At 43.4% G+C, this 144,179-nt stretch overlaps 14 non-coding genes and 8 pseudogenes across 14 annotated transcripts; all 22 read right to left on the bottom strand.

The window, feature by feature from the left end:
• Positions 1–67,219: 67,219 nt before the first annotated feature.
• LOC134312576 (U2 spliceosomal RNA) lies at positions 67,220–67,397 on the bottom strand (annotated as a pseudogene).
• A 7,658-nt stretch (positions 67,398–75,055) lies between these two features.
• On the bottom strand, positions 75,056–75,128 carry LOC134312676 (U2 spliceosomal RNA; annotated as a pseudogene).
• A 117-nt stretch (positions 75,129–75,245) lies between these two features.
• LOC134312988 (U5 spliceosomal RNA) lies at positions 75,246–75,360 on the bottom strand. Its single transcript, XR_010011897.1, has one exon. It is a non-coding gene; the product is annotated as a U5 spliceosomal RNA (small nuclear RNA).
• A 373-nt stretch (positions 75,361–75,733) lies between these two features.
• LOC134313378 (U2 spliceosomal RNA) lies at positions 75,734–75,924 on the bottom strand. Its single transcript, XR_010012260.1, has one exon. It is a non-coding gene; the product is annotated as a U2 spliceosomal RNA (small nuclear RNA).
• A 403-nt stretch (positions 75,925–76,327) lies between these two features.
• On the bottom strand, positions 76,328–76,551 carry LOC134313464 (U2 spliceosomal RNA; annotated as a pseudogene).
• Positions 76,552–76,961: 410 nt separating this feature from the next.
• On the bottom strand, positions 76,962–77,150 carry LOC134312619 (U2 spliceosomal RNA). The gene has a single exon (XR_010011596.1). It is a non-coding gene; the product is annotated as a U2 spliceosomal RNA (small nuclear RNA).
• Positions 77,151–81,740: 4,590 nt separating this feature from the next.
• Positions 81,741–81,978, bottom strand: LOC134312696 (U2 spliceosomal RNA; annotated as a pseudogene).
• Positions 81,979–82,095: 117 nt separating this feature from the next.
• LOC134312938 (U5 spliceosomal RNA) lies at positions 82,096–82,210 on the bottom strand. The gene has a single exon (XR_010011851.1). It is a non-coding gene; the product is annotated as a U5 spliceosomal RNA (small nuclear RNA).
• A 361-nt stretch (positions 82,211–82,571) lies between these two features.
• LOC134313453 (U2 spliceosomal RNA) lies at positions 82,572–82,762 on the bottom strand. Its single transcript, XR_010012333.1, has one exon. It is a non-coding gene; the product is annotated as a U2 spliceosomal RNA (small nuclear RNA).
• Positions 82,763–82,879: 117 nt separating this feature from the next.
• On the bottom strand, positions 82,880–82,994 carry LOC134312959 (U5 spliceosomal RNA). The gene has a single exon (XR_010011869.1). It is a non-coding gene; the product is annotated as a U5 spliceosomal RNA (small nuclear RNA).
• A 1,753-nt stretch (positions 82,995–84,747) lies between these two features.
• LOC134311849 (uncharacterized) lies at positions 84,748–92,255 on the bottom strand (annotated as a pseudogene).
• A 2,797-nt stretch (positions 92,256–95,052) lies between these two features.
• LOC134312937 (U5 spliceosomal RNA) lies at positions 95,053–95,167 on the bottom strand. The gene has a single exon (XR_010011850.1). It is a non-coding gene; the product is annotated as a U5 spliceosomal RNA (small nuclear RNA).
• A 371-nt stretch (positions 95,168–95,538) lies between these two features.
• On the bottom strand, positions 95,539–95,734 carry LOC134312621 (U2 spliceosomal RNA). The gene has a single exon (XR_010011598.1). It is a non-coding gene; the product is annotated as a U2 spliceosomal RNA (small nuclear RNA).
• Positions 95,735–99,988: 4,254 nt separating this feature from the next.
• On the bottom strand, positions 99,989–100,092 carry LOC134312691 (U2 spliceosomal RNA; annotated as a pseudogene).
• Positions 100,093–100,209: 117 nt separating this feature from the next.
• Positions 100,210–100,325, bottom strand: LOC134312947 (U5 spliceosomal RNA). Its single transcript, XR_010011858.1, has one exon. It is a non-coding gene; the product is annotated as a U5 spliceosomal RNA (small nuclear RNA).
• A 370-nt stretch (positions 100,326–100,695) lies between these two features.
• On the bottom strand, positions 100,696–100,886 carry LOC134313239 (U2 spliceosomal RNA). The gene has a single exon (XR_010012129.1). It is a non-coding gene; the product is annotated as a U2 spliceosomal RNA (small nuclear RNA).
• Positions 100,887–101,003: 117 nt separating this feature from the next.
• On the bottom strand, positions 101,004–101,118 carry LOC134312936 (U5 spliceosomal RNA). Its single transcript, XR_010011849.1, has one exon. It is a non-coding gene; the product is annotated as a U5 spliceosomal RNA (small nuclear RNA).
• A 371-nt stretch (positions 101,119–101,489) lies between these two features.
• On the bottom strand, positions 101,490–101,664 carry LOC134312594 (U2 spliceosomal RNA; annotated as a pseudogene).
• Positions 101,665–107,375: 5,711 nt separating this feature from the next.
• LOC134312702 (U5 spliceosomal RNA) lies at positions 107,376–107,491 on the bottom strand. The gene has a single exon (XR_010011620.1). It is a non-coding gene; the product is annotated as a U5 spliceosomal RNA (small nuclear RNA).
• A 12,636-nt stretch (positions 107,492–120,127) lies between these two features.
• Positions 120,128–120,231, bottom strand: LOC134312689 (U2 spliceosomal RNA; annotated as a pseudogene).
• Positions 120,232–120,348: 117 nt separating this feature from the next.
• LOC134312934 (U5 spliceosomal RNA) lies at positions 120,349–120,463 on the bottom strand. The gene has a single exon (XR_010011847.1). It is a non-coding gene; the product is annotated as a U5 spliceosomal RNA (small nuclear RNA).
• A 372-nt stretch (positions 120,464–120,835) lies between these two features.
• LOC134313372 (U2 spliceosomal RNA) lies at positions 120,836–121,026 on the bottom strand. The gene has a single exon (XR_010012254.1). It is a non-coding gene; the product is annotated as a U2 spliceosomal RNA (small nuclear RNA).
• Between the last annotated feature and the right edge of the window lie 23,153 nt (positions 121,027–144,179).

The raw sequence follows: 144,179 nt of genomic DNA, 5'->3' as shown, positions 1-144,179 counted from the left end.
CCAATGTATTTCCTTCTTGGGTTACATTATTAGCACAGAAGGGGTTGTCATGGATGACCATAAGGTTGATGCTGTGATAGACTGGCCTGTTCCATCCACGATTAAGGAACTACAGCGTTTTTTAGGATTTGCTCATTTTTATCGGAGATTTATTCGAAATTTCAGTACATATTCTGCACCTTTAACTTCTCTTCTGAAGGGGTCACCCAGACGTCTCGTGTGGAATGGTAGGGCAGAAACTGCTTTCAAGAAGTTGAAAGAAGCTTTCACGTCTGCCCCTATCCTCATTCATCCCGATCCCACGAAACCTTTCTTAGTTGAGGTTGACGCTTCCGAGGTGGGTGTGGGAGCTGTTCTTTCCCAACACGTAGGAGATCCGGGTAAGATGCATCCTGTGGCATTCTTTTCTCATAAACTAAGTCCAGCCGAAAGAAATTACAGCATTGGAGACCGGGAGCTGCTTGCGGTTAAGTTAGCCCTCGAAGAGTGGAGACATTGGTTGGAGGGTGCGCTTCACCCCTTTATCGTTCTCACGGATCACAAGAATCTTGAATATTTACGTCAGGCTAAGAGAATGAATCCCAGACAGGCACGTTGGTCTCTGTTTTTTTCTCGGTTTAAGTTCAAAATCACATTTCGTCCAGGTAGTAAAAATACCAAGGCTGATGCCCTTTCACGGCAGATTATAGGGGAGGAGGAGGCTAGTGTACAAGAGCTTCCAGAAGCAATCCTTCCTAAGAACTGCGTTGTGGCGGCCATTCGTTGGCAGGTTGATGAGGACATTGACAAGGAGCTAGAAAGTATTACTGTACCGGCTCATTGCCCTATGGGGAGAAAGTATGTTCCTTTGGCTTTTCGAGATCGCCTCATTACTTGGGCTCATTCCTCATTATCATCTGGGCATCCAGGGGAAACTCGAACTCAACAGTTGTTAGCTAATCGGTACTGGTGGGAGAGTATGTACTCTGATATTCATAAATTTGTGTCCTCATGTTCAACTTGCTCTCAATGTAAAACTCCCAAGGCATTACCAGCTGGGAAGCTAGTGCCACTTCCAGTTCCTGCGCGTCCTTGGTCGCATGTTGCGATTGACTTTGTGACGGACCTGCCACCTTCTCAAGGGTATACTACGATTTTAACAGTGATTGATCGCTTTTCGAGAGCCGTACGGTTCATACCGTTTGCTAAGCTGCCCACAGCTTTTGAGACTGCAGAGGCGTTGTTTCACCAGGTTTTCCGCTTTTTTGGCATACCTGAGAACATTTTGTCAGACCGAGGAGCACAGTTTACCTCCAGGGTATGGTCCGCTTTCTTTGAACACATGGGGGTAACAATCAGTTTAACTTCTGGATACCATCCTCAAACTAATGGGCAATGTGAACGTGCTAATCAAGAACTAACCAAGTTTCTCAGACTGTATTGTTATGAAAATCAATTGGATTGGTCTCATTTTCTTCCCTGGGCAGAGATTGCCCAAAACTCACTCACCAGCTCTGCCACAGGATTAACACCTTTTCAGTGTGTTCTGGGGTATCAGCCTCCGCTCATGCCATGGACAGCAGTGAGTACGGATGTTCCAGCAGTGGATGAGTGGATGAAGAGGAGCGAGGAGGTTTGGGAGTTCACTCATCGGCGCATTGAACAAGTCTTGCGGAGAAACAAGGTCCCGGCGGACAGACGGAGAGGGGAAACTCCAGAGTTTAGCCCCGGGGATAGAGTATGGCTGTCAACACGTGACTTCAGGTTTGAAGAGGGAAGTAAAAAACTTGTTCCTAAATTTGTTGGTCCTTTTATGATAAAAGAAAAGATTAATGAGGTCACTTACAAGCTGGACCTACCTCAAAACTATCGAGTCTCACCCTCTTTTCATGTGTCTCTCCTTAAGCCAGTCATTCCGGGTCCTCTGGATGAGGTTTTGCCGGACGAGTCACCACCCCCTCCAGCTATGATTGAAGGGACCTTGGTGTATGCTGTTCGTAGACTGCTTGACTCCAGGAGAAGGGGTAACCAATTACAGTACCTCGTGGACTGGGAGGGCTACGGCCCAGAGGAGAGGAGCTGGGTTCCAGCACAGGACATTATGGACCCTACCCTGGTGGCCGAGTTTCACCACAACCACCCGGGGAAACCAGCCCCTCGTCCCAGAGGTCGTCCCAGGAAGCAGTCACGAGAAGCTTCGCAGAACCAGCACCTACGCAACTCAGGTGGTCGGCCTGGTGGTGGTCGTCGTGGTCGTCCTCGAGCCTCGGCTGTATCGGACTCCTTGAGGGGGGGTATTGTCACGCATGACTACGATTCCCAGAGTGCAGTAGATGAACGTACGGAACTGTTGACATGCGCTGAATACCAGACGGACGCATTTCAGCGACCCCCTCTCCTGAGTTCTAGTCACACACCTGTGTGCACTTGGCCAATTAAGAATGTTATTTAAGGCAGCGCAATCTGTTACCAGATTGCGAAGTATTGCCAATTCTTGTGGTATACCGAGCGTTTCTGATAGTTCTGATAGTCTTTATCGTGTATGACCCTTTTCTTACCGTTTTTGGATATCGCTTTTTGGATTCTCCTTGGCTTGTTTATTTCGGCATCGGACTTTTGTATTCGTTTTTTGACCTCTCTTAGCCTCGTGTTTTTGGATTTGTTTGCTGTGTTTGTGCACTTTATTAAACTGCTTGGATCTTTCTCCGCGAGCGTCTGTCCACTTTCTACTCAGCGTGACACTGAGCACCTTAGGGTATGAAGTAGTTCTTTAAATTAGACGTTTTAAGAATTTTACATTCAGCAATGGCTGTTTTCCTTTCTGCAATGATAGTCAGCAAAATAGAACTGGGTGTTTAGAAAAGGTATTATACTGTCTTAACACTGGCTTGAGGGGAAATATTATGGAATCCACATTTTAAACCTTTGGCATCTTTAAATTTAAACTTGCATAGCAGCATGATTTCTATTTAACAGTAATCAGTCTTTTTATTATTACTTTACAGGTTTAGGTTTTTGGTGATAAGAGCACACACATTAATGTGAATACAGTTCATAGGTGCATTTTTATTTTATTTATTGCAAACAATATTGTGATGCTAAGGCATTGCCTACTGTATAAATAGCACAATACATTGCTTGTATTGTCAAAAAGTGATTAATGTTTGTTTTTGTGTGCATGAATAGGAGGTTTACACTAAAGACAGAACATATGATTAGTTCCTAAGAGAGTACTGCAAAGGTAAGTCTAATAAGTATTTAATATGATTTTTGTAAATACACTCTCCCAATGAGACAATACATTGGAAAGAATTACAGTTCTTGTGAAAACAGTCCTTTTACTTGTCTCTAATAACAACTGTACACAGTGCTGTGAATGCTATGTTCAGTAACTAAAGGTGTTTTAGAAATACAGCACTACTTCCATTTCTAAGTTGTTTTTTCCCCCTCCCCAATCATTTTTACAAGTTGCTTTATACTTGTCTGTATTGATGGAGTGGAAATGCAGGTTATGTGATGCCTCCTCTGATACTTGTGGACAGTTACTTGGGCATTATCGTTTGCAGCATAGCTATTTCTCAAAAGTCAGTCCTTTGCCATGTCTCTATCAAACATGTATTTGCACATTTCAATCGTTTAATGCACTTAAAATTCATGTGTCACGGTTTCACAAAGAGACAGAAAAAGTTGGGACAATTCAAGGGAGACGACAAGTACAGGTGGTGTATACGTGTTGTTTGTGTGGGTTCAAGCAACCTTTTTCAGAGAGAACCCTTTTTGCACATTTAAGAGGACATTTAAGAACCCATGAAATGGTAGCATGTCCATACAAGAATTGTGCATATAGTACTAATGTGTACTCATCCTTTAATGCTCACAAAAGCAGAATACATGGAGTCTGTGCTGGTGCAGAATTCTTTAATGATGTCTCTGCTGATGAAGACACTCTAGGTCTAAATGCTGCTGAATCTTCTGATGAAAATTTACACTTTTGTGAGGGTTTAAGACTACCTGACAATGAAAACTCATTAGATGTTGACAAAGAGCAATGTGACACCAACCAGTTAACTGTGCAGTTATGTCACAATTTAGCTTCTCTCTTTTTAAAGATGCAGGCTATTCTTCATGTTTCTGAGCTAGCAGCACAAGAGATAGTGGAGCATTTGAGTCAGATCTTTCTCTTGTCTAGGCCTCTTCTAAAACAGAATATATGTGAGGTGTTAAAGAAACATTGCACCACTGTAAGTGATGCAGTTCTTGATGAAGTTGTTAGCGTTGTTATAGATAGTAATATTTTTGTCAGCACAACAACTGTAGGTGGAGAATTGTCCTCCAATAAGCGAAGAAAATCATTCATAGAAAGAAACTATCCTGTGGTCATGCCTTTTCAGTATGTCATAGAGCCTGGACACATCGGAGTGTATGTGCCTATACTTCATATGATTCAGGAGCTGTTGAAACATACTGATATACATGATAAACTTCAAAAAGCTTGCTGTTCTCAGCCCAACCACTATGCAAGTCATCGAGATGGTTTGTACTTTCAAGAAAATGAGTTGCTGTCAACATCACATGAGCTAAAAGTGCCATTAATTTTATACATTGATGAGCTAGAAGTTGCAAATCCTTTAGGTACTTCAAGAAAAATACACAAACTCCTGTCAGTATATTGGGTTCTTGCAGACCTGCCAAGCAAATATCGATCAACTTTGCATGTAATACAGCTGGCATTGTTATGTAAAGTACCTGATCTCCAGAGTTTTGGTTATGAAAGAGTCCTTGGTCCTTTGGTGCAAGACATTAAAACACTGGAACAAGATGGTGTGTTCATTGAGTCTCTTGGCAAGTCTATCAAAGGCACTGTCCTTTTTGTTGCCGCTGATAATCTAGCAGCTCATGGATTAGCAGGCTTTGTCCAATCTTTCAGATCAGCATATGTGTGCAGGTTCTGCCTGGCCACTCGAGACCTCTTTCAATCTCAGGAAGTTTCTGAAGGCAATTTTGTTTTGAGGACCAAAGCAAATCATGACCTAAATGTCCAAAATGTCACACAGGGCAACAGTGACAAAGAATTTGGGGTGATGAGAGACTGTGTGTTAAGGCAAAAATTGAAGCATTTTCATCCCATCAATGGTTTTCCTCCAGATATTCTTCCTGACCTCTTGGAGGGGATTGTGCCAGTAGAGTTAGCTTTATGCATTCAGGAAATGATTCGTCTTAAGCATTTCACTTTTGACGATTTGAATCAAAGAATTGTGTCATTCCCATATCAACATACAGACAAAGTTGATAAACCAAAGCCAGTTGTAAAAACATATGCTTCAAAAATGACCATAGGGGGCAACGGGCATGAAAATGCTGCATTACTACGGCTACTTCCCTTAATAATTGGTAATGTAATTCCAGAAGGTGATGGTGCCTGGGCAGTGTTAATGGAATTAAAAGACATTGTGGAGCTAATGTTGTCCCCAGCATTTACTGAAGAAACAATTCAGTATTTACAGACTAAAATTAGGGACCACAGACAGATGCTTCTTGAAGTTTTCCCCCAGTTTAGGCTTCGGCCAAAACACCATTACATTGAACATTACCCAGAACTGATCAGATGTTTTGGTCCTCTTGTTCACTTATGGACCATGCGTTTTGAGGGTAAACACCGCTTTTTTAAGCAGGTTGTACATGACACTCAAAACTTTAAAAATGTACTCAAGACCCTGGCTGTCAGACACCAGTATATGATGGCTTACCATCTTGGTGCTCCATCATTTTTCAGACCACATCAGCAAGCATCAGTTGTGACTTCCATATTGGTTTCAACATTACCTGACGTGGCAAAGCATTACATTAAACAAAAGACTGACAGCAATTTCATATACAGAACATCGCATGTTACAATTGATGGTACTGATATTGGTGCTGGGTCTTTTATTTCTGCAGGTGTAGAGGGGGGATTGCCTCAGTTTAGTAAGATTGAAGATATCCTGCTTGAAAATAATAATGTGGCCTTTCTCTGCAGGAAGCACAAGTCCAATTATATAGAACATCTAAGGGCATATAACCTGGTTCCAGGTGAACTGACTGTTTGCACTGTGTCAGACTTGAATGACATCATTCCTCTTTCTGCTTATAGCATAGAAGGCCAGTTGCTGTTGACCACAAAGCGATTTTTACTTGTACATTGACAAGGTATGTCTTTCTCTACCCACTAACTTGAAACTAATGTTCTTTTTTTTTTTTTTTAAGAAGAGCAATCAGTTACACAAGAACTAGCTAATATCCAATTCAGTAAATATTGTAGAATGTGTGGAATGTGTTCTTTTTCTGAAAATATATAGTGATAGCAAAACATTTCATGTTGTTTGCTTTCATTAGATGGCAGAATCAGACAGATTGTTATTAAGAGTCTTCATAGCCACCGATATTGCTCACAAGATGTTGCTTCCAACACGCCCCACATCAGTGCAAGAGTTGATAATCATAATGCGAGAGAAATTCAAACCTCATCTTGATTTTGACTTCACCTTACAATATGAAGACCCTGACTTTGGAGGACAGCTCTGTGTTCTTGCAGACATTACAGAACTGCCACAAAAGGCAGTACTGAAGGTTTTGAGATCTGAAAGTGATGCTAGCTCAACTGGAACGTCAGACACAGAATTACTCCCCCACGCCCTGGCACGTATTCAGACCTGGCCTGATGTGTTTCCAGTACCTCTTTTTTCTTATGATGTTGAGTATGTCCTTGAAGCTGGAAATACAGCATATCAGAATACTGGGAAAACTTTGAAATTAACAAGAGCACAAAAGCATGACATCTTGGAAAACATGGCTAAAATTATACACACTTTTAAGGCCTACCCTAGTGACAAAGAAATGGCTACAGCTGCAGAGGCTCTTGTTACCAAGCACCCCTGCCTTACAGAGCCAGGAAGTCACTGTGGCTGGTATGGTTGGAAGACGAGCTTAAAATTCAAGATGGGTAACTATCGGACCAAACTGAGCAGATCTGGATGTGATGAGGTGGCTGTTAACTCGGGAAAGAGAAGCCGAAGTTACCCAGACCGAGAATCGCCCCACAGCAACATCAAAAGAGCTCGTCGAGCCGAGGTGAACTATCTACCAAATTTCCCAAGAGGAGAGAATGCCCTGAGCCTAGAACGACTAAGAGTGCAAATAGCAGATGAAGTTTCAAAGATTGACAGAAATCTTCAGTTCATAGAGAGATTTATGCAAACTACGTATGCACTGCGACGTAAGCAGGTCATTGTTGACAACCCATCACAACCAGTCAAGGATTTTCTACAGAATTGGCCTGCTCTTCGGCTGGAGTCACAGGTAATGTTTTTGTGGTAATTCATCATTGTAAAACTTCAAGTTAAAGTACATTAAAAATAAGTTGTAAATGACTGTATGCTTGTATGTTTAGGTTTGTGCAGAATTTCACAGGATCACAAGTGTCAATTTGCAGAGCAAGTTTTATTCAGAGCTGGACAAGCACACACCACGACTATTGGCCATCTTTAGGCAGAAGGCTGCACGTACTGGCAAGACGTCTGATGCTCTAAGGAACATCTTCAGTGCTTATGATGTTTTGGTATGTGACATCACCTTATTTTAACAAAGATATTGCATTGATAATTACTGCTTTGAGGGTGGCACAGTGGCGCAGTGGGTTGTGTTGTTGCCTCACAGCAAGATGGTCCTGGGTTTGATTCTCAGGTGGGGCGATCCAGGTCCTTTCTGTGTGCAGTTAGTATGTTCTCCCTGTGCCAGTTTGGGTTTCCTCTGGATGCTCTGGTTTTCTCCCACATTCCAAAGACATGCAGACAAAGTTGTCCAAGGTGTGTGCGTGTGTTACCCCTGTGATGGACTGGTGACCTGTCCAGGGTGTTTCCTATTCCTTTTGCCCAGTGAATCGCCCACCGCAACCCTAAATAGGAAAAAGCTTCTTCTTCTGATTTTTCTGCTTATCTGCTCCATCCTGTATTTGGTTTTTTCCTGTCCCATGCTCTATTTCTTTCTGTCACTCATCTTATTTTTCATGTTTCTCTTTACAGAAGCAAATTGATATTAACCACCGACGTACTGCTGCGCTTCGAGCCCTTCCTGTGTATCTACGTGAAGATGACTCTCAGTTTTTCAGGACTTGGAATGTAAGTTGTCAAATACAGTAAGCTACTAAAACAGTTTTAACCTATACCTTGCCGCTATAACATTAAAATGAAAATATAAAATGGTCCTGTAACAAGACAGAAAACTATAAACATACAATTAATAACACCTGTTCTGCCATAAATAAAACAGATACTTGTTAAACATTGTGTTACATTTAAAATAAATAAATAAATATTGCATATGTTTTCAGACAGAACAAGAGGATGAACCGGACATTGCAGACCTGGCAGTATCTTTACTAAGTGTTGTAAACGAAGACCCAAGTTCTCTTGTCCAGTTCAGTCCTGCCAGGATTGCAATTGTGCTGGAAGGTGACATTGTTCTGAATGAACTTCCTTATTTGGCTGATGCTTTCCTCATGATGTTTGGTTTAATGTATGCACTACATCTCGACTATCCAAAACAACTGACCCACACATTCAACTTCATCCAGAAAGTCCTCATGGGCTTAGATGACTTAAAACCACTAGCTCCTAGGTTACTGAATCTAAAAAATGAGCTGCTGGTGGTGTAAAGGGCAAGAAATATGCTGCCTTTGGATGGGACTGGTTGCATTTTTTTGTTACTTTTTTTCTTCCTCTCCCATTCCTCACCCTCCATTTTTTTTCCTTGTGAAATGTTCTTAGCTATTGTTTGGTTTTTGCATTTATTGCAAATTGGTTCCAAAAAGTATTAATGTTTTATGATGGTGGGTGAGTACTGTGCCATGATCCAGATTTTGCTAATAGGAAATTTTTAATTCTTTTTACCTGTCAAATTTCAATCTCTGTTTCAGTGATTCACTTAATTTGCAGTGTTTACCTCTGGTGTTGTGGCCTGACAGTAGACAGTTTAACTATCTTAACTATGTAAATCTTAACACAAATGATGATTTTAAAAATTGGCTCAATGTAACAATACTAAACTGAACTCCCAGTCAGGTTAATTGGAGATACCGAAATTGCCGTGTGTGTGTGTGTATATAGACACACACACACACACACACATATATATATATATATATATATATATATATATATATATATATATATATATATATATATATATATATATATATATATATATATATATATATGTGTGTGTGTATGTATATATATATATATATATATATATATATACAGTATATATATATGTGTGTGTGTGTATATATATATATATATATATATATATATATATATATACACAGTATATACTGTATATGTGTGTATGTATATATATATATATATATATATACACAGTATATATATACACACACACACACGTGCGTGTGTTTGCCGTTTCCATCTAAATAATAGAATTTCCCTTCACACTTAGCTCCTGCCTTGTACAATATTACATGTAGTTCTTTTTTCTTATCTGTATGTTCTGCAGTTACTTAAACCTGTTTGTGATTTGCAGTTTTTCTTTACTGTATTGTTTAAATACATTGTAGATTCCATATACTGATCAGCCATAACATTAAATTCACTTCCTTCTTTCTACACTCACTGCCCATTTTATCAGCTCGACTTACCATACAGAAGCACTTATTTATTATGTATTTCTACAATTACTGACAGTCCAGTCTGTTTCTCTGCATGCTTTGTTAGTCCCCTTTTATGCTGTTCTTCAATGGTCAGGACCCCCACAGAGCAGGTATTATTTAGGTGTTGGATCATTCTCAGCACTGCAGTGACACTTACATGGTGGTGGTGTGTTAGTGTGTGTTGTGCTGGTATGAGTAGATCAGACACAGCACTGGACTGAGAATCGTCCATCAACCAAAAACATCCAGCCAACAGCGCCCCGTGGGCAGCGTCTTGTGACCACTGATGAAGGTCTAAAAGATGACCGACTCAAACAGCAGCAATAGATGAGCGATTGTCTCTGACTTTACATCTACAAGGTGGATCAACTAGGTAGGAGTGTCTAATAGAGTGGACAGTGAGTGGACACGGTGTTTAAAAACTCCAGCAGTGCTGCTGTGTCTGATCCACTCATACCAGCACAACACACACTTAACACACCACCACCATGTCAGTGTCACTGCGGGGCTGATAATGATCCACCACCTAAATAATACCTGCTCTGTGGGGGTCCTGACCATGGAAGAACAGAGTGAAAGTAGGCTAAAAGTATGTAGAGAAATAGATGGACTACAGTCAGTAATTGTAGAACTACAAAGTGCTTCTATATGGTAAGTGGAGCTGATAAAATGGACAGTGAGAGTAGAAACAAGGAGGTGGTTTTAATGTTATGCATGGCTGATCAGTGTATAGTCTACAGTAAATTCTATGCTGTTTATGAAGTTTTTTTATTATTGTTAAAGTGGTACAAAAATGCACTTTTTTGTGTACTTGTTTACACAATTTTTTCAAACTTTTGCACATTTCTTTTTGTTTAAAAAAACAGTAAAATGTATGTTTTCTATTGATGTTTTACTGTACTTCAGTGAAAGCTTATTAAAACATGTATACATACTGTTGTAATTGGCACATTAATTGTGCAGTTGTACTACCTTCTATCCTGTCAGGGTGTTATGGACAGGTTATAGTTAAAATAAAATGTTAATTTTAGCAGATTTTGTTTTGTTGTTTATTTTAATTGTTGTGATTGTATGTATTTGAGTTATGTTTACGTAATTACTTTGAGGTAATTAGTTTCCTAAAATATTTTAAGTAGGGTAATAGACTTATTTGAGTACTTGCTGGTTAAAATATTTGAGTTAACTAAGACTCCATCTGACACATTTTTATTACTTGTATACCTAATAATAATATTTAAGTATATTAAACTTAAAAGTTCTAAAAGTTTTGAGTAGTATTACATTTAATAAATATAGTTTGGAAAACATTAAAATTTTAAGTACACTGTATACAGTTTTTTTTAAATCAAATTAAATTAAATTTATATAGTAAGGAAAACATTAAATATTAAGTATAGTGTAATCAATTTTATGAAGTACAGTACATGTGATAAATTTAAGTTTTGTTTACTTTAAACAATAGAGTTTGTCGACTTAAATTTTTTGAGGTAATCAGTTTCCTCAAAAATTTTGAGTCAGTTGAACTTGTTCAGGTTTACAGTGAATTATACTGCACAAAAACCAAACACCTACAATACATGTACAATATGCAGTACTAATTAGCCCCAGCTGCTAGTATTTAGGAGAGGCTCAGGGAAAGGCTGGTTGGAGACTATTCTTGGTAACGCTGTTTGCTGTGGTAACTCTGTTTGTGACTTGGTTCTTTTGCCTGGGTAATCTTTATCTGTTTCTCAACCTTGCTCCTTGCCATTTCATCCAGTTTGTTTGATTAGTTCTGTTTGTTTAGCCCCTTTAACCATGTTAGCCCCATTAGCCTGTTTATTATCTTTAATTCTGTTTGTCTGTGTTTAGTTCTTGTAGTTCTGTTTCACCATAGTATCTGTTCTTTAGCTTTAGCCTGTTTAGTCTCTGTTTAACCTGTTTGTTTGCCCTGTTAGTCTGTTTAGTATTTGTTAGCATAATTAGCCCATTAGCCTGTCTAGTATGTTCTGTTTAGTCTCTGTTTAGCCTGTGTTTAGTCTTTGTTTAGCCGTGTTAGCCCTGTCAGCCTTGTTTGTCCTGTATGTTAGTTTGTATTGCTCTGTTCTGTCTTAGTTTTCAATAAATATACTTAGTTTATATGTGGCATGGGCACGAGGGGCAACAAGGGAACAGTCTCAAAGAGTGTGGGGTAGGCACACTGCCAACCACACTGAGAGATGGTTCACCCAAACTACAAAGTTTTATTTCATTTTAGTATTTTATTGTTTTATCCGACAACGCCACCTAGGGAATTTCACCCCAGGAATATACTACCAGTGAAACTACCAGCACACAGGTACGTTTGAAATTTTAAAAGAGACGGAAAATCTGGTTCAATTGAGCTTTACTAAATGTTTTCTTTCACAACAACAATACACATCAATAATAAAATACAATACAGTTTAAAATCTTCAAATATTATTATAACAAAGGGCCTAAACATACAGATCTACAAATGAAAACAAAAAAAACAATTAAACCAATCAGGTATATTGGTTGAGCAAATTCCTGCACTATGTTCTATTTCTTTAACCCGCTAATAAAAATCACACTCACTACAAACCCCCAAAAATAGTGACAATTTCACCAGCCAAGTATTACAAGGATACAAGAAGAGCACTACCAATATACCGGATAAATATCAAAACTCCGTCCTTGGTACCCAGAGCGCCACCTAGGCCCACCAGAAGTGGCTCCAGTATAGGACCTAATCACAATACATTATGATAAACAACAATAAGTTACAATAAAATATTTTAAGCCCACAGCAAACAAATGTACGTACCTTTAGACTGTAAATACCAATAAATGCAAATACCATCTAGCAGCAGGAACGTTCTGCCCCATCAACACCATGCAGTCACGATCTAATGAAATAAACAAACGCTCTACCCCGAATCCCAACCACACACTTTACAAGTTACATTACAGCTTGCATTGTAACCACAACAATTAAATGTAATACCTACCAGCGCCAACTTCTATACACACCTGTTATCGAGCACGCCAATCAACATGCCTAAACAGGGGTACCCGCCATGAATCTCAACTCAATAAAAGAGACTATATACAACATGATAAAAACCTACCTTATGACAAGCACTGTTCACGACGACCCCAATTAGCCGCCCAGAGACCAATGTACTGAGCATAGACTGTTGCTAAAAAATAGCGGTGTGGCAACCAGGCACCGGAACAAAACGACACCCGTATTCAGCGAACACGACTTCTACGAAATGTCCAAGAGCACAAAACCCACGCCGTACGACCCAACACAGGGAAGAAAACCAGCACAAACACCAAACACCTACAGTACCTTACCTTTATACTCACCTGTGCTAATCAGGTGAGTATACGCTACGGTGGCTGCCGCAACCCACATACTATAAACGGTAATGCTCTACCGGTTACATTCTACCCCCAGTTTTTTGTGTCTGCGTCCCGTTGTCAAAAGCACCAACACATTGGAGCCTGATAATCCCCTTAAAACCAAGGCCTGAAGTATGCTTCAGCCATGTTACTTAAACCTGATGCTGAAGGAGGTGCCAACTCGGGAACTACACCTACCACTGCCATTGGTAAGTGCTGAGGATTTCTATGCTGTCCTGCCATTACTCGGGTCGTCCGTCGCCTGCCCTCTAAACTAGAACCAGCAACCTCAACGTCAGAGCCAGCTAGTGGCTCTGAACCACTAACCTCAATGCTTACAGACGAACTCACTTCCCCCAATTCGGCAACTGGCAGGACCGAAACTGGAGGTGTAGTTGGTCTAGTATGAGCCTGCGGGGCACCAACCACAATCCCCTGATAAAGCATCTAAGGTCTTGTTGTTAAGATGACAGTAGTTGTTACGTTCCTCTAAAAGATGTTATTACTAGGGGTAAGGAGGAGGTAACCATGTGACTGTGTGTTTAAGAAAAAGTAAATAAATAAGTAAATAAATAAATGAGAGATCACGACCGTGATGATTGCCAGTAGTAATTGTTCGTGTTTTACTTAGAAAGAGAATAACATAAGTGAGTTTTTACAGGTTTTCACAAACAAACAAAATCAAATAATTAAACAATCCAACTTCTTTGCGGCATACAAATATAGAACTAAAATTCAAAACATTTTAGACTCAAAAGTAAAGGTGGACCATAGACTGTGCCAAAAGAAAGAAAAGAACAAAACAGCTAAACTGCCTAACCAAAACTAAACTTACTCAAAAGTACATAAGTGGCACCAGCCTCTAACCTAGTGTGTCTAAACAATTAATTTAGTACTATCATGTGTGTGTGTGTGTAACTTGCCTGTCCACGCTTCACGTTTTCAAAATGAGCCAAAATATACAAATAGCAATCAGCAGGAGCATGCTGAGAATATAACTTATCTATATTACTACAAGCGGTTTGAATAAATAACAATCAGTAGGAGCACGCTGAGAATATGACTTATCTATAATACTACACGCGGTTTTGCGGTCCAAACAATTCAGCAGTTTCCCAAACACAGTCTCAGCCTAACTGTAGTGCTCCTCCTCCACAGCTCCGTCTCCATAGGTGCCTTTATGCTCCAAGACCCGCCTCCAAAGACAAAACAGGAAACGCGGATTGGCTACGGAGTAATAGCGGCGTTCTTTTTACAGGCTCCATTCTGCACCTGTAGTGAAGTTAGGTAGAGGCAAAAAGAAAAGGAAAGAAAAACATACGTGCAGCACTTGCATGTAACATGCCCCTCCAAAAGAGAGAGCAAAGTTAGTTTGCGATGCTTAAAAAAAAAAACTTACATCACAACATTGCTATACACGTGAAAGGGCATCAGCAATAACATTATGTACACCTTTCTTATGTTTAATTTCCAGCACATAGTCAAGTATCAAAAGAGCCCATCTCATTAACCTTTGATTTTGATTATACATGCGTGATAAGAATACCAAAGGATTATGATCCGTGTAAACAACAACAGGTACAGAACTTAAACCAACATATACATCAAAATGCTGAAGGGCAAGTAATAAAGCTAACGCCTCTTTTTCAATAGTTGAATAATTCAACTGGTGTTTATTAAACTTTCGGGAGAAATAACACACCGGATGTGCTACACCATTTCTGTCCACCTGTAAAAGCACCGCACCGGCACCGACAGCACTGGCATCGACCTCCAGCTGAAAAGGCTTACTAAAGTCTGGGGCCGCAAGAACAGGGGTCTCACTTAAGAGTACTTTGACACTTCGGAAAGCATGTTCACACTCAGGAGACCACTTAAAAGTTACAGAGGGGCTAAGTAGCTTTGTGAGAGCCTCCACCACAGATGAAAAATTTCTATAAAACGCTCTATAATAGCCTGCCATACCCAAAAATCTACGCAGCTCACGCCTAGTGCGTGGAATAGAAAACTCCCTAATTGCCTCTACCTTGGCCTCTAAAGGACGTACCTGACCTCCACCGACTTGTTTCCCCAAATACGTAACCGTAGCTTTAGCAAATTCACACTTAGCTAAATTAAGAGTAAGATAAGCCTCGGCTAAACGTTCAAAAAGGGTTTGTAGTGTTTGTATGTGACTACTCCAATCAGATGAATAAACAACAAGGTCATCTAGATATGCAGAGCAATTTGGTACATTACCAACTACAACATTAATAAGTTGCTGAAATGTAGCAGGAGCGTTTTTTAGACCAAATGGTAAGACCGTGTACTGCAGGAAGTTGTCTGGAGTTACAAAAGCTGAAATATTAGAAGCTTCAGGGGTCAATGGAACTTGCCAGTACCCTTTGTTAGGATTTTCGGAACATAAAAAACGTACATTTAATATGGGAAGTTTCCCGGCATTCACCCACGTGGTCTTTTGTTCAAAATGGCGCCGGCCATGCTCCCTTTGTTCAAAATGGCGCTGGCCATGCTCCCTTCCTGACTCCTACCAAGGGGGGGGGAGGCGGAGCCCTGGCCTCTTTAGCACATTTCATTGGCTCCAACAGCAGCGGCGGAGGAGGAGCCTAGACTAGTTTAAAAGAACGGCGCGCTCAGACGCAGGCTCTCTCTTCTTGGCTGGCGATCGTTTTGGATTGCAGGAGAAAGGAGCGCCGATCGGCTTAGCTCTGACATATATTCACAGATCATTTCTTACACTTAATAAAGTGTTTTTGAAGAGTACTTTCTGGATTCTCTGACTGCTTTCTTCAGGACCTCTCGACAAAAGATTCGTCCTAACAGATGGTAGCCGAGGATGGTTCAAGAGGCCTGAAATAGCAGCAAAATCGATTCAGCTGTTTGAGCTAAGACCGAGATTCTGAGGATCTTTTGTACTCAATACAAGACGCGTCTACACAAGGTAAACAGATGTTCTCTGTATATATTAGCTGCATTTACTATTTAGCGTATTGAGTGTAAAATTGAATCTCGGAATCCGTAAGTGTCTGATTAAATTACTAAAGTATCATTAGATAGTTTAAGACTGTGAATATATGCTCTAACTAAAATTGTATGTTTCCTGATTGCTGAGTGTGAACCAGACCGGTCTAAAAAAGAAACTGTACAGGGCGCCATGTGTTCGGCAGCGGCTGGGCCCGGAACACAATTGGAGTGAGGGAAGCCTGTCTGTTTTGGCAACGGGGCAAGAACCTAATTCGAGTGTAATAAATTCTAACGAATTCGTCTGTTTCGGTAACGGAATTCGGGTAATTTGATTGTTAATCTCAAAGGAGTCTGGCTGTTTTGGGAACGGGACTCGGCTAGTTCGTCTGTTTCGGTAACGGAATTAGCCTAATTCGATCGTTCTAAATTCTAACTAGCCTGTCTGTTTTGGGAACGGGGCTGGAATAATTTGATTATCCTAAATTCTAAATTCGGTTCGTAAATAGTACATCAGGAGCTTTGTTTGTCAGTGTTTCTGTGTATATTCGTCTGCGAACCGCGGGTGAAACCGTGGGTGAGCAGTTCACTTTATCTGTTACCTTTTGTTTGTCAGTAAGTCTCTGTGTATGTTTGTCTGTGAACCGCGGGTGAAACCGTGTGTGTGCGTGTATTCTTTTGTTCGTCGGCGCCATTTTGGTCTTGGGAACGCAGCGTGGGTTCCCGTCTATCCGCCATTTTGGTCTTGGGAACGCAGCGTGGGTTCCCGTCTATCCGCCATTTTGGTCTTGGGAACGCAGCGTGGGTTCCCGTCTATCCGCCATTTTGGTCTTGGGAACGCAGCGTGGGTTCCCGTCTATCCGCCATTTTGGTCTTGGGAACGCAGCGTGGGTTCCCGTCTATCCGCCATTTTGGTCTTGGGAACGCAGCGTGGTTTTCTGTCTATCCGCCATTTTGGCTCTGAATGGGCAGCGTGTTATTTCTGTCCGTCGGCCATTTTGACTCTGGGAGGGCAGCGTGTTATTTCTGTCCGTCGGCCATTTTGGCTCTATGCGCACAGCGTGTTATGTTTGTCCAACGGCCATTTTGACTTCGTATGCCAGGAGTGGGTAAGTTGGTGCAGATAATTTTATAATTTAACTTAATTTTATGATCTTAAGGATAACTATGAATTGAGACGAAGTATAGGACATGGTACCTTACTAAGTGTGTTTTAAGGTAGGTAGCGTTCTTCAACTTTAAGGTTCTTAAACTAGGAAAGGGGGCACTTAGAGTAGAATTCATCCATGCATGAAAAGTATTACCCCTCTCCACTGAGAGGAGTAAGACATTTTCACAAATAGTTAAGGAAAATCTCCTTAATCAGGGTTGTTATAGTGAATAATATTAAAATTATGTGAGTAACACAGCGCTTGTTAATCGTGATAGGAGATTTGCTGGGTGTATTGGTGCATGTATCGTTGAGAGATTGTTCTTTGTTTAATGTGTGGGGTAGTGCTGGACAGTGATTTGATGTCGAGGTATATCGCGATGGAAAATGTTTCAATAACGGTGATATGATTTTTGGGCAAATTCGATCGGTGCGCATACGTCGGTGCATGATGACGTACGCCGCATACACGAAACCAGTGCTCAGTGTTAAGGCTTTGTTTACACTGGTTACTATAACAGAGTAGTTTTTAAAGCACATTTTGCAGACTGTGATTTTGCTTTTTGCTTGAGTATGTTTTGCATTAGTAATTGCTACATTTTGAATAGCATCTGTTACTGAGCAAAGTAATAAAAATGCTAAAGAGATCGCGGCTGGAAAACTGTTGCAGTGAATTTTGCGACGGGGAGTCGAGTCTTTTGTCTCGGTTCCTTTTAGGGAGCCGTATATTTACATAACGACTCCCGGAAGAGTCGGTTCCTTTGTTTCGGTTAGAAGAGCCGGTTCATAGATTCGAATCATTTTACGACACATCGCTAGTGATTATACAGTTTGAAAAAGTTTTATGTCATTTGAAATGACACATTACACATCCCTAACTGTTTTAATTGTTGCATCAACATGTTTCTTCTATTGCATTTGAGTTAAGGACAACGTTTGTTCTATTGCATTTGAATTAAAGACTACTGTTGTGAGGTTTGTATCCACTCCTGTTTGCATTACACAGAGGAGACCCCCTGCTGTTTACTGTGAGTACATTCCAAATGAGTTACTTTCTACTTTTTACTTGAGTAGATTTTTAGAGTAGTAACTTTACTCGTAATTAAGTAAGGATTCATTGGAGTAATAGTACTTTTACTTGGATACAGTTTTTTTTGGTACTCTTTCCACCTCTGATTAAGACATATGTTAATATATTAGATTATATATTGTCAAAGCTTGTGTCTGTTTAAGAGTGATGTCGTGTTTTTCTCTGTATACAAATGCTGAATACAAGTAAAAGGTAAAAGCTAATATATCGTTATTGTTTCTAAAATATTGTGTGGTTGTAAAGGGTGAGATTTCATGGACTGTCAGGGTTCAGAGGTTTGCATGTGAGGCCTTTCAATGTTGGTGTTTTTGGCTGTTTTTCTGGGATTTGTATTGTTCATGTCGGTATCGGAATTGTGTCGTGTCGACCGAGGTTGGGAGTTGTGTCGTGATATGGGTTTTGGCCATATCGTCCAGCCCTAGTGTGGGGGTTGTGAAGTTAGGAACACATGTCTACGTGATCCAAAAGTTTAAGGCCTCCATTGTAGTGTTGATGTTAAACTTTAGAAATACTGTATGTGCTCCCCTCTGTAGTTGATAGTGAATTGGAGAAAGCTAAAAGGTTGAAAAAATTTACTTTTAAAAGGGTTTTAATATCTGTTGAAAATGATTTAGCTCTGACACAGATTATAGTCCAACATAAGAAGCCATTTGTTTAAGCGTGAATTCTGCCCCCGCTGAAAATCACACACACACACCCACTGAGGAGAAACAGGAAGTAACCAATTCAGCACAGATGGCGCCGCCCGACACAGCTGTGCTGAGCTGCGCCCCTCCCCATAGGTAGTGTCAGCCATTTCTGAGCAGACGGCCACCTCCCTCCCGTCTCTCACTCTCACACATACCTCAAATACCACACCCAGCGCTCCTGTTTTACAGCACACACAAACACACTGATAATGAGCATCAGAGTGAACAAGGTAAAGACATACACACATCAAATGTGACATTAAAGGTGCTAAGTGGGGTTTTACATGCTAAATCAGAAGAATATGAGCAGCTTAGAAGGCAACAGTTTGATTTTCAAATGAAAGTACAAGAACAGGTACAGCAATTGTCCAATGCGTTAACAGATCAAGTAAAGATGTTGACTGATAAAGTAGAGAGGGCTGAGTGTATTCCTCCAAGAGAACAGGAACTAGAATCTGGGAGGCAGGAATCAGAAGAAGATCGGGGCCAGTGATAGCTTGATGGTTAAGGTACTGGACTAGTAAACAGAAGGTTGCCAGTTCAAGCCCCGCCACCACCAAGTTGCCACTGTTGGGTCCCTGAGCAAGGCCCTTAACTCTCAATTGCTCATCGTGTTCCGCTCATTGTGTAAGTCGCTATGGATAAAAGCGTCTGCTAAATGCCGAAAATGTAAATGTAAATCAGAAGAAGAAGAGGAGGAAGATATTGGAAGTGAAGATAGCAGCTGGAGGAGAGCAAGTAGGGGAAGAAAACAAGGTAAAATGCAAGGTAGGGTTGTCAGGCCTAAAATTAGGGCCAGTAACAGTAGAGAAGGTGTATTACTGGTGAGGATCTGGATGTGGAATGAAAGGAAAGGAAAGTTGAGTCAGATATGAGAGGGACTTGAGACGGTTATCAAATCAGCTAGAAACTTCAAGGGCTGAGTTTGACATAAGGATGGGAACAGGTGAGACTGGCCATGAAGAGCCAAAATGCACTAAAACTGGTAGCCCTGTGTCTAGCTGTCTTACTGACACAGAACCTTTTGAGCAGTAACACCGTGTTGATTCAATATGTTGATGACTTGCTAATTGCTTGTACTTCTGAAGAGCTCTGGTTACAGGATACTGTTACCATTCTTACTCATCTGGTGAACTTAGGATACAAAGTCAACAAAGCCAAACTGCAGATATGCCGACCTGTCGTGACATTTCTAGGATGGAGGGTTTCCAGCAAGGGTCACTCCCTGACTGCTGACACCAGAGGTTGCATCCTGAATCACCCGAAGCCAACTACCGTGAGTCACCTTCTGTCTTTTCTTGGCTTGACAGGTTATTCCAGGAACTACATCCCTAATTACTCAGGCTTGGTTGCACCTTTGAGGGCTGAAATTACCAGGTTAGGTCAAAGAAACCGAACAACCTAAGTAGAGTGGGCCAAGCCCCTTGAGGCTGCTTTTATTGAATTAAAACAGCAACTGACCTTAGCCAGTGACCTACAACAACCGAAATACTCTGACCCTTTCTATTTGGATGTTTCTGAAAAGAATGGCATTATAAATGCAGTTCTTTTTCAGAAAAGGGGGGAGTGGAGAGCTGTACTCTTGTACCATAGCTCAAGATTGGACCCTGTGGTAAAAGGTCAACCAGGTTGTGTCCACAGCAATGACCAAAACAGCACATTTGGTCATGTCATCCTCTTATTGTCAATACAAGTCATGGTGTGACTGCATTTTTGATTTCCACAGCCTTTACCCTGTCAAGAGCGAGAAAAGACAGAATCAATAGTATTCTCACTCAACCTCATATCTCATACACTACAGGGAAGATGGTGAACATCATGACTGTATTACTCTATCTATTTTTTTCTGGGCCTGATAGGAATCCTGAATTGGAAATGTTTGTGAAAGGATTTGCATCCAGAGATGCTGCAACAGACAGGAAACAAGTGGGCTTAGTTAAAATTTTAGCAAATGATACTTGGTGTCATTGTCCCTCCTATTCAATTTATTGGCTTAAACTGTTGAACTACATGCTTTAATAACAGCCTCTAGACTGGCTGAAAGCAAAACTGCTTACATGTTTATGAACTAAACTTTCACATATGGAATCGAACAATTGGTTGTATTTGGTGGGAGAGTGTCTTGTATTGACTAATTTAAATTTGGAAATCACCCACCATACCTTGTTGCACTTGTGGGTGCAATTCTGCTGCCCAAACAGAGAGCCATTTTGTAAATTGTGCATATTCTAAAGTTTTGTTCCAATTTTACAGGACAATGCCAGAGGTGACACTGCCGACAAAGCTGTTGCACACCTTCCACTGCTCACTAACGACATTATTTGTTTACAGGTCCAGCTAACACCAGACTTTGATTGAACTAACTTTAAAATTCTGTGCTTTCCAACAGGATAAACACATTTAGAAGGTTCGGATTGTGTGTCTCCTGATGTTTGGAGATGTCCAGTGGGCAAACCATGTCTTACTAAAATACTATACCATACCAAATTGACCCATGAGTAGAACCATGTGTCAAACAGGGAGGACACAATAAAACAATCTATGCAAATCTAGATAATAAAAAACCTGCCAAATGCAACAAGGGCTCCTAGTGAAGGACATCCTGTCTCTAATAATCTTTTGAACTGAGGACAACATTGTGTCTATTACCCAGCTACTGGAGGAGCTGTGAAGAGGGAAATCGGCACCAAACACTGAAAATAATAATTCTCATACAGATGAGCATGAGATAAACAAAAAAAAAATTGCCTTTAGGCCGTTTGAAATTCTGTTTGGACAACTCTACAAAGACATGGATTGAAAATATTTAATGGACAAAATTCTAATTGGACACAGGCAAAAATGCAGATTTAATGCTTGGTTATCGTCAATTTTTTAATTATTTTTGTTTCAGTTGCCCACATCTGGTGGAAAGAGGTTAAGAGGGGTCGGTTTCTGCATATGCAGAGTCTCCACACTGATCTCATTTAGGTTTATTTAATGTTTTATTTTCAAGATTTGATTGTAAAATTTGAAAAAAGGGGGGAGTATAATGGCAGGAATGAGAGTTTATGTTTAAATATGGCAGGAGTACTATGGCAGGAATAAGAATTTATGTTTAATATGCTGCTTTGTGTATTAAATCCTGTGATACATTGTGCTGGAGCAGCTGGACTGGCAGACCTACGGATATGCATGCAGATTCAGGGACGCCTGGTGAAGGTAATCTTCAGCCTTACCTCCCGTTTAGAGAAAAGGGAGTTGTAGCAATCTGTAGTATCTCTCAGCGCTGCTGCTTGCACGGACTCAGATGAGATGGACTCAGGTGAGATTAACCGTTTGCGACCCTGCGGTCACATATGAGGACATTAAATTTTGACTTTGTTATGCCTTATTCCTTGACCTGCTAAACCTAGACCGATTGTCCCCATTAGTGGACATTTTTTGTCTGCCATCTAGTGGTAGCAAAAGTACTGGAACACTAATAAAGTTTGTTTGCTTCTTTATTAAGATTTTGACAGTATGTTTTGCACTTTAGTTACATTTATGACAGAAACGGTGGTTGCTCATTGCACAAGATTCAGGTTATATCAGGCACAGACATGAACAGTTCAGTGTCTCTGGTTCGCCTCACTGGCATGTCTTTGGACTGTGGGAGGAAACCGGAGCACCGGGGGGAAACCCACACGACAACATGCGGGCTCCGCGGAGGGGGAACCTTCTTGCTGTGACAGTGTGCGACAGTGCTGCCCACTGAGCCAGCCCAACTAATAAGGTTAAAAACATAAGGAATAGGAAAAATACATTGAAAAAATCAAAGCTCGGGTCTCAGGAGATTAAATATAATTGCTTGCACAGACTTCGGTAAGATTCAATTTAATTGGTAATATTTTTTGGAAATTGTTAATTGGCAATTGTTAATATTTGATGCTTGTGTTGTATCCGATGAATCTTTTCTAGCTAATTGATCAGGTCAACTCACTCATTTTATAATTAAGAGGTTTATTGAAAAGTTACAAAGAAATCGGCTCTCCCCAGGCTCTCAGGCTGCAGCGTTCTGAGTCTTCACCCCTCAGGGAAAGTTGAAGCACAGACACCGACCTGTGCATGCAAAAGGTTTTTATACCCCTTGTCAAGACCTTATGCTCGTAAAGTGACACGTATCCCTAGTCACCAACCTGTCCTAACCATTTTTCCCTCCTGGCTTTTATCTGGTTTATGGTTTTACCACATTTATTGGGGTGAGTGTGTGAGCCCAGCTGGGCGCAGCTGCACAGCTGGGGGCAGCAGTTATGGAGAGCAGGATGTGATTTATTAGCCACAATTGTGCTAAGGTTTTAGTATTCTTTATTGTTGGCTGGAGACTTAAGAACTTACACAGTGAGGTGTAAGTTGGATTTACATAGAGAGTTGTAAATCGGGAGAATAAACAAGAGGTTTATTCGGAATAAACAGGTGGTTTATTCAGGGAAGAAAATTGGGCCCTTCGAAGTTTTTTGACCAAGGTTTTAGCGTGGGAAACCTGGTGCGGACAGATGGGTTTGTAATGTTGTGAATAATGCACTAGCCTCTCAGAAGGAGAGGACAAGTTGCATCCAACTAATAAACAATACAAAAACCAACTATACGTAGATATATGAAAATTGAGGATTGGTGACTGGATTGAAGAATTTATTGGATTTATGTTTTATATGTGTCTATGTGTTGTATGAGACAACGTACATGTATGTGTTTGTTGAAATAAGAAGGGGGTGGAAGGTATTGTTTGTGTTGTACTTGTATGTCTTTGTTCTAAGTGTTACACATAAACAATTTTTTAATAATCTGTCCAGGTGAACTTAAGCAGTGGAATGGAAAGTAAAAAGTAAGTTGGAATGGAAAGTAAAAAGTAAGTTGGAATGGAAAGTAAAAAGTAAGTTGGAATGGAAAGTAAAAAGTAAGTTGGAATGGAAAGTAAAAAGTAAGTTAGAATGGAAGGAATTGTGTAAAGTGGAATTGAGTTGTCTTAAGGGACAAAGTAGTTTGGCAGTTCGACAATACGACTGCAGCAGGTTGGAACAAGTCCAGACAGTATTGTTGTACTGTGGGGATTGATGGCGGTGTTATGTTTAGAAAATAAAGGAATGACCAAGACAGGGACAAGAAGATCGTCTGTAGATAAAGAAGAGATGATGGTAATAGTCAAATCAGAGATGGCATGGAGGGACCAATTGACTATAGAAACAGGTTATGATGACACAAATACCTGACTGGAATGGGTCAAGTACTCAGTATCTTCAGTGAAGATAGATAACTGCTTTGTTTGCGCAGCTGCAAAACCTAATTTGGCCACACATCCAGTAATTTCAGGTAATTGGACATGCCTAATCTCATTGTTCAATGAGATTGCGCCAGTAGGGTGTGGGGACTTATCCATGTCCCACCCAGTAACTCAGGAACCAACCCCAACTAACATCAAAGCCTATAAAGGCAATTACACCTGTTTCAGGAGCAACAAACCAGGACCGATAAACAGGGGACATTTTTCAGAGGGATGGTGTAAGGAAACCCTTATCCTGGATAGTGATGGGAATTATACAGGCAGCCAGCTGAATGCACAAAAGTTCAGTAGGGCGGATTTAGTATGGTTGTGTGGAGATATGAGAATCCGGCGAAGGTTGCATGGGAATTGGTCTGGGTAGTGTGCGTTGGTCTTTCTGATTATGCCTTTCAGAATTTACAAGCAGCACGGAGTGGAGGATGCCGGGGACGTCCTGACCAATCACCACAACCATCGAAGAGACACCCGAGAGGTCAAACCTGGCGGATCCTTCGACAAGACCATGTGGATTGATGGTATAGGGGTCCCAAGGGGGGTCCCAGATGAATTTAAGGCTAGGAACCAGATTGCTGCAGGGTTTGAAAGTGCACTCTTTTGGTGGGTAACTATCAATAAGAATGTAGACTGGATAAACTATCTCTATTACAATCAGCAGAGATTTGTTAATTTCAGTGTTCAGGCCATTGAGGGACTGAGAGACCAGCTAGACCAGACTTCTCTTATGACCATACAGAATAGAATGGCGTTGGACATGTTGTTGGCAGAGAAAGGTGGAGTTTGCCAGATTGTGGGTTCATCGTGTTGCACCTTCATCCCCAATAATACTGCACCCGATGGTAGTGTGACACGAGCTTTGGAAGGATTGAGGGCTTTGTCACGAGAATGGAAGGAAAATTCAGGGATAAACAATGAATGGGTTAAGTGGCTAGAAGGGATGTTTGGGCCATGGAAGGAAGTTATTACGGGTTTGGTGATGTCAGTATGTGTAGGATTGGTAATTTTAGTGATATGTTGTTGTTGTGGTATCCCGTGCATCAGGGTATTAATAGAAAAATTTGTGATAGAAGTAGTGTGTAGAGGAAGCAGAGGGGGGCAGGATCCACCAGTTATCCAGATGATGTTGGCTGATTTGTCTAGATATCATGTAGATGATGATGAGGAGGATACCCTTGAAGGTGGGCCGGAAGACCCACTTCGAGCAGTATAAGTGCTACTAACTCTGCTTAATTAAAGGTAAAACCGACCAGACAAGATGAGGAGAGAGGACCAGCACTACTGATCACACACCATGATGAAGGAAGGAGACTTGGAAGGACTGGCAGAGGCAGACACTGAGGGGACTGGAAGACCCACTCCAAGGGACAGAAGTGCCACTAACTGGACCTGCCTACAGGGAACTAAACACAGCAGAAAGCCCGACAAAACCGACTATGTGGAAGAATAATCCAGTGGAATCAACGGAACGGAACAAGAAGATGGGGGAGAATTTAGTTAGACTAGGAGAGAAAAACATAAACATATAGTTCGCAGACACATAGACCATCTTTGAAAACACTAGTTAAGTGCAAAACACATAGTTTAGCTACAAAACGCAAGGGGTTAGTTCAGGATTGTTTACAATGTATATATGTTTGGTACTCTGCTATTTTTAGGAAGGATATTCTCTGTGTTTCATTGGTTAATTGTTTGTGCTGCACAGGTAAGACCGACAGGGGAGAATCCATGAGACAGTAGAAGCTATGCAGAGAAACAGGAGCTATGGGCCCCTTCTGAATATCTGCAGCTCCGTCTGGTGGAGGACAACCTGAACGGACTTCCTGTAGAAGCCCATTGTTTTTATTTTATTTTTCTCGTTTTTGATTTCCTATTTTAAATTGCTTTATTTTGTTTTCCTATTCTTATTTTATTTTCTATTTTTTGTTTGTTTGTTTGGTTTAAGGGTAGGAGCTGTTGCGATAGGTACGGTTCCTTTAGTTTAACTGGTAGCCTTTTATTTTTTAGATACCTTTTATTGTAAAAATTCAGCCCAGTGGCCATGTGAGTCAGAAGGGGTTAAATTGGGGGTTGCTGACGGCTATCCTTTTCTCCTGGAATCTAGAAACACCTAACCTAAAGTTAAAAGTTAATGTGAAAGCATTAAGATGCTTTCAAGGGGGGTTGGTTAGGATTTTCGGAACATAAAAAACGTACATTTAATATGGGAAGTTTCCCGGCATTCACCCACGTGGTCTTTTGTTCAAAATGGCGCCGGCCATGCTCCCTTTGTTCAAAATGGCGCTGGCCATGCTCCCTTCCTGACTCCTACCGAGGGGGGGGGAGGCGGAACCCTGGCCTCTTTAGCACATTTCATTGGCTCCAACAGCAGCGGCGGAGGAGGAGCCTAGACTAGTTTAAAAGAACGGCGCGCTCAGACGCAGGCTCTCTCTTCTTGGCTGGCGATCGTTTTGGATTGCAGGAGAAAGGAGCGCCGATCGGCTTAGCTCTGACATATATTCACAGATCATTTCTTACACTTAATAAAGTGTTTTTGAAGAGTACTTTCTGGATTCTCTGACTGCTTTCTTCAGGACCTCTCGACAAAAGATTCGTCCTAACACCTTTTAATAAATCTAACTTACTCACATAACGTGCTGCACCTACATTGTCAACACAATCATCCATGCGGGGAAGAGGATAAGAGTCAGATAGAGTAACACTGTTCAATTTTCTATAGTCAGTACATAATCTAAAAGTTCCATCAGGTTTGGGGACTAGTAGACAAGGTGAACTCCAAGGACTAATACTGGTCTCAGCAAACCCATGTTCTAAAAGATATTCTACTTCCTTTTTCATTATGTTTCTTTTAGCAGCATTTACACGATAAGGATGTTGTTTGATTGGGGAACTAGAGGTTACCTTAATATCATGTTGCAATACAGGAGTTTGAGAAGGGACATCACCAAATAGGGAAGGAAAGTTGTGAACCAGCTTGACCAAGTCATTTTGTTTTTCCACCGACAAATGACCTAGACTAGTGGTAAACACAGATAACGCTTGAGAGTTAGTCAGTCTAGCATAAGAAAGAACAGGTTCACGGAAACTCAAACCATCATTAGGAGTAGTAGCCACATCAGGTTGAGTACTTACAATAGCTACTGGAAATGTACTGGAATCTGCCTTTTCAACTGGGGTGCTCCTAGAACAATAAGCTTTCAACATGTTAATATGGCATACTCTAGTGCTTTTCTTACGCTCTGGAGTGTTGATAACATAATCTGTATCACTGATTTTCCTTTTCACCACATACGGACCAGAGAATTTAATAGAGAGGGAAGAACCAGGAGTTGGCAGCAAGGCTAAAACTTGATCACCAGGAGTGAACGAACGTACAACAGCTTTCTTGTCAAAAGTTTTCTTCATATTTTCTTGGGCTAATTTTAAGGTATCTTTAGCAAGTTCCCACACTTTGTGTAGTCTCTCTCTGAATTTGCTGACATAATCTAGCACAGTTACAGAGCCTTTCTTACTTGTTGTGGCTAAAAAGGACTCTTTGAGGAGTCTCAAAGGACCACGGACAGTATGACCGAATACTAATTCAGCTGGGCTAAAAGAAAGTGATTCCTGCCCAGCTTCACGGGCAGCAAACAAAACAAGAGGAACCCCCTCATCCCATGTCCTACCAGTGTCCAAACAGAAACGACGCAGCATAGATTTCAAAGTTTGGTGGAACCTTTCGAGAGCACCCTGGGACTCTGGATGATAAGGACTAGAAACGACATGTTCAATTTTCAAAATCCGCATAACCTGAGCAAAGACTTTTGACAGGAAATTGGTACCCTGATCAGTTTGGATTATTTTAGGTAACCCAAAAATAGAAAAGAATTTCACTAATGCGTTAACTACAACGGGGGCAGTAATTTTGCGCAAAGGTACAGCCTCGGGAAAACGTGTGGCGGTACACATGATAGTAAGCAAAAACTGATTACCTTTTTTACTTCTCGGTAAGGGTCCCACACAGTCAACAAGAATTTTCTCAAATGGTTCACCCATCACCGGAATCGGACACAGGGGGGCTGGTGGAACAGTTTGGTTAGGTTTACCCGTGAGCTGACATACATTACATGAACGACAATATTTTGCAACATCTGTTTTCAGTCCTGGCCAGAAAAAATGTTTAAGAATACGATTATATGTCTTTGTGACACCTAAATGACCAGCCCAGGGACTGTCGTGAGCTAAAGATAAAACTTGTGTTTTATAAACGGTGGGAATTACAATTTGATGAACCTCCTCTAGATCTTTATGAGACTTCCACTTACGGACCAACACATCATTTTCAATGAGATATGTAACTGCTTTATCAGGAACTTCTGTCTGCTTAACCAGGTTAAAACATTTGTTTAAAGCGGGGTCTGCTTTTTGAGCCTCTACCAGTTTATCATGGTCAACAGACAACTCCATGTGCATTTCAGTGGAATTACACTCACCATTCTCACTTTCTTGATTTAACCTGAGAGCACCTTCAAGACACAAAACAGACAATTTATCATCAGATAAAAATGTTTCTCCCAAATCCACAACCTTTCCTAATTTGAGAGACTGAGCACGGGTGAGCACACAGGCAGGATATATGTCAACCTCACCAGCTCCAGATGCATTACTGGTAATCTGTGGAGTGTTCAAAACTTCTAAAACGGGTAAAACCTTTCCACCTGCCAAGTCATTTCCTAAAATGAAGTCAATACCCTTTACAGGCAAAGCAGAACATACGGCAACTTTAAACAATCCAGCACACAGATCAGTACTCAACTTTACTAAATGCAATGGTTCCCTAATATAACTCATGTGAAGCCCTTGACACACAGCAAATGAACCGCAAAAAGTCTTGGCAGAAAATGGCAGGACATCAGCCAAGATAAAAGATTGTGCAGCGCCAGTGTCTCTTAAAATTCTAATGGTCTTAACATCAGTGTCCCCATCCAAACTAACATTGCCCTTTAAAATAAAAGGCTGGTAACACAAGTCTATATCAGAATTATCAAGTACGCCTTCAAAAGATAAGGAACCAGCAAGTGCAACAGTTTTTGTCTGACTGGAATTTACACTCTGTTTATTCTGTCTCTCCTGTTTATTTTTCAAAGCCAAACAATTTACCGCAACGTGTCCTGGCTTGTGACAATAATAACACACTCGAACATCACTACGCAAAGGTAATGGACCAACCTGTTTTGACTGAGGTTTGTGTTGGTTTAACTGTTTTAAAAGACTGCTTATGTGTCAACACAAATTCATCTGCTAAAATGGCGGCTTGTGGGGCCGTGGTAACAGCACGTTCATTTAGATACATTACAACCCGTTCAGGCATACAATTTTTTAATTCCTCCAAAAGAATCAGCTGCCTTAATGATTCAAAATCATTGACTTTGCTTGCAACACACCATTTATCAAACATTGTTCCCTTTTCCCTTGCGAACTCCACAAATGTCTGGGTGGCGTTTTTCTTATCATTTCTAAAGTTTTGCCGATATGCCTCTGGAACACGCTCATATGCACGTAATACTGCTGCTTTTACAATATCATACTGCGAACTATCATTAAGAGACAGAGAAGAACATACTTCCTGTGCTTTCCCCTGTAATTTACATTGTAACAATAAGGCCCACACATCTTTTGGCCAGTGTAAGGTGGTAGCAAGTCTTTCAAAAACAGTAAAATAAGTGTCCACTTCAGTTTCTCTGAACAAAGGTACTAAAGAAATATACTTGGCTAGGTCAAATGGGGTGGTATGCGACTCAGACTCAGTAGACACAGCAGGCGCCAAAGACTGGGGTTGTGTATCAACAAAAGGAGTAGCTTGTGCGAGAGGAACCGGTTGCGATGTCGGAACTGAGGCAAGCTCCCTTGACTTCAGCTCCAGCTCACGCAATTTAATTTCCCTCTCATTATCTAGCTCCATTTTGCACACAGCCAGTTTAAAATCATACTCACATTTGCGAGCTTCAGCCTTTTCCTGAGCTTCTAACTGGAGACGTGCCAAACGCACTTTAACTCGACTCTCCACTGAACTCATGGACGAGTGAGAAGTAGTGGGAGATAACGATTCATACTGAGGTAGAGTAGCTCTTACCTTAGACCCAGAAACCGTTCCCATTCTCTCTAGTGTGCGTGGCTCCTCAGAGACCCCCGGTGCCTCCCACTCCTGCACCGTCTCCAGCCCAGTGGAAGCTTCCCCATCAGGAGATAAGGTTTGCTCAGACAACATACTTCCAGTTGTAGTGTCTACCACAGGATCTGCAGTCAGCACCTCTACCTCCACCAGACGATCTGTAACTAACCTACGGATATCAGACTTTAACAAAGCCCTTGATATAGGGAGACTGAAGTGACCAGCAATTTTAATTAATTCATCCTTTTTACAGCAAATCAGTGCATCAAGACTGGGGCTAGCTAGAAAATCAAAATCTTCTAAATTAAACTTAGCAGTAGCCATTACTTACACACACTAGTACACTAACCTAAGCAAAACTCACAATGAAACCAGCAATATATCAAAACACACAAATAATCCTGACCCTAGATGAATAAAATAGATCCCGGACGAGCCCCCACTTGTTAAGTTCCTCTAAAAGATGTTATTACTAGGGGTAAGGAGGAGGTAACCATGTGACTGTGTGTTTAAGAAAAAGTAAATAAATAAGTAAATAAATAAATGAGAGATCACGACCGTGATGATTGCCAGTAGTAATTGTTCGTGTTTTACTTAGAAAGAGAATAACATAAGTGAGTTTTTACAGGTTTTCACAAACAAACAAAATCAAATAATTAAACAATGCAACTTCTTTGCGGCATACAAATATAGAACTAAAATTCAAAACATTTTAGACTCAAAAGTAAAGGTGGACCATAGACTGTGCCAAAAGAAAGAAAAGAACAAAACAGCTAAACTGCCTAACCAAAACTAAACTTACTCAAAAGTACATAAGTGGCACCAGCCTCTAACCTAGTGTGTCTAAACAATTAATTTAGTACTATCATGTGTGTGTGTGTGTGTAACTTGCCTGTCCACGCTTCACGTTTTCAAAATGAGCCAAAATATACAAATAGCAATCAGCAGGAGCACGCTGAGAATATAACTTATCTATATTACTACAAGCGGTTTGAATAAATAACAATCGGTAGGAGCACGCTGAGAATATGACTTATCTATAATACTACACGCGGTTTTGCGGTCCAAACAATTCAGCAGTTTCCCAAACACAGTCTCAGCCTAACTGTAGTGCTCCTCCTCCACAGCACCGTCTCCATAGGTGCCTTTATGCTCCAAGACCCGCCTCCAAAGACAAAACAGGAAACGCGGATTGGCTACGGAGTAATAGCGGCGTTCTTTTCACAGGCTCCATTCTGCACCTGTAGTGAAGTTAGGTAGAGGCAAAAAGAAAAGGAAAGAAAAACATACGTGCAGCACTTGCACGTAACAGTAGTCAACACACAAACGGAGGCTACCATCTTTTTTCTTAACCAATACAATCAGAGAGGCATAAGGGCTACAGCTTTCCCGAATCACCTTACTATCAAGCAGCTGTCGAATGTGAACCTTGACAGTGTCATAGTCAGATGGGGGAATACGTCTGTACCTCTGTCTCACTGGCACATCATCTAACACGGGGATATCATGGGAAATCAACCCAGTACATCCAATATCACCTTCAAATGAGGAAAACACTGAAGAATATTTACCCAAGAGGCCCTTCACCTTCCTCTGGTCAACTTGGGACAGGACAGACAGATCTAAAGCCTCAATCTGCTCCAAAATGGGACTTGCTTGCACCGTGTGGGCCTGAACTTGAGCAACCGCCATCAAGGGTTCACACACCTCTTCTGTGACTCCAGACGGTAGACTCACAACTTGGGCACTGGTTAACAGTCCTAAAGGAAATTTTGGAGGCAAAGCATCACCTGTACAACTTACATTTAACACTGGCACATAAACTGTGCCTCTAAACACCCGGAGCAGAGATGTGGCATCCAACAGGCACTCGGGTAAAGCAGATGGTTCAATTAATACCCCCGTAATACACTTGCTGAGCTGACTAGAACACGTTGCTGGAATCATCTGAAAAGTGCCAGCTAGTATATAAACTGACTTACGGCCCCTGACTTTAGCTACTCCTGTTCCTAATGGAGAAGGCCTACAAGAGGCCTGATGACAAAACTGCAGGGCTTGTTGCTAGGGTGGGGATGCATATACTACTGGCGGGAGGTCAAACAATGTGGCACCATGCTGACCAAACAGTTCCTGATAACACTCACAAATAACATTCATACCCAACACCCCAGGAACTACTGGTGAAGGGACAGTTCCTGGAGAGTCTTTAACTACCAACCAACCCCGATCAGGAATGGACTTACCAAGTACCTCAACTGTAAGCTCCACATAGCCCACATAAGGTATCTTCAACCCATTAGCTGCACGAAGCTGTAGCCACCGGCAAGGACGCAATTCACCCTGGATATGTTGACGGAAAAAAAAACCTTCGGTTATAGTTGACACCATAGACCCAGTATCAAGTAAACAATTTACAACCACTCCCCCCAGCCGAACAGCTACCTTTGGACACTGGCCAACTAAAGACGGGACAGTAGATGGTTGCGCAACACCTTGCAGAGTAGAGCCAATATCCTCCGCTCCCAATGTGTGGCTCTGCACACTGGAGGGAGCTAGTTTTCCACAGCCGAAAAATTAGGGGCGGAGGAGCACCAGCCGAACGCACCGGACCCCGCTCATAATAAGCTTGGTCAAGGGGCCCCAAATGCCGTGCCCGAATACTGGCCTGTACTTCCTCACTCCATTCCTCTATACCAGGGGTGCCCAAATAATTCCTTATAAGGGGCCAAAATTTAATCTCAGTGAGGGGCCACGGGCCAAAACTAAAAGTTATTTTAACTAGGGCTGGGCGATATTGAAAAAAAAAAAAAGATTCTGATTGTGTTTTTTTTTGTTGTTGTTGTTGTTGTTGTTTTTGTATAATGCAATTGAAAAAAAAAGACTTTTTTTGCATTTTAATTTAAAAGACTGCAGAAGTGAAAAAATAGTAACAGCACCACCTATAATTATCTTTTCAAGGGACTCAAACTTTATAACAATAACAATATAACAATTAACAATAAACAGAAATCTTAATTAGCTATATGCTTTTTAGGAACAGCTCACAAACAACTCACTTTAAGTAATTTGCAGCAGAACCTCCTTACATTAAGAAAAGTGCAAAGCTACAAAAAGTTCTTTACAGATTTCTTAAAAGAAACACAAGCCTGTATACTGTTTTCACCAATGAAGTTAGTGTATCAGTATCTACACTGGGGGACCACAAGTAATCACTCAGCTTTCATTTTGTCCCCTTGTGATTGGGGGGTGGATGGAGGGGCACATTCCGCTTCTAACAATATTGACTACAACTCCCATGCTCTCACAGACTGTCACGTGACTACCACAAGTCCCCGGTCAGTCAATTCTGATCGGTCCTCCCACTCCAGAGTTTTGATTCAGTTCAGCTGTGTTCGATTCCATGAATCTTAATTAAACTCTTCTGTTTGTGAGTCTCGTTGTGAAGTTTTGCCGATCGTGTTTGCGCTCCTTATTTCTAAATCTAACTATTACCGTGTATGACCCTTGTTGTCTTCCGTTTACTGTTTTTACTCTTTTGATATTAAACTGACATGTTGGTATTTTAATTAAAATATAAAGTATGTAAACAATCGCGATTGTCACATTTCTAACATCGTATGAAAACGTTCATTCGAATTAATCGTGAAAATCGCCCACCCTAATTTTAATATTGCATTAAATTTAAAAATATCACGTTTTTGTTGTTAAATAAAACACTACTGTTTATTCTAATTAACAGTGCTTTTATTTATTTCAACGGATGATAGATGTTTATTTTTAGGAGCAGAAATATTTGAACAAATGTAAATTTGTAAAGAAAAACATGCAAAGCAAAATATATACTGTATATATACGTATATACCATCAATATACAAATATTCAATATATTCACCTTTCCTCGCCACTGTACTTTGAGAACAGGTGTGCATGTTTTGTTTCGTAATGCTGACGGATGTTGTACTCCTTTAGTGCAGCCACTCTCTATCCGCAGATGAGGCAAACTGCGGTTTAATCTATTTCGGTGAAAAAATATTCAAACTGTTTTTAAATGTTCGTTTATCCAATGCCACTGCCTCATCATGTCTGCTGACAGGAGCTCCACAGCGCCCCCCTCTCCTATCCACTGTCTCATGTAAAATTGTGGTCAGCCAATGAATTGCAGCTAGCGTTATAGGCAGTTCAACACTGTTAAAAGAAATTCCCAGCTACTGACAAAAGTAAGCGCTACTTTGATATAGTGAGGCGGGCCAGAAAAAAGAGACGGCGGGCCAAGTTTGGCCCGCGGGCCCCAAATTGGGCAGCCCTGCTCTATACCAATACCAACCCGGCCTCTAAACACTGGGCATTTAAGCTCACGAGGAATATACAATAGCCTTTCTGCAGGAACAGGGTTACTCACGGTCTCATGGTGTTCATTACCACCACTAGGACCCTCCTGAGGCAGAGCTGCAGCACGCACTTGTGAGAGACGCTCATTATCGGCTTGGAGCTGTTGCACCCAATCCCTTAACTCCTGCAGCTCATTTGCAATTGGTCAACACAGAAAACAGAGGAGAAAACAGATAAAGAATCACTGGAGCACTTCCTTATGAGCACCGGACCCTAATACCAACTGCTGTTTTGCCTATAATCAACAATAAAAACCAAAAAAAAAAAACACACACACACACACAACTGAACCCGAAAAACCGTCTCGTTATCAAAATCCTGCCGACAACGCCACAAATGTGGCATGGGCACGAGGGGCAACAAGGGAACAGTCTCAAAGAGTGTGGGGTAGGCACACTGCCAACCACACTGAGAGATGGTTCACCCAAACTACAAAGTTTTATTTCATTTTAGTATTTTATTGTTTTATCCGACAACGCCACCTAGGGAATTTCACCCCAGGAATATACTACCAGTGAAACTACCAGCACACAGGTACGTTTGAAATTTTAAAAGAGACGGAAAATCTGGTTCAATTGAGCTTTACTAAATGTTTTCTTTCACAACAACAATACACATCAATAATAAAATACAATACAGTTTAAAATCTTCAAATATTATTATAACAAAGGGCCTAAACATACAGATCTACAAATGAAAACAAAAAAAAAACAATTAAACCAATCGGGTATATTGGTTGAGCAAATTCCTGCACTATGTTCTATTTCTTTAACCCGCTAATAAAAATCACACTCACTACAAACCCCCAAAAATAGTGACAATTTCACCAGCCAAGTATTACAAGGATACAAGAAGAGCACTACCAATATACCGGATAAATATCAAAATAGCAAATAAACCAAAAAAACTATTATTAAGTTATAATATACAAAAAACATTAACATTAAATGACGATCTGTTACAAATAGACCCAAGCAAACTTCCAGCATAGGCAAAACAGCAGCGGATTCGACCCGAAGACTCCGTCCTTGGTACTCAGAGCGCCACCTAGGCCCACCAGAAGTGGCTACAGTATAGGACCTAATCACAATACATTATGATAAAAAAAAACAATGAGCAATAAGTTACAATAAAATATTTTAAGCCCACAGCAAACGTACCTTTAGACTGTAAATACCAATAAATGCAAATACCATCTAGCAGCAGGAACGTTCATGCCCCATCAACACCATGCAGTCACGATCTAATGAAATAAACAAACGCTCTACCCCGAATCCCAACCACACACTTTACAAGTTACATTACAGCTTGCATTGTAACCACAACAATTAAATGTAATACCTACCAGCGCCAACTTCTATACACACCTGTTATCGAGCACGCCAATCAACATGCCTAAACAGGGGTACCCGCCATGAATCTCAACTCAATAAAAGAGACTATATACAACATGATAAAAACCTACCTTATGGCCAGCACTGCCCACGACAACCCCAATTAGCCGCCCAGAGACCAATGTACTGAGCATAGACTGTTGCTAAAAAATAGCGGTGTGGCAACCAGGCAAAACGACACCCGTATTCAGCGAACACAACTTCTACGAAATGTCCAAGAGCACAAAACCCACGCCGTACGACCCAACACGGAAGAAAACCAGCACAAACACCAAACACCTACCTTACCTTTATACTCACCTGTGCTAATCAGGTGAGTATACGCTATGGTGGCTGCCGCAACCCACATACTATAAACGGTAATGCTCTACCGGTTACATATACATCTCTGCGTGTGTGTCCGCCCCTCTCGTTCGTCATAGCCCATTATCCGTTACATAATAGTCTCCCTTATAGGACGCAGCAAGATGTTTTTTGTTCATGTATTCCCGGAGTTTGGCTCAATGAGGTTTCCTCAGGTCTTCCCGCTTAGTAGGCCGGCTCCTTATGATGGAAGCAACCATAGTGTTGAAGGCTTCCTTTTCCAGAGCCAGCTCTACCTGCAGAACCTTCTGGACCCTCAGCCCACTGAAACAGAAAAGGTACTGTTTATGATGTCTCGACTGAGGGAAGCTGCTCGTGAATGGGCTAGGCAGCTTTGGTCTGACAGGGGAGTTGCGCTGAACTCGGTGAAGGATTTTGAGGGCCTCTTGAGAGCCAAATTTTCACGTAGCATAGCGCCCACTGCAGCTTATACCTGGCATCCAGTACCCACTGGGGAGGTTAAAATTCCCTCTGTGCCCACTGATGATGTGGTCCGGGTGCCAGTGCCCGCTTATCAAGCTCGTGACCATTCCGCGTCCATGATAGGAGCCAGTCATGGTAATTTGAGTTAGGTTCCTTGTAATTACCCCAAAGGCTCCGGGGGTCCTTTTGTTTGTTCACCGGCTCCAGTCCCATGTACTCAAATTCGGGTCAGTCCTATGCCGATTCCGTCTGTTTCCTTGACTCATAGTCAGTCTAAGCCTTTGTCTAGGAAAGTTTATGACTGTATCCTGCCAGTTCGGTTAGGTTCATGTTCGCCAGTGTCAAAGTCAGTCCAGTCCATGTCATGTTCGCTAGTTCAGACTAGTCCAGCAACTGTGTCTAGTACTCAGACTCAGGTCAGTCCTCTGCCAGTTCAGCCTATGTCGCCATGTTTGTCAGTTCATGGTAGTCCTCTGAATTTGCAAAACCCTGTTAATTCTGCTAGTTTGTCGATCTTGCCTGTTCCTAGTCCGTCTTTACAGTCTGTCCAGTCTTGTCCAAGTCTGTCTATCCAAGTCTGTCCTGTGTCTAAGTCAGGTTCAGTAAGTCCTGGTTTGTCTGGTCATGCTTGTTTGGTCAGCCAGTCTGTCATGTCTTGTCCGTCAGTCCAAGTCTGTCATGTCTCTAAGTCAGGTTCCATGAGTTCTAGTTTGTCTAGTCCTGTACCGTGTTCATCTGTCTCTGTCGGTTCTAGGCTTCACTCAGCTGGTCAGGGTTTCAAAAATGATCCATTTGTACGTTCGGGCCCTGCTGCCACCCAGACAGAGTCGAACAGTTCCAAGTCCTCTCCAGTTCTGTTTCCTGTCAAAGTTCCAAGCATTATGTTCCAGCCTGCAGAGTTCAAGCCACAGTCTACTACAGACGATTCTCCTTCAGCTCTGCTGCTGCCGCCTCCACGTTCCAAGCAGCTGAGTCAAGAAACCTCTTCAGGTTCCAAGCAGCTGATACAAGAAGCCTCCTCAGGTTCCAAGCAGCTGATACAAGAAATCTCTTCAGGTTCCAAGCAGCTGAGTCAAGAAACCTCTTCAGGTTCCAAGCAGCTGATTCAAGATGAATCTTCAGGTTCCAAGCAACTGATTCAAGATGAATCTTCAGGTTCCAAGCAACTGATTCAAGATGAATCTTCATGTTCCAAGCAACTGCTCCAAGATGATTCTCCAAGTTCCAAGCAGCTGATTCAAGATGAATTTTCAGGTTCCAAGCAACTGCTCCAAGATGAATCTCCAAGTTCCAAGCAGCTGATTCAAGATGAATCTTCAGGTTCCAAGCAACTGATTCAAGACATCCCTCCAGGGTTCAAGCAGCTGATTCAAGACGTCCCTCCAGGATTCAAGCAGCTGATTCAAGACGTCCCTCCAGGGTTCAAGCAGCTGATTCAAGACGTCCCTCCAGGGTTCAAGCAGCTTATTCAAGAGGTCACTCCAGGGTTCAAGCAGCTGATTCAAGACGTCTCACCAGGTTCCAAGCAGCTCATTCAGGATGCTTCTTCAGGGTCCAAGCTGCTGATTTCCGATGCTTCTCCAGTGTTTTCGCAGCAGATTTCGGACACCTCTCCAGGGTCCTCGCAGCTGATTCAAGGAGCTTCTCAAGGGTCCACGCAGCTGATTTCGGACACCTCTCCAAGGTCCTCACAGCTGATTTCGGACACCTCTCCAAGGTCCTCGCAGCTGATTAATAATGTTTCTCCAGGGTTTTTGCAACAAACTTCGGACGCCTCTCCAGGGTCCTCACAGCTGATTCAAGGAGCTTCTCCTGGGTCCACGCAGCTGACTCAAGACGCCTCTTCTCAAGGGTCCTCGCAGCCGATTTCGGACGCCTCTTCGCCAGGGTCCTTGCAGCTGATTTTGGATGCCTCTTCGCCAGGGTCCTCCCAGCTGACTCCCGAAGCCTCTTCGCCAGGCTCTACGCAGCTGACTCCCGAAGCCTCTTCGCCAGGCTCCATGCAGCTGACTCCCGAAGCCTCTTCGCCAGGCTCCATGCAGCTGACTCCCGAAGTCTCTTCGCCAGGCTCCACGCAGCTGACCCCCGATAGTGCTCCTGTTCCCAAGTTGGCGCCCCCCGACGGCGCTCCTGTTCCCGAGTTGGCGCCCCCTGACGGCGCTCCTGTTCCCAAGTTGGCGCCCCCCCGACGGCGCTCCTGTTCCCGAGTTGGCGCCCCCCTGACGGCGCTCCTGTTCCAGAGTTGGTGCCGCCCGACGGCGCTTCTGTTCCAGAGTTGGTGTCCTCCGACGGCACTTCTGTTTCCTTGTTGGTGCCCCCTGACGGCACTTCTGTTCCTGAGTTGACGCCCCCTGATGGCGCTTCTGTTCCTGAGTTGGCGCCCTCAGATGGTGCTTCTGTTCCCGAGTTGGCGCTCCCTGTTGGCGCTTCTGGTCCCGAGTTGGCGCTCCCTGTTGGCGCTTCTGGTCCCGAGTTGGTGCTCGCCTATGGCACTCCTGTTTCAAAGCCAGTGCCCCCCGATGGCGCTTCTGAACTCTCGTCGGTGCCCCCAGAGGGCACTTCTGAACTCTGGTTGGTGCCCCTCTACGGCGCTTCTGGATTTCCGTCGGCAGCCTGTGTTCTGACGTTTTTATCACGCCTGCCTAAAGACTTACTAAATGACTTTGAATTTGCCCCTCAAGGTCCAGGACCTCCTTTTTGTTTTTGGTATTTGGGCTTTAGCCTGTTTAGTCTGTTTAGTCTCTGTTTAACCTGTTTGTTTGCCCTGTTAGCCTGTTAGTCTGTTTAGTATGTTCAGTCTGTTTATTCTGTTTAGTCTCTGTTTAGCCTGTGTTTAGTCTCTGTTTAACCTGTTTAGTCTGTTTGTTTGCCCTGTTAGTCCTGTTAGCCTGTTTAGTATTTTTTAGCATAATTAGCCCGTTAGCCTGTCTAGTATGTTCAGTCTGTTTATTCTGTTTAGTCTCTGTTTAGCCTAAAGAAAAGCAACCGTGGACTGTGAGTGACTGGATAAAAGTGATCTTCAGTGATGAATCGCGAATCTGCATTGGGCAAGGTGATGATGCTGGAACTTTTGTTTGGTGTCTGTCCAGTGAAATTTATGAAGATAACTGCCTAAAGAAAACATGTTAATTTCCACAGTTGTTGATGATATGGGCCTGCATGTCGGGTAAAGGCACAGGGGAGATGGTCTTCAATAAATGCCAAAGTCCACATTGAAATTTTGGACGCTTTTCTTATTCCATCAGTTGAAAGGATGTTTGGTGATGATGACTTCATTTTTCAAGATGATAATGCATCTTGCCATAGGGCAAAGGACATGAAAACTTTCATTCAAGAAAACATATAATGTCAATGGCATGGCCTGCAAATAGTCCGGATCTCAATCCATTTGAAAATCTCTGGTGGAAATGGAAGAAAATGGTCAATGACAAGGCTCCAACCTGCAAAGCTGATCTGGCAACAGTTGGAGGCAGACTGATAAAGAATACTGTTTGTCATTAGTTAACTCCATGCCTCTGAGAGTTTAAACCATTATAAAAGCCAGAGGTGGTGCAACAAAGTAATAATGGTGCAGTGTTTTCTAATGATTCCATAATGTTTTCCTCAGATTTGAGTGATTCCATATTTTTTTCCTCTACTTGATCTAAAAAAAAAAAGCAATTGTGACTGACCACAACTATTATATTTGTTTCTTTTTTATTGTTTCTTAAATGTCAAAAGGTTGACATTTTGAGAAATGATAGTTTTGTGGCATGTCTGTGATTTATTTTTTTTCTACAAAATTAAACAATTGAAAGAACATCCTCCAAGAGTGGTGATTCCATAATTTTTGCCAGGGGTTGTATCTGAAATTGACATCCAAGTCCACCACACTTCCTGCTTCAGTACCCAGCCACACTTCCCACAGTGCACTGTGGTGGCCCAACATCGCTGCCTACCATCCTATTACAACACCTCCTCATTTTCATTAGCCAGAATACTGATCAGTCACACCTGCATGCAGTAACAGACAATAACAATCATACCACTAATACAAACTCCAAACTCACAGACTTTGCAAAGTAACAATGTCATCCATATTTCACTTATGTCCACCCAATCCTTCCCTTTAAATGTCTTGTTTTGTCTGACTACCAGTCCAAAAAAGATTTAAATAAACACAAACACCTTTAATTTGTTAATTTTCTTAAACATTTATTTTTGTTTTCACTACATTAACTGTAATTTGTAAAACTACAACAATAGCAGTTTTTTTTTCATCATCCCAAAAGGACAGAGAAAACATAATTTTGTATTCACAAACTAGTGCATTATACCAAATTTTGGCTCAGACAAAAAAAGCTTTGCTGTTTGGACCACTAATTAAATAAAATGGCATTCTCCACACCTTACACATGATACTGATATTCAGAGCTCTTGGTGCACTGAGCTCCTAATATTAAGAATGGAGCGCATAACATTTTAAACTTGCTTCACTGAACTTAAGTGAAGTTGGCAAATTCTAACTGAAAAAAAAGAACGTTTGCAACCAATAAAGAAGTTCAATAATACTTATTTAAATATACTGTATATATAATATATATAATAATATAAAATATATAATAGTCTATAGTAATATATAATATATAATAATATAACATATAATAATATATAGTTATATATAATATAAAATATATAATAATATATAGTTACATATATATAATATATATAATAATATAAAATATATAAGAAATACATAGTTATATATATATATATATATATATACAGGTTCCACTCGGAACAGGCCTCGCCAGGGTCGACCAAAGAAGTTGAGTCCATGTGTTCAGTGTCATATCCAGAGGTTGGCTTTAAAAAATAGACACATGAGTGCTGCCAGCATTGCTGCAGAGGTTGAAGACGTGGGAGGTCAGCCTGTCAGTGCTCAGACCATACGCCGTACACTGCATCAACTCGGTCTGCATGGTTGTCATCCCAGAAGGAAGCTGACGCACAAGAAAGCCTGCAAACAGTTTGCTGAAGACAAGCAGTCCAAGAACATGGATTACTGGAATGTCCTGTGGTCTGACAAGACCAAGATAAACTTGTTTGGCTCAGATGGTGTCCAGCATGTGTGGAGGCACCCTGGTGAGGAGTACCGAGACAACTGTCTCTTGCCTACAGTCAAGCATGGTGGTGGTAGCATCATGGTCTGGGGCTGCATGAGTGCTGCCGGCACTGAGGAGCTGCAGTTCATTGAGGAAAACATGAATTCATGAATGTACTGTGACATTCTGAAACAGAGCATGATCCCCTCCCTTCGAAAACTGGGCCTCATGGCAGTTTTCCAACACGATAACAACCCCAAACACACCTCCAAGATGACAACTGCCTTGCTGAGGAAGCTGAAGGTAAAGGTGATGGACTAAACCCAATTGAGCACCTGTGGGGCATCCTCAAGTGGAAGGTGGAGGAGCGCAAGGTGTCTAACATCCACCAGCTCCTTGATGTCATCATGGAGGAGTTGAAGAGGATTCCAGTAGCAACCTGTGCAGCTCTGGTGAATTCCATGCCCAAGAGAGTTAAGAGAGTGCTAGATAATAATGGTTGTCACACAAAATATTGACACTTTGGGCACAATTTGGACATGTCAATGAAAAAAAAATGTCAATCCAAGATGGCGGCGCGTTAACACGCAGCGGCCGCTCTGGGGTCGAAAAACGGTGTTTTTTTGTTGTTTTCAGAAAAAGTTTGTAAGTTTGTTTAGGACAGTTTTGTTTATAAACGTATGGAAACCACTTTTGACTCAGTTTACAACCGCCAAACACTGCTACAACTAAGGAAACAGTCAGAAACCAACCTGCGGGATGATCTGCGGCGAACTCTGCATGGACTCTGCCTACTTCGCGAACCAGGCCTGCAGTCCTCGGTGTTACCTGAAGCAGGTGACCGGGGGAGGGGGCGCCGCAAGCGGTGCTCGAGGAAGCAGAAGCGTGGAAAGCGAGCCGGGGTCCGTGCTAGGCTAAAAGCTAACCCAAGCCGGCCGGCTCTACCATCGTTATTCATCGCAAATGCATGCTCTCTGGAGAATAAACTGGACCCAATGTGAGTACAGAGACTGTTGTGTTTTAATTTTCACTGAAACATGGCTTAGCGACAACATTCCAGACAGTGCCATTCAGCTAGACGGGCTAGCATCGTATCGCGCCGATAGAAATGCAGCTCAGTCCGGTAAAACACGAGGAGGAGGCGTTTGTGTTTACATTAACACCGAATGGTGCAAGGACTCTGTGCTTGTTGTGGCGTACTGTTCTCCGATGGTGGAATTTGCTATTGTTAGATGCAGACCTTTTTATTTACCACGGGAATTCACCAGCGTGCTTATTGTCGCGGCGTATCTTCCGCCCAGTGCGAACGCGAAGTTAGCATTAAGCGAACTCTACAGAGCCATCAGCGAACTGCAGACCATTCATCCAGACGGACTGTTTATTATCGCTGGGGATTTTAATCATGCAAATCTCAAGTCTGTTCTCCCTAAATTCCATCGGCATGTGGACTTTGCTACGAGAGGAGCGAACACGCTGGATAATGTTTACACTAACATCGCCGGTGCGTACCGGGCGGAGCCCCGCCCCCACCTCGGATACTCAGACCACATCTCTGTAATGCTAATTCCAGCATACAGAGCACTCGTCAGGCGCTCCAGACCTGTACAGAAACAGGTGAAAACCTGGCCAGAAGGATCCATCTCTGCTCTTCAGGACTGTTTTGAGTGCACTGACTGGGACATGTTTAGGGAGGCTGCAACATACGGCGATTACACTGATCTAGAGGAGTACACGACTTCAGTGACCTGCTACATCAGCAAGTGCATTGAGGACGTCACTACCACTAGAACCATCACTTCCAGACCCAACCAGAAGCCGTGGATGACTCCAGAGGTGCGTGCACTGCTGAGGGCCCGAGACTCCGCTTTTAAAGCAGGTGACCAGCCGGCTCTGAGAACAGCGAGAGCCAGACTGTCCCGGGCGATTCGAGAAGCAAAGCGCGCACACGGCCAGAACATCCACAGCCACTTCCAGAACAGCGGTGACACACGGCGCTTGTGGCAGGGCATCCAGGCCATCACCAACTACAGGACGACTCCACCCGTCTGTGACAGTGATGCCTCCCTTCCAGATGCGCTGAATGACTTCTACGCTCGGTTCGAGGCGCAGAACAACATGTTGGCGAGGAAGATGATCCCACCTTGTGACGACCAGGTGCTTCGTCTCACCACAGCGGACGTGAGGAGAACTCTGCACAGAGTCAACCCACGGAAGGCTTCTGGACCAGACAACATTCCTGGCCGAGTGCTCAAGGGATGTGCAGACCAGCTGGCAGATGTATTCACTGACATCTTCAACATCTCCCTGAGCAGCGCCATCGTTCCAACGTGCCTCAAGACGACCACCATCGTACCCGTGCCAAAGAAGTCATCTGTGTCATGCTTCAACGACTATCGTCCCGTAGCACTCACGCCTATCATCACGAAGTGCTTCGAGAAACTAGTCATGAGGCATATTAAGACCCTACTGCCTCCCACCATGGACCCACTGCAGTTTGCGTACCGTCCTAACCGCTCAACGGATGACGCCATATCCACCACACTTCACCTGGCTTCTACACACGTGGACAGAAAGAACACTTACGTCAGGATGCTGTTCATAGACTTTAGCTCAGCATTTAACACCATCATTCCTCAGCATCTAATTGGAAAGCTGAGCACGCTGGGCCTGAACACCTCTCTCTGCAACTGGATCCTGGACTTCTTGACTGAGAGACCTCAGTCCGTCCGGATCGGTAAGAACACCTCCAGCACCACCACACTGAGCACCGGCGCTCCCCAAGGCTGTGTGCTCAGTCCACTGCTGTTTACTCTGCTTACGCACGACTGTACAGCAATGCACAGCTCGAATTCCATCGTTAAGTTTGCAGACGACACAACTGTGGTGGGACTCATCAGCAACAACGATGAGTCAGCGTACAGAGAGGAGGTACAACATCTAACGGACTGGTGCCAAGTCAACAACCTGTCATTTCTCGGTGTTCATCTGGAGGAGAATCTCACCTGGACCCTTAACACCAGTTCCATCACCAAGAAAGCCCAGCAGCGTCTCTACTTTTTGAGAAGACTGAGGAAAGCTCATCTGCCACCCCCCATTCTCACCACATTCTACAGAGGAACAATCGAGAGCATCCTGAGCGGCTGCATCACTGTCTGGTTCGGAAATTGTACTGCGTCGGACCGTAAGACTCTCCAGCGAGTAGTGAGGACAGCTGAAAAGATCATCGGGGTCGCTCTTCCATCTCTCACGGACATTTTTAACACCCGCTGCATCCGCAAAGCTCTCAGCATTGTGGACGATCCAACCCATCCATCACATGGACTTTTTACTCTGCTCCCGTCTGGGAGACGATACCGCAGCATCCGGACTAACACAACCAGACTGTGTAACAGTTTTATCCCTCAAGCAATCAGACTCCTAAACTCAGTACTGTAACAATTTCCTCAGGAAATTTTCTGCTGCCACACACTGATCTGTATTGACTATGTTACTTGCATTTTTGACTGTTACTTGCATTTTTGCACACCTCCTGGAAATGCACAATAATTTCTGCACCTTACTTGTATTTTGCACCTTATCTACTTTTTAGGCACCTTATCTGCATTGCCAATTTTACGCTGCTAATGTACAACATGTCACTACCTCATGAACCATTGTACCATCTATTTACCATCATGTACTAACACTTGTCTTTAGTCCTGTGTTCTAATTACTTGTTTAGATTAGGGATAATTAGGAATATCTTTTGTAGTTATTTATTATAGGATTTTTTGTATTATTGTTGTATTTGCACTGTTTTGTATTGTCTTGCACTTTTTGTACCGTGTTACACCGTGATCCTAGAGGAACGCTGTTTCGTTTCAATATGTACTTGTATGTAGCTGAAATGACAATAAAACCTCTCTGACTCTGACTCTGACTGATGTTCACTGTGGGGTGTACTCACTTATGTCGGCAGCTATTTAGACATTAATGGCTGTGTGTTGAGTTATTTTCAGAAGACAGTAAAGCTATACTGCTATACAAGCTGTACACTGACTACTCTAAGTTATATCCAAGTTTCATTTCTATAGTGTCGTCCCATGAAAAGATATAATGAAATATTTGCAGAAATGTGAGGGGTGTACTCACTTTTGTGAGATACTGTTTGTATATATATATATATATATATATATATATATATATACTGTACATACAGTGCTGAGCATGAATGAGTACATCCCCTTTGAAAAGTAAGATTTTAATAAATATCTCACTGAACACAAAAACAATGAATACACCCCACATCAAAAAGTACTACATCTAGTATTTTGTATGACCTCCATGATTTTTAAGGACAGCATTAAGTCTTCTAGGCATGGCGACATATTGCAACATCTATCTTTTTCCATTCTTCAAGAACGACCTCTTTTAGAGCCTGAATGCTGGATGGAGAGTGATACTCAACTTGTCTCTTCAGAATTCCCCATAGGTGTTCGATTGGGTTTAGATCAGGAGACATACTTGGCCACTGAATCACTTCCAACCTGTTCTTCTTCAGAAATGCAACAGTGGCCTTAGATGTGTGTTTTGGCTCATTGTCATGTTGGAAAAGTGCATGACAACCAAGGGCACGGAGTGATGGTAGCATCTTCTCTTTCAATATAGAGCAGTACATCTCTGAATTCATAATACCATTGATGAAATGCAGCTCCCCAACACCTGAAATTTACACACATTTTGGGAGTATTTTGTAGTATAGTATCTCATAGAAAATGTTGATTCTGAAAGGAAACTAAAGGTTTTCTGAGAAATCTGTTGGGGTGTACTCATTTATGCTGAGCACTGTGGATAAGTGTAACAGTAAACACACAAATATGACTTTTAAGAGAACCTTTTAAAGTTTTATGTGGGTACCTTCTGTTACAATAAAGAAACTGTGCATTGCACAGTGTGCAATTATCGGCTGCATAAGTACTTTAATAATAAGGAGCTACACTAACATGCAAACTTGTGTTGGCCTACCTGAAGATTTGTAAAGAAGCCACCCACCAGTAACTGTTCTCAGTTTTGGAAACAAAACGTTTAGGCCATCACATAACTGTATGAAAAAAATGAAATGGACATGTAAGCCCATACTCATCATTTAAATCAGAAATAGAAATAATAACAAACTTGACAAACTATAGAAATAATTGTGAGGTACTACACAAAACCTATATGAGATATGTACTGTACGTGTACCCATTATTAATGTATTTCATTGATTTTCATGAACTTTTACGATCATGAAGAGTTATCTTAATTAACTATTTGCATGTTATTACCTCTTCATGTGTTGTGCTCTCATCTCATCCAACCCTGACTGCATGTGGACTATTTGCTTCTGCTCATTTGGAGTTTTTTCACACTGTTTTGGCAGCAAATAGAAAGCCAATTCAAGTGGTTTAAGTTTCTTGGCAGGAACAAGATTTGCTGCAGGAATGCGCCTCTCTCCTCTGCCTTTGGTAAAAACACCTGGAAAAAATAAGTGTTAAAACATGAACTATTACTACTATAACATTATCTGCTTTTTCTGGTTGTTGTTTTAGTTAGATTAAAAAAATGAGAATGTTATGACAGGTGTATTCAAACTTTGTCTTGCATGATATAGATGAACATATTGGCACTGTACCAGGCACCCCCACCAGGTTCCATTAAAATCCAATTTTAATAATATTATTATGATATCTTTGTATGTTTTACTTAATGGTCACAAAACATCAAGTACTTTTTTTTCCAGGGTTTACTGAACTACAGTTTATTATCTGCAATACCAGTAAGATGTAGAACATGCAACACCATACTATGGCTATCATCACTTACTGTAAGTAAGAGTTGACATTTTGCCTGTACAAATTAATAGCATGCCAAAATATGTGTACATAGGGCTTGCATTTGAACTAGCGAACTTGTTCTTTAGGCCTTTATCTGATCATTTCCATTTTAAGTGATGGTCTTTCTGGTTGAAGGGCTGAACTGACCTGAAGGGCTAAACTGTGACCTCCCTGCCTCTGATCTCTGCAGAATTGTATCCAATAATATTTTGAACTATCAATAAGTCTAGAACTGATAAGTAAAAACAAGCTATATGTACATGAATTGAAGTTTAACACTAAACCTCATGTCTTGATTTGTGACATCAAGGGCTGTGTCTCTCTGTCTTTCAGGCAATAGTAATGCCAGGACAATAAATGCCTGGCTGACTGTCATTACAAACACAACACAGAACACAATAAGAAAGATATTACAAATCAGTAGTGCAAAGATGAAGTTTAAAACGACTAAACGTTACCTCAGGAACCATGATATAAACAAACTGGTTATGGTTACATTATTGACTGTAAGCACGTAGCTGTCAAACATAATTGTTGTCGTGGAAGTTAATTTTTTTGTAGATATGCACTAGTCACTTTATTAGAAACTCTTGTACTATACAGTATTATTAGATATTTTATATTAGGATTATCCAGTTAGCCAATCAACATTTCAACAAAGCAATGCTTGAAATCATACAGACATGATTCATTAGCTACACAACAAACTTAAAAAAAAACATAAAAGTGATCTAAATGACTTAAGGGTGGCTTTATTTGTTTTGCACTCATAGATGTAGTGTGGAGAAGTATACACATGATGGCAGAATTTATCTACATCATTCTAGACACTGTAACAGCTGTACTGTTGGAAAGGGAAGCTGAAGAGAGAAAATGGTTAAACATGCTTAAAATCCAATAGAGAGGCCGTATCTCGGTGACCTCTCGACCCCTGACCGCCAGACTCCGATATGTCGCTTGTACGGTGGCCCTGCTCACCCTATGTGATTTTGGTGGGCCTACGAGCTTCTTTCGAAAATTTCCTATTTTTCGACTTAAAAACACAGCAGATCCTCTTCCAGAGTATAAGTGTTAGACCTTCGGGCCTCCACGAGGCTCGCGAGCACACCCGGTACTCGGGGCGCTCGTATCGGACCCAGACTTCACGTGGGTCCCCCCCTAGGCTGGCGGTACCACATATCTGAAGCCCCGCCCCCCTAGTGGGCAGGAACAGGAAGTAGCCTCGGGGAGGTCCTATGGACATGGGACCTGGGCGGAGGCGCTCGACTCGGTGTCCTGAGTCGCGCTGACCACTTTTTATCCTGGACCAAAATGGGCTGGTTAGTGACTAGTATCACCGATATGTCACATATGACGACATTTATACGGGCCCATGGTCACAGGGCTCCGATATGAGTGGCGGCCTGTCGCCCCCGACACGTGGACCGAGTCTGGTGACCCCGTGACCTTCGGTTCCCTCGCGGGGCCTTGAAATGTCCTCCTTCCCATGGAAAGGCCCATATACGGACACGTCGGGGGCCGTATCTCGGCGACCTTTCGACCCCCGACCTCCAGACTCGGATATGTCGCTCTTACGGTGGCCCTGTCCGTCATAAATGAATTTGGTGGGCCTACGACCTCGCTTTCTGAAATTTCCTATTTTTCGACTTAAAAAACACAGCAGATCCTCTTCCAGAGTATAAGTGTTAGACCTTCGTGCCTCCGAGAGGCTCGTGAGCACACCCGGTACTCAGGGCGCTCGTATCGGACCCAGACTTCACGTGGGTCACCGCCTGGGCCGGCGGCACCGCATATCCGAACCCCCCCCCGGTGGGTGGAAACAGGAAGTAGCCTCGGGGAGGTCCTAGAGACACGGGACCTGGGCGGAGTCGTCTCGGTGTCCTGAGTCGCGCTGACCACTTTTTATCCTGGACATAAATGCGTGTTTAGTGACTAATATTACCAAAGTTTCACCTATGACAACTTCTATTTCGGGCCCTAACTTCTGACCCCTTGGGCCCATGGTCACGGGGCTCCGATATGTCGCTCGTGCCTTGGCCCTGTCCATCATATATCGATTCGGTGGGCCTACGACCTTCACTTCCCTTGCGGGACCTCGCAATGTCGCTTTCCCATCGAAAGGGCCTACAGACGGCCACGTCGGGGGCCGTATCTCGGCGACCTTTCGACCCCCGACCTCCAGACTCCGAAAAGTCGCTCGTGCCTAGGCCCTGTCCATCATATATCGATTCGGTGGGCCTACGACCTTCGCTTCCCTAGCGGGACCCTAAAATGTTACTTTGTTATGGAAAGGCCTACAGACGTCCACGTCGGGGGCTGTAACTCGGTGACCTCTCGACCCCCGACCGGCAGACTCCGATATGTCGCTTGTGCCTAGGCCCTGACCGTCATATGACGATTCGGTGGGCCTACGACCTTCGCTTCCCTCGCGTGACCTCGAAACGATGCTTTCCGGCAGAGGCCTACAGACGTCCACGTCAGGGGCTGTAACTCGGCGACCTCTCGACCCCCGACCGCCAGACTCCGATATGTCGCTTGTGCCTAGGCCCTGTCCGTCATATATCGATTCGGTGGGCCTACGACCTTCACTTCCCTCGCGTGACCTCGAAACGACGTTTTCCGGCAGAGGCCTACAGACGTCCACGTCGGGGGCCGTATCTCGGAGACCTCTCGACCCCCGATCGCCAGACTCAGATATGTCGCTTGTGCCTAGGCCCTGTCCATCATATGTCGATTCGGTGGGCCTATGACCTTCGCTTCCCTCGCGTGACCTCGAAATAACGCTTTCCGGCAGAGGCCTACAGACGTCCTCTTCGGTGGCTGTAACTCGGCGACCTCTCAACCTCCAACCGCCAGACTCCGATATGTCGCTCGTGCCTAGGCCCTGACCGTCATATGACGATTCGGTGGGCCTACGACCTTCGCTTTCCTCGCGTGACCTCGAAACGACGCTTTCCGGCAGAGGCCTACAGACGTCCACGTCGGGGGCCGTAACTCGGCGACCTCTCGACCCCCGACCGCCAGACTCCGATATGTCGCTCGTGCCTAGGCCTTGTCCTTCATATATCGATTCGGTGGGCCTACGACCTTTGCTTGCCTCGCGGGACCTCGAAACGTCGCTTTACTATGGAAAGTCCTACGGACGGCCACATCGGGGGCCGTATCTCAGTGACCTCTCGACCCCCGACCACCAGACTCCGATATGTCGCTCATACCCAGGCCCTGCCCACCCTATGTGATTTTGGTGGGCCTACGAGCTTCTTTCGAAAATTTCCTATTTTTCAACTTTGAAACACAGCAGATCCTCTTTCAAGGTATAAGGCTAAGGCCTTCTGGCCTCCACGAGGCCTACGAGCACACCCGGTACTTGGAGTGCTCGTATCGAACCCAGACTTCACGTGGGTAACCCCCTAGGCTGGCAGCACCGCATATCTGAAGCCCCGCCCCATAAGTGGGCAGGAACCGGAAGTAGCCTCAGGGAGGTCCTAGAGACATGGGACCTTTGCGTTCGATCTCTTCCGCCCGCCCCCGACCCGCCCGCTGACTTTGGGAGGGATTGGGCATGTTTTACAGAAAATATCGCCGAATGTTCTCGGGGACCCCTTGGGGGGGGCTGAAGTCCCCCTCAGAGCCGAGGAATAGAGTCGCATCATCTGCGTATGCTGCCACTTTGGCGCTCATCCCCCCTCCTCCCGGGATGTGCATCCCCCTAAATGCCGACTCCCTTCTCAGTTGTTCCATCAACGGTTCCAGATATATCACATATAAGAGGGGAGACAGGGGACAACCTTGCCTTACCCCTTCTCTCTGCACGACCGGGTTGTTAGGTACTGTTAGGACGAATCTTTTGTCGCGAGGTCCTGAAGAAAGCAGTCAGTAAATCCAGAAAGTACTCTTCAAAACACTTTATTAAGTGTAAAAATGATCTGTGAATATATATCAGAGCTAAGCCGATCGACGCTCCTTTCTCCTGCGGTATAGAAACACAACCACCAAAGAAAGAGAGCCGGCCTCTGAGCGCGCCGTCCTTTTAAACTAGTCTAGGCTCCTCCTCCGCCGCTGTTGTTGGAGCCAATGAAATGTGCTAAAAAGGCCCAGGCTCCGCCCACCTCCTAGGTGGGGGTCTAGAGGACCTCTGCCAAGAGATCATGGCAGCCGCCATTTTGAACAAAAGACCATGCGGCATGAATGTCGTAAAACTTGGAAAATGCTGTAAAACTTCCCATAAGAATTTATGTTTAATAATGATGTTTAATGATGATGTTATGTTCCAAAAATCCTAACAATCCCCCCCTTGAAAGCATCTTAATGCTTTCACATTAACTTTTAACTATAGGTTAGGTGTTTCTAGATTCCAGGAGATAAGGATAGCTGTCAGCAACCCCCCAATTTAACCCCTTCTGACTTACAGTGTATCACAAAAGTGAGTACACCCCTCACATTTCTGCAGATATTTAAGTATATCTTTTCATGGGACAACACTGACAAAATGACACTTTGACACAATGAAAAGTAGTCTGTGTGCAGCTTATATAACAGTGTAAATTTATTCTTCCCTCAAAATAACTCAATATACAGCCATTAATGTCTAAACCACCGGCAACAAAAGTGAGTACACCCCTTAGTGAAAGTTCCTGAAGTGTCAATATTTTGTATGGCCACCATTATTTCCCAGAACTGCCTTAACTCTCCTGGGCATGGAGTTTACCAGAGCTTCACAGGTTGCCACTGGAATGCTTTTCCACTCCTCCATGACGACATCACGGAGCTGGCGGATATTCGAGACTTTGCACTCCTCCACCTTCCGCTTGAGGATGCCCCAAAGATGTTCTATTGGGTTTAGGTCTGGAGACATGCTTGGCCAGTCCATCACCTTTACCCTCAGCCTCTTCAATAAAGCAGTGGTCGTCTTAGAGGTGTGTTTGGGGTCATTATCATGCTGGAACACTGCCCTGCGACCCAGTTTCCGGAGGGAGGGGATCATGCTCTGCTTCAGTATTTCACAGTACATATTGGAGTTCATGTGTCCCTCAATGAAATGTAACTCCCCAACACCTGCTGCACTCATGCAGCCCCAGACCATGGCATTCCCACCACCATGCTTGACTGTAGGCATGACACACTTATCTTTGTACTCCTCACCTGATTGCCGCCACACATGCTTGAGACCATCTGAACCAAACAAATTAATCTTGGTCTCATCAGACCATAGGACATGGTTCCAGTAATCCATGTCCTTTGTTGACATGTCTTCAGCAAACTGTTTGCGGGCTTTCTTGTGTAGAGACTTCAGAAGAGGCTTCCTTCTGGGGTGACAGCCATGCAGACCAATTTGATGTAGTGTGCGGCGTATGGTCTGAGCACTGACAGGCTGACCCCCCACCTTTTCGATCTCTGCAGCAATGCTGACAGCACTCCTGCGCCTATCTTTCAAAGACAGCAGTTGGATGTGACGCTGAGCACGTGCACTCAGCTTCTTTGGACGACCAACGCGAGGTCTGTTCTGAGTGGACCCTGCTCTTTTAAAATGCTGGATGATCTTGGTCACTGTGCTGCAGCTCAGTTTCAGGGTGTTGGCAATCTTCTTGTAGCACAACAATTCGTCTTTTAAGATCCTCAGAGAGTTCTTTGCCATGAGGTGCCATGTTGGAACTTTCAGTGACCAGTATGAGAGAGTGTGAGAGCTGTACTACTAAATTGAACACACCTGCTCCCTATGCACACCTGAGACCTAGTAACACTAATGAGTCACATGACATTTTGGAGGGAAAATGACAAGCAGTGCTCAATTTGGACATTTAGGGGTGTAGTCTCTTAGGGGTGTACTCACTTTTGTTGCCGGTGGTTTAGACATTAATGGCTGTATATTGAGTTATTTTGAGGGAAGAATAAATTTACACTGTTATATAAGCTGCACACAGACTACTTTTCATTGTGTCAAAGTGTCATTTTGTCAGTGTTGTCCCATGAAAAGATATACTTAAATATCTGCAGAAATGTGAGGGGTGTACTCACTTTTGTGATACACTGTACATGGCCACTGGGCTGAATTTTTACAATAAAAGGTATCTAAAAAATAAAAGGCTACCAGTTAAACTAAAGGAACCGTACCTATCGCAACAGCTCCTACCCTTAAACCAAACAAACAAACAAAAAATGGAGATCAAAAACGAGAAAAATAAAATAAAAACAATGGGTGCGTGGCTTCTACAGGAAGTCCGTTCAGGTTGTCCTCCACCAGACGGAGCTGCAGATATTCAGAAGGGGCCCATAGCTCCTGTTTCTCTGCATAGCTTCTACTGTCTCATGGATTCTCCCCTGTCGGTCTTGCCTGTTTCCGCAGCAGCACAAACATTTAACCAATGAAACACAGAGAATATCCTTCCTAAAAATAGCAGAGTACCAAACATATATACATTGTAAACAATCCTGAACTAACCCCTTGCGTGTTGTAGCTAAACTATGTGTGTTGCACTTAACTAGTGTTTTCAAAGATGGTCTATGTGTCTGTGAACTATATGTTTATGTTTTTCTCTCCTAGTCTAACTAAATTCTCCCCCATCTTCTTGTTCCGTTCCGTTGATTCCACTGGAATCTTCTTCCACATGGTCGGTTTTGTCGGGCTTTCTGCTGTGTTTAGTTCCCTGTAGGCAGGTCCAGTTAGTGGCACTTCTGTCTCTTGGAGTGGGTCTTCCAGTCCCCTCAGTGTCTGCCTCTGCCAGTTCTTCCAAGTCTCCTTCCTTCATCACGGTGTGTGATCAGTAGTGCTGGTCCTCTCTCCTCGTCTTGTCTGGTCGGTCTTACCTTTAATTAAGCAGAGTTAGTAGCACTTATACTACTCGAAGTGGGTCTTCCGGCCCACCTTCAAGGGTATCCTCCTCATCATCATCTACATGATATCTCGACAAATCAGCCAACACCATCTGGATAACTGGTGGATCCTGCCCCCCTCTGCTTCCTCTACTCACTATATCTATTACAAATCTTCCCATTAACACCCTGATACACGGGACGCAACAACCACATACCACTAAAATTGCCGTTCCCACGCATGCTGACATCACCAAACTCGCAATAACTCCCTCCCATGGTCCAAATATCCCTTCTAGCCACTTAACCCATTCATTGTTTATCCCTGAATTTTCCTTCCATTCTCGTGACAAAGCCCTCAATCCTTCCAAAGCTCGTGTCACACTACCATCGGGTGCAGTATTATTGGGGATGAAGGTGCAACACGATGAACCCACAATCTGGCAAACTCCACCTTTCTCTGCTAACAACATGTCTAATGCCATTCTATTCTGTATGGTCATAAGAGAAGTCTGGTCTAGCTGGTCTCTCAGTCCCTCAATGGCCTGAACACTGAAATTAACAAATCTCTGCTGATTGTAATAGAGATAGTTTATCCAGTCTACATTCTTATTGATAGTTACCCACCAAAAGAGTGCACTTTCAAACCCTGCAGCAATCTGGTTCCTAGCCTTAAATTCATCTGGGACCCCCCTTGGGACCCCTATACCATCAATCCACACGGTCTTGTCGAAGGATCCGCCAGGTTTGACCTCTCGGGTGTCTCTTCGATGGTTGTGGTGATTGGTCAGGACGTCCGCGGCATCCTCCACTCTGTGCTGCTTGTAAATTCTGAAAGGCATAATCAGAAAGACCAACGCACACTTCCCAGACCAATTCCCATGCAACCTTCGCCGGATTCTCATATCTCCACACAACCATACTAAATAAAATAACCAAAGTAAAATAAACGAAGAGATTATATGCATGAAATGAGATTACAATAAGATTACATATTCAAAATGGATGTGTCTCGATCAGTTCACCTTCTATCACCACTTCTTCGTCATCGTCCAGGTCAGTCCCTCACTTAAAAGAAGTCACATTTCACTTCTCATAGACCCCGGATGATAATCACCATACTTGCTGAATACACTGACTGACCTCCTTATGACTACCCCCCTTGCTCACTAACTGTAGCCATGAGCATCCTAAATTAAAATAGTAATCAGGCAGGACTACTCAACTCTATGTCTTTAAACAACTCCCCTTCTCGGGTCCACACCTTAATTTCATAAAGCACTGCTTGCTTCAGATTTGTCCTTCTACATTAGGTTGTGTCAAATTATTTATTATCCATTATCAGACCTTGCCTAACAGCAGCTCCACTGCTATATCAGTTACTTGGATATATTTTACAACAACCACCAACCAAAAACAATATTATCTCAATATTATCAGGTGTACCCATCCATTCTGCTAAATTAATTATCAACACTGTATTGTAAACTCAGATGTATCCACTATAAGTCATACTCGGTTCTTCTATCACCTGTCAACACTAAAGACAATCCAGTCAACAACATATGCAATTCATTAGTTATCTCTCATACTGCATTAACCCTTCCTGCTACATACGATTCTACCTCAAACAGTTCAGACTGATCAGAGCAGAAGTTGCATACACATTACATCTAATATTTTCAATACTTCTAGCATATTCTACTTCAACATAGCCACATGCTAGAGAGCCTTCAAATTTTCTAAATCACATTTTTCCCAATACAAAATCACCTATTATTTACTCTGCCATACTTAAAATAACAACAGCTCTGCTATATCAACTTCCATCAGTCCTACAAACCCCTGACTTATATTATTTATTCATTCAGATTTTTACCCCAACTTTTGGTCACTCATACTAACACACATCCTGCTTCTAACAATACAGACTCCATTTCCCACAATCCAACAGACTCTCACATGACCATCTCCTGCTCCTAGTCAGCCAATCCCTCATGCTCATCATCACCAGCGCTTTGATCCACTTTGGCTTTCTTGAATCACATTAAACTCTACTTAAATAGTTCCACTTAGTTAACTGTCTACTAGACTATTCGATACTTCTCACCTACCAAGTTATTTTCTTCACTGTTCCCTCAATCTTTAAACTGCACTCATCTATGATCATGCATAGTATTGCCACAAGGTTTACTGCACCACATTGAACCAATCTAACTTCTTCAATAAACTATATAATATAAAATGAGTCAGTTGACCTGATTAATTAGCTAGAAAAGATTAATCGGATACAACACAAGCATCAAATATTAACAATTGCCAATTAACAATTTCCAAAAAATATTACCAATTAAATTTAATCTTACCGGAGTCCGTGTAAGCAATTATATTTAATCTCCTGAGACCCGAGTTTTGATTTTTTCAATGTATTTTTCCTATTCCTTATGTTTTTAACCTTATTAGTTGGGCTGGCTCAGTGGGCAGCACTGTCGCACACTGTCACAGCAAGAAGGTTCCCCCTCCGCGGAGCCCGCATGTTGTCGTGTGGGTTTCCCCCGGGTGCTCCGGTTTCCTCCCACAGTCCAAAGACCTGCAAGTGAGGCGAACCAGAGACACTGAACCGTCCACGACTGTGCCTGATATAACCTGAATCTTGTGCAATGAGCAACCACCGCTTCTGTCATAAATGTAACCAAAGTGCAAAACATAATGTCAAAATCTTAATAAAGAAACAAACAAACTTTATTAGTGTTCTAGTACTTTTGCTACCACTAGATGGCAGACAAAAAATGTCCACTAATGGGAACAATCGGTCTAGGTTTAGCAGGTCAAGGAATAAGGCATAACAAAGTCAAAATGTAATGTCCTCATATGTGACCGCAGGGTCGCAAAAGGTTAATCTCACCTGAGTCCAAGCAAGCAGCAGCGCTGAGAGATACTACAGATTGCTACAACTCCCTTTTCTCTAAACAGGAGGTAAGGCTGAAGATTACCTTCACCAGGCGTCCCTGAATCTGCATGCATATCCGTAGGTCTGCCAGTCCAGCTGCCCCAGCACAATGTATCACAGGATTTAATACACAAAGCAGCATATTAAACATAAATTCTTATTCCTGCCATAGTACTCCTGCCATATTTAAACATAAACTCTCATTCCTGCCATTATACTCCCCCCTTTTTTCAAATTTTACAATCAAATCTTGAAAATAAAACATTAAATAAACCTAAACGAGATCAGTGTGGAGACTCCGCATATGCAGAAACCGACCCCTCTTAACCTCTTTCCACCAGATGTGGGCAACTGAAACAAAAATAATTAAAAAATTGTGTCCGATTAGAATTTTGTCCATTAAATATTTTCAATCCATGTCTTTGTAGAGTTGTCCAAACAGAATTTCAAACGGCCTAAAGGCAATTTTTATTGTTTATCTCATGCTCATCTGTATGAGAATTATTATTTTTAGTGTTTGGTGCCGATTTCCCTCTTCACAGCTCCTCCAGTAGCTGGGTAATAGACACAATGTTGTCCCAGTTCAAAAGATTATTAGAGACAGGATGTCCTTCACTAGGAGCCCTTGTTACATTTGGCAGGTTTTTATTATCTAGATTTGCATAGATTGTTTTATTGTGTCCCCCCTGTTTGACACATGGTTCTACTCATGGGTCAATTTGGTATGGTATAGTATCTTAGTAAGACATGGTTTGCCCACTGGACATCTCCAAACATCAGGAGACACACAATCCGAACCTTCTAAATGTGTTTATCCTGTTGGAAAGCACAGAATTTTAAAGTTAGTTCAATCAAGTCTGGTGTTAGCTGGACCTGTAAACAAATAATGTCGTTAGTGAGCAGTGGAAGGTGTGCAACAGCTTTGTCGGCAGTGTCACCTCTGGCCTTGTCCTGTAAAATTGGAACAAAACTTTAGAATATGCACAATTTACAAAATGGCTCTCTGTTTGGGCAGCAGAATTGCACCCACAAGTTGGTATGGTGGGCGATTTCCAAATTTAAATTAGTCAAAACAAGACACTCTCCCACCAAATACAACCAATTGTTCGATTCCATAAGTGAAAGTTTAGTTCATAAACATGTAAGCAGTTTTGCTTTCAGCCAGTCTAGAGGCTGTTATTAAAGCATGTAGTTCAACAGTTTAAGCCAATAAATTGAATAGGAGGGACAATGACACCAAGTATCATTTGCTAAAATTTTAACTAAGCCCACTTGTTTCCTGTCTGTTGCAGCATCTCTGGATGCAAATCCTTTCACAAACATTTCCAATTCAGGATTCCTATCAGGCCCAGAAAAAAATAGAGTAATACAGTCATGATGTTCACCATCTCCTGCAATTAGTAAAAAGTGGTAGGATTAAGTACATTACAGCATTTGATAATAATGTTCAATTTTAGAAGTACACTGTAGTATTTATACAATCATTAACTTGATTCGTGAGATGTTTTCCTTTCAGTTATAGAACATAATTTGGCACTAACCGAGTTAGATAAGTATAACCCTCAAGATCACTTAGTATAACTACGGATATTTCTGTAGCAGACAAAGACAGAAAGAAAATTCTGCACAAATCCAGAAGGGATCAGAGTCCCTGTCTTTTACAGAAATAGTGGTACCTTCAGGCATTATTTCCAATTTAATTCAAGAGGCAAACAAATGATCACACCTCATAAGATTTATAGGGCTATGAAATCTCACTCTTTACAACTACACAATATTTTAGAAACAGTAACATATTAGCTTTTACCTTTTACTTGTATTCAGCATTTGTACACAGAGAAAAACACGACATCACTCTCAAATAAACACAAGCTTTGACAGTATATAATCCAATATATCAACACATGTCTTAATCAGAGGTGGAAAGAGTACCAAAAAGTGTATTCAAGCAAAAGTACTATTACCTTAATGAATCTCCACCTAATTACGAGTAAAGTTACTACTCTGAAAATCCACTCATGCAAAAAGTAGAAAGTAACTCATTTAAAATGTACTCACCGAGTAAACAGCAGGGGGTCTCCTCTGTGTAATGCAAACAGGAGTGGATACAAACCTCACAACAGTAGTCTTTAACTCAAATGCAATAGAAGAAACATGTTGATGCAACAATTAAAACAGTTAGGGATGTGTAATGTGTCATTTCAAATGACATAAAACTTTTTCAAACTGTATAACCACTAGCGATGTGTCGTAAAATGATTCGAATCTATGAACCGGCTCTTCTAACCGAAACAAAGGAACCGACTCTTCCGGGAGTCGCCATGTAAATACGCGGCTCTTCAAAAGGAACCGAGACAAGAGACTCGACTACCCGTCGCAAAACTCACTGGATTCTTTCAGATGCCACCCACATTAAAACACACTTAATAAGGTACCATAACAAATACTTCATCTTAACTCAGTTATCTTAAGATTATAAAATTAAATTAAATTATAAAATTAACTGCAGCACTTACCCAATCCAGGCATACAAAGACAAAACGGCCGTTGGAGAAACATAACACGCTGCCCATTCAGAGCCAAAATGGCGGATAGACAGATAAAACCACGCTGCGTTCCCAAGACCAAAATGGCGGATAGACGGGAAACCACGCTGCGTTCCCAAGACAAAAATGGCGGATAGACGGGAAACCACGCTGCGTTCCAAAGACAAAAATGGCGCCGGCGGACAAAAGATAACCACGCTGCCCTCTCAGAGCCAATATGGCCGCCGAACAAAAGAATACACGCACACACACACACGAAATAACACAAAGCACACCCACGGTTTCACCCGTGGTTCACAGACAAACATACACAGAGACTTACTGACAAACAAAACTCCTGATGTACTATTTTCGAACCGAATTTAGAATTTAAAGTAGTCTAATTAACCGAACTCCGCTCCCATAACAGTCAAGTCCGAATTTTAGGACAATCTTATTCATAGAACCCCGTTCTTTGAACTGCCAGACTCTTAAGATTTCCAACGCTCGAATCATAGAATCCCGTTCTTTGAACTGCCAGACTCCTAGATCTCCAACGCTCGCTCATTCATAGAATCCCGCTCTTGGAGCTGCCAGATTCTAAGTTTTACAACGCTCGAATCATAGAATCCCGTTCTTTGAACTGCCAGATTCTAATATTTCCAACGCTCGAATCATAGAATCCCGTTCTTTGAACTGCCAGACCCTTAGATCTCCAACGCTCGAAATTTTTGGATCTATAGAATTAACCCAGTCCCAGACTCGTTAAAACTTAGATCATTCGAATCACGCGCCCCTGCTTTTGAAACAGACAGACACGTTTCGCTCCAATGGTGTTCCGGGTGGAGCCCTGCCGAACACAAATGGCACCCTTTACCATTTATTTTAACCGGTCTGGTTCGAAATCAGCAATCAGGAAACACACATTTTTAGCTTCGGCATATATTCACAGTTTTAAACTATCTAATGATACTTTAGTAATTTAATCAGACACTTACGGATTCCGAGATTCACTTTCACACTCAATACGCTAAATAGTAAATGCAGCTAATATATATACAGAGAACATCTGTTTACCTTGTGTAGACGCGTCTTGTATTGAGTACAAAAGATCCTCAGAATCTCCGGTGTCAGCTCAAACAGCTGAATCAATTTTGCTGCTACTTCAGGTTTCTACGAACCATCCTCTGCTACCATCTGTTAGGACGAATCTTTTGTTGCGAGGTCCTGAAGAAAGCAGTCAGTAAATCCAGAAAGTACTCTTCAAAACACTTTATTAAGTGTAAAAATGATCTGTGAATATATGTCAGAGCTAAGCCGATCGACGCTCCTTTCTCCTGCAGTATAGAAACACAACCACCAAAGAAAGAGAGCCGGCCTCTGAGCGCGCCGTCCTTTTAAACTAGTCTAGGCTCCTCCTCCGCCGCTGCTGTTGGAGCAAATGAAATGTGCTAAAAAGGCCCAGGCTCCGCCCACCTCCTAGGTGGGGGTCTAGAGGACCTCTGCCAAGAGATCATGGCAGCCGCCATTTTGAACAAAAGACCATGCGGCATGAATGTCGTAAAACTTGGAAAATGCTGTAAAACTTCCCATAAGAATTTATGTTTAATAATGATGTTTAATGATGATGTTATGTTCCAAAAATCCTAACAGTACCAGTTGACCTTTACTCTACTCACTGCCCCTGTATACATCAACTTCACTGAGACCAAGAAGGCTGGGCCCAGTCCCATTCTCCACAACACTGCAAACAGGAAAGCCTGGTTAACCCGATCAAAAGCTTTCTCTTGATCCAGGCTCAGCACCGCCAGGGGTACCCTCCGCTGCTCTGCCCAGGCTATGGCATCCCTATCGAGAGCCAGATTCATGCTGGCTGTGCATCCTATCACTCCACAGGTCTGGTCTGGGTGAATTAGGGATGCCATCACCCCTTTCAGTCTCTGGACCATGACTTTTGCTTAAATCTTATAGTCTGCAGTCAACAGCGTGATTGGCCTCCAATTTGCCAAGTCTGTCCTGTCCCCCTTCTTATACAACAATGCAATCTTCTCCATCCTTGCAGAGGGTGGCAACAAACCTATCTCTCTAGCCTCCAGGTATACTCTCAAAAGTTCTGGACCTAACAGAGGCCAGAAAGCTCCATAAAACTCTACTGGGAGGCCATCTACCCCAGGGGCCACACCACGCTTGAGTGACAGCATTGCACTCTCCACCTCTTCCAGGGTTATGTCACTCTCCAGCATTGCCCTCTCACTCTCCTTTAGCCGTCCTCCCACTCCCTCTAGGAAGTAAAGAGCTTCCTGCCCCACCGGTTCCCCTGCCTGGAAAAGTTATCTATAGTAAAGAGCAGCCACGTCCAGCATGCCCCTTGTTGTTATCTGGACCTGCTGTCCACGCTTCAGGCCCCTAATATGGTCTCTCTTTTGCCTTTGCTTTATGCTTCTGTAAAAGAAGCACGTGGGGCGCTCGTCCAGTTGGAGCCTCTGTCTATGTTCCTGTATGCAGAAACTGCGAGCTTTAGCTTCATAGTGCCTCCTCAAGGCCTCACTGGCTATTCCTATCTGTTCCTGGTCAAGCTGGCGCCAGGCCGCGTGTAGGCCCTGTGTCAACCACCTAACCTCTTCTTTCTGCTTTTTTGCTTGCTCCTGTCCCCATCAGCAGCTCAAGATGGCAACCCTCACCTTGAGGTCTTCCCACCACTCGGCCTGGGTGGTGTATAGTGTCTTTAACTTCCTCCAGCTGGCGAACAGTAGGCCAAAGACCTCATGGTATGAGCTGTCTTGGAGGCAAGCTCTATTTAGCCTCCAGGTACCCCTCCCTCTCTGCACGTTCTCCACTATCAGGTCACAGCTAATCATACAATGATCTGATGCCCAGAAAGGTCTTCGGCAGAAACGTCCAATCTGTGCCCCCTCGGCCCTAAAGAGAAGGTCTAGTTGCGATGTGTGCCCTCTTGAGTTCCTCCAGGTATAGCCTTCAGCTTCTGGTTCCATTGCTCTAAAGGCATCCATTACCCTTGCCAACTCTTCCCCTCTTCCGCCATCCAGGTCTACATTAAAATCTCCCCCCACTATTATTTCTTTATTTGTACAGAGCCATGGTTCCAACACCTGGAAAAAAACCTTTTCTCTCCCTTACCACTGCCGGGGCATACACCCCAATGATTCTAAACTGTACCCCCCTCCATTCCCCGTCAACACAAAGTACCCTGCCTGGCACCAGGGACTGAACAGACATAATTTCAAACTCAAAAGATCCAAACAAAATACCTATTCCATCCCCCCTTCCGTCTCCCACCCCCCAAGCGGATGGTCCCTGCCTCCACTCTTTAGTATACCCAACTGTTTCTTGCTGTGATGCTATGTTGCATTCCTGTACTATCAGAACATCAATATTGACCTGCTGCAAATTCAAAAACACTGCCATCCTCTTTGCTTTCTGTCTAATTCCTCTGACATTTGGTGAAGCCACTGTAAATTGCCCCATTTTATCTTATTAACAAAAATTCCTACCCCCTCTCTGCTTGGCTGCCTCCCGCCTTCTCGCCCCTCAAATCCCTTCATTTTCACTTGGTTTTCTTCTTCCCACCCCCACTTTTGCCCGCCTGCCAACCACCTTAGACCATCCCTCCTGTCCACTGTCCTCTACACTTCCCTCTTCACCCAAGAAAGGAGTCCAGTCCACGTTCAGGCGTTGGGATGCCTCCTTCTTCAGGCATTGGGATGTCTCCTCCTTTTGACTCGCAAAAACCTGCGCCCCTTCCGGTGTCATGAAGTCAAATTCGTTTACCTTACCGACCCGCGTACGTTTGGTTCCCTGCTCCTCCTCTAGTTCTTCTGCTGGTCTGGTTAGCCGGTTCTTTGTGTGTTCCTCCGCCTGACTGGGCAGGTTGTCCATGATTTCTATGCTGTCTGGGATACCTACGTTGGGCCAATTTGAATTTTCACCCGCCGGGTCAGGGTCCAGTTCCTCCAACACCTCCGCCCAGTCCATCGACGCCCAAGTGGATGTCGGGGTCAAGGCGTCCGGCCCTTGAGGAGAGGCGGCCATCTGCGTCGCCGATGCTGCCTCACTCTCTACTGAAGTAATCCTCGCAGGGGGCTTTTCCCGAGCTGTTGACGGTGTAGCCTCCAGCCTCTCCAGTCAAACCGATTTGTTTACCTTAGAAGCCTCTTTTTCCCGCAGCGTAGGCATCGTCAATGCCACATGCTTAGGTAGAGCCTCTGTTTTTTTCTATCCGTTTGGCCAGGTAGAATAGCAGGTCCTGGAAAAGCAGCCAGTCTAGGTGGAGCCTCAGTTCCAGCAGTAGTCACCAGTCCGAGGGAAGCAGTGCCCTGCCCCTGGGCCTTCACCCTGGCCTCAGCAGTGTTCTCCCCAGGAGCACTCCGCCCAGGCCCAGGGCCTGTCGTCCCAGCTGTAGTTGCCCACGCTGTTGATGCTTGGGCCTCTCCATCTACATGCTCAAACTCTTCCTGGAACAGGCTGGCAAATGTCATTTGTCGGGAAGGGCAGGCTCTAAAAAGGTGTTCCTGACTTTCACACAGGCTGCATTCTTTGGGTGCTTCGCAGTTTGCCGCGCTGTGTTCTTTTGATCCACAGAACCTGCAGTGTTGTCCATTGCATGCCTCCTTTGTACAGTGGGAAAAATAAGTATTTGATCACCTGCTGATTTTGTAAGTTTACCCCCTTACAAAGACTTGAACAGTCTATAATTTTTATGGAAGGTTTATTTTAACAGAGAGAGACAGAATATCAAAAAAAATAAAATAAAAAAAAACATTAAATAAAAGTTATAAATTAATTTGTATTTAATTAAGGGAAATAAGTATTTGATCCCCTACCAACCAGCAAGAATTCTGACCCCCACAGACCGGTTATGTGCACAAAAGGCACACAAATTAGTCCTGTCCCTGTATAAAAGACTCCTGTCACAGAATCAGTTTCTTCTGTTCAAATCTCTCGACCACCATGGGCAAGACGAAACAGCTATCAAAGGACTTCAGGGACAAGATTGTAGACCTGCACAAGGCTGGAATGGGCTACAAGACCATCAGCAAGAAGTCTAGTGAGAAAGAGACCACTGTTGGCACGATAATTCGAAAATGGAAGAAATACAAGATCACAGTCAATCGCCCTCGCTCTGGAGCTCCATGCAAGATCTCACCTTGTGGGGTAAGAATGATTCTGAGAAAGGTGAGGTCAGCCCAGAATTACACGGGAGGAGCTTGTCAATGATTTCAAGGGAGCTGGGAGCAGAGAAATGCTGGATATGACCCCAAGAACACCATCCCCACTGGGCATTTCTTTGCCTCCAAACACAGCGAGTGGAGTTGATGCCAAAATGCTCAATTTTGGTCTCATCTGACCATATCACATCCTCCCAAGCTTTCTCTGAATCATTCAGGTGTTCATTGGCAAACTTCAGACGGGCCTGTACATGAGCCTTCTTGAGCAAAGGGACTTTGCGGGCACTGCAGGATCTCAATCCATTACGGTGAAGTGTGTTACTAATGGTTTTCTTGGAAACTGTGCTCAAAGCTCCCTTGAGATCATTGACAAGCTCCCCCCGTGTAATTCTGGGCTGACCTCACCTTTCTCAGAATCATTCTTACCCCACGAGGTCAGATCTTGCATGGAGCTCCAGAGCGAGGGTGATTGACTGTGATCTTGTATTTCTTCCATTTTCAAATTATCGCACCAACAGTGGTTTCTTTCTCACCAAGCTTCTTGCTGATGGTCATGTAGCCCATTCCAGCCTTGTGCAGGTCTACAATCTTGTCCCTGACGTCCTTTGATAGCTCTTTGGTCTTGCCCATGGTGGTCGAGAGATTTGAATGGAAGAAACTGATTCTGTGACAGGAGTCTTTTATACAGGGACAGGACTAATTTGTGTGCTTATTTCCCTTAATTAAATAAAAGTTATAAATTAATTTGTATTTAATGTTTTCTTTCTGGATTTTTTGTTGATATTCTGTCTCTCTGTGTTAAAATAAACCTTCCATAAAAATTATAGACTGTTCAAGTCTTTGTAAGGGGGTAAACTTACAAAATCAGCAGGGGATCAAATACTTAGTTCCCCCACTGTATGTCCCACTGCTCCACACCTCCGGCAGTAGAGAGGCTGACCTGGGTAATGTAGAAATCCACGGTGAGGACCCATTGCAAAGTAGCCAGGAGGGTGCACCAGACCTCCAGGTTGTGCAGGGTCAACCCGTAGGCGTACCAGAAACCGTCTCTTTCCGTTCCATATTCCAAAGCGTCCTCTCAGCTTTTCTCCTACTGAAACGGAAGAGCAGTATCGTGCAAGGAATGCCCGGATGACGTCCTCCACAAACAAACGGGTTGTAGAGATGCGTTTCTTCCTCCATCCGTCTGCTGCACTGGTCAAAGAATGATGTACAGTCCGAATAGGCTGCCAGAGTCACATCCAGGAAACCCGAAGTTTTAAAATCCTGCAGGCAGAAGATCTTTAAAGGAGTGATTCCACACAAGTCTCGAAGAATCCTTAGAGTCACCCAGTCCCATCTAAAGCGTTCCTTCACGTCCTCGTCAGCATCCTGTTTCAGCTCCACCCTGACTGTGTGTCTAAGCCGCACCACCCAGGCCGGCCGTCTGTTGCCATCTCCGCTCATGATAAGAACAGATTTCTTTTTCGTTGATCTTAGCCAAAAGGCCGAGAAGCGATAACCTGAAATAGGCGCCGGGCCCCGGGCCCTGCCGTTTCCGGGCAAGGGCTAGCGGACAGGCGCCTAGTGATGAGGCAGCAGAGGAGGCAGCACAGCCTTTGCCTGGAGAAACACAGAGTGGGGAAAAATTAAGTCTTTCTCTCTTTTTTTTTTTTTTAAGTAAAACGGAGAGAAACTGAAAAAGCAGGAAAAAGGGGTCTCCTTAGCGCAAAAGGACAGAGGAAACCCCGGGCCTGGGCTAAGCTAAGGTCTAAGGCGTCGTACCCCTAATCCCAAAAGCTTTCCAGCAGGGGCCAGTCACCAGCATTCGTCAATTTGTCTTTCGTTTGACCGTTTATGAGGGTGCACCGTGCCAGGAGGCAATGCAATACCTGGTCGATGCGTGGAGTGGACGGAGCAAGCCCCTCTTCCGACTCCCAGGCCTAAAAATCCATTTAATATATGGTCCTCGGATAGAGGACGTATCAGATATTAAACTGATAAGAACAGATTTTTTTTTTTTTACAAAAGTTTATTTCCACACATTTTCACACAATACAACTAATTAATTTTCATGTCTTTTTCATACACGTCCCATAATCTCCCCCACTTTTCCTTCCCCTTTTCCCATCCCAAGTCCATTTCATCTTCTTTCATTCTTGTCTTTAATTCCCATTCAACTTTCTTCACTATTCCCATCACTCCCTTTCCCTTCCCTCCCTTCACCTCTGCCTGTCTATCCTCCCATATTCCTCTCTTGACCAGGCTTATTGTTAGCCACAGCATGAATCTGCTTCTCCCCTTCCCCATTCCTCCTAACCCTTTGTCTACAACCTCCCACGTTACTCTAAACCCCTTTCTTATATTTCCAAACCATGTTCCCATCTTCTGCCATACTTCCCTAGCTACCTTACATTCCCAAAATACGTGTATTATTGATTCCTCCCTTCCACACCCCTCTCTTGGACACACATTTGTCTTGCTGATTCCGTGTCTGTACATGATTTCTTTTACAGGTAATTTCCTATGCACTATTTGCCAGTTTATGTCTTTTAAACTGTTTTCCAGCCCCAGTGGTTGTACTCTGGTCCACACTTTCCCTGCTTCTATTGTTCTGTTACTCTCTCTTGCCCTCCTACTCCTAACTTCCTCATATAATCTTTTGTGGCTTGTACATATATTTCTATCTTTCCCTTCTTTGTTTGTCTTTAGCCACTTGACAGCCTGCCCATAATGCCATGGCAGCTGTTCCGCCCTTGGACCCCTATTGTCCCACTCCATGACACCCCGTGGCTGGTACGCGAAAAATAATTTCAAAAAATACCATCCTGGGTGTTGTCCCTCCTGTGCTAACTCCTGCATTATGTTTGCCACATAAATGCAGTCCAGTTTTAATCCTACGTCTAAAACCCCTCTCCCCCCTTCCTCTATTTTCCTGTACATTATCTCCCTTGCTACGTACTCATACTTTCCTCCCCACATGAATCGAAATACTTCCCTTTGTACCCACCTCCTTCCACTCACTGGTAGTGGGTAGATGTATGCCAGGTACATCAGAAAGGGAAGTACCTCTGCTTTAATTATCAAACTCTTCCCTATATATGACAGTTTCCTCCCGGTCCATAGCCCTAACCTCTGTTTCATTTTTATCAGTCTCTCTCACCAATCAGCCCTTCACTTACCTCCAATCCTCCCACCGAATCTTTCCTATCCTTCGCTGTCCCAAAATATTTTAACTTAGATTTTTCCCTATTCAATTTCGCCCCAGACCCCACTCCGAATCTTTCCACTATATTTAATGTTTTCTCTATGTCCCTATCCGTTCTACCTAAAATTGTCATGTCGTCTGCGTATTGTGTCACCTTCACTCTATACCCACCTGCTCCCGGCACCAAAACCCCTAATATCTCCCTATCTTTTCTAATCTATTCCGCTAGCGGCTCCATATACATTATAAAGAGGAGTGGCGATAGTGGACACCCCTGTAATATACCTCCCGCTGTCTCAAAACTCCTCCCTAGATACCCATTCAAACTTACTCTGCTGTACGTCCTCCTGTACATTGTTTTGACCCAGACTATCAGTTTTACTCCCATCCCCATCTTTTCCATTACCCTATACAAAAATTCCCTATCCACCCTGTCGAACGCCTTCGATTGGTCCAAGCTCGCCAACATCAATGGCAGCTTTCGGTCTCCTGACCACGCCACCACATCTCTGATCAGCTGTAGGTTCCACCTCGTGCTTCTACCCTCTATTCCACCTGTCTGATCCACGTGGCAGTGCCTTCCTTAACCTTTTTGCCAGTATTTTTGCCATTATTTTGCTGTCTACACCCAGCATTGATAATGGCTTGTAGTTGTCTAAATTTTCCTTTTCCCCCTTTTTATAAATTGGTGTCACTACCCCTGTCGCCATTGTTCCCTTCATTTCCCCTTCCTCCAATATTGTGTTAAACACCTCTGTTAAATCCCTGCTTATCACTTCATCAAACCTCTTATAAAACTCTCCCGACATCCCATCTATCCCTGGTACCTTACCCTTTTTCAGGCTTTTTATTGCCTCTTTCACTTCCTCCTCCCTTATGCTTTTATTTATTTCTTGCTTTACATCATTAGGCACCTCCTTTTCTAGTTCTTTTATAAATTCATCTCCTACTTCTACCTCTACTTTCCTCTCCCTAAAATATTTCCTATAATACTCTGTCCCTACCTGCAACATCTCCTCATTTTGTACTTTTAGCTGTCCCTCCTTATCCCTTATTGCCTCTATCCCTCTCTTCTCTTTTTTCTCTAGCTTTCCCTATCCAATATGTATCTACTCTTTCCCCTCTCTCCCTAAACTCCTGTCCTGCCATTAACATATACTTCTCTGCTCTTCCCTCATATATCTTCCTTATCTGTCCCTGTACTATTTCTACTCTATCCTTGTCCACCTCCTTCCCTTCGTTCTCTCTCTCCTTTTCCTTCGCTAGTTCCCCCCACATTCTCCTTAAATCCCCCTTTTCCTCCTTTATCCTCTCCCTACTCTTCCACTGTCCCCATTGCTTTATCCTTTTCTTTGCTATCTCCCACCACTCTATAATTCCCTCGCATAGTCCTTTTAAACCCCTAACACCTTCCCAAAACACTCTAAATTCCTCTTCTATCCCCTCTTTCTCTAATATTTTTACATTTAATTTCCAGTACCCTGTCCCGTATTTTCTTCCCCCCACTTTTACCTCAGCCATCACCAGGTCATGGTCTGAGAAGTTTACACTTTTTGTTTCCCCTGCCACCACTTCCATACCCCTACTAACAAAAATCCTATCCAACCTACTTTCATCCCCCCTTGTATTCCTCTACGTTGGTCCCTCCATTCCCCTTCCTACCTTCTTCCCTATGTCCACAATCTTATGTGTTTTTATAATATCTTCTATAATTCCTGCTGCTTCATCTCTTCCTCCCGCCAAATTGATATTAAAGTCCTGCCCATAACCAAAAAATTATTTGTTGCACATAACAACTTAACATTTTCATAAAAAACCCTTTTGTCTTTTATGTACTGTGGTCCATATATATTTAATACCCTTAACTTTACTCCCCCCAACTTAAATCCACTCCAACCATCCTCCCCACTTCACCACCTATAATTTGTTTTACTTTCATACCCCATCCCTTAAACAAAATCCCAACTCCACTTGAGTGTACCCCCCCTATGGACCACACTGATTTCCCCCCTCGCCAGTCTTTTTGGAACGTTTTAACATCCTCTAAATACTTCAGGTGCGCCTCCTGAATAAAACAAATATCCAAACTTAAATCTTCTAAAAAACTGAAAACCATTTTTCTTTTCTTTGTATTTTTCAGTCCTTGCGCATTAAAGGTCCCTATTTTCAATTTCCTTTCCATTTGATTAATTTAATTAAAATAATAATCCTCCCTAAAACCACAGTCCATATTTGGTCGGTTTTGTAACTGAAGAAGTTGAAACATAATACCAACCACATCCCCATTAATAAATCAAAAGTTTCTTCTTTTACGCTCCATGTCTCAGTTTTCCTTTTTGCCCTTTTACATATCCTCATTTTGGTCCTTTTATTTTCTTCCTAGTCCTTCTCTGTAGCAGCATTTCCTCCTCTCCTTGATCCTCCTCGCTTTCAGATTCGCTCCTTGTCCTCATCTTCTCTTTTTGGCTTATTTCAACATCCAATCTTGTCCTTTTCTTCTCTCTTCCTTCCTCTGTTGCCTCCTTTGGTCGGGTTTGCTTGCTATTAGCATGCATGCTCTCTTTCTTCTCCCCTCTTTCCTGTCCTTGTTCCAGTTCCTGTATCTCCATTGCCATAGCCCAGTCCGTACTTTCTCTATGTAGAGTCTCTTCTATCCCTTCCAGTGCCTCCTCTAACCCTGTTGGTGTCCAGAAAATCCGTTCCTCACTTGAGCTTAAGTTCTCCTGGGTTCCCTCTATTTTGTTTGTTTCTTTCTCTGGTCCTCTTTCTCCTCTTGTCTTTGTTCTACTAGGTTCCCGCTCTTTTCCGCTTTCTTCTCCGGTTTCTTTTCGGCTGTCTGTCTCCTCTACCGTCTCCTCCCCCATCTGGTCTACACTCTCTGCTTCTTTGTTCTTTCTCTCTTGCATTTTTCCCGCCTTTTCCGGCTCCGCGTGTTCACTCTCTTTCCTGAACCCCATTTCCTCAAAGTCCTGAGCAAATAAACTTGCAAAGAGTCCTCCTCGCGCTGGGCAACGTCTGTAGAGATGTTCCTCGCTTCCACATATGCTGCATGTCTTGGGAGCCCCACATTCTTGTGTCCTGTGGTCCTCCCCTCCACATGTGCGGCATCTCTGACCTTCACAGGTTTCCTTAGTGTGTCCTATGGCTCCACACCTTCTGCAGTACTGTGGCTGGCCTGGGTAGTACAAAAACCCGCGATGGAGCCCGATTGCAAAGCTCCCTGGGGGATGTACCAAGCCTCCCATGAACGTTTGATCCACTTTTAGCTTTGCCATAAACCTTCTCTTCCCATTCCAAATACCAAAACGTCCACGTACCTTCTCTCCTGGTGACACGGTATTGCAGTACCTGGAGAGGAACGCCCTGATGTCATCATCTGGCACAAAGGGGTTGTACATGTGTACCGTCACTGGTATCTGATCCACGTGGCAGTGCCTTCCTTAACCTTTTTGCCAGTATTTTTGCCATTATTTTGCTGTCTACACCCAGCATTGATAATGGCTTGTAGTTGTCTAAATTTTCCTTTTCCCCCTTTTTATAAATTGGTGTCACTACCCCTGTCGCCATTGTTCCCTTCATTTCCCCTTCCTCCAATATTGTGTTAAACACCTCTGTTAAATCCCTGCTTATCACTTCATCAAACCTCTTATAAAACTCTCCCGACATCCCATCTATCCCTGGTACCTTACCCTTTTTCAGGCTTTTTATTGCCTCTTTCACTTCCTCCTCCCTTATGCTTTTATTTATTTCTTGCTTTACATCATTAGGCACCTCCTTTTCTAGTTCTTTTATAAATTCATCTCCTACTTCTACCTCTACTTTCCTCTCCCTAAAATATTTCCTATAATACTCTGTCCCTACCTGCAACATCTCCTCATTTTGTACTTTTAGCTGTCCCTCCTTATCCCTTATTGCCTCTATCCCTCTCTTCTCTTTTTTCTCTAGCTTTCCCTATCCAATATGTATCTACTCTTTCCCCTCTCTCCCTAAACTCCTGTCCTGCCATTAACATATACTTCTCTGCTCTTCCCTCATATATCTTCCTTATCTGTCCCTGTACTATTTCTACTCTATCCTTGTCCACCTCCTTCCCTTCGTTCTCTCTCTCCTTTTCCTTCGCTAGTTCCCCCCACATTCTCCTTAAATCCCCCTTTTCCTCCTTTATCCTCTCCCTACTCTTCCACTGTCCCCATTGCTTTATCCTTTTCTTTGCTATCTCCCACCACTCTATAATTCCCTCGCATAGTCCTTTTAAACCCCTAACACCTTCCCAAAACACTCTAAATTCCTCTTCTATCCCCTCTTTCTCTAATATTTTTACATTTAATTTCCAGTACCCTGTCCCGTATTTTCTTCCCCCCACTTTTACCTCAGCCATCACCAGGTCATGGTCTGAGAAGTTTACACTTTTTGTTTCCCCTGCCACCACTTCCATACCCCTACTAACAAAAATCCTATCCAACCTACTTTCATCCCCCCTTGTATTCCTCTACATTGGTCCCTCCATTCCCCTTCCTACCTTCTTCCCTATGTCCACAATCTTATGTGTTTTTATAATATCTTCTATAATTCCTGCTGCTTCATCTCTTCCTCCCGCCAAATTGATATTAAAGTCCTGCCCATAACCAAAAAATTATTTGTTGCACATAACAACTTAACATTTTCATAAAAAACCCTTTTGTCTTTTATGTACTGTGGTCCATATATATTTAATACCCTTAACTTTACTCCCCCCAACTTAAATCCACTCCAACCATCCTCCCCACTTCACCACCTATAATTTGTTTTACTTTCATACCCCATCCCTTAAACAAAATCCCAACTCCACTTGAGTGTACCCCCCCTATGGACCACACTGATTTCCCCCCTCGCCAGTCTTTTTGGAACGTTTTAACATCCTCTAAATACTTCAGGTGCGCCTCCTGAATAAAACAAATATCCAAACTTAAATCTTCTAAAAAACTGAAAACCATTTTTCTTTTCTTTGTATTTTTCAGTCCTTGCGCATTAAAGGTCCCTATTTTCAATAAAACCACAGTCCATATTTGGTCGGTTTTGTAACTGAAGAAGTTGAAACATAATACCAACCACATCCCCATTAATAAATCAAAAGTTTCTTCTTTTACGCTCCATGTCTCAGTTTTCCTTTTTGCCCTTTTACATTTCCTCATTTTGGTCCTTTTATTTTCTTCCTAGTCCTTCTCTGTAGCAGCATTTCCTCCTCTCCTTGATCCTCCTCGCTTTCAGATTCGCTCCTTGTCCTCATCTTCTCTTTTTGGCTTATTTCAACATCCAATCTTGTCCTTTTCTTCTCTCTTCCTTCCTCTGTTGCCTCCTTTGGTCGGGTTTGCTTGCTATTAGCATGCATGCTCTCTTTCTTCTCCCCTCTTTCCTGTCCTTGTTCCAGTTCCTGTATCTCCATTGCCATAGCCCAGTCCGTACTTTCTCTATGTAGAGTCTCTTCTATCCCTTCCAGTGCCTCCTCTAACCCTGTTGGTGTCCAGAAAATCCGTTCCTCACTTGAGCTTAAGTTCTCCTGGGTTCCCTCTATTTTGTTTGTTTCTTTCTCTGGTCCTCTTTCTCCTTTTGTCTTTGTTCTACTAGGTTCCCGCTCTTTTCCGCTTTCTTCTCCGGTTTCTTTTCGGCTGTCTGTCTCCTCTACCGTCTCCTCCCCCATCTGGTCTACACTCTCTGCTTCTTTGTTCTTTCTCTCTTGCATTTTTCCCGCCTTTTCCGGCTCCGCGTGTTCACTCTCTTTCCTGAACCCCATTTCCTCAAAGTCCTCAGCAAATAAACTTGCAAAGAGTCCTCCTCACGCTGGGCAACGTCTGTAGAGATGTTCCTCGCTTCCACATATGCTGCATGTCTTGGGAGCCCCACATTCTTGTGTCCTGTGGTCCTCCCCTCCACATGTGCGGCATCTCTGACCTTCACAGGTTTCCTTAGTGTGTCCTATGGCTCCACACCTTCTGCAGTACTGTGGCTGGCCTGGGTAGTACAAAAACCCGCGATGGAGCCCGATCCTGGGGGATGTACCAAGCCTCCCATGAACGTTTAATCCACTTTTAGCTTTGCCATAAACCTTCTCTTCCCGTTCCAAATACCAAAACGTCCACGTACCTTCTCTCCTGGTGACACGGTATTGCAGTACCTGGAGAGGAACGCCCTGATGTCATCATCTGGCACAAAGGGGTTGTACATGTGTACCGTCACTGGTATCTCCTCCATAGCAAACAGCGGCACCAAGCGTATGTCTCTCAGGTCCTCGTCCTCCATTCTCTTGGAGCAGTGGTCAAAAAATGTCGTACAGTCCTTGAAGGAAACAAAAGTAATGTCCAAGAAACCAGCCGTCGAGAAGTCTTGTAGACAATAAATCTGGTCCGCTGTAATTGCACAACGGGCTCTAAGCAGTTCTTGTACGATCCAGTCCCATCCGAATCTTCTTCTTCTTTCTTCAGTCGCCCCCCTGCAGATTTCGATCTGTACAGAATGTCGCCTTCTCTCTGCATGGTAAGAACAGATACTACACTTGATCTTAGCCAAAAGGCCGAGAAGCGATAACCTGAAATAGGCGCCGGGCCCCGGGCCCTACCTTTTGAGGGCCCGGACTAGTGGACGGTGCTGACCGGCCGCCTTCACGCCCACACACCTTCTGTAATTCCACCAGCAAAAGAGCAGCTTTGCAAAGACAAAGCCTTCAAAAAATAAGTTGAACTTGTCAACGTTCCTCTCCAGGGAAATCTTTAGTAAAAGGTGAAAGATTTGTACGTGAATGAAGAAAAACTCCAGCCCTGCTCGCCGGTCGCCCAGGCCTCCGTAGGCCACCGGCCGCTCAAGGAAGAGGGCTCGAGGTAGAACGACGAAAAGCTGCAGCAAAAGGGCCCTCGGGTCGTCGGGTGGGTGACGAGGCAGCACAGCCTTTGCCTGGAGAAACACAGGGTGGGGAAAAATTAAGTCTTTTTCACTTTTTTTTATTTTTTTTTTAAAAGTAAAACGGAGGGAAAATGAAAAAGCGGAAAAAGAGGGACTCCCTAGCGCAAAAGGGCCGAGGAAACCCCGGCCTGGGCTAAGCTAAGGTCTATGGCACCGCACCCCTAATCCCAACAGTGCCCAGCAGGGGGCAGTCACCAGCATTCGTCAATTTCTCTTCCGTTTGACCGTTTATGAGGGTGCACCGTGCCAGGAGGCAATGCAATACCTGGTCGATGCGTGGAGCGGACGGAGCAAGCCCCTCTTCCGACTCCCGGGCCTAAAAATCCATTTAATATATGGTCCTCGGGTAGAGGACGTATCAGATATTAAACTGATAAGAACAGATACTACACTTGATCTTAGCCAAAAGGCCGAGAAGCGATAACCTGAAATAGGCGCCAGGCCCTACCTTTTGAGGGCCCGGACTAGTGGACGGCGCTGACCGGCCGCCTTCAGGCCCAGCGACGAAAACCCGCAGCAGGAGGGCCCTTGGGTCGTCGGGTAAGTGACGAGGCAGCAGAAGAGGCAGCACAGCCTTTGCCTGAAGAAACACAGAGTGGGGAAAAATTAAGTCTTTTTCTCTTTTTTTATTTAAAAAATTTTGTTTTAAGTAAAATGGAGGGAAAATGAAAAAGCGGGAAAAGAGGGACTCCCTAGCGCAAAAGGGCCGAGGAAATCCTGGCCTGGGCTAAGCTAAGGTCTATGGCGCCGTACCCCTAATCCCAACAGTGCCCAGAAGGGGGCAGTCACCAGCATTCGTCAATTTTTCTTTCGTTTGACCGTTTATGAGGGTGCACCGTGCCAGGAGGCAATGCAATACCTGGTCGATGCGTGGAGCGGACGGAGCAAGCCCCTCTTCCGACTCCCGGGCCTAAAAATCCATTTAATATATGGTCCTCGGGTAGAGGACGTATCAGATATTAAACTGATAAGAACAGATTTTTTTCTTTTTTCGTTTCTGTTCAGAACAGATACTACACTTGATCTTAGCCAAAAGGCTGAGAAGCGATAACCTGAAATAGGCGCCGGGCCCCGGGCCCTACCTTTTGAGGGCCCGGACTAGTGGACGGCGCTGACCGGCCGCCTTCAGGCCCAGCGACGAAAACCCGCAGCAGGAGGGCCCTTGGGTCGTCGGGTGGGTGACGAGGCAGCAGAAGAGGCAGCACAGCCTTTGCCTGAAGAAACACAGAGTGGGGAAAAATTAAGTCTTTTTCTCTTTTTTTATTAAAAATTTTTTTTTAAAAGTAAAACGGAGGGAAAATGAAAAAGCGGGAAAAGAGGGACTCCCTAGCGCAAAAGGGCCGAGGAAACCCCGGCCTGGGCTAAGCTAAGGTCTATGGCGTCGTACCCCTAATCCCAACAGTGCCCAGCAGGGGGCAGTCACCAGCATTCGTCAATTTCTCTTCTGTTTGACCGTTTATGAGGGTGCACCGTGCCAGGAGGCAATGCAATACCTGGTCGATGCGTGGAGTGGATGGAGCAAGCCCCTCTTACGACTCCCGGGCCTAAAAATCCATTAAATATATGGTCCTCGGGTAGAGGACGTATCAGATATTAAACTGATAAGAACAGATTTTTTTTTTTTTTTTTTTTTTTTACAAAAGTTTATTTACACACATTTTCACACATTACAAACTATTTACAGAACTTTCATTTTATTTCTTTTTCAACACCACTATTACATTCATTTTAATCATCATTTCTTTTTCATACACGTCCCATAATCTCCCCCACTTTTCCTTCCCTTTTTCCCACCCCAAGTCCATTTCATCTTCTTTCATTCTTGTCTTAATTTCCCATTCGACTTTCTTGACTATCCCCATCACTCCCTTTCCCTTCCCTCCCTTCACCTCCACCTGTCTGTCCTCCCATATCCCTCTCTTAACCAGGCTTATTGTTAGCCATAGCATGAATCTGCTTCTTCCCTTCCCCATTCCTCCTAACCCTTTGTCTACCGCTTCCCACGTTACTCTAAACCCTTTTCCTATGTTTTCCAACCATGTTCCAACCTTCTGCCATACTTCCCTAGCCACATTACATTCCCAAAACACGTGTATTATCGATTCTTCCCTTCCACACCCCTCTCTCGGACACCTGTTTGTCTTACTAATTCCGTGTCTGTACATGATTTCTTTCACTGGTAGTTTCCTGTGCACTATTTGCCAGTTCATGTCTTTCAACCTGTTTTCCAGCCCCAATGGTTGTATTCTGGTCCACACTGTTCCTGCTTCTATTCTTCTTTTACTTTCCCTTACCCTCCTACTCCTGACTTCCTCATAAAGCCTTTTGTGGTTCGTGCATATGTTTCTGTCTTTCCCCTCTTTATTTACCTTTAGCAATTTGACAGCCTGCCCATAATGCCATGGCAGCTGCTCTGCCCTGGGACCTCTATTATCCCACTCCATGACTCCCCGTGCCTGGTATGCAAAGTATAGTTTTAAAAAATACCACCCTGGGTGTTGTCCCTCTTTTTCTAACTCTGCCATTATTCTTGCCACATAAATGCAGTTCAACTTTAATACTATGTCTAGCACCCCTCTCCCCCCTTCCTCTATTTTCCTGTACATTATCTCCCTTGCTATATATTTATACTTTCCTCCCCACATAAACCGAAATACTTCCCTTTGTACCCACCTCCTTCCACTCACTGGTAGTGGGTAGATGTATGCCAGGTACATCAGAAAGGGAAGTACTTCTGCTTTAATTACCAGACTCTTCCCTATATATGACAATTTCCTCCCGGTCCATAGTCCTAGCTTTTGTTTAATCTTTATTAACCTCTCTCCCCAATTCAACCCTGCTACCCCCTTGTTTTCAAATTTTACCCCTAGAATCTTTATTGGCCCTTCACTGACCTCCAATCCTCCCACCGAATCTTTCCTATCTTTCACTGTCCCAAAATATTTTAACTTGGATTTTTCCCTGTTCAATTTCGCCCCAGACCCAACCCTGAATCTTTCCACTATGTCCAATGTTCTCTCTATATCCCTATCTGTTCTACCCAAAATTGTCAAATCGTCTGCATACTGCGTTATCTTTACCCTATATCCACCTGCTCCCGGCACCAAAACCCCTACTATCTCCCTGTCCTTTCTAATCTTTTCCGCCAGCGGCTCCATATACATTATAAACAGGAGAGGCGACAACGGACACCCCTGTAATATACCCCCCGTTGTCTCAAAACTCCTCCCTAGATACCCGTTCAAACTTACTCTGCTGTACGTCCTCCTGTACATTGTTTTGACCCATCCAATCAGTTTTACTCCCATTCCCATCTTTTCCATTACCCTATACAAAAATTCCCTATCCACCCTGTCGAACGCCTTCGATTGGTCCAAGCTTGCCACCATCAATGGCAGCTTTCGGTCTCCTGACCACGCCACCACGTCTCTGATGAGTTGTAAATTCCACCTCGTGCTTCTACCTTCTATTCCACATGTCTGATCTACATGGATGACATGTGGCAGTGCCTTCCTCAACCTCCCTGCATATATTTTCGCCATTATTTTGCTATCCACCCCCAACATCGCTAATGGCCTATAGTTATCTAGATTTTCCCTTTCCCCCTTTTTGTATATTGGCGTCACTACCCCTGTCGCCATTGTTCCTTTCATTTCCCCTTCCTCCAGTATTTTGTTAAACACTTCTGTTAAGTCTCCGCTTACAACTTCTTTAAACCTTTTATAAAACTCTCCCGGTATACCATCTATCCCTGGTACCTTACCCTTTTTCATGCTTTTTATTGCCTCCTTCACCTCCTCCTCCCTTATGCTTTTATTTATTTCCTGCTTGATATCGCTAGGCACCTCCTTTTCTAGTCCTTTTATAAATTCCTGTCCTACTTCTACCTCCATTTCCCTCTCCCTAAAATACCTCCTATAATACTCTGTCCCTATCTGCAGCATCTCCTCATTTTGTACTTTTAGCTGTCCCTGCTCATCCCTTATTCCCTCTATTCCTCTCTCTTCTCTCCTTTCTCTAGCTTTCCCTATCCAATAAGTATCTACTCTTTCCCCCCTCTCCCTAAACTCTTGTCCTGCCATTAACATGTACTTCTCTGCTCTATCTTCATATATCTTCCTTATCTGTCCCTGTACTATTTCTACTCTATCTTTGTCTACCTCCTTCCCTTCGTTCTCTTTCTCCTTTTCTTTCGCTAGTTCCCCCCACATTCTCCTTAAGTTCCCCTTTTCCTCCTTTATCCTCTCCCTACTCTTCCATAGCCCCCATTGCTTGATTCTTTCCTTTGCTATCTCCCACCACTCTATAATTCCCTCACATAGTCCCTTTAAGCCCCTAACCCCTTCCCAAAACTCTCTAAATTCCTCTTCTATCCCCTTTTTCTCTAATATTTTTACATTTAATTTCCAGTACCCTGTCCCATATTTTCTTCCCCCCACTTTCACCTCAGCCATCACCAGGTCATGGTCTGAAAAGTTCACACTTCTTGTTTCTCCTGCCACCACTTCTATATTTCTGCTCACGAATATCCCATCCAGCCTACTTTCATCCCCCCTTGTATTCCTCCACGTTGGTCCTGTCATTCTCCTTCCTACCTCCTTCCCTATGTCCATTAGCTTATGTGTTTTTATTATATCTTCCATTATTCCTGCTGCTTCATCTCCTCCTCCCGCCAGATTAATATTAAAGTCCCCCCCCATAACCAAAAAATTACTTGTGGCACCTAATAGCTTGACATCTTCATAAAAAACCCTTTTATCTTTTAGATTTTGTGGTCCGTATATATTTACCACCCTCAACTTTACACCCCCCCAACTTAAATCTACTCCAACCATCCTCCCCACTTCACCACCTATAACTTGTTTTAAGTTCATATCCCATCCCTTAAACAAAATCCCAACTCCACTGGAGTGTACACCTCCTATGGACCACACTGATTTCCCCCTCCCCCAGTCCTTTTGAAATCTTTTAATGTCTTTCAAGTCCTTTAGGTGCGCTTCCTGAATCAAACAAATGTCCAAACTTAAATCTTCTATAAAACTAAAAACCATATTTCTTTTCTTTGTGTTTTTCAATCCTCTGGCATTAAATGTTCCAATTTTTAATGTTCTTACCATTCAGTTTCTTTTTCAGATTTTGCTTCTTTTATTTTTACTTAGGCAGTAAAGCATCTTCGTCCATTTCTTCTCTTCTTTCTAATGCTTTATACCTATTCCCCTTCAACGTCCGTGTCCGCCTTACCGGTTCCCCTTCCGTTTCTCCCTCTCTCTCCTCTCCTGGGAATGGCCGTTTTCCCGCTGTCACCACCTCCGGAGGCTCTGTAATGGATTTGAAGATACTATCTGCCCAATCTTTCAACTCTTGTTCTCGCTCCTGCACCTCCATGTCTTCCTGCTGTCTTTCCTTCTGTAGCTCCTCCTCTGTCTGTTGCTGCTGTGCCATCCTCCTGTCTCCAGCAGGTGTCTCTGCTCTCCTCTCCTCCTGTCCTGCCTCCTGTGCTACTGCCAACTGTGCTCCTCCTTCCATTCCCTCCTGTCCTTTGTTCTCGGGTGTCTGCTTTCCCGCTTTTTTTGATGGTTTCACCTCATAAGCTTCTGTTTGGTTCTTTGGACCCGCTTTTTGGGTCTCTTCTCCTTCTTTCTCTTCACCTTCCCTGTCCTCGGTAAAGAGGTCAGCAAAGGTTTTCTTCCTCAAGGGACAATCTTTATACAAATGGTCCTCCTCTCCACACAAGCTAAATTTTTTTGGAGCAGTGCACCATGCTGCTTCATGTTCCTGTGACCCACAGAACCGGCATTTTTGGCTGTTACATGCCGCTTTGGTGTGTCCCATTTCCCCACACTTTCTGCACCTTAGCGGCTGTCCCGGGTAAAACAAGAAACCTCGGTGCGGCCCGATTGCAAAAGTCCCCGGTGGCTGCACAACCCCTCCAGGGCTAGATGCATCCGGGCGGAACCTCACCTGGTACTTTCTTCGCCCCGTCCAGATGCCAAATTTATTTATTATTTTCAGTCCCCCTTCCACTTTTAGGCAATATCTCTTCAGAAATTGCCTAATGTCCTCTTCCTCTACAAAAGGGTTATACATATGGACCGTCACTGGGATGTCTTCCCAAATGTATAATGCTCTTACCCTGAAACCCTCCAACACTGGGTGAAGCTGGTGTCTATCCCAGGCTGCAACAAACTCCAGGCACGTCGTCATGTCCCTGAACGTAACATCCATAAATCCAGCTTTTGTAAAGTCCTGCAGGCACAGAACTGATTGCAGTGGTACTTTGAGCAGTCCTTGAAAAACTTCCTTCACAAGATATTCCAAGCAGAAATCCAAATGACGTTTCTGAGCTGCTTCCTGTTGCACTTCCACTCTCACAGAGTTTTTCAACCGCGCCACCCGGGCCGGCCCTCTCACGTCGCTTTCCGCCATGATAAGAACAGATACTACACTTGACCTTAGCCAAAAGGCCGAGAAGCGATAACCTGAAATAGGCGCCGGGCCCCGGGCCCTACCTTTTGAGGGCCCGGACTAGTGGACGGCGCTGACCGGCCGCCTTCACGCCCACACACCTTCTGTCATTCCACCAGCAAAAAAACAGCTTTGCAAAGACAAAGCCTTCAAAAAATAAGTTGAACTTGTCAACGTTCCTCTCCACGGAAATCTTTAGTAAAAGGCGAAAGATTTGTACGTGAATGAAGAGAAACTCCAGCCCTGCTCGCCGGTCGCCCGGGCCTCCGTAGGCCACCGGCCGCTCAAGGAAGAGGGCTCGAGGTAGAGCGACGAAAACCTGCAGCAAAAGCGCCCTTGGGTCGTCGGGTGGGTGACGAGGCAGCACAGCCTTTGCCTGGAGAAACACAGGGTGGGGGAAAATTAAGTCTTTCGCCTTTTTTTTAAGTAAAATGGAGGGAAAATGAAAAAGCGGGAAAAGGGCGACTCCTTAGCGCAAAAGGACCGAGGAAACCCCGGGCCTAGGCTAGGCAAAGGTCTAAGGCGCCGTACCCCTAATCCCAACAGCTTTCCAGCAGGGGCCAGTCACCAGCATTCGTCAATTTCTCTTTCGTTTGACTGTTTATGAGGGTGCACCGTGCCAGTAGGCAATGCAATACCTGGTCGATGCGTGGAGTGGACGGAGCAAGCCCCTCTTCCGACTCCCAGGCCTAAAAATCCATTTAATATATGGTCCTCGGGTAGAGGACGTATCAGATATTAAACTGATAAGAACAGATACTACACTTGATCTTAGCCAAAAGGCCGAGAAGCGATAACCTGAAATAGGCGCCAGGCCCCGGGCCCTACCTTTTGAGGGTCCGGACTAGTGGACGGCGCTGACCGCCCGCCTTCACACCCACACACCTTCTGTCATTCCACCAGCAAAAAAACAGCTTTGCAAAGACAAAGCCTTCAAAAAATAAGTTGAACTTGTCAACGTTCCTCTCCACGGAAATCTTTAGTAAAAGGCGAAAGATTTGTACATGAATGAAGAGAAACTCCAGCCCTGCTCGCCGGTCGCCCGGGCCTCCGTAGGCCACCGGCCGCTCAAGGAAGAGGGCTCGAGGTAGAGCGACGAAAACCTGCAGCAAAAGCGCCCTTGGGTCGTCGGGTGGGTACCCCTCACCTCCTTCTCTTCCAGTACCTTATTAAATAGTGTTGTTAAATCCCTTGCCAATATGTCCCTGTGTTTTATATAAAATTCCCCTGGTAATCCATCAATTCCTGGCACCTTTCCCCTCTTTAGATTTTTAATTGCCTCCTTCACTTCTTCCTCTCTAATCGGTCCATTAATCTCTATTTCTACCTCCCTTGGTACTCTTTTTTCTAATTTATCTATAAACTCCTTCCCTATCTCTGTCACTATCCTTGCTTCCTCAAAATACTTTACATAATATTCTGTCCCTATACGTCTCATTTCCTGCCCTTTTTCTCTAATTTGTCCTGTCTCATCCCTCAATCCTTCTATCCCTTTCTCCTCTTTCCTATCCCTAGCTCTCCTAAACCAATATGATCCCACGCTTTCCCCTCTCTCCCTAAACTCTTGCCCTGCCTGTAACGTAAACTTTTCTGCCCTTTTCTCATATACCGCCCTGATTTGTTTCTTTATATTTTGTATTCTCACCTTGTCAGTCTCTATTCCTTCATTTTCTTTCTGCTTCTCTATCTCTATCTCCCTCCACATCCTTCTTAGATTCTCCCTCTCCTCCTTTATTCTTTCTCTACTCTTCCTGATCCCGCATTTCTTTATCCTTCCCTTCGCCTGTTCCCACCACTCTGTTATCCCCCCATATAACCCTTTCGTTCCTCTTACTCCCTGCCAAAATATTTGGAACTCCTCTTCCTCCTCCTGTTCCTCCAAGACTCTTACATTAAGTTTCCAGAATCCCTTCCCGAACCCCCTCCCATCCACCTTTACTTCTGCTATAATTATGTCGTGATCTGAAAAATCCACCTCCCTCGCTTCCCCCGCCACTATCTCCATTCCCTTGCTAACATATATTGTATCTAACCTGCTTTCATCCCCTCTCGTGTTCCTCCAGGTTGCACCCCTCTTTCCTACCTTCTCCATCACATCCACCAATTTATGGCTTTTCACCCAACTCTGCACTAGCTCCTTCTTTTCTCCCCCTCCTTCCAAATTAACATTAAAGTCCACCCCAACAACCAAAAAATCATTTGTTGCTCCCAACAAATTAACCTCTTCATAGAAGCTCTTTCTCTCTTGTGGCTTTTGTGGTCCATATATATTTATTATTCTCATTTTTATCCCCTCCCAACTTATATCAACCGCCACCAGCCTCCCAGCTTCTACTTCTAACACTTCTCTTAAACTCATTCCCCATCCCTTAAACAATATCCCAACTCCACTTGAGTGTACCCCCCCTATGGACCACACTGATTTCCCTCCTCGCCAGTCCCTTTGGAACGCTTTAACATCCTCCGAATCCTTCAGGTGCGCCTCCTGAATAAAACAAATGTCCAAACTTAAATCTTCTAAAAAACTGAAAACCATTTTCCTTTTCTTTGTATTTTTCAGTCCTCGCGCATTAAAGGTCCCTATTTTCAATTTTCTTTCCATTTGATTAATTTAATTAAAATAATAATCCTCCCTAAAACCACAGTCCATATTTGGTCGGTTTTGTAACTAAATAATAATACATTTAAACAATCTGCCAACCCCATCCCCATTAATAAATCAAAAGTCTCTTCTTTTACGCTCCATATCTCAGTTTTCCTTTTTACTCTTTTACATATGCTCATTTTGGTCCTTTTATTTTCTCCCTAGTCCTTCTCTGTAGCAGCATTTCCTCCTCTCCTTGATCCTCGCTTTCAGATTCGCTCATTGTCCTCATCTCCTCTTCTCGACTTGTTTCAATCTCCTCTCTCACCTCCAATCTTGTTCTTTTCTTCTCTCTCCCTTCCTCTGTTGCCTCCTTTGGTCGTGTTTGCTTGCTATTAGCATGCTTGCTCTCTTTCTCCTCCCCTTTTTCCTGTTGTTGTTCCAGTTCCTGCATCTCCATTGCCATAGCCCAGTCCGGGCTTTCTCTTTGTAGAGTCTCTTCTAGCCCTTCCAGTGCCGCCTCTAACCCTGTTGGTGTCCAGAAAATCTGTTCCTCACTTGAGCTTAAGTTTTCCTGGGTTCCCTCTATTCCGTTTGTTTCTTTCTCTGGTCCTCTTTCTCCTTTTTTCTTTGTTCTCCTGGATTCCCGCTCTTTTTCACCTCCTTCTCCGGTTTCTTTTCGGCTGTCTGTCTCCTCCACCGTCTCCTCCCCCACCTGGTCTGCTGTCTCTGCTTCTTTGTTCTTTCTCTCCTGCATTTTTCCCGCCTTTTCTGGCTCCTCGTGTTCAGTCTCTCTCCTGAACCCCGTTTCCTCAAAGTCCTCTGCAAATAAACTTGCAAAAAGTCCTCTTTGCGCTGGGCATCGTCTGTAAAGATGTTCCTCGCTTCCACATATGCTGCATGTCTTGGGAGCTCCACATTCTTGTGTCCTGTGATCCTCCCCTCCACATGTGCGACATCTCTGGCCTTCACAGTTTTCTTTTCTGTGTCCTAAGGCTCCACACCTTCTGCAGTACTGTGGCTGGCCTGGGTAGTACAAAAACCCGCGATGTGGCCCAATTGCGAAGCTACCTGGGGGATGCACCAAACCTCCCGTGGTCATTGGATCCACCTTTAGCTTCACCATAAACCTTCTCTTCCCATTCCAAATACCAAACCGCCCACGTACCTTCTCTCCTGGTGACACGGTGTTGCAATACCTGGAAAGGAAAGCCCTGATGTCTTCATCCGGCACAAAAGGGTTGTACATGTGTACCGTCACTGGTATCTCCTCCATAGCAAACAGCGGCACCAGGCGTATATCTCTCAGGTCCTCGTCCTCCATCCTCCTTGAACAGAGGTCAAAGAACGTTGTGCAGTCTTTAAAAGAAACAAAAGTAATGTCCAAAAAGCCAGCTGCCGAGAAGTCTTGTAGACAATAAATCTGTGATGCCGTAACTGCACATCGGGTTCTAAGCAAGTCTTGTACGATCCAGTCCCATCCGAATCTCCTCCTTCTTTCCTCAGTCACCTCCCTGCAGATTTCGATCCTAACGCTATGTTTAAGCCGCGCCAACCTGGCCGGCCGTCTGTCGCCTTCTCTCTGCATGATAAGAACAGATTTTTTCTTTCGAAAAAGTTTTATTATCACCATTTCTTACATTACAACATTTTCCATTCAAAAATTAAAAACATTTTCATTCAAAATTTAAAATAATTTTTCATTCAATAATTAATACACATCTTCACATAAAAAAACAATAAAACATACTTTTCACAATTGATATAAGCTTTTGTTTACATAAAATATTCGCAGGTAAAAGAACATTTAAAAGCTTTATTTCTCGTATGTTAAAAGTTCATCTGGTTTTAAAAGTGAAGAATAACATCGGTTTAAAAAGTCCAATAAAAGTCCGGTAAAAGAACGCAGGTAAAACATGCTCCTCTTTGCAGGACCGGGGTGAGTCCTCGTCCTCCTTGCACCACCCCGCTCCTCCGTCGAGTCCGGTGTCACGTTCTGCAGCTCAGCGGAGATCCTCACCCTGTGCCCGATGCTCCGTCCTTCTCGTGATCAATTGGCGGTGCATTGACGGGAGCCATCGCCCGTGGTGGTCTGGACCCCCCTGCGTGTGACCCCAGCCCCCTCCTCCGATTGGCGACGCGCAGCGCCTCCTGCCGCGACGATGTTGCCAGCCGCTCCAACGCGTGCAGGGGCACCGTCACTCGCTTCCCCACCAGCAGGTCGCGGGAGGTCCACAAGGCGGCTGTCACGCTGGTAAGGGTGAGCCAGAGCGTAGTGAACTCGGCGGCTGGCAATTTTTCGACACCCTGACCCACCCCGTTCACCGCTAGCCGGTAAACTCGCGGGTGGACCTCCCCTGCTGGTAGGCTCGGGCATTGTAGCGGGCCGGTTCTGGCCCACAGGTCCCTCGCCACACTGCACTCCCAGAGCACATGCCGCACGGTTTCTGGCTCGCCACACCCAAACCGTGGGCACGTGGGATTCGTTGCCATCCCCCGGGAGTGCATCACGGCCCTGGCCGGGAGGATCTCATGAGCCGCCATCCACGTCAGATCTTTTAGTTTGTTCGGAAGGGCGGGGTGGGCCGCGTTCCTCCACACTCTTCTGGCCTCACTCAGAGTGAGGCCTGGGACGGGACTCACTTCTTCCCGGTCCTGCACAACAGAGAGAATGGATTTAGCGTTAGTTAAAATGGTGACATCCTCCTTTTCTAAATCAAACTTCTTTTAAAACTTTCTAATAAAATCATATTCTTTTGACAAATTAAAAGCCACTGGGGTTCTAAGATCAGGTTTTAAAATGCGCAATCTTCTCAGGTACGACCCCATCCAGAATTTCACCATGCTGGCCGTCTTGTTCTCTCTGGATGGGGTCGTCGCATAGGTAATGTGTAGTGCGGTGAATTTGCTGGTTAAAAACAGGTGGGGGTCTGGGAGCCCCTTCCCTCCATTGTCTGGTCTTTTCTTCACCACCTCTCTTCTGAGTCGCTCCCACTTGGACCCCCACAGGAAATAAAAAACCGCTCTCTCCACCTGTAAAATAAAAGGTCTGGGGGGACTAAAAACAGAACACAACAATAAAAGCAAAGGTAAAATCACAAATTTAAATATTAAAACTTTGCCTTCGATTGTCATTCGTCTCAGTCCCCAAAACCCCAGTCGTTGCCTGACTTTCCCTAACACGTCAGTCCAGTTACCCCGTCCACCTCCCTCTCTGTCAAATTTGATGCCTAAAATGTTAATATCAGTTTCTTTAAAATCCACGTCCAGGTCGGTTTGTATGTCTCCCCACGGCCCAAAGAGCTGGGCCTCGGACTTGCTCCGATTGAGCTTAGCGCCCGAGGCCCGTCCGTACCAGTCAGTCAAGTCCAATGCTCTCTGGGCCGCTAAAACGTCCGAACATAAAAGCGTAACGTCGTCCATGTATAATGTACAGGTCGCCGTCAGTCCGCCTGGCAGGTCAAATCCTCTGATCCATTCATCCCTTCTCAAGATCTGCGCCAGCGGCTCAATACAAGCCGCGAACAGGAGTGGGGATAACGGACACCCCTGACGAACGCCAGAGCGAATATTGATCGCTTTTGTCAGGTGCCCATTTACAAGAACTTTGCTGTTGATGTCTTTATACAGCAATCCCACCCACTCTAGAAACCTCCCTGGGAAACCCATCTTTTGCAGTACCTGGAACAGGTACTGGTGCGAGACCCGATCAAAAGCTTTCTCAAAATCTAAATTTAGGACTAATAATCGAATGTTTCTGTCTCTCGCAAAACAGATGACGTCTCGGATCAGCACTAGGCTGTCCGTGATCCTCCTTCCTGGGACGGCGCAGACTTGATCCGGGTGGATCACGTCCTCCAAAACTGTTGAAATTCGTCGTGATAAAAGTTTGCTAAAAAGCTTACAGTCAAAATTTAAAAGAGTAATAGGTCTCCAGTTTCTTAAGTCTGTCTTGTCACCTTTTTTGTGCAATAAAGAAACTATCCCTACCCTAAAACTGTCTGGAAGTCGGTCCAGTCTTTCAAATTCTTTAAAAACAGTCAAGAGGTCCGTAGCTAAAATGTCCCAAAATGTTGTATAAAATTCCATTTTTAAAACCTTTAAGACATTTTGTCATTTCTAAAATGGTAAAATCTTCTGTTAAAACCCTCTTACTGTTTAAAAATGTGTCGAAAGAACTTAAAACCTCCTCCATTGTTTCTTTGTGTACACTTTTTACATCATATAGATTCTCATAAAAACTTTCCACAGTTTTTACAATCTCCTCCATCTTGTTAATCTCCCTTCCTCCTTCTATTAATTTTGTTATTCCTCCCCCTTTTGATATTATTTTCTTGAAAAAGTACCGTGTACATCTTTCTCCTTCCTCTATCTCTCTTTCTTTACTTCTTAAAATAGTTCCTTTACTCTTTATTTCAGTTAAAACAGACATTTCCCTTTTTACTTCTTTAATTTCCTCACTAAAATCAAAACCTTTATTTAAAAGATTAAAATACCTCTGTAGTCTTTTCTGCAGCCCCATCATGCACCTTTTTTCTTTATCTTTTTTAGTTTTCCCTACCTTTTTAAAAAACGTCCTTGTCCTGTCTTTCACCATCTCCCACCACTGTGCCCTAGAGTCATAAAAGTCTTGGAGGGTCTGCCAGGAGCTGAACTGCTCCCTGTAGCACCTAACCACCTCCTCATCCTGCAACAGGGAGCAGTTCAGCTTCCACAGCCCTCCCCCTACGGTCACCTGGGTTGGGAAGGAAAGAGTGCAGGAAAGCATAGCGTGATCTGAAAAGAAAAGGGGGGTCAATGTAGCATCGGTTGGCGGGCAGTCTCTTGTAAAAACATAGTCGATTCGGGAGGCTCTGGTGCCATCACCACTAAACCAGGTGAAGCCCTCCTCCCTTGGATGCACTTTCTTAAAACAGTCGACTAAGTTAAAATCTCTCACTAAACCCTGCAATAAAACCGATGTTTTGTCAAGTTTAAAATCTTCCCCTACTCTCCTTCTGTCTTGCTTTGTTAAAACACAATTAAAATCCCCTCCCACCACTAAAGGAACCCTCCCCAGCATGTGGGGCTGCAGGTCCTCTAAAAGATCGTGCCTGTCATTTTTATCATTAAAACCATACACATTAAGAATGTTAAAATCCCTTCCTAAAAAAGTCAGATTAGTTAAAAGCGCTCGTCCGTCTCTCACCACCGTGCTGCCCTTCACCAAGATATTGGGGTTTTTGATTAAAATGGCAACACCGTCGGCTCGGCTGTAGTCCCAGCCCACCGCTGCTCCCAATCTCTGTATGATTTCAAGAACGGCAAAGCACACTCTTGCAGTAAAAACACATCTGACTTTAAGTCATTTAAAAGGGACAGAATAAGAACAGATTTTTTTTTTTTTTTTTTATTGAAAAACGTGCATATTTCCATTCATACTTACATTGCATTTCATTTCATTGCTTTACATTATTACATTACATTTAATTACATTTGGTGTTACTTACAGACATTTTGTGACTTTGTCTCACCCTAGTCCCACCACCTCATCGTCAAGTTTCGATTTTGCAGTTTTTAACTTAGTTTACCAGAATTTTGTTGTTCTTCTGGATCTTTGCCTACACTGCTTTGTTTCTTTCCCTGTTCTTTTAACCAGACCACTTCTTTGTACTTGTACAAAACCGTATGGAAAAGGTTCAGTTGCCCCTTTTGTGCCTGCTTTCGAATAAACTCGCATCGCCTCCCCCATAGTGCTTTTTTCGCTTCAGATATTGCGATCCACAGATTAGCTGATTTATTTGCTTTTGTACCCCAGAGGACCAGGTCTCGGTTTAATTGACTTTCGCGTTTTTCCGGCCACCATTTTGAAATTCCCATTTTGAGTCCCAGAGCTGGGCCACTACTGGACATGACCACATGGCATGCTCCACGGTTTCTTCCCCTCCACACCCCAGTGGGCATCTCGATGTACCACTACACCCATGGCGGAACATTCGTTCTCTAACCGGTAATCTTCTCAAGGCCGTTAACCAATGTAGGTCTCTGCTCTTCCCGTCCAGCCACTTTGGCTGAAGTGCTTCCCAATCGATGTCTGTTCGTGGCTTTTCCAGATTCAATCCTCCAATGTGTTCCTCCCTCCACCTTTCATACAGGCATCTGTGGTTCATGATGAGCTTGCCTGACAGACACCATTTGTTGTTTCTTATGAGGCTTACTACTTTTTTGTAGTGTTCAGGGTAGTCCACCGACCATGGTTCTGTGCCTCTCCAGGGGACCACCTTTCGCAAGCTAAAGCCCAGCCAGAATCTGGCAAGGAGCGTCGCATTGTGACCTTCGTCACCTTGTGTCAATTTTGCTGCATTGGCCAGGTACAAGGCTGCTAGTTTTAAGGGGGCACACACTACTCCTCTCCCGCCTTTAGCTGTTTCCTGGTACATTATGCCTCTTGCTACCCACTCGCATCTTCCTCCCCATATGAAATCAAAAAATAGGCGCTCAAGTCGCCTCCCTGTCCAGAAGGGAACAGGAAACGCGTAGGCCAGGTGGACTAGGGTTGCGAAGACGTCGCTGTTTATCGCTGCCACTCTCCCTGTCAGAGATAAATCTCTTGTTGCCCATCTTTATTTTTTGTCTTACCTTTGCTAGTTTTGCTTCCCAATTTTTTATAGCACTTCCCTCTTTCCAGAACTGCACTCCCAAGATCCGGATCCCATCTTGGCACATGGGAAAACCGCCTGGCACCTCCTGCCTACCTCGCCATGCGCCTGTACCTAGTACTGTTGACTTTGCTTTGTTCACCCGTGCCCCGGTAGCCTTGGAAAATTTTATAAGTGTCTGCTCTACTATCTGGAAATCCCCTTCTGAACTCATGAAAAGGGTGGCATCATCTGCATATGCTGACACTTTGGCTTGCACACCTTTCCCACCTGGGATATGGAGTCCTACGAATTTGGGCTCTGCTCGTAGTCGTGCCATGAGTGGTTCAAGAAAGATGATGTACAGCAGTGGGGAAAGTGGACAGCCCTGCCTTACTCCACCTGCTTGTTCTACTCCTTCCGAATAGTATCCGTTCACGTTTACTCGGCTTGTAGCGCCCTTGTAGAGGAGGCGCACCCATGACACATACGAAGGGCCAAACCCCATTTTATTGAGGGTGGCGAACAGAAACTGGTGGCTGACATGGTCGAAAGCCTTTTCCTGGTCTAATCCCAGGATTGCTAAAGGCAGATTGCGTTGCTGTGCCCAGGCTATTGCATCTCTAACCAGTGAGATATTCAGGCTGTGCGACCGTCCAGGTACTCCGCATGTTTGGTCTGGGTGCACTACTGTACCGATCACGCCTCTCAGACGCAGCGTCAAAACCTTTGCCAAGATCTTGTAGTCGGTAGTGAGGAGCGTGATCGGCCTCCAGTTGGCCAGATCTGCCCTGTCACCCTTCTTATGCAGAATTGTAATATGCCCTGTCCTCAACGATGGGGGAAGAATTCCCTCCTTTATTGCCTCCCTATAGATCTGCATGAGGTCCGGACCCACAACCGACCAGAAAGCTCTATACCACTCGGCCGGCAGTCCGTCGCCCCCTGGGGCTACCCCACCCTTCAGGGTGGCAATGGCCTGCTCTAATTCATTTTCTGTGATGTCGGCCTCCAATTTTGCGCGGTCTTTCTGAGTAAGTTCTTGACTAATGCCCTTAAGGAAACTGGCTGCCTCCTGTTCATCCATAGACCTCTCCCGGAAAAGGTCTTTGTAAAAGGTTGCCACCACTTCAAGCATTTCCTCTTTAGATGTCATTAAATGATCCCCTACTTTAAACCTACTCATGTGGGCTCTTTTTTGCCGCGTTCTTACCGTGTTGAAAAAGTATCTTGTTGGCCGCTCATCAAAGAGCAGTTTTTGTTGGCCTGCCAGACCACAAAAACGCCATGCCTCTGTAGTGAAGTGCTCTTTTAGGTTCATTCTAGCCACCCTGCTTCCTTCTATATTGCCTTCCCTCCATGCACCCTGCAAGACCCTTGACCATCGGGCTACCTTCTCCCTTTCTTTTCTTGCCTTCTGCCTTCCCCACTGTTGGCAGAAAATCCGCACCTTGGTTTTCAAGTGTTCCCACCATTCCGCCCATGTCTTGTAAAGTCCTTTCAAGGCTTGCCACCCAACATACAGTGACCTAAAGGTCTGGCAGAAGTTCTGATCCTGTAGATATGTTATGTTTAGTTTCCATAGACCTGGTCCTCTCCTTCCCTTTTCTATCCTTACCGTAATGCTCACTAGACAGTGATCTGTACACCAATGTGGCTCTACTCTGTAACTGTCAACCTTTGTGCCTTCCTGTACCATTATATAATCCAATCGTGAGGCATTCCCTCTCGAATTCCTCCACGTTGCTCTCTCCCTATCTTCTGATGTTTTTGCTGTATCTAAAAGCCTGGCCCCTTTAAGAATTTCCTTCAGCTCTATCTCCTCTTCTAAGTTGGTATTCAGGTCCCCCCCTACCCACAGGACTCTGTTGGTTTGAAGGAGTGGCTCTAGCTCTCGGAAGAAACCCCTTCTCCTGCCTCGAGTTGCTGGAGCGTAGATGCAAATAGCTCTAAACGGCACCCCTCTCCAAGTTCCATCAGTATAAAGGATTCTCCCTGGTACTGCCACTACTGTTTTGCTTACTACAAAATCGAAACTTTTAAACAATATTCCTACCCCATCCCCTTTTCCCTCCCCTGCCCCCCACACCGATGGACCCCATTCCCACCCTCTGGAAAACCAAGTCCCCTCTGCTTCTGTTCGTAGATGACACTCCTGGACAAAGACAACATCTAGTGGGAGTATCTCCAAGGACTTAAAAATTGCCATTCGTCTTACCGTCTGTCTCATGCCCCTTGCATTCAGGGTTACTAATGTAAGTTTTCCTTCCATATCTTCAGATTTATTTTCCTTTCTACATGTTCTTGTTCTCATTTTCCCTATTGTTTCTCCAATTACTTCTCTCTCTTTTTCTACTTTGAACGCTTACTTCTTCTTTTGTTCTCCAGCTCCTTTCCGACTGATTTTTCCTTCATCGTTGTCCTTCCCGCTCTCCTCCGAACTTAGGGACTCCATTTCATTTTCCAGGCCCAAGAAGCTGTATAGTCTTGCCTTTGTTCTCATATTCTGTCTTTTTCCTTATCCGTTTGGTGTGTTCCTTTTTTGCTCCTTTTTGCCTTGCCACTTTGTCCTTCTTCCTTGCTTGGGATTCGTCGCCTTGTCGGACCTTGCTGCTCGCTTTCCATTTCAATTGTTGTCTCATCAGCGTTTTCTCTCCGTGGATCCTTGTGGTGGTGTTTGTTCTGGTTATTGCCTTTCTCTTTGTTCTCTTTCTCCACTCTTTCTCCCCAAGTTAGTGAGCTGTGGCTGGTTGTGGGATCTGTCGATGTTTCGGTGTCTTGTGGTTCTGCAGGGTTGGTCTCCGACTCCTTTCCCTTTCCAGATTCCATTGTTTCCTCCACTACTGCATCTCCTTCTCCCTCCTCTGCTTCCGCCTGCATCTCTGTCAAGGCCTCACCTTCTCCAGTCTGATTTGTTGTTTTGTTGCCCAGTGCCTGGGTATAATCTTCATCCTCCATTCTTGGGTTTCCAGAAAACAGGCTTGCAAAGGTGTTGTCCCTTAACGGACAGCCCCGATACAGGTGGGCCTCGCTCCCACAAAGGCTACAGGTTCGAGGCGCTGTGCAGTTCGCCGCTATGTGTCCCTCCTGCCCACAGAATCTGCATCTGAGGCCCTGGCAGGAATCTTTGGTATGACCCAGAGCCCCACAGCGCCTGCAGTAGATCGGTTGACCTGGGTAGTGCAGATATCCTCTGTGTGGACCGATGGCAAAACTGCCAGGTGGGTGTTGTATGCCTCCAGCCGGATCCTCCCTCAGCAGGACGTTGTAACGTCGCCTTCCAGTCCAAATTCCAAAACGATCCTTCAGCCTCTCGCCAGTTGAAACTGATGCACAGTACCTTGATAAGAAGGCCCGGATATTTTCTTCCTCCACGTAAGGGTTGTAGAGGTGAACAATCATTGGGATTTCCTCGTTGGCAAACAGCGGCGCAGCTCTAATTCCCAGAAGTGCCGGATGTTCAAGGTCGCTGCTGCACTTACTGAAAAGCTTGTGGCAATCTTGAAGCGATACCATTGTAACATCGATGAATCTCGCTGATGTTGAGAAGTATTGCAAGCAGAAGACCGCTGCTGTTTCCACGTTGCATAGTCCTCGTAGAATCCGGATCACCACCCAATCTCGTCCAAAACGATTCTTCACTTCCTCCGACGCATCTCCACAAAGCTCGAATCTGACCGTATTTCGAAGCCGCACCACTCTGGCCGGCCTGTTCGCTCCGTCTCTCGACATCACACTTGATCTTAGCCAAAAGGCAGAGAAGCGATAACCTGAAATAGGCGCCGGGCCACGGGCCCTACCTTTTGAGGGTCCGGACTAGTGGATGGCGCTGACCGGCCGCCTTCACGCCCACACACCTTCTGTCATTCCACCAGCAAAAGAGCAGCTTTGCAAAGACAAAGCCTTCAAAAAATAAGTTGAACTTGTCAACGTTCCTCTCCACGGAAATCTTTAGTAAAAGGCGAAAGATTTGTACGTGAATGAAGAGAAACTCCAGCCCTGCTCGCCGGTCGCCCAGGCCTCCGTAGGCCACCGGCCGCTCAAGGAAGAGGGCTCGAGGTAGAGCGACGAAAACCTGCAGCAAAAGCGCCCTTGGGTCGTCGGGTGGGTGACGAGGCAGCACAGCCTTTGCCTGGAGAAACACAGGGTGGGGGAAAATTAAGTCTTTCGCCTTTTTCTTTTTTTTTTTTAAGTAAAATGGAGGGAAAATGAAAAAGCGGGAAAAGGGGGACTCCCTAGCGCAAAAGGACCGAGGAAACCCCGGGCCTAGGCTAGGCAAAGGTCTAAGGCGCCGTACCCCTAATCCCAACAGCTTTCCAGCAGGGGCCAGTCACCAGCATTCGTCAATTACTCTTTCGTTTGACCGTTTATGAGGGTGCACCGTGCCAGGAGGCAATGCAATACCTGGTCGATGCGTGGAGTGGACGGAGCAAGCCCCTCTTCCGACTGCCAGGCCTAAAAATCCATTTAATATATGGTCCTCAGGTAGAGGACGTATCAGATATTAAACTGATAAGAACAGATTTTTTTTTTTTTTTTTTTTTTTTTTTTTTTACAAAATTTTATTTCCATTCATTCAAACAAGCATCTTTACATTTCTTTCAAATTTTACATACTTTTTACATTTTACATTCTTTTTGCATTTTACACTACCCACCACGATCACCTCATTTATTATCAAGTCCTTCTTACATTCACCATCCACATGTTCCATAGTTCTCCCCACTTCTCCTTCCCTTGTTGTTTTCCCAACACTGTTTCATCCTCCTTCATTCCTATTTTGACCTCTCCCTCCACCCTTTTGATTATCCCTATTGCTCCCCCTCCCTTCCTTCCTTTTACCTCCTCTAACCTGTCCTCCCAGATCCCTCTTTTGACCAGACTGATTGTTAGCCACACCAGTAATCTACTTCTTCCCGTCCCCATTCCTCCCAGTCCCTTGTCTACTATGTCCCATGTTACCCTAAATCCTTTCCTTATCTTTCTTAACCATTCCTATGTTTCCTCCCATACCTTTTTTGCTACCCCACACTCCCAGAATGCGTGATAGATGGTTTCTTCTTCTATACATCCCTCCCTTGGACATGTTTTTTCTTTGCTTATCCCATGTCTGTGCATTGTTTCCCTTACTGACATCCTTCTGTGTGCCATAATCCAGTTTAAGTCTTTTAACTTGTTTTCTAATCCTAGTGGCTGTATCCTTGTCCACTTTATCTCTGTTTGGACTTTAACCCCACTCTCTCTTACCCTTCTTTCTCTTACCTTCTGGTACAACCTTTTATGGTTTGTACATATTTCCCTTTCTTTTCCTTCTGGGTTCTTTTTGATCCATTTAGCAGCCTGCGCATAATGCCAGGGCATCTGTTCTGATTTTGTCCCGCTATTATCCCATTTCATTATCCCTCTTGCCTGATATGCAAAATATAGTCTTTTAAAATACCACGCCGGATGTTCTCCCTCTTTCTCCAGTTCTGACATGATGCTCGCTACATGTACACACTGTAGCTTTAGCACCACATCCATGACCCCCCTTCCTCCCTCCTCGATTTTTCTGTACATGATTTCCCTTGCGACATATTCGTACCTCCCACCCCACATGAAGCGGAATGTTTCCCTTTGCACCCATTTGCTTATACTCACCGGCGGCGGGTACACATAAGCTATATACAACAGCGCTGGCAATATTTCAGCCTTCACTATTAAGCTTTTACCGATGAGCGATAGTTTTCTCTCAGCCCACATTCCTAACCTTTTCTTCATTTTATTTAATCTTTCTTCCCAGTTTATTCCCGCCGACCCTTCCCTCTCAAATTTAATCCCTAAAATTTTAATCGGTCCTTCATTTCTCAGCAGTCCCCCTACCGTATCCTTCCTATCCTTCATCGCCCCAAAAAATTTAACCTTTGATTTTTCCCTGTTTAATTCTGCCCCTGATCCTTTCCCGAACCTCTCTACTATTTCCAGCACCCTCTCTACGTCCCTGTCTGTCCTACCTAATATGGTCATGTCGTCCGCATACTGTGACAGTTTTACCCTGTATCCCTTCGCGCCTGGTACCCACACTCCTAGAATCTCCTCGTCCTTCCTAATCGCCTCTGCCATTGGCTCCATGTAAATTACAAATAGTAGTGGGGATAGTGGACATCCCTGTCTTATCCCCGCCCTTGCTTCGAATACTGGTCCTATATGTCCGTTAATATTTACCCTACAATTTGCCCTTGTATATAATGCCCTAATCCACTGTATTATGTTTTCTCCCATCCCCATCTTCTCCATCACCTCATACAAGTACTCCCTATGTACCCTGTACTTTTCTCATATACCGCCCTAATTTGTTTCTTTATATTTTGTATTCTCACCTTGTCAGTCTCTATTCCTTCATTTTCTTTCTGCTTCTCTATCTCTATCTCCCTCCACATCCTTCTTAGATTCTCCCTCTCCTCCTTTATTCTTTCTCTACTCTTCCTGATCCCCCATTTCTTTATCCTTCCCTTCGCCTGTTCCCACCACTCTGTTATCCCCCCATATAACCCTTTCGTTCCTCTTACTCCCTCCCAAAATATTTGGAACTCCTCTTCCTCCTCCTGTTCCTCCAAGACTCTTACATTAAGTTTCCAGAATCCCTTCCCGAACCCCCTCCCATCCACCTTTACTTCTGCTATAATTATGTCGTGATCTGAAAAATCCACCTCCCTCGCTTCCCCCGCCACTAGCTCCATTCCCTTGCTAACATATATTGTATCTAACCTGCTTTCATCCCCTCTCGTGTTCCTCCAGGTTGCACCCCTCTTTCCTACCTTCTCCATCACATCCACCAATTTATGGCTTTTCACCCAACTCTGCACTAGCTCCTTCTTTTCTCCCCCTCCTTCCAAATTAACATTAAAGTCCACCCCAACAACCAAAAAATCATTTGTTGCTCCCAACAAATTAACCTCTTCATAGAAGCTCTTTCTCTCTTGTGGCTTTTGTGGTCCATATATATTTATTATTCTCATTTTTATCCCCTCCCAACTTATATCAACCGCCACCAGCCTCCCAGCTTCTACTTCTAACACTTCTCTTAAACTCTTTCCCCATCCCTTAAACAATATCCCAACTCCACTTGAGTGTACCCCCCCTATGGACCACACTGATTTCCCTCCTCGCCAGTCCCTTTGGAACGCTTTAACATCCTCCGAATCCTTCAGGTGCGCCTCCTGAATAAAACAAATGTCCAAACTTAAATCTTCTAAAAAACTGAAAACCATTTTCCTTTTCTTTGTATTTTTCAGTCCTCGCGCATTAAAGGTCCCTATTTTCAATTTCCTTTCCATTTGATTAATTTAATTAAAATAATAATCCTCCCTAAAACCACAGTCCATATTTGGTCGGTTTTGTAACTAAATAATAATACATTTAAACAATCTGCCAACCCCATCCCCATTAATAAATCAAAAGTCTCTTCTTTTACGCTCCATATCTCAGTTTTCCTTTTTACTCTTTTACATATGCTCATTTTGGTCCTTTTATTTTCTCCCTAGTCCTTCTCTGTAGCAGCATTTCCTCCTCTCCTTGATCCTCGCTTTCAGATTTGCTCATTGTCCTCATCTCCTCTTCTCGACTTGTTTCAATCTCCTCTCTCACCTCCAATTTTGTTCTTTTCTTCTCTCTCCCTTCCTCTGTTGCCTCCTTTGGTCGTGTTTGCTTGCTATTAGCATGCTTGCTCTCTTTCTCCTCCCCTTTTTCCTGTTGTTGTTCCAGTTCCTGCATCTCCATTGCCATAGCCCAGTCCGGGCTTTCTCTTTGTAGAGTCTCTTCTAGCCCTTCCAGTGCCGCCTCTAACCCTGTTGGTGTCCAGAAAATCTGTTCCTCACTTGAGCTTAAGTTTTCCTGGGTTCCCTCTATTCCGTTTGTTTCTTTCTCTGGTCCTCTTTCTCCTTTTTTCTTTGTTCTCCTGGATTCCCGCTCTTTTTCACCTCCTTCTCCGGTTTCTTTTCGGCTGTCTGTCTCCTCCCCCATCTGGTCTACACTCTCTGCCTCTTTGTTCTTTCTCTCTTGCATTTTTCCCGCCTTTTCCAGCTCCGCGCGTTCACTCTCTTTCCTGAACCCCATTTCCTCAAAGTCCTCAGCAAATAAACTTGCAAAGAGTCCTCCTCGCGCTGGGCAACGTCTGTAGAGATGTTCCTCACTTCCACATATGCTGCATGTCTTGGGAGCCCCACATTCTTGTGTCCTGTGGTCCTCCCCTCCACATGTGCGGCATCTCTGACCTTCACAGGTTTCTTTAGTGTGTCCTATGGCTCCACACCTTCTGCAGTACTGTGGCTGGCCTGGGTAGTACAAAAACCCGCGATGGGGCCCGATTGCGAAACTACCTGGGGGATGTACCAAGCCTCCCGTGGTCGTTTGATCCACTTTTAGCTTTGCCATAAACCTTCTCTTCCCATTCCAAATACCAAAACGTCCACGTACCTTCTCTCCTGGTGACACGGTGTTACAATACCTGGAGAGGAAAGCCCTGATGTCATCATCTGGCACAAAGGGGTTGTACATGTGTACCGTCACTGGTATCTCCTCCATAGCGAACAGCGGCACCAGGCGTATGTCTCGCAGGTCCTCGTCCTCCATTCTCTTGGAGCAGAGGTCAAAAAACGTTGTGCAATCCTTGAAGGAAACAAAAGTAATGTCCAAAAAACCAGCCGTCGAGAAGTCTTATAGACAATAAATCTGGTCTGCTGTAACTGCACATCTGGCTCTAAGCAGGTCTTGTACGATCCAGTCCCATCCAAATTTTCTTCTTCTTTCCTCAGTCGCCTCCCTGCAGATTTCGATCCGTACAGAATGTCGTAGCCGCGCCAACCTGGCCGGCCGTCTGTCGCCCTCTCTGTGCATGGTAAGAACAGATACTACACTTGATCTTAGCCAAAAGGCCGAGAAGCGATAACCTGAAATAGGCGCCGGGCCACGGGCCCTACCTTTTGAGGGCCCGGACTAGTGGACGGCGCTGACCGGCCGCCTTCACGCCCACACACCTTCTGTCATTCCACCAGCAAAAGAGCAGCTTTGCAAAGACAAAGCCTTCAAAAAATAAGTTGAACTTGTCAACGTTCCTCTCCACGGAAATCTTTAGTAAAAGGCGAAAGATTTGTACGTGAATGAAGAGAAACTGCAGCCCTGCTCGCCGGTCGCCCGGGCCTCCGTAGGCCACCGGCCGCTCAAGGAAGAGGGCTCGAGGTAGAGCGACGAAAACCTGCAGCAAAAGCGCCCTTGGGTCGTCGGGTGGGTGACGAGGCAGCACAGCCTTTGCCTGGAGAAACACAGGGTGGGGGAAAATTAAGTCTTTCGCCTTTTTTTCTTTTTTTTTTAAGTAAAATGGAATGAAAATGAAAAAGCGGGAAAAGGGGGACTCCCTAGCGCAAAAGGACCGAGGAAACCACGGGCCTAGGCTAGGCAAAGGTCTAAGGCGCCGTACCCCTAATCCCAACAGCTTTCCAGCAGGGGCCAGTCACCAGCATTCGTCAATTACTCTTTCGTTTGACCGTTTATGAGGGTGCACCGTGCCAGGAGGCAATGCAATACCTGGTCGATGCGTGGAGTGGACGGAGCAAGCCCCTCTTCCGACTCCCAGGCCTAAAAATCCATTTAATATATGGTCCTCGGATAGAGGACGTATCAGATATTAAACTGATAAGAACAGATACTACACTTGATCTTAGCCAAAAGGCCGAGAAGCGATAACCTGAAATAGGCGCCGGGCCACGGGCCCTACCTTTTGAGGGCCCGGACTAGTGGACGGCGCTGACCGGCCGCCTTCACGCCCACACACCTTCTGTCATTCCACCAGCAAAAGAGCAGCTTTGCAAAGACAAAGCCTTCAAAAAATAAGTTGAACTTGTCAACGTTCCTCTCCACGGAAATCTTTAGTAAAAGGCGAAAGATTTGTACGTGAATGAAGAGAAACTCCAGCCCTGCTCGCCGGTCGCCCGGGCCTCCGTAGGCCACCGGCCGCTCAAGGAAGAGGGCTCGAGGTAGAGCGACGAAAACCTGCAGCAAAAGCGCCCTTGGGTCGTCGGGTGGGTGACGAGGCAGCACAGCCTTTGCCTGGAGAAACACAGGGTGGGGGAAAATTAAGTCTTTCGCCTTTTTTTTTTTTTTTTTTAAGTAAAATGGAGGGAAAATGAAAAAGCGGGAAAAGGGGGACTCCCTAGCGCAAAAGGACTGAGGAAACCCCGGGCCTAGGCTAGGCAAAGGTCTAAGGCGCCGTACCCCTAATCCCAACAGCTTTCCAGCAGGGGCCAGTCACCAGCATTCGTCAATTTCTCTTTCGTTTGACCGTTTATGAGGGTGCACCGTGCCAGGAGGCAATGCAATACCTGGTCGATGCGTGGAGTGGACGGAGCAAGCCCCTCTTCCGACTCCCGGGCCTAAAAATCCATTTAATATATGGTCCTCGGGTAGAGGACGTATCAGATATTAAACTGATAAGAACAGATTTTTTCTTTCGAAAAAGTTTTATTGTCACCATTTCTTACATTACAACATTTTCCATTCAAAAATTAAAACAATTTTCATTCAAAATTTAAAATAATTTTTCATTTAAAAATTAATACACATCTTCACATAAAAAAACAATAAAACATACTTTTCACAATTGATATAAGCTTTTGTTTACATAAAATATTCGCAGGTAAAAGAACATTTAAAAGCTTTATTTCTCGTATGTTAAAAGTTCATCTGGTTTTAAAAGTGAAGAATAATATCGGTTTAAAAAGTCCAATAAAAGTCCGGTAAAAGAACGCAGGTAAAACATGCTCCTCTTTGCAGGACCGGGGTGAGTCCTCGTCCTCCTTGCACCACCCCGCTCCTCCGTCGAGTCCGGTGTCACGTTCTGCAGCTCAGCGGAGATCCTCACCCTGTGCCCGATGCTCCGTCCTTCTCGTGATCAATTGGCGGTGCATTGACGGGAGCCATCGCCCGTGGTGGTCTGGACCCCCCTGCGTGTGACCCCAGCCCCCTCCTCCGATTGGCGACGCGCAGCGCCTCCTGCCGCGACGATGTTGCCAGCCGCTCCAACGCGTGCAGGGGCACCGTCACTCGCTTCCCCACCAGCAGGTCGCGGGAGGTCCACAAGGCGGCTGTCACGCTGGTAAGGGTGAGCCAGAGCGTAGTGAACTCGGCGGCTGGCAATTTTTCGACACCCTGACCCACCCCGTTCACCGCTAGCCGGTAAACTCGCGGGTGGACCTCCCCTGCTGGTAGGCTCGGGCATTGTAGCGGGCCAGTTCTGGCCCACAGGTCCCTCGCCACGCTGCACTCCCAGAGCACATGCCGCACGGTTTCTGGCTCGCCACACCCAAACCGTGGGCACGTGGGATTCGTTGCCATCCCCCGGGAGTGCATCACGGCCCTGGCCGGGAGGATCTCATGAGCCGCCATCCACGTCAGATCTTTTAGTTTGTTCGGGAGGGCGGGGTGGGCCGCGTTCCTCCACACTCTTCTGGCCTCACTCAGAGTGAGGCCTGGGACGGGACTCACTTCTTCCCGGTCCTGCACAACAGAGAGAATGGATTTAGCGTCAGTTAAAATGGTGACATCCTCCTTTTCTAAATCAAACTTCTTTAAAAACTTTCTAATAAAATCATATTCTTTTGACAAATTAAAAGCCACTGGGGTTCTAAGATCAGGTTTTAAAATGCGCAATCTTCTCAGGTACGACCCCATCCAGAATTTCACCATGCTGGCCGTCTTGTTCTCTCTGGATGGGGTCGTCGCATAGGTAATGTGTAGTGCGGTGAATTTGCTGGTTAAAAACAGGTGGGGGTCTGGGAGCCCCTTCCCTCCATTGTCTGGTCTTTTCTTCACCACCTCTCTTCTGAGTCGCTCCCACTTGGACCCCCACAGGAAATAAAAAACCGCTCTCTCCACCTGTATAATAAAAGGTCTGGGGGGACTAAAAACAGAACACAACAATAAAAGCAAAGGTAAAATCACAGATTTAAATATTAAAACTTTGCCTTCGATTGTCATTCGTCTCAGTCCCCAAAACCCCAGTCGTTGCCTGACTTTCCCTAACACGTCAGTCCAGTTACCCCGTCCACCTCCCTCTCTGTCAAATTTGATGCCTAAAATTGTAATATCAGTTTCTTTAAAATCCACGTCCAGGTCGGTTTGTATGTCTCCCCACGGCCCAAAGAGCTGGGCCTCGGACTTGCTCCGATTGAGCTTAGCGCCCGAGGCCCGTCCGTACCAGTCAGTCAATTCCAATGCTCTCTGGGCCACTAAAACGTCCGAACATAAAAGCGTAACGTCGTCCATGTATAATGTACAGGTCGCCGTCAGTCCGCCTGGCAGGTCAAATCCTCTGATCCATTTATCCCTTCTCAAGATCTGCGCCAGCGGCTCAATACAAGCCGCGAACAGGAGTGGGGATAACGGACACCCCTGACGAACGCCAGAGCGAATATTGATCGCTTTTGTCAGGTGCCCATTAACAAGAACTTTGCTGTTGATGTCTTTATACAGCAATCCCACCCACTCTAGAAACCTCCCTGGGAAACCCATCTTTTGCAGTACCTGGAACAGGTACTGGTGCGAGACCCGATCAAAAGCTTTCTCAAAATCTAAATTTAGGACTAATAATCGAATGTTTCTGTCTCTCGCAAAACAGATGACGTCTCGGATCAGCACTAGGCTGTCCGTGATCCTCCTTCCTGGGACGGCGCAGACTTGATCCGGGTGGATCACGTCCTCCAAAACTGTTGACATTCGTCGTGATAAAAGTTTGCTAAAAAGCTTACAGTCAAAATTTAAAAGAGTAATAGGTCTCCAGTTTCTTAAGTCTGTCTTGTCACCTTTTTTGTGCAATAAAGAAACTATCCCTACCCTAAAACTGTCTGGAAGTCGGTCCAGTCTTTCAAATTCTTTAAAAACAGTCAAGAGGTCCGTAGCTAAAATGTCCCAAAATGTTGTATAAAATTCCACGGGGAGTCCATCCTCTCCCGGAGATTTTCCATTTTTAAAACCTTTAAGACATTTTGTCATTTCTAAAATGGTAAAATCTTCTGTTAAAACCCTCTTACTGTTTAAAAATTTGTCGAAAGAACTTAAAACCTCCTCCATTGTTTCTTTGTGTACACTTTTTACATCATATAGATTCTCATAAAAACTTTCCACAGTTTTTACAATCTCCTCCATCTTGTTAATCTCCCTTCCTCCTTCTATTAATTTTGTTATTCCTCCCCCTTTTGATATTATTTTCTTGAAAAAGTACCGTGTACATCTTTCTCCTTCCTCTATCTCTCTTTCTTTACTTCTTAAAATAGTTCCTTTACTCTTTATTTCAGTTAAAACAGACATTTCCCTTTTTACTTCTTTAATTTCCTCACTAAAATCAAAACCTTTATTTAAAAGATTAAAATACCTCTGTAGTCTTTTCTGCAGCCCCATCATGCACCTTTTTTCTTTATCTTTTTTAGTTTTCCCTACCTTTTTAAAAAACGTCCTTGTCCTGTCTTTCACCATCTCCCACCACTGTGCCCTAGAGTCATAAAAGTCTTGGAGGGTCTGCCAGGAGCTGAACCGCTCCCTGTAGCACCTAACCACCTCCTCATCCTGCAACAGGGAGCAGTTCAGCTTCCACAGCCCTCCCCCTACGGTCCCCTGGGTTGGGAAGGAAAGAGTGCAGGAAAGCATAGCGTGATCTGAAAAGAAAAGGGGGGTCAATGTAGCATCGGTTGGCGGGCAGTCTCTTGTAAAAACATAGTCGATTCGGGAGGCTCTGGTGCCATCACCACTAAACCAGGTGAAGCCCTCCTCCCTTGGATGCACTTTCTTAAAACAGTCGACTAAGTTAAAATCTCTCACTAAACCCTGCAATAAAACCGATGTTTTGTCAAGTTTAAAATCTTCCCCTACTCTCCTTCTGTCTTGCTTTGTTAAAACACAATTAAAATCCCCTCCCACCACTAAAGGAACCCTCCCCAGCATGTGGGGCTGCAGGTCCTCTAAAAGATCGTGCCTGTCATTTTTATCATTAAAACCATACACATTAAGAATGTTAAAATCCCTTCCTAAAAACGTCAGATTAGTTAAAAGCGCCCGTCCGTCTCTCACCACCGTGCTGCCCTTCACCAAGATATTGGGGTTTTTGATTAAAATGGCAACACCGTCGGCTCGGCTGTAGTGCGAGCCGCTCCAGAGAGAGGGACCCGCAGCCCACCGCTGCTCCCAATCTCTGTATGATTTCAAGAACGGCAAAGCACACTCTTGCAGTAAAAACACATCTGACTTTAAGTCATTTAAAAGGGACAGAACACTCTGTGCTCTCAACGGTGCTCTCACGCTTCTCACATTGATGGTGGAGATCGTAAGAGACATGAGCACTATAGGTTAAAAACAGGTGTGATCTTTAAAACCCAAACATTAAAACCACAGAGATACGGTTAAAAGCCGGTTAAAATCACCCTATTTCTTGTGACACCTGCTCCTCCTTGATCTTCATTAATGTGAAGTGTGAGGGGTCGCAGGTGTCCCGCGCGTCCCGGCATGCTGAGCACTGCTCTAGCATGCTTTTCGGCGTGGATGATTTCAGCTGGAGGCGCAGAAAGGATACCTCATTAGGGGATCCAGCGGACCACAGCCGGTTCAGGTCCTCCGATGAGGAGCTACCTGACCGCTCTGTGGCCCGCTGTTTCTTCTCTGCCAGGTCTGGCAGAGGAGATCCCGCAGGTCTCTTTGGCACCTGAGCACTAGGGAGTGAGAGAGTCAGCTCCCCCACTCCACTAGTTGTCACGCTCACCTCCGGCACCGTCTCCATAGAGGAAGGGGTTGAGTCTTCCTCATCACCATCATTATCTTCCTCTCTCTGTTGCTCGGAGGGAGGGACCTCTGATACCTGCTCCAACTCTACATGAATGTTAGCTCCGCCCTCCACAACTTGGCCCACTCCTGAGGCTGGCTGAGGATTTGAATTTCCCGCCAAAACCTCTTGGCCCGCCTCCTCCCCTTTGTCTTCAGGGTCTTGGCGGGCAGCCATTTTGTTAGCTTTTAGCTTGTTGGCAAACGATTTAGGGCAATCTCTGTAAAGATGGTCACAGTCTCCACAAAGATTACACCTCCTGCCATTGGGACACTCTTCATAAGTGTGCCCAATCTCTCTGCACTTCCCACACACGATTTCCTGACACGCTTCCGCAAGGTGTCCAAACTTGCCGCATTTACCTTGGTAAAAAATGTAGCCTCGGTTTTCTCCCAACACAATCAATGATGGCAATTGCCGGAGGCCTAGGTAACTGCTCGGGTCTTTCCATTGTTTAATGGGAACTCTCCACGAGCAGTTCCAAATGCCATCCTCATCAACTACCTTGACTGGTGGGCTTTTCACCGTGCAAAATCTACCCAGCCATGTACTAATGTCCTCTCCAGTCACAGTCTCATTAAACATCCTGACAAACACAACTTTGTGTGAATTATCAGAGAGTTTCTCGAGGCTGAACATGGAGAACTGGTCTTTTTCATTTTCATATCTGAGCCAGAAATCTCTTAGCAAGGAAGCAGAGCGGAAGCTAACATCAAATCCCTTATTTCCATGCAGAGTCAGTAAACAGTTCAGTTCTTCTGGTTTAAAGTTTAAAGTTTGTTGGATGAGCTTCCTTGAGAAGTCCAATCTGGACATGCTCAAAAGTTTGCCATCCATCCATTTAAATAGAAAACGCACGCTGTGGTGCCTCCGCATGCCGGCACGAGGAGCCGACATGCTTGGAGGCACCAACAGCCTACCAAGCAACTAAAAACAATAAAACAATAAATAGTAAAACCAATGCTAAAATTCTAAAAGAAAAGAATTGAATTGAATTGCACTTACCTGGTGGTTGTTTTTCCTCTTTTAGGGCTGGATAGATTGGAAACACCTAAAAAGAGAAAAAAAACTGGAGTCCGCAGGAAAAGCAGGAAATGAAGCCTACCACACAAGACTCTTCCCCAACAGTAGAACAGTGCAATATTCTCCTAAGTGCTTGTGACTAGTACCACAATGGTAAAAGTCTTGCAACACTCAGGAGTCGATCGCTGTCCCGCCCACTTGAACTTAGCCAAAAGGCCGAGAAGCGATAACCTGAAATAGGCGCCGGGCCACGGGCCCTACCTTTTGAGGGCCCGGACTAGTGGACGGCGCTGACCGGCCGCCTTCACGCCCACACACCTTCTGTCATTCCACCAGCAAAACAGCAGCTTTGCAAAGACAAAGCCTTCAAAAAATAAGTTGAACTTGTCAAAGTTCCTCTCCACGGAAATCTTTAGTAAAAGGCGAAAGATTTGTACGTGAATGAAGAGAAACTCCAGCCCTGCTCGCCGGTCGCCCGGGCCTCCGTAGGCCACCGGCCGCTCAAGGAAGAGGGCTCGAGGTAGAGCGACGAAAACCTGCAGCAAAAGCGCCCTTGGGTCGTCGGGTGGGTGACGAGGCAGCACAGCCTTTGCCTGGAGAAACACAGGGAGGGGGGAGAATTAAGTCTTTCGCCTTTTTTTTTTTTTTTTTTTAGCAGCCTGCGCATAATGCCAGGGCATCTGTTCTGATTTTGTCCCGCTATTATCCCATTTCATTATCCCTCTTGCCTGATATGCAAAATATAGTCTTTTAAAATACCACGCCGGATGTTCTCCCTCTTTCTCCAGTTCTGACATGATGCTCGCTACATGTACACACTGTAGCTTTAGCACCACATCCATGACCCCCCTTCCTCCCTCCTCGATTTTTCTGTACATGATTTCCCTTGCGACATATTCGTACCTCCCACCCCACATGAAGCGGAATGTTTCCCTTTGCACCCATTTGCTTATACTCACCGGCGGCGGGTACACATAAGCTATATACAACAGCGCTGGCAATATTTCAGCCTTCACTATTAAGCTTTTACCGATGAGCGATAGTTTTCTCTCAGCCCACATTCCTAACCTTTTCTTCATTTTATTTAATCTTTCTTCCCAGTTTATTCCCGCCGACCCTTCCCTCTCAAATTTAATCCCTAAAATTTTAATCGGTCCTTCATTTCTCAGCAGTCCCCCTACCGTATCCTTCCTATCCTTCATCGCCCCAAAAAATTTAACCTTTGATTTTTCCCTGTTTAATTCTGCCCCTGATCCTTTCCCGAACCTCTCTACTATTTCCAGCACCCTCTCTACGTCCCTGTCTGTCCTACCTAATATGGTCATGTCGTCCGCATACTGTGACAGTTTTACCCTGTATCCCTTCGCGCCTGGTACCCACACTCCTAGAATCTCCTCGTCCTTCCTAATCGCCTCTGCCATTGGCTCCATGTAAATTACAAATAGTAGTGGGGATAGTGGACATCCCTGTCTTATCCCCGCCCTTGCTTCGAATACTGGTCCTATATGTCCGTTAATATTTACCCTACAATTTGCCCTTGTATATAATGCCCTAATCCACTGTATTATGTTTTCTCCCATCCCCATCTTCTCCATCACCTCATACAAGTACTCCCTATGTACCCTGTCGAAAGCCTTGGCCTGGTCGAGTCTCGCTAGCATTAGCGGTAGATGTCTTTCCTCAGACCAGGCTATGATGTCTCGTATCATCTGCGTATTCCACCTTGTGCTTCTACCTATGATACCACATGTCTGGTCAACATGTATGACATGTGGTAATGCCTCCCTCAGCCTTGTGGCCAAGATCTTTGCTAGAATCTTATTATCTGTCCCTAGCATTGTTAGTGGTCTGTAGTTGTTTAGGTTATCTTTTTCTCCCTTCTTATAGATGGGTGTCACCACTCCTGTCCCCATTGTACCCCTCACCTCCTTCTCTTCCAGTACCTTATTAAATAGTTTTGTTAAATCCCTTGCCAATATGTCCCTGTGTTTTATATAAAATTCCCCTGGTAATCCATCAATTCCTGGCACCTTTCCCCTCTTTAGATTTTTAATTGCCTCCTTCACTTCTTCCTCTCTAATCGGTCCATTAATCTCTATTTCTACCTCCCTTGGTACTCTTTTTTCTAATTTATCTATAAACTCCTTCCCTATCTCTGTCACTATCCTTGCTTCCTCAAAATACTTTACATAATATTCTGTCCCTATACGTCTCATTTCCTGCCCTTTTTCTCTAATTTGTCCTGTCTCATCCCTCAATCCTTCTATCCCTTTCACCTCTTTCCTATCCCTAGCTCTCCTAAACCAATATGATCCCACGCTTTCCCCTCTCTCCCTAAACTCTTGCCCTGCCTGTAACATAAACTTTTCTGCCCTTTTCTCATATACCGCCCTAATTTGTTTCTTTATATTTTGTATTCTCACCTTGTCAGTCTCTATTCCTTCATTTTCTTTCTGCTTCTCTATCTCTATCTCCCTCCACATCCTTCTTAGATTCTCCCTCTCCTCCTTTATTCTTTCTCTACTCTTCCTGATCCCCCATTTCTTTATCCTTCCCTTCGCCTGTTCCCACCACTCTGTTATCCCCCCATATAACCCTTTCGTTCCTCTTACTCCCTCCCAAAATATTTGGAACTCCTCTTCCTCCTCCTGTTCCTCCAAGACCCTTACATTAAGTTTCCAGAATCCCTTCCCGAACCCCCTCCCATCCACCTTTACTTCTGCTATAATTATGTCGTGATCTGAAAAATCCACCTCCCTCGCTTCCCCCGCCACTAGCTCCATTCCCTTGCTAACATATATTGTATCTAACCTGCTTTCATCCCCTCTCGTGTTCCTCCAGGTTGCACCCCTCTTTCCTACACTCAAAAAAATTAATCATTGAATTTAATTAATATTATCATGTCAACAGGTTCCACGTAATTTAATTAAGTAAATGGTAATTAAGAATTATATGTTTTGTTTAAATTATTAAATTATTTAATCCCAACCACATTATGTGCCATATTCATGTAAATTTAACAAGATTTTTTCAGTTACTACTAATGAAATGTATTTGATTAAAATGAACACAGTTTAAATTAGTTGTCTCAAATTAATCAAAATGTGTTGTGTTAAAATAATATACATGAGCAATTTTAATTTAATTTTGTATTTAACTAAAAGTTACTTTAATTAGTTTAACTGAACTTGAAACAAATATGTTCCACTCATTTAAATTAAGTAGACCCAACAAAATATAACCTTTTTTTGTTTTTTTTTATTGAAACAAGATTGCTCTTAATGAAGAGCTGGTTACTTAACTATTTGAACAACCTTCTGACAAATGTTTTACAACATTCTGTGAAATCTTACAGTAGCAGACCTATAACAGCAAACATGTCAATCTGAATGCACAGAAATCAATCCTTTGTAGAAAGGTAGTAATCTAAAGTAACAGTATACATCTTTAAGTACGCATAGATCTGCAAAGGCTGTTCTTACAAAATCAAACCCTGGATGTCCAGCCTGGTTACATGTTTACTTCAGGTGTTTAATGCAGTGAAATAAATAATAAATAGGGTTTAATAATAAATAAACCCTAATTTCAAAATTTCAACACAGCATTTGAAAACACAACAGGGCCTTATTTTAAAAAGAACTAGGTAAATTAACAACCAATGTGAACTTTATATTGATCTCAATTTATAAAAAAGGGGTAGAAATTAACTGAAAGTGGATAACCTATAACAGTTTTATTCACAGAGTTTCGTTTTCAGTGCATGAATCTTAGGAGAAAGCCGGCCGGCATCCAACTCCATGACCACCTTCTGAATCACCTCAAAGGTGAATTTCAGGTCCTTTGGATAACTAAGGTTCAGTGCATATATTACACCAAAGAGCATGGCACATGCACAGGCTACATTACCCAGATTGTGAATCACATCTGCACCTTCAACAATAATTCCAACATCTTCAGGGGGGCATGTTGCATCAGCTCCCTCTCTTCTTATGACGTATATGCCAATGACAGTTTGTTGAAGGTTCTTCTGAACTTCAATTCCTTCTGCATCCTTTAATGAATAATTAGCATAACAATATAATTATGTTAATAAATAACCTAAATGTATAATTAACAAGTCATTTGTGTCTAATGGACCAACAGATATTCTTTAAAATTACTTATAATTAAATATTTTTACATTGACCTTTATTAAACATTAAAATGTAAACTGTAAACATTGCTTAGTTGGATACACCCATCTTGTACTAAACTGCAGTCCCCAACGTACACCTTCTGCAGTGTCCCTTTTATTGTAGGTGTAACATAAAATTGTCAGTTTACACACTAATTTCTTATTAAAATAAAAAGTAGGCCAAAGAAAGACATTTGATTTTCTAAATGACATTTTAATGCAGAAAGCTGCAGGTAAAATTTACACCTGTGCAGAACATTTTTTTCTGCCTACGTTAGTGGTACTTGTAGTAGTTGTTTCAAGTGCTATGTTTTTGCAATACACTAAATTGCCTGCATATTATGTTCATCTTCCTTAGAGCCATACTGTTGCCATTTTAACACGAATACCAAGCACATACTTGTTACTTTGTAGATTACAGTTACAGATTGCAGCTTATATTTTACTGCTTTTCTTTTTCATTTAAGTATGTTGTAATGAGTGGCTGAAAAATTATGTAATACAGTCAATATTATTGGATGAGCTTTTACAAGTGCATATGTACCAACTACACTGACACTGGGGTATACAGTACTAGCCCCTTACAATGAGTAAAAAAAAAACAATTGCTGTTTAAAGTACATACCAGGTACTCTTTGACAAGTTTGCTGGGGTCTTCATTCAAGTAGATGCAAAGTCCTTTCAAGACACATTCTCTTTTGCGTTCAATGCTGTCATCCTGAAGGACACACACCACATTTTTACATAGACATTACCCTCCACAATTATTGGTTTAAATTTTTCTTATCAGCATAAATGTACTTTAATTGTAAAGGTTTCATAGTTTTTGTTAAGTTTTTGTGTACAGTCATTTGTGTATCTGGACAGCCTAACAACCCACAGACTTTGAACTAAAACCACCCAGTTAATTTTGTGTGGGTTGACTAGAAAAGAAAACATAGGATTCAACCAGTCGTTCTGGGTTTGCAGACATTTCTACGTCACACAGGGCCCTCATTAGAGCAATCCCACCCCTCTGAAAATCACCTTTGTGAAAAAGCCAATTTGTTTTTGTTTATTTATGTCATGGGTCGCAGATGCTCCAACTTTAAGCACATACCTCCCTTATGCCTGCCAAGATGGTCTTGAGTGTCTGTCCTGTAGAGCCACCTTTCTTTTTGAACATCTTCATAAATCGATCAGAATAACTGTCAAGCTGAGACAGGAACCTTGACTGGAGAGGAACTGTTGTGATTCTTTGAAACTCTGTGTTCAGCTGAAACAAAGTTTACCTTATCAATAAACGGCTTTATTCTTGATTTATACAGTATACTAATTTGTCTGATGAACATTTATAACTTACCTCACTCAAAGTGAACAATGCTGGCCATCTAGCCTTGAATTCTGCAACCATGGGTTTATCTTGTACCACTTCCTGCCTTCTATAAGCAAAGGTTTTTGCCATCTTGTCTTTGACAACTCGTTCATTGTTTTTTTTCTTGGCTTCAGTTATTAGTTCGAGTCTTTCCTTTTCAAGTCTTTGGTTTCCCCAGTGGAAAACTGGGAAAAAAATGTACCTCTGCCTTTCTTGGTTTTTTGACATCGTGGGCAGCTTGGCATTTATCAGCAGGTTTGTGCTTGAGGGAATTGATGCTTAACTCAGGGCATCCTAGGTTTCTTAACTTCGTTCTATAATTGGCCATCTTGTATTTCAAGCTTATTTTCCACCCATAAAAACCGCAAGCAGAATTCCGTTCTCTTAAACATGGGTGTTTTTTGATTAATGCTTCTGCAACAGCCTCCAAATCTAAATTTGAAGGATATGCCCGAAACTGCATAATCTGCTCAGCTAAACTTTCTAAGATTTCAGATTTAAGCTTTGGACTGGGAACCAGGAGCGTTCCATCTGTTTGAAATGCCTGATTTCCTCTTTCAAGCTGCATCTCTGCATCAAATGGGAACCGTGGGATCGGGAACTCTCTAGGCCAAGGAGATCTGGTTGTATTGGATTCAGGGGATGACAACAACACAGTGTCAGCAGATGAAAGTGAAACAGAGTCCTCAGTGCTATGGCTGTCACTAGGACAAGTCATCTCCACCCTTGCCAAGTAGAGTACCTTCACTGTGCTCTTGTCTTGAATATCACTTATTAAATTCAAGTTCACAAAGTCATTTCCAAAATCACTGTCCATGTACTGGAGTCTTATGTCCCCATCAATAGTGAAATGTCTTTTGATCTCTTGAGACAGGTCCTCCACAGAACTAGGCATTCCAGAGTAAAGAACCAACTTTTCAACATTGTTTTCACCAAGTATCACACGCAGTTTAACTGGATCAGCCATCTCCAGAATGTTTTAGTCTGAGAGAAAACCAAACAAAACAGGGTAAGCATAATCAGGAATGACACTGTAGAAATCTAAAAGTGTTCAGAGTGAATTGATGCATTGATTCTAGAGAAGCATACAGAAGCATACTGTTCAGTAGCAACAGTAACCAAAAGCCTGCATCACTTACAGTACTGTTTCTCAACCCAGTTCTCTGTGCCAACCTGGTGTTTCCACATTTTTGCTCTAGAGCTAAAATGTGGAACTTTGTGGTGGATCCAAGGACTGCTTTGAGAAACACTGGTTTAAATGAATGTAGTTTTAACCAATTAGCCAAGTCACGACTGTCCAAAAAATGTTTAATCTTTATTGTAACCTTGATGCTGTGGGGATAAATTAGCAAATAAAGAGTAGAAGAATCTGCTAAAAATATACCCCTAAATCATCCCACAAGTCAAACTGCATCCAGATCTTAAATGAGAGTTTGCTTGTATTTTGGGACAGTTCAATTTTACTGAAGACCACTCACCTTTCAAGTGAGGATGTCTTTTAAGGGTTACCATCCGAGTGGGTCCAACGAAATAGTCAGCTAGTGGATACCTATCGGTCAGCTCCTTCAGGTCAATCAGAAACACCTCACTAGTTGGACATGGGTGTAGTTCAAAAGCCTGGTAATGCTCCCTAAACCAGGAAGAGAATCTCCTGACAATAAAACTTAAGGTACCCTCCAAAATGCAAATCCTGATTATCTCACCATATTCAGGCAGTCCATCAACAGTTCCATGAATAACAACCATTCCATTTCTATAATTAATACCATTGCTAGACACGTTTTTGGCCAAATAGATTTCTGCCACATTTGGGTATTTCTTTCTAATTGCCAGTGTTATCTCATCTTTCATTACTTCAATGGGAACTGTTGAGACACTTGAGGCTTCAAATGTAGCCTTTTTATGATTTGATGCAAACAAATGATAACCAATCATTAACTGATGTTTAGTTGCTAACGAAAGAGCAATGTTTTTAAAACACTTTGTGTGGCAAACTACTTGCTTGAAAAAGCTGTGTTTTGCCTCAAACCTCATTGTCCAAAGACCAGAAAGAGGACCAAAGCATTGTATCATCTGCGGATAATGCTCTAAATAATGATGCTTTGGCATCAGCTTTTGGCCTGGAAATAGCTCTTGGTATAGCTGCCTGTGATCAGTGATCTTACAGTCAAGGTATGCAATGGACTCTTCGGTGTGAATGTGGGCAACTACAAGTTCAACAATCTCTTTTAGAATCAAGATTAACTGCCAAGCAGGCTCACCTTCAGGTATGAAGGGCCCAACCAAGAATGGTAGTAATCTCAGCAGAGTCCAATTCTCAACTGCATTGCCACCTATTGACTTTTTGCTCAAAAATGTGCATGGAACCACATGTGGCCGATTAGTCTTATCATCCCACTTGTAAGGAAAGTGCAGAATTCTCTCATTTAAACTGTCAAGCGAGAAATATTTCTTTGAAATAAGCTTTCCTAGGCAGAGCGCAAGCTCTAGTGGTACAATACCTTCAAATAAATCGTGTAATATATCTGGGGGATAGCCTGCTGTAACATCAAAATGTGAAAGTCTTTCAGTTAAGACACAGGAGCGTTTTACTCCAAAGCAATGCACTCCATTTTCCTTGGCAGTTTTTACATGAAGTTTGTGACTTTCTTGGGACCTAAGGGTAAATGCACCAGAAGAAACATGCTCACACTGAATTTCACATGCAAGACCAATACAAAATCGACATATGTATGCCCCAGAAAAATTCTCCACAAATCCAGCTAGCCCATGGGCACCAAGATTATCAGCCACTACACACTGTACTGTACCTTTAACACTTTGTCCTAACTGTGGGATGAAAATTCCATGGTCTTCCAAGGTCACAAGGTCCTGAACAAGAGGTTCCAGCACTTTCTCATAGCCATAGGTTTTCACATAGACACTGTTGCATAAGACTGCCAAATAAATGGATGATAAAGATGAATGCGAACCTGGTGGCAAGTTGCTTAAAACCCAGTATATTCCACAAAGCTTGTGCTTTTTGCGAGATGTACCTAGTGGGTTGCAAATCTCAAAATCATCAACATACAAAGTCACAGAAATTCTTAATTCTCCTTCAGACAGAAATGTATTTCTTTTAAAATGTAGCCCATCCTCATATGACTTGTACTGCTTTGGTTCACTTACATTTTGCTGTTTTCTACAGTTTTCAGTGACTTTATCAAGTACTTGTTTGTGACTTAAAAGCTGCTGCAGCAACTGCAGTAAGGGTACATACTGATATGTGTGTTTGTTTTTCTGATCTAATATATATTCTATTGGTTGAACAACTCTGAATGTCTCTATGTAATATTTCTTACGTTTAAAAGCAGTGTTAAGTATCCCATCATCACCTACTGTTTTTATCAAAGGATTAGAGCACACTGCAACAGCAATTTCATCAATTACTGACTGTTCAAGATGGAGGTTATTGTTTTGGCAAATTTCACTAATAATGCTTTTTGACACTGGTACAGAGGCAGAGCTTACTAAAAAGTGCAATTCTTGGAGAAACTCGTCAAGAGCTGTGCTAGGGGTATGGAAAATGTTTTCCAACTTCAACAGAAGTGCTGCAAACTTCTGTTCTATTGTTATTTGCAAATTCTCTGTACATTCTATATATTGCTGAGCATTGTTTTGGACATCTAAATGTTCAGCAGGAGTTTCCTCAACTGTGACTTCTGATACAATCGGGGAATTTTCAGTGAATGAAATTACTCCAGGTTTAAAGTCACTGAAACAATGCGAATGGTGCTTTCTGTTTTTATGCGATTTAAATGTTCCATAAATGTTAGTTTGGAAAGCACAGCCCTTGAACATACAAATTACAGTTTCATGCCTCTTGAGATGTGCATTTATATGGCCAAAATAATCTCTTTCATTACCAATTTCACGGCACAAGCACACATGACAGTTAAAATGAGTTAACTCTGTCGATATCTGCTTTGCATGACCTCGACAAAGATGAGAACGAAGTGCATTCCATGATTTAAAAGTACATGGACAATCTAAATATGTACATGGATATGGCTGGTGACGGCCAAAATGAGGATGTTGTAATCTATAATGTTTTAATAATAGAAACCTTGTGGTTGTGGTTGTATTGCAGTCTTTACAATGCCACATGCCTACCTAGGGAAAAAAAATACATTTTCAGTTACACATTTTACACATATTTTCAGTTGACAATTTTAATTTGTTGAAATTTTTCATATTGTAATTAACTTACCTATTTCACTGGCCTAGACAGTAAACCACATGTCCAACAGGTGAATGATTTTTGAAGAAGTGCCTTTAAGAAAAAAAGACAGCAACTGAAGTTTATGAAAAAAAAAAAGGGATTTGCAAATCTATTGTAGGCTGAGCAAAGGAAACTTTGGTTATGCACCTTTCTATCTTTCAATATTATTAAAAAAGATCCTGTGCTTTATTTGACGTTGACATATCTGGTATTCATCTTGGACACTTTAAGTTCATGCGCATGCTCAGCATGACTCCTGAAAGCGCGGTAACACTTTCTTCTGGCGCCTAATACCGCACTGTGATAAAATCACTACGCACGGCGTCAAGTGACATTGTTTTTATAAAACGGGCATAAAAACAATAAGACCAGTGCTTAATAAATAATGAAATGTATTATTAATAATTTATTAAGCAACACAACTCCAATGATTTGTCAGAGTAATGGTTTTTATTGTTTAATAGTTTTATAAGTAAAGTCATCACATTTTAGGACCGGAACTACCCATTTGATAAAGTGCTAATTCACTTCCCAAACTTTAATAATATTTTAGAGTATAGCTATTTTATAGAAACAAAGAGCCTAGTTTTGATACAAGCGAACACGATATCTAATAACATATCCAAGCTCTTTCTAACGAACTAGTATTACTGAACACCTAGGGGCATGAAAACATGTAAAAACATACCGTTATGCATTTTAAAACAATTCTCAACTTTTAGGTAATTTAGTTATGCATTGACACATTGTCTATAAGTATTGCTAATGTATAACGTTATTTAAGTTTTAATTTTTTAATTGGCTTAAGTTATAATGTAGGTCTAACAGCTTAGCTAGCTAGCCATCTAGCCACATTAAATAATATATTGCTCACTCATAACAGGACTTAATATGACAAACATTACTAACGTAAAAACAAACTGGGCAATATAAAGGTTTTACTGTAAGATATATAAACGGATGGCAATAAAATTATACAAATACCTGTTTAGCTGGACTGGAAGAAATGGCAGGGAACCGAGAAATCCGAATCCTTTTGCCGCCAGTACCGTGACGTCATCACGTTACGTTCGCCCCCACGCACATGAGCAGACAGCTGATTTAACTTAATTAAATCACTTCGTGTGAAATTAAATTTTACACAAAGGTAGACGTACATCAGTTCAACTTAAATAAAACAATTTAAATCAACAATGACATTTATTGTAAGTTAGTTGAATTGATTTAATTGATTAAATTAAACAACTTCACTGAATCATTTTTTTGAGTGTACCTTCTCCATCACATCCACCAATTTATGGCTTTTCACCCAACTCTGCACTAGCTCCTTCTTTTCTCCCCCTCCTTCCAAATTAACATTAAAGTCCCCCCCAACAACCAAAAAATCATTTGTTGCTCCCAACAAATTAACCTCTTCATAGAAGCTCTTTCTCTCTTGTGGCTTTTGTGGTCCATATATATTTATTATTCTCATTTTTATCCCCTCCCAACTTATATCAACCGCCACCAGCCTCCCAGCTTCTACTTCTAACACTTCTCTTAAACTCTTTCCCCATCCCTTAAACAATATCCCAACTCCACTTGAGTGTACCCCCCCTATGGACCACACTGATTTCCCTCCTCGCCAGTCCCTTTGGAACGCTTTAACATTCTCCGAATCCTTCAGGTGCGCCTCCTGAATAAAACAAATGTCCAAACTTAAATCTTCTAAAAAACTGAAAACCATTTTCCTTTTCTTTGTATTTTTCAGTCCTCGCGCATTAAAGGTCCCTATTTTTAATTTCCTTTCCATTTGATTAATTTAATTAAAATAATAATCCTCCCTAAAACCACAGTCCATATTTGGTCGGTTTTGTAACTAAATAATAATACATTTAAACAATCTGCCAACCCCATCCCCATTAATAAATCAAAAGTCTCTTCTTTTACGCTCCATATCTCAGTTTTCCTTTTTACTCTTTTACATATGCTCATTTTGGTCCTTTTATTTTCTCCCTAGTCCTTCTCTGTAGCAGCATTTCCTCCTCTCCTTGATCCTCGCTTTCAGATTCGCTCATTGTCCTCATCTCCTCTTCTCGACTTGTTTCAATCTCCTCTCTCACCTCCAATTTTGTTCTTTTCTTCTCTCTCCCTTCCTCTGTTGCCTCCTTTGGTCGTGTTTGCTTGCTATTAGCATGCTTGCTCTCTTTCTCCTCCCCTTTTTCCTGTTGTTGTTCCAGTTCCTGCATCTCCATTGCCATAGCCCAGTCCGGGCTTTCTCTTTGTAGAGTCTCTTCTAGCCCTTCCAGTGCCTCCTCTAACCCTGTTGGTGTCCAGAAAATCTGTTCCTCACTTGAGCTTAAGTTTTCCTGGGTTCCCTCTATTCCGTTTGTTTCTTTCTCTGGTCCTCTTTCTCCTTTTTTCTTTGTTCTCCTGGATTCCCGCTCTTTTTCACCTCCTTCTCCGGTTTCTTTTCGGCTGTCTGTCTCCTCTACCGTCTCCTCCCCCGTCTGGTCTACACTCTCTGCTTCTTTGTTCTTTCTCTCTTGCATTTTTCCTGCCTTTTCCAGCTCCGCGTGTTCACTCTCTTTCCTGAACCCCATTTCCTCAAAGTCCTCAGCAAATAAACTTGCAAAGAGTCCTCCTCGCGCTGGGCAACGTCTGTAGAGATGTTCCTCACTTCCACATATGCTGCATGTCTTGGGAGCCCCACATTCTTGTGTCCTGTGGTCCTCCCCTCCACATGTGCGGCATCTCTGACCTTCACAGGTTTCTTTAGTGTGTCCTATGGCTCCACACCTTCTGCAGTACTGTGGCTGGCCTGGGTAGTACAAAAACCCGCGATGGGGCCCGATTGCGAAACTACCTGGGGGATGTACCAAGCCTCCCGTGGTCGTTTGATCCACTTTTAGCTTTGCCATAAACCTTCTCTTTCCGTTCCAAATACCAAAACATCCACGTACCTTCTCTCCTGGTGACACGGTGTTACAATACCTGGAGAGGAAAGCCCTGATGTCATCATCTGGCACAAAGGGGTTGTACATGTGTACCGTCACTGGTATCTCCTCCATAGCGAACAGCGGCACCAGGCGTATGTCTCGCAGGTCCTCGTCCTCCATTCTCTTGGAGCAGAGGTCAAAAAACGTTGTGCAATCCTTGAAGGAAACAAAAGTAATGTCCAAAAAACCAGCCGTCGAGAAGTCTTGTAGACAATAAATCTGGTCTGCTGTAACTGCACATCTGGCTCTAAGCAGGTCTTGTACGATCCAGTCCCATCCGAATTTTCTTCTTCTTTCCTCAGTCGCCTCCCTGCAGATTTCGATCCGTACAGAATGTCGTAGCCGCGCCAACCTGGCCGGCCGTCTGTCGCCCTCTCTGTGCATGGTAAGAACAGATACTACACTTGATCTTAGCCAAAAGGCCGAGAAGCGATAACCTGAAATAGGCACCGGGCCACGGGCCCTACCTTTTGAGGGCCCGGACTAGTGGACGGCGCTGACCGGCCGCCTTCACGCCCACACACCTTCTGTCATTCCACCAGCAAAACAGCAGCTTTGCAAAGACAAAGCCTTCAAAAAATAAGTTGAACTTGTCAACGTTCCTCTCCACGGAAATCTTTAGTAAAAGGCGAAAGATTTGTACGTGAATGAAGAGAAACTCCAGCCCTGCTCGCCGGTCGCCCAGGCCTCCGTAGGCCACCGGCCGCTCAAGGAAGAGGGCTCGAGGTAGAGCGACGAAAACCTGCAGCAAAAGCGCCCTTGGGTCGTCGGGTGGGTGACGAGGCAGCACAGCCTTTGCCTGGAGAAACACAGGGTGGGGGAAAATTAAGTCTTTCGCCTTTTTTTTTTTTTTTTTTTAAGTAAAATGGAGGGAAAATGAAAAAGCGGGAAAAGGGGGACTCCCTAGCGCAAAAGGACCGAGGAAACCCCGGGCCTAGGCTAGGCAAAGGTCTAAGGCGCCGTACCCCTAATCCCAACAGCTTTCCAGCAGGGGCCAGTCACCAGCATTCGTCAATTACTCTTTCGTTTGACCGTTTATGAGGGTGCACCGTGCCAGGAGGCAATGCAATACCTGGTCGATGCGTGGAGTGGACGGAGCAAGCCCCTCTTCCGACTCCCGGGCCTAAAAATCCATTTAATATATGGTCCTCGGGTAGAGGACGTATCAGATATTAAACTGATAAGAACAGATACTACACTTGATCTTAGCCAAAAGGCCGAGAAGCGATAACCTGAAATAGGCGCCGGGCCACGGGCCCTACCTTTTGAGGGCCCGGACTAGTGGACGGCGCTGACCGGCCGCCTTCACGCCCACACACCTTCTGTCATTCCACCAGCAAAAGAGCAGCTTTGCAAAGACAAAGCCTTCAAAAAATAAGTTGAACTTGTCAACGTTCCTCTCCACAGACAAATTCCACCGAAGAGCAAGATGGAGCGCTTCAGACGTTCTTTTGTGCCAACTGCCATCAGACTGTATAACAATAGCAGAATACACAGGCTGTCCTCACACTGTTGAGCCATAGTAGTATAATAGTAATTTTTTATAATTTCCTTTTTATTTTATTTTATTATACTTTATTTTATTTACTCTATTTACTGTACTTACACTGTACTGGAGCTGCTGTAACACTCAAATTTCCCCCATGTGGATCAATAAAGGAATCTTATCTTATTAAAGAAGGGATCAACCCGGATTTTATCAGGAAACCTACACAACCTTCACTTTTGCAGGATAAACGTTTTTAATGACTCATTAGTAAATCGTAACACAACACCCTGTCCATAGATCTGTATTTTTACATTTCTGTGGAAGAGATGCATCTCGCTTTAAACCCAAAACTTGCATGTTTGCTAATAGATGCCGGGGGAAATCACCCAAGTATGACTGATTTCAGAGATAAAATCAGGCATGGACACATTTTTTTTACACACACGTTTTATACTGTACAAGTGATAATGGAAAGTGAGACTTTTGGAATAACCATATCTGACTGGTTGACACTATGGCGTGACTTCTAGTTGCTGCAATTTGATCAGACAAAGAGTTAGAAGAGTTTTTACAGGTCAGTACTGCAATCTGATTGACTGTTAAAATGTCATGAAACACATCTGTTCTGTTCACATTGTAACACTGGACACAGGGAATAATGCTGAAATCCTTATAAGCAGTGACCAGAGGTAAAACTTTAACCTAGATCTCCAGGACTCCTTTTGCTGTGCTGTATTCAATCAATCAGCTACCTCATCCTGCCATTCTATATTGTAACAGTGACATTCTATGAAGTTTTTAATCAAATACATGCAGACATATATTATACCTTTTGTGATCTGGATCAGTTGTCTGTGTTAATTAGTATTGAATAAAACAGTCAGTTAGTGAGCTGTTCAATCAGAATAATTATAGGAATTATAGGAAAATAAACAGAAGGTGGCAGCAACCATCTACATTTTACTATAATCTGACCCAGCTGCAGATTTGAAGAGGAAGTCGGTAAAGACAGTAAAGAGTTCAAACCTACATAACTGCAAGATGAACAATGTAACACTGTAATTCAGTCATGACACTGCTTACACATCTCTGTGTTCTTCACATTATTTTAGGTAAGACTTCATGAGCTCTTGTTCAATATTTTTATTTATGTTTATATTCAACATCACCTAAATACACACTAATATTATTAGGGTGTCTGTGGTAGCTGGCGAACTTACCCCGGGTTCACAGCGAAGCAGACGTTACAGACCCACTAAAAATAAGGCCTTAAATAAGAGGTCTGGTAATTAGGGCTGACGACTCGCAGCTGCAACTGGGTTATTTAAGCCAGTGCGGTGCAGCAGCGAGCGTCGCACCTTTTGGTTTTTTTCTAAGCAATGGCAGCGGTGTCCTTCCACTTTTTAGGGTCAGTTGGTATCCCCGGGTGGTGAAAGATCGGTCGCGTGTGTAGACTGAAAGGTTGAGGTAATTAGCCTTATTATTTTATCCGACAGGGAAAGGGTGGTGCGATTCCGCTCAGCCCTTGTGCTGCTCTTGTTTTTGCGTGTTTTCCACTAGCATTTTCCGGTAGCCACCGCTGAATGCTAGCGGCGTATCTCACCCTGTCTTTTAGGGGTGTTCTAATAGCTATAAGGAACGCAGTTTGTTAGCTCCAGAGTGGCGCATCCGGGAAAGCGCTCATCTCTAGTGTGAGCAACCCCGGTTCGAATCAGCTCTCGTTTTTCTATTCGTGTTCTCTCATTTTTTTCCCTCTTTGTATTACAGGTTGGCTCGCTCCGAGTGCCAGCGATATTCACCGGAAGGCGAGGCCAATTCTGTGATTCCCCGCTCGTGCTCCGCGAGATCCAGACTGGTTACTGAACCATTTCGTGGTTCTCTTTCACATACAAGCCGGCGCTTCATAGGAGCTTGGCGCTTTGTTACTGTTAACCTCTCGGTAGCTGAAGCAGAACGCAACCGCCTCGCAAGCGAGCGACCGGGGTTCGCGTCTCAACTTTTGAGTTTGCTTTTGTCATTTTTTTTCTTATTTTGTTTCAATTTGCCTGCGGCGTTCAGCGGCATTAATCGGGGTTCTCCCGATTTGTTTTTTGTTACGTATTTTGATTCTTTTGAGTGCCTACCTTATTTTGTTAAATAAATATGAATTATTTACTGCATTATTGAGTCCTCCTCCTTTCCACATAACAGAAAGGTGCGACCATATCATGGACTCAGCAGTTAATCCCCCCGCCTCAGACGTGTTGCGTCACCAAGGGGTGACTTTGGGCAGGCATGAGATGGCTATTAATGAGCTGGCACAAAGGGTTGCTGACCTCACCATCCGTGTGCCCACGTTGGAGCAAGCCTCAGACTCCCTGGCCCATTCTCCTGGTCGCTCTGGAACTTTCATGGGCGGTGAAACCCCTATTCCGCCGCCCGAAAGATTTTCAGGGGAAGCCAAGCGATGCCGTGGTTTCCTTCTCCAGTGCGCCCTAGCGTTCGAATTACAGCCATCCCGGTTTCCCACCGAACGTTCTAGAGTGGCTTATATAATATCTCTCTTAACAGGGAAGGCATTAGAGTGGGCTACCGCCCTGTGGGAACAAGACTCACCAGAATGCTCCTCAGAGGAGGCTTTTAGAGCTGCCCTTAAGGACACCTTCTTTCACCCCGCAGGAGGTAGGGACGCCGGACCTCGCTTACTCGAGTTGACCCAAGGTGGACGCTCGGTGGCCGATTATGTAATCGAATTCCGGACGCTAGCGGCTGAGTGCGGATGGGATGAGGGGGCTTTAACAGCTATTTTTCATCGTGGGTTGGCAGATAGGGTTAAGGACGAGTTGGCCACTCGTGAGCTTCCAGACACCCTTAAGGCCTTTTACCTGTTGGCGACATCTATAGATACCCGTCTCCGTCAGCGATCACGGGAACGAGGTTTCCGCCCATCCTTCACTCGGTCTCAGGCGACCCCTAGACCAGTTTCTCCTGACCCTGAGCCTATGCAGTTGGGATCGGCCCGCACCGTGACCTCTCCTCGAACCCAGCCCCGGTTAAACGACTAGGCCGCTCTCGAGTCGGGGAGTCAAGAGTGGGCCGACTTATTATCCCTGGCCATGGCCTGTTTCTACAAGCAGGGTTGCATTGGAGCTCCAAGGAGACTACTTTGAAGGTATGTGTTGACTCTGGGGCAGTTGAAAATTTCATAGATTGTAATCTAGTACATAGATTGGGGTTGGACACCCAGCGGCTACCGGTTCCCATCTCGGTTTATGCCGTGGATGGTAGGGCAGTTGCGGGCAGCCCTATCACCCATCAGACCCAGCCTTTCCGCTTGCGGCTGGGTAACCACGAGGAACGGATCACCTTTTTGGTGACCCATGTTCCCCACCTCCAGGTGGTGTTGGGGCACTCGTGGTTAGTTAAGCATAATCCTCAAATTGACTGGGCTACCGGTTCAATATTCGCCTGGGGAACACGGTGTCAGGAATCTTGTCAGCTGCAGGCTGGCATGACACCTACTCCGTTAGTACCTCTGGTGGAAGCTCCGGATTTAGCCCAGATTCCTTCTGTGTACCATGATTTGCAGGAAGTTTTTAGCAAGTCCAGGGCGCGGGACTTGCCCCCCCACAGACCGTTCGACTGCGCCATAAACCTCTTGCCTGGCGCTTCTTCCCCTAGGGGGCGCCTTTTCTCGCTCTCCGGTCCAGAAAAGGTCGCTATGGAGGAGTATGTGCATGAGGCACTCCAACAGGGGTTTATCCGTCCCTCTTCCTCCCCGGCCGGGGCGGGATTCTTTTTTGTAGGAAAGAAGGATGGTGGTCTACGCCCCTGTGTCGATTATCGCGGTCTAAATGCCATCACAATCAAGGATCGGTACCCGCTGCCGCTGATGGCCACGGCCTTTGAAGCCCTTCAGCGAGCATCCATTTTTACCAAGCTCGATCTACGCAGCGCGTACAATTTGATCCGGATCAGGCAGGGGGACGAGTGGAAGACGGCGTTCATTACACCCACCGGCCACTACGAATATCTAGTGATGCCCTTTGGGCTGATGAACGCCCCTGCCGTCTTCCAACGTTTTATAAATGAGGCCCTAAGGGAGGCCCTCGACAAGTACGTCTATGTTTATCTAGACGACATTTTGATTTTTAGCCGATCCATCGACGAACACGTGAGGCACGTCCGACGAGTTCTCCAGCTTCTGTTCAAAAACCATCTTTTCGTCAAGCTGGAGAAATCCGTCTTCCATTCCCCCTCTGTTTCATTCTTGGGGTTTATTGTTTCACAGGGTGCCCTCCGCATGGACCCGGCTAAAATAAAATCGGTAGAGAACTGGCCAACTCCGAATTCCTTTCGCCAAGTGCAAAGGTTTTTGGGCTTTGCAAACTTTTTTAGGCGATTTATTCGGAACTTTAGTATTGTCGCCGCTCCCTTAACGAATCTAACAGGCAAAGCTCCATTTAGATGGACGGTGCCGGCCCAACAAGCCTTTGACAGGCTTAAATTTCTCCTTACCACTGCTCCTGTCTTGCAGTTGCCGGACCCTGAGGAATCCTTCATAGTTGAGGTTGATGCCTCTGAGGTTGGGGTAGGGGCAGTATTGTCCCAGAGAGTGGGTCCGGAAAAGAAGATGCACCCTTGTGCTTTCTTTTCGCACCGCCTGACTCCTGCTGAGCGGAATTACCCAGTGGGAGACAGGGAACTCCTAGCCATTAAATTGGCACTCGATGAGTGGCGACACTGGCTCGAGGGAGCTAAACATCCCTTCCTTGTTTGGACTGACCACAAAAATTTGTCGTTCATCCAGCAAGCGAAGCGGATGAACTCACGTCAGGCTCGGTGGTCCTTGTTTTTTGGAAGGTTCCAATTCACGCTGTCTTATAGACCGGGCTCCAAAAACGGCAAGCCGGATGCCCTGTCTAGGCAGTGGGAGCCCACCAGACCGGAGACCGAGCCTGATCCCATAATTCCCTCGACCCAAATCGTAGCCCCAGTGACCTGGGGTATTTCCAAGGTCATTCGGGATGCCCAAAGGGCAGAACCCGACCCTGGAGGGGGACCTTCTGACCGACTGTATGTTCCTTCTACAGTTCGACGTCAGGTCTTTGAGTGGGCCCATGCGTCCCCTTTCGCGGCACACCCAGGAGTTACCAAAACCCTGGTCTTGATGCGCCGAAGATTTTGGTGGCCGGGGATGGAAAGTCAGGTAAGGGATTTTGTCCGTACCTGCGCAGTATGTATGGCTAATAAAAGCCCCAGAGAACGCCCTCGGGGACTACTCCATCCGTTGCCAGTCCCATCTAGACCATGGTCCCACATAGCACTGGATTTTGTGACAGGTTTGCCAAAGTCCAGGGGATTCACGGCGGTACTGGTAATTGTCGACCGCTTTACCAAATCTTGTCTTTTTGTTCCTTTGCCCAAGCTGCCTTCCGCCATGAGCACTGCGCAGATCATTCTGCAACATGTGGTGAGAGCACATGGGGTCCCCTCAGACATTGTGTCCGATCGGGGCCCGCAGTTTATTAGCCAGTGCTGGCGGGCCTTTTGCCTACTTATTGGTGCTACGGCCAGCTTATCCTCAGGTTACCATCCTGAGTCCAACGGGCAATCAGAGAGACTCATTCAAGACCTGAGCAAGATGCTCAGGTGCTTGACTGCAGGGAATCCGGCCACATGGGCCGATAAATTGTTGTGGGCGGAATTTGCACACAATACCCTGCACGACTCTGCTTTAGGCATGTCACCTTTTGAAGCTCAGTTTGGGTACCCTCCTCCGCTCTTTCCTGAGCAGGAGCAGCAAGTGGCGGTCCCAACTGTACAGCTTCATATCCGCCGCTGCCGAGCCGCCTGGCGCAAAGCAAGGGCGGTACTTTTGGCCTCCCAGCGCACCATGAAGCGCAATGCAGACCGCAGGCGACAGCCGGCCCTCACTTTCCGGCAGGGCCAACGTGTCCTTGTCTTGACAAGGGATCTCCCTGTTAGAGGTGCCCCCCACAAGCTGGCACCGGCTGGCACAAGTGAGGCGGATAAATCCGGTGACGTATAGGTTGGAGCTTCCTCCTAGGATGAAAGTGCATCCAACCTTTCACATCTCCCAACTCCGACCATTTATGTGCGGGGGAGCTACACCCCCCCCCCCACAACCTCCCGCCCCGCGTATCATCCAGGGTGCCCCTGCCTTCACGGTACGCCGCCTCCTGAGTAGCAGGAAGGTACAGGGTAGCACCCAATACCTGGTGGATTGGGAGGGTTACGGCCCCGAGGAACGTTCATGGGTACCGGCTCGTCAGATCCTGGACCCTGAACTAATCCGCGAGTTCCGTAGGAACCAGAAAGCGGGTCTTGGGACCTCGGGAGCTGTCCCTAGTGGGGGGGGTTCTATTAGGGTGTCTGTGGTAGCTGGCGAACTTACCCCCGGTTCACAGCGAAGCAGACATTACAGACCCACTAAAAATAAGGCCTTAAATAAGAGGTCTGGTAATTAGGGCTGACGACTCGCAGCTGCAACTGGGTTATTTAAGCCAGTGCGGTGCAGCAGCGAGCGTCGCACCTTTTGGTTTTTTTCTAAGCAATGGCAGCGGTGTCCTTCCACTTTTTAGGGTCAGTTGGTATCCCCGGGCGGTGAAAGATCGGTCGGGTGTGTAGACTGAAAGGTTGAGGTAATTAGCCTTATTATTTTATCCGACAGGGAAAGGGTGGTGCGATTCCGCTCAGCCCTTGTGCTGCTCTTGTTTTTGCGTGTTTTCCACTAGCATTTTCCGGTAGCCACCGCTGAATGCTAGCGGCGTATCTCACCCTGTCTTTTAGGGGTGTTCTAATAGCTATAAGGAGCGCAGTTTATTAGCTCTAGAGTGGCGCATCCGGGAAAGCGCTCATCTCTAGTGTGAGCAACCCCGGTTCGAATCAGCTCTTGTTTTTCTATTCGTGTTCTCTCATTTTTTTCCCTCTTTGTATTACAGGTTGGCTCGCTCCGAGTGCCAGCGATATTCACCGGAAGGCGAGGCCAATTCTGTGATTCCCCGCTCGTGCTCCGCGAGATCCAGACTGGTTACTGAACCATTTCGTGGTTCTCTTTCACATACAAGCCGGCGCTTCATAGGAGCTTGGCGCTTTGTTACTGTTAACCTCTCGGTAGCTGAAGCAGAACGCAACCGCCTCGCAAGCGAGCGACCGGGGTTCGAGTCTCAACTTTTGAGTTTGCTTTTGTCATTTTTTTTCTTATTTTGTTTCAATTTGCCTGCGGCGTTCAGCGGCATTAATCGGGGTTCTCCCGATTTGTTTTTTGTTACGTATTTTGATTCTTTTGAGTGCCTACTTTATTTTGTTAAATAAATATTAATTATTTACTGCATTATTGAGTCCTCCTCCTTTCCACATAACAAATATTTTACATACATTTTACATTTATATCAGATAGAAATAAAGAAAAGAAAGAAATCTGATTTATCTTTTTCCTTTTATACAGGTTATAATTCTGCAGCAAAAATCCAGCCACTTTCTACAACTGAAAATGTCCTGGAGAAAACTTCTGTTACTTTATCCTGTAATTACAGTGGTGATGGTGCTGATGATGAACTATTGTGGTATCGTCAGTACTCAACATCCAGACCAGAATTCCTCATTTTGATTACTGAACTAAAAACTGAAATAAAAGCTGATCCTCCAGTTCCAGGAATATCTGTAAAGTTAAGTAAGGATAAAGATCGAGTGGATCTGAACATCTCCTCTGCTGCAGTATCAGATTATGCTCTCTACTACTGTGCTCTGCGGCCCACAGTGACAGGAAATCTTTCTATACTGTACACAAACCAAACATGTAAGTAAACTTTGTCATTTCATTAAGGGTATTCTCTTTTCTCTTTTGTCTGAGTTTCAATACAAGCTTAAACTTTAGGTCCACAACAAAACAAAACATTTCTACTATTGATGCTTCACTCTTTCTTCTGAATTTGTCACTTTTCTTCTTTTAGTGGTATTCTTTAGATAATAGTAAGGCAATGGTAAAATCATGGTAAAATCATGTATTATTTAAGCATTTAGCCATACGTACATCTGGAATACATTCTTTGTGGTAATACTGAACAATTAACAACACTTAAATACTTTTAACAGAATAATGACAATATACAAATCAGCAAAATATTTTAATTTTATGTTCATAGACCAAGTCTGATAAGTCTTGTGGTTTGTGACATGGTGCATTACAATGCAGTAGTCATTATACACACAATACAAGTTTCTCCTTTAGGAGCTACAATGTCTAAATTTACTTCAAAACTAACGGTGAAATGTAGGAGACATGAACTCTGCACTTATCCAGACTAATAAATCCATTTAAATCTTGTATGATTTGATGAATTAATGTCAAACAATTTTTACACAAACACATCAATGTTTCTCACCTACTACACACACCTTATTTTTTGAAATAACATAGTATTTATTGTACATTACATTTAAATAAAGATAAATAAATCTGTAATAAATGTATATTTCAAATATACAAATTATATTTCCAAAAATACAAATCATACTAGATTTAAATGGATTTATTAGTCTGGATAAGTGCAGAGTAAATGTCTCCTACGTTTCACCGTTAGTTTTATGACGGTCCCTAACTCATTAGATGAAGTGGGAGCTTGATAAACGGTTTCATTATAACCTTTCTTTAGATAAATAGACGTAATCTTAAAATTAACATACAATTGTTTTTGTAGTATGTTGACTATTTTCATTTGTTTAAGAAATCATAAAATAAGAAGGTCTTATGTGTTTTTTGTAGCACTTATTTAGATCGGAATGCCGAATGTCAGACAAATGTTGAATAATGAAGTAAGTTTAGACATTGTTGCTCCTAAAGGAGAATCTTGATCGGCACAGCAAGCTGCAGGTTACACAAGCTACAGCACCATGCATGTGTGCAAGCTGTCTCTCCATCAGCAGATACGCTTCCATCAGCTATGCAGCATTTGAGGTAATGAACTTTTCTCGTTATAACGACATCCTTTTCTCGTTTTAACGACATTCTTTCTCGTTATAACAACATCTTTTCTTGTTATAAGGACATCTTTTCTCGTTATAAGGACATCTTTTCTCGTTATAACGACATACTGACGGTATGTTTTTTTTTATCTGTGTGGCAGCAATACGCTTCCGTAGGATTGTAGGACTGGACAAAGGTTTGCCAAAGTAATCCCATGCCCATAAAGTGTACATGAACTATTGATCAATAACAATTATTGATACAGTGTCACCTGAGAGATTGGACATTACAGGTGTTCATCCTAGGCGTGCGCTCTTGCTCTTTACGCACTAAAATTCCTCCAAATTCTGCCAACCTTACATAAATGGCCAGACAGTGGATCTTTACTGTTGTATCTTTCTTTGCAAGATACACCTGCGCACTGCAGTCAATAGTGACAGGAATCCAAACACTGGAGAAAAAGCAACTGGCAGATCCTGCTTTTGTCAAAAGAGGGAGCTAACTGTTTATATTTTACATGTTTAATAATCTTAGATTCTAAGCTGTTTTAAACAGTTAACGTTAACGTTTATGTTACACCAGAACATAAATAAGAAATATTACTGATACTTTAATTGTTGAAGGTCTGTGCACTGGTGACTTTGTAAATCATTCATTGTCTCTTTTATCACCACTTTATCCTATTCATGGTTGCGATGGGTCCGATTCAGTGGGCGAAAGGTAGGAAACACCGTGGACAGGTTGCCAGTCCATCACAGGGCACACACAGGGCAATTTTTGTAGCTCCAATTAACCTGATTCTCAACCAGACAAAGAGAGAACTGTCTGGAAGAGCATGGAAACTTCATACAGAAAGGACCTGAACCTTGGTAATCAAACCCAGGAGCTTTGATCGATGTGAGGTGACGGTGCACCATATAAAATGCTAATGATGAAGACTTGAATTCACCCGTTGAACTAACAAAAAAAAAAAAAAAAAAAAAAAAAAAAAAAAAATATATATATATATATATATATATATATATATATATATATATATATATATATATATATATATATATATATATATAATTATTATCAAATTTTACATCAACCTTTACTAGAGTCACTAAATATTTGCATTATCAATTACTGTAAACTTCCCTTTGAATCAACCAATAATCCAAAGATCTATGATCTACCATCCAAAACAAATGAGCCAATAGAAATATTTGTGGCATTTCATTGTGTCTAATTACTTTAGAGGTCTGTATGATGTTTAACTGTGTAACAACTCATCAGATGAAGGCAGAGTTGACATGAATGTAACTGAATTGGGGGTGGGGATCTAGATGTGGTTACATACAGTGAAAGCAACTCTATTCTAGATCTGAATTTGACACTTGGCACAACAATGTTACTCCTCTTCTTCATTTTCATCACTGCTGATAATAATGGTAAGTGTTATATAATAAGCATCATGTTTTACTGGTTCTTCGCTATAACTAAACTATTACACCTTTTTCATTAGTATTTAGTATTAACTAAATGTCATAAATTGCTAAATGTTTTTATAGCAGAGGCTGCTGAGAGCATTACACCAAACCAAACCAGCGTATCTTCAGCTGAAGGCAGCAACATCACACTGTCCTGTACATATAATTATCTCAGTGTCAGTAATCTTCAGTGGTATCAACAAAAGCTTGGATCCACACCAGAGTTTCAGCTGCTGATTGTTGAAGGTATTAAAGATGTTGCTACAGTTCAAGCTCCAGACCAAAGAATGTCCATGATACTCTACAATAAGGAAAAGAAAACGGAGCTGAAGATTGTGTCTGCTGCAGTATCTGACTCTGCGCTGTATTACTGCGCCCTGGAGCCCACAGTGACAGGAAATCCAACTTTGCTGTACAAAATGCCATTTTTAAAGGAGTTGGCTATTACACTTACATTTACAATTTCCAGTCTATAATGTCAATGTATTGTGTACATTAAAAAGGCCTTTGTGAAATAACTTCTGAATAATCCCAAATAACATCTTAAAACAACCAGTCCAGTTATAAATAGTTTATCTAATACACAACCACTTTGTGTCAAACTTTGTAAAGGATTGCTAATCAGTGTAAGAACACATTTCTCAACCACAGATTGCAATATTTTAGGTTTTAACATAAATTCTAAAAACTGAATAAAATCTCAATCAATGCGGAGCAATTCATGTGCCCTCAGCGCTGCATATAATATATTGTATAATAATGTTTCTTAAAGACCCATTACGCTGCCATCAAGGCAACATCTTTTCCAGAGAAGTCTCCTATTGTAAATAAATGCTGCATCATGAAGAGGTTGATCAGTCAATTGCAAAACTTCATAAATTAGTATCCTCAGTTCCCAAAGAATTAAAAGTAAAAATTATTGGAATCGTAATGTAACACAGTACTAAACATGCATTTGTCTTAAGTGGGTTGCAGGCATTACATTTTTGATGTTTTTATGTGTGCAAAATACGATTAAATTGGTCAGTAAAACATTGGAAATTTTGTCCTTGTATTTTTGTCACTTGAATAAAATTTCAAGAAAATGAAAAAATCACAGATCCTTGTATTATTTTAAGAAGTGTCCAAACTTTTCTGAAAAATGGGTTTGCTTTTGATAGCTCTAATGTGTGCATAGACTGAAATAAGTAATCTTTAATGTTTTTGACTATCAATTTTATATGACAATTTTCTGTATTTTTTGCCATTTGAATTAATATGATAAATCAATTGATTGGTACAATTTTCCTATTTCTGCACAATGAGACCTGATCTGTATTGTTTTTCTTTTCATTTATTTTGTAGCGTTTTTTGCTTAGGCAAGGACGGGGACAATGAAAGCTGCTCTGTGTTGGTTTTGTAGATGATCTGTAAAATTTTTATTTGACTCTTTCATATATTTATTTGTTTCTTTTTTAAATTATTATTATTGTAAGTAACAACTTAAATTATCTGCAGTCCATTATTTTTTTCAATTTTTGCTCTGGGTGTACAGTGACATACTAAGAATTGATCTGTATTGGTTTTGTACTGGCAGTTTGATTTGATCATTTTATGGTGTTTTAATTGTGCTTTTTATATATGATAGAAGCTAGGGCATTAGATTATTAATGACTTAACAAGTCAACTGAGAAATCTGGCACAGTAAAAAGTGATCTTAATACTACCAAGTGTACTCATTTATATTTTTTAATGTATAAAATTGTAATCTATAAAAATGCAATCAAATTGCATGACTTGTGGGCGACTTCTGTCTTCTGGAAAAAAAATGTTGTTTCATACCATCTTCTGTGAAAAGTAAAAAGCAGCTGATTTACCCACGGGCTAGGTAAGTAGCCTAGCACTGCATACAAATACACTGAATTATATGTCAGCACAGGCAGAAAAGCATTAAGGAAGCTGCTTCTAGATTTAGACCCTCCTCATGATTGACTATGACTGTGGGGGGAGCTAGATGTGAGAACAAAGTGTAAAAACGTGCATTTTCTTTAAAGCTGCTTATTTGACCTGACACACAGAACAACCATGTTACTCCTTGTTTTAGCATTTATTGTTGTTGCTCACACTGGTAAATATATATTTACTCTTTGTTAATTACATTTAGTATTACTATTATTAGTAGTATTTGTATTGTGGTTATTATAATTTATTTCATATTGGTTTAAGTAAATTATGTTTTTATAGCAGAAGCTGCTGACAGCATTGAACCAGACCAAACCAGCTTATCTTCAACAGAAGGAAGCAGCATCACACTGTCCTGCACATATACAGGATCACCATATAGACTCCACTGGTATCACCAAACACCTGGATCAAAACCAGAGTTTCTGGGGCTGATTGTACGATCCACAAAAGATGCCACATATGCTGAACCAGCTGATCCACGTCTGTCCATAACTCTTAATACAGAAGATATGAAAGTGGAGCTGAAGATCTCCTCTGCTGCTGTAACAGATTCTGCACTGTGTTACTGCACCATGGAGCCCACAGTAACAGCAACTCCAGTCATGCTGCACAAAAACTATTTCATGTGATATGTGTTTTGTTCTCACTAGGTGGAGCTGTTTGCTTTTTAAACAGATGTATTTTATCTGGTAACGTTTACTCGTATTTCAAAGATGCAGGTACTGTAGCATGTACTGTAAAGCTTTTGTAACACATGAATTGTCATGTAGGTTGTCACTTTGTGGTACTTTTACACATAACACAGACTCTGTAATTTGCTGTTTGAAAGGTACTTAATTCTGATCGACAAGATAGAGCAAAAACTTGGTATTTTTGATAGCTAGTTGTCTCTGAGGAGGCATTGCAAATGTTGGACAATTTTTTTATTTGTTCGGGATCTCGTTAGAATCTTCCCCGGAACCATGTTAACAAACAGTGTGGCGTGAGTTACGTAGATGAATGGGAACAGTCCCATTAGTCAGAATTCAGTAACGTGAGGCTAATTTAGATCAGTTTCAAGTTGGTGGTTGTTTTCGTCACAGAAAAGTCTGGTTCCAGTCGTTTTGGATAACGTGCAAGTGGATTCAGTGGTGTCATCTTGGAAAACTTTAGAAAAAAGCAACTCAAACTCCGTCTCGCACTCTGTAGCATGCATTAAAGAGGAAACGCCGTTCTCTCTCGTTCCCTTCATGAGTACACCCTGCCATGAACCTTTCTCTCTGCAGTAGAACTGGGCCAAATTAAAGTGACACTAGACTGAAAGTGGAGTGTTTTTTGTGGTTTTGAGACAAATGGAAGTTTCAGATGTTTGAGGTTCTTTGCACATCAGCTAACAAACTGAACACTACATGAAAAAAAAGGAAACAAACCAGTTTTGCTCATTTTTTTGACCTGTTGACGAACTATGGAGATTGTGGCTATAAATAAAGAATGTTTTTACCAAGACGTGAGTGATGTAATGTTTACGTTTCTCTGAATTCACTCTCAACACAGTTTAATTGACTGTTTCTGTTAAATACTGTTGATATCTGCTGAGTCAGCGATTATCTTTTTCTAATTAACTAATTTCGCTTTGTGTTATCGATTGGTTTTTTCATGGGGCATGATAAATGCTATTGGTGTTTACTTTTTTTACAAATTTGGTGTTAAATTTAAAGTCTCATCAGAGCAGGGGCGTGTGCTAACTCTGACTGCTTGCGGGAAGGGAAAAGGAAGTGCATTAGGTCAATTAACATATGAACAAAATTACTGTGTCAAAAAGATAACAAACTGACATTGAAACGTAGCACAGAATCTGGTGTCCTTAATTAAACCCCCATCTACATTTCATGCTTTTTAACAGTACAGTCGACCCTTGAGTTATGAACGGTTTACCATACAAACATTTCGGGTTACGAACGATCTTTTTCAACTTAGCATACGAACAAATTTCGGATTACGAACAGAAATTCGCCACGTCACGAACAAGTTAACTTCAACCATCTCTCTCTCTCTGTATATATACTGTATATACAGTGAGCAAACATTCGGACAGCAGACGGTGTTTTTCCAGTGTGTTCTTTATATTTTGTAAAATTCTGTATTAAAATGTCCCCAAAGAATGTGCAAAAGAAGCACAGTGCTGAGAAACAGCCCTTTGGAACCATATAAATTTGTAAGTCAAGGGTCTACTGTATATGGAATTTTAAATATATGGTAACTAAATTATTGTTTTGAAGTAAAAAAAAACATAAGCTGTTATACTGAAAGCTTGTATTGTTTATATTACTGAGACAGCCTTGTTTCAATACGTAAACATAAAACACAACAAGCCAACATATGGCCTTGTCCTACCCACCAGACATACCCAATCATGTCTGCATGTGGACCTGTTAGTCTATCAAAATAAACAGAATTATGTTTTTTTCAAGTCCTGACTTGACTTCAGCAAGATGTTGTGGAGTTTCTGTGCTGAGTTTGCGTTGAGTTTCTGCACTCAGTCTCACAGATCTAATTTGCAACATTTTCTCTTGTTAAACATAAAACTAATATTCACTGTGCTGTTTATTATGGTGCATCTACTAAATGACTCAAAGAAAGATTTTGTCATGTACAGTTATTTAAATCATGACTAATAACAGCATAATGACAACATTAAAGGTCCCAACAGTGTTTTGATAAATAATAGATACTGTACAATAATGATGTGTATAAAGTTGCTGCAGCACCTGCACTTCCTGTGTGTGGCTTCCTAGAGACGTGTTTCCTCATGTGATGAGTTCAGCACTATTATACAGAGTCCTCACAAAGTTGTGATCAGAAATGGCTCCACTATGTAACTTACTGCACATTGTGAGATACACAGCACTGATTCTTACTGTAGCATCAGGTAATGTATTATCATTCTAAATAAAGCCTGTGTTATTAAGATGTAAAATCTTAGTTTAATATTACAACATTTTTATATTATTTTCTCTGTTATTTTTACAGGTGGTTTTGCAGATAAAATTTGGCCAATAAATTCCAACGTTATTGCAAAGGAAACAGAAACTGTTACTCTAAAATGTTCATATGAGTCAAGCAGCAGCTGGATTGTGCTTTATTGGTACAAACAAAATCCTAACAGCGCACCACAGTTTTTACTGTATAAAACTGCAAAAGGTGGTTCAGATCAGAGCACTCCTGATGACCCTCGATTAAAGATAGAAACAACCGGGGACTCAACTGTACTGACCAGCAACAATGTAAAGCTGACAGATTCTGCTCTCTATCACTGTGCTCTTAGAGAAGCCCAGTGATACAAAGCTATTGAGATGCTGTACAAAAACTCACATATATGAAGTTTAGAACATCAAAGTTATTTATTCCCACAGCCTGTTATCAGTTAACCACACACACACACACACACAGTACAATGTAAATAGCACCTGCTCTCTCTGAGTAATTGTTAGTATCTTTTTTGTAATCACGCCTCTGTATTCTCTTCTACTCATCTCAGCTATACAATGTAAGTCCATCTCATTATAGTTCATGCAGTCACAGAACATGTGTAAATTTTGTGTAAGAGAGTGTGCATAACTTCTTTTTATTCATCTTACATAAAACACCCTGTTTATCTGATTTGCAGGTAAGAGTTTGGCACAGTCAATAACACCACTGAGCGCCACCTGAGCTGCTTAAAATACATTTTTAAATGATCATTTAATTTTAAACCACAAAAGTTTATCCATCATTAACTGACTGGGTGTCTCACAACAGGGGACAAATGAACCCAATGCACTGTGGTGGACATGAATGTAGTATTAAGGGGGCACTACCTACATCAAGCTCCCATTGCTGAGCCTCACAAACAGATTCCTTGATGCCCCCATGGAAGGGTTCTTTGATCCCAAGATGATGGGTTTGCTGGTGAGGGTATGGATTTCTAGACGGGGCTTCAAGCTTGATATGATAAAATTGATGAAAGAAATGCTGAATCAATTAAAGAATAAAGCCTGACAGGGGTTAAGGCATTCATCATTCTCATAACTCACTCACTCCTACAACCTTCATCACTTTATATTGTTCATGTCCCCTTGATTTCATTCATCCTTAAAAAATGTTTTAAATTTTTAATACCTGTATAGAGTTAAAAGACATTAGAAACAACTGACATAGTGTATAGCAAAAAAAAACTTTAATATAACATACAAACACTAATTACTTGTTTATTAGTTGTCCTGTCCTGGAACAAACAACATTAATAAAGTTTGTGGTCTGGTTGTGAAAAAATCGAATGTCTCAGAACAGTAAATCAAACTCACACATTAACAGGTACCGTGTAGGAGGTAAATAAGTAGTAGGATGGCGCCGCAGATGGCTGCCTCTGTGAGAGCTCTCTATGTTTTGTGTTGGTTTTTGTTTGTTAATGTAATTTATTGTGCGTCAAACTCAGTCAGTTGGAGCAAAGAACAGTTACTGACCTTTAGAGACAATGTTTCACCAACTTTTATTCCGGAGTTTTCTCAAAATCCTTCAGAGTTTTTGGAAATCCTCACAACAGGTGCGCTGGCTCTACTCAACCTGGCAAGAAAGCGGCGGAGAGGCAGATGAGCCGGAGCGCTCGTAAACATGAGGTGACGTGGAGTCCGAACACCGTTACCATCTTTTTTCCTCTGCAATCTGCGATCTCTGCACAACAAACTGGAAGAACTACTCCTGCTCAACCAAACTAACAGGGATTTTTCAAACACATCTGCGCTGTGCTATACGGAGACCTGGCTTTCGGAGCTGACCCCGGATAGCGCGCTGCATCTTCCCGGCTTTCAGCTGCACCGAGCGGACAGGGACGCGGAGCTCAGTGGCAAAACAAGAGGAGGAGGACTGTGCTTTTACATCAATGAACGCTGGTGTAAAGATGCAACGGTACTGTTAAAATAATGCACTCCTCATCTAGAATCACTTTTCATTAACTGTAGACTGTACTACTCTCCCAGAGAGTTTTCTTCATTCATTCTGGTCGCTGTTTACATTCCGCCGGATGCGCGCACGAGAGATGCGCAGAAACTGCTGGCCGATCAGATAATGAAAGTAGAAAGGGACAACCCGGACTCACTTGTCGTCATCATCCTGGGAGACTTTAACAGCGCAAATCTTACGAAAGAAATGCCGAAATACAAGCAACATGTCACCTGTGCCACAAGAGAAGGGAACATTTTGGATCATTGCTACACCTCTGTTAAAAATGCCTATCGCTCCGTCACGCGTGCGGCTCTCGGACATTCCGACCACAATCTCGTTCACCTCATTCCAACATACAGGCAGAGACTCAAAACTAACAAGCCTGTCATTACAACAGTGAAGAAGTGGACCAGTGAAGACATTAAAATGCTACAGGACTGCTTTGAATCCACAAACTGGTCTGTCTTTGAGGAGGCGACGGACAGCTTGGATGAATATACAGACACTAGCATCATACATCAGTTTCTGTGAGGACAGCTGTATTTCTACTACAACACGGGTAAAATACAGCAACAATAAAGCATGGTTCTCGGCTGAACTCAGACAGCTTCGGAGGGAAAAGGAGTCAGCATTCAGGAGTGGAGATAGAGTTCTCTACAAAGAGGCCAAATACAAGCTGGAGAAAGGTATCCGATCAGCAAAAAAGGAATATTCAGAAAAGCTGAAAAGCCAGATTGCTGCTAACGACCCAACTTCAGTCTTGAGGGGCCTCGAAGAGATCACTGACTACAAGGTGCAAAAGACCCCCCTTCTCCTGAATGACCGTCAACTCACCAACGACCTGAACGAGTTCTACTGCAGATTTGAATTCACTAAGGACAATTCTCAGCCTTTGTCAGCCAATTCTTCATCCTCCTCCTCCACCCTGGCTCTCTCACCTCTGTCCTTGGCTCCTTTAACCATCAACGAGCGGGACGTTAACAGACTCTTTAAGAAACAAAAAGTGAGAAAAGCTCCTCGACCAGACGGAATCTCTCCATCCACCCTTAAGCACTGCAGCAATCAACTGGCGCCCACCTTCACTCACATTTTTAACAGATCATTAGAACTTTGCTCTGTTCCTTCATGCTTCAAAACATCTACCATCATACCAGAAATTAAACCTGCCACAGAGTCTACTGATCCAGTTCTACACAGCAATAATAGAGTCCATCCTTACATCATCCATCACCATTTGGTTTGGTTCCTCAACATCACAGGAACGAGCCAAACTCCAGCGTATAATCAAGACAGCGGAAAGGATCATTGGATGTAGTCTGCCAACGCTTCAGGACATTTACAACAGCAGAGTGCTGAAGCGTGCCGGCAAAATTACAGCAGACCCCTCTCATCCTGGACATCACCTTTTTCAAACTCTTCCATCTGGCAGAAGACTCAGGACAATAAAAACAAACACATCCAGACACGCTAACAGCTTTTTCCCCAGAGCTGTAACACTTTTTAACCAAAGTTGTTCTCTTGGGCAAATGTTGGTAAATACTGGTTAACAGGCCGTGTGCTGTCGGGTCTGTTAAATGTGTTCTATGTGTAATTATCTGTACTATTATGTGTATTGTGTGTACTACTATGTGGACTATTGTGTGTATTATTGTGTGTATCACCAAAGCAAATTCCTCGTATGTGTAACATACCTGGCGAAATAAAGTGATTCTGATTCTGAATCAAACCTGAGGGATGAAATTCCTCCAAATTCCTTAAACGGTGTAATGATATTATGCACTGTAGATGGAGAAATATGCAAATCCCTTGTTTTTAAGGATTATTGATTTATTTTAAGCATTTTAATCGTCTCTCACACCTTGTTCACAAAATAATTATTACCATCACCTGTTGACATCACTGGTTTAAAATCACATCATTACTGGGTTTCATTTATTTAGATCATCAATCCAAATGTACAGACAGGGTTTTTTTTTCATACAAAATATTTACTGTGGTATAAGCGGAGTGCATGGCATTTACATTTGCAGCATTTAGCAGACACTTTTATTCAAAGTGACTTACAATTATGACTGAATACAATTTAAGCAATTAAGGGTTAAGGGCCTTGCTCAGGAGCCCAACAGTGGCAACTTTGCAGTGTGAGGCTTAACCTGCAACCTTCTGATTACTAGTCCAGTACCTTAACCACTTTTAATCTATTTTATGCATGCAATCATAAAGACTTGTGTGAAGAGCTTCAGTTAATGTTATAAATATTTATAAAATGTAATAAAAAAGTCCAGTGGTTTATACAGAAATATACAAAATGCAGAGTTTATGAATGATCAGTTGTACAAATGCACGCAGATGTAGGGAGAGAAAGTAAACACATGATGGCTCCATGACTCAATCTACACTACATTTTACTAAACACTGTAACTTCCCTTTCTAACAATACAGCAGTTACAGAGAGGAAACGGTTCATGAATTACAGCAGGCTTTGACTTTCATGGTTCTGCAGTTCAGCCATGTCACTGCTTGGATTTGTTTGCCTTCTGTCCATTGTTACAGGTAAGAAATAACATCACATTTACCATGTTTTAAACTCTATTTGTTTATTGTTAGCAGAACATTACTTAATCAATCTAAACTTTAAAATAGTATCAGATGGTTTGATCTGATCTTTACAAGGTTTCTTCACACAAACAAAACTAAACATGTCCACAGTGTGAACACTTAATTACATTAACATTTCTCTTTCTTTTTTAAGAGGTTATATCTCAGCACAGACAATTACACCAGTCTCTACCACTGAAAATGTCTTGGAGAGAGACTCTGTCACGTTATCCTGCAATTATAGTAGATATGCTGGAACTAATAACCTGCTGTGGTATCGTCAGTACTCCACATTTAGACCCGAGTTCATCATTCTGGTTGATGAATATAATAAAGCTGCAGTTTCTGGGTTTTCTGCTACAATAAATGAAGCTAAAAATCGAGTGGATCTGAACATCTCTTCTGCTGCAGTATCAGATTCTGCTCTCTACTACTGTGCTCTGCAGCCCACAGTGACAGGAAATCATTATATACTGTACAAAAACAAGCCCAGTTACATGATTTAGTTCCTTTAAAATCCGTCTGATGATTAATTACATGAAGAAATGAGCCCTTCCGACGAAAAACCGTACATGTGACATTTTTTGTAAAAATCACTTAGGCATGGCATGGCATTGTTTGATGTTCTTTGTTTAATTTGAAGCCAGTCGCTACAACATAGTCCGTTAATTAGGGTCATAATTTAAACTGTGCTCACGCGAAAAAACCGTTTATCTCCGCTGCCAAAGATGGACGGACAAGCAGTGGTACTAAGTGCGGCTGACAAAAATCGGTTAAATATAGGGAAAAAAAGAAAGCTGAAAATGAACACATGGAAAGACAAAGAAAGAAAGATGCTACGCAATGCAGGAAAACCATATATTAACAGAAAAGGCGAAGAAAAACCAGGGAAAAATCCACCGAAAGACGTAAGTGGAATAACCGTATAAGTACCTCATGAAGCTGAACAGCTAGACGCTAGCGACTTATTTACTCTACTTATAAAATTACACTCACATGGCAACATTAATATAACGTTATACATTGTCTTTACGCACAAATGATCAGCGTTTATCTGGATGTTACTTGTTTTTAACTTTTGTTTTAATGTATTATGCTCGCAAGGGCAAAGTGTGTGGGAGTGGCTGTAAGCGGCAGTGTGTCAGACTCACTGATACGTGCAAGCTACAACTTTTCACGCTGTTTTACTCCAGTACATATGAGAAGCAGCAAGCTTTGATTATCTCGGGCATGGAACAGGTGAGCCATGTAATTGCAGTCCTTAATCAATGCTGACAACTTTGCATATATTGTTACTCTGTTGATATTGTACATAGGCTGTAAAACAATGCTTTAGGAAATGAAAGTGAAAGTAAAGTAAACGTGAACAGTTACATTGTAAAAACTGTCTGGTTGTGTCGCTGTCCTGAAAAGAAGACATGGCATATTGCATTTAAAAGATTCAGGTGATCCTCAAACTAGTTTAGAATATGTATTTTTTTTATAGTAGTAGTAAGTAAACCCTCAGTCTTGAACACCCCTGCCCTTCAGTCTTCCTGCTTAAAACAGCTCAACTCAGATAAAAGCTTGGTACTGATCTGGTTAGTTGAAGTGTCAGAGAAGTGTCTGAAGTGGTCAGAAAATAGTGCAGTACATGGGATTTCAGGTCCAGGGATCAGACCCCAAACTGATCTAAGATTAAAATGACGATTTACATAGTTTAATTTAAGAACAGTAATCATGCTATTAATGTAACATTAGTGCTGCCTGCATTCTAGCACCAAGTGAGGCGAAGACGCTCCAAGGAAAACAGTGAGCACAGAAAACATCAGAGTTTTTTCTATTATATTCAGCAAGCAGGGCAGAGACTAAATGTTTGCAAGACAACATTCATGTCAGTCTAACAGCTGACAAACAGTCGCCTTCAGGTATGATAGACTATATAAGCTTTATATTGTACATTTAATGTTCCTATTAGTAACAATAGGTAATTATATAGATATTATGTTCCTAGTTTATTGTTTGGACAGGTTATTCAGGAAAAGTTGCACAAATGTGAGTTAGGGCAAAATGAAGGACTTGAGTCAGACCAGGCTACTGAGGCTAGGTTTCCTTTAGAAGATGGACGAGGCAAACATAAGAATAGGTAATGCACCTTTTACTTGCCATTGTGAGTGTATACATTGTAGTGTGCAAAAAAACTGGCACAGATGCAAAAGTGGCAGTCATAGGCTTCTGGTTAAGGAACGAGCCTTGCGACCTGAAGGTCCCCGGTTCGATTCCTGGTCCCGCCAATGATACAGCTGAAGTGCCCTTGGAAAAGGCACCTAACCCCTACTGCTCCCCAGGCGCTGTGGACAGGCCTGCCCACCGCTCTGGGCATGTGTGCTCACTAGTGTATGTTTATGTGTGTGTGTGTGTGTGTTTCACTGCACGGATGGGTTAAATGCTGAGGACAAATTCCTCTGTTTGTAAGCACAGTAGACAAATAGATCACAATCGATCACCTTAAAATACATAGGCTGGTGGTGGCTCCATAATGGTATGGGGTTTGTTTAGCTGGCACCCTGGTACATCTACAAATATCTCTGACAGGTGAACAGTATATGTGTGCCTTTCTGATGAGTTACATCCGTTCATGTCCTGCATTCATTCATATGGGTCTGGCCTTTTTCTAAAAGGACAATGCGCCGACAAGCACATCTAGAACGGCAAATTATGGTTAGAGGAACACTCATCTGAGTTTGGGATTTTGCCATTCCCACCTAAGGGATACCATGCAACGTGCTGTGGTGCAGAATTGTGGACCATTCTGCAGAACGTATGGTGTTCATTGCCTACAGACTATTTCCACAAGCTCGTGGAGTCCATGCTCTGTGGGAGACCTCCCAAGTATTAGGCTGGTGTACCATTTTTTTTTGCTACTTCAGTGTGTATACTGAGTTGCCAGGTTATTATGTACACCTTCCT

The sequence above is a fragment of the Trichomycterus rosablanca genome, chromosome 4, assembly GCF_030014385.1.
Source record: "Trichomycterus rosablanca isolate fTriRos1 chromosome 4, fTriRos1.hap1, whole genome shotgun sequence".
NCBI classification, from domain to species: Eukaryota; Metazoa; Chordata; class Actinopteri; order Siluriformes; family Trichomycteridae; genus Trichomycterus; species Trichomycterus rosablanca.
The sequence above is the reverse complement of the archived record's forward strand: the minus strand, read 5'-3'. Positions and strand labels throughout refer to the sequence as shown.